Below are 144,179 nucleotides of genomic sequence, written 5' to 3' on the forward strand. Positions count from 1 at the left end.
TGATAGAAAGCAGAGGAGCATTGTAAAATGTACATACTCTGCCTGGAGGTCTGTAACCACGGATGTTCCTCAAAGATTTGATCTGGGACACCTGCTCATAAAAAAAAAGGGGTCAAACGGTTCAAAGGTTGATTTATTATGAAAATATACAACTTGAAATTGTTCTTTTCTAGCCAGCCATGAAACAAAGAAAGAAAAGAAAGGCAGTACAATCATTAACCCCACCTCAAATTGCTCCTCCCCACACAAAAAAGAACAAAAACAGAATAGGCAAATCACCACCCAAATCCCTCCTCCAGCACAAAAAAAACAAGCAAATCGAAATTGGCAAACAACACCCAAATCCCTTTCTCTTGCACAAAAAAGAATAAAACAGAACAGGCACATCAATCCCCAAATCCCACTCCCCACACACAAAAATGAACAAAAGTGGAACAGGCACATCGACCCCCCCCCCACAAATCTTTCCTCCCACAAAAAAAAAGAACAAAGCGATCTTTATAAATGACTTGTATGAGAAATTGGAAGGATGGGTTAGTAAGTTTGTAGATGTCACTTAGTTTGGTGGTGTTGTGATAGTGTGAAAGGTTGCCAAGGATTACAATGGGACATTGATAGGGTGCAGAGCTGGGCTTTGAAGAGCCAGAAGGTGTTCAAACTGAAAAAGTGTTAAGTGATACCATTTTGTAAGATTGAATTTGAAAGCAGAATCCAGGGATAATGGCAACATTCTAAGCAGTGTGGAGGAGTAGAGGGATCTTGCAGTCCACTTCCATAGATCCCTCAAAATTGCAGTGCGGGTTAGTAAGGTTGTTGCGGGGGTGTATTGTTGTGATGGTCTTCAGGAGCTGTGGGCATTGAGTTCAAGAGACACTAATTAATGTTGAAGCTCGATAAAACTCTGGGTGGACCACACTTGGAATATTGTATTCAGTTCTGGTCAGAACATTATAGGAAGGATATGGAAGCTGAAGAGAGAGTGCAGAACAGATTTACCAGGATGCTGCTAGATTGGATAGTATGTCTTATGAGGATAGGTTAAGCAAGCTAGGACTATTCTCTTTGGAATGAAGGTGGACGAGAGGTGACTTGATAATGGTGTAAAGGATGAGAGGCAGAGATAGAATGGACAGCCAGATACTTTTGCAGTACAGAAGAGAGCAATTTGAGAGAGCATAATTTTTTAGGTGATTGGAGGAAAGTATAAGAGGGATGTCAGAGGTAAATATTTTCACATAGAAAGTGATAGTAAAATGGAGGGTTATGTGAGAGGGAATGCTTAGATTGATCTAAGAGTAGATTAAAAGTTCAGCACAACATTGTAGCTGAAGGAACCTAACAATACCTAACATCGCACCCCTTCACCACTCCCCCACTCTCCTCTTTTGCCGGATGCCTAGACATACAGTATATCTGCCCCCGAGAGGTTAAGTAAAAGTAGGTTGTAATTAAATTGGTCAGAAAAAGACCCATTACTGAAGCTACACTCTCTAACATACTAGGATACGATGTCACTATGTGAAACTACACCTAGTGGCCACTTTATTAGGTACACCTGCTTCTTAACACAAATATCTAATCAGTCAATCATGTAGCAGCAAATGCAATGCATAAAAACATGCAGACGTGATCAAGAGGTTCAGTTGTTGTTCAGACCAACCATCACAATAGGGAAGAAATGTGGTCTAAGTGACTTTGATCGTGGAGTGATTGTTGGTTTGAGCATCTCAAAAACTGCTGATCTCCTGGGATTTTCACACATACCAGTCTCTAGAGTTTACAGAGAATGGCATGCAAAAAACAAACAAAAACATTCAGTGAGCAGCAGTTCTGTGGGTAAAAATGCCTAGTTAATGAGAGAGGTCAACAGAGAATAGCTAGACTGGTTCAAGCTGACAGGAAGGAGACAGTAACACAAATAAACACACATTTTAACAGCCGTACACAGTAAAGCATCTCTGGATATGTCAAATCTTGAAGCAGATGGGCTACAGCAACAGAAGACCATGAACATACACACAATGGCCACTTTATTAGGCTTTATTAGGTACAGGAGGTACTTAATAAAGTGGCCACTGAGTGTAGATCTATACCACCTGTTATTCCAAACTAGCTACTACAAGAAGTTAACAGTGATGGCAACAAAATGTTTCTCCAGATAGTTGACCATGTCTTCTTGGACACATTTTATCCTCTCAACGGTTTCTGCTTGTGCTTAAAGATGTGGCTTTATCGATCATTGCACATTGCTGCCCACCTCCATCTAGATCACTATGATATACACTGCATCCTTACCTTCACCCACTCAGTCTCGGTATAATTTTCAGACTATTAGATATATCAGTACCTTACAATCAAGGGGAAACAACGGAGTAACTTCATTTATCTCAGCTTGAGGACCATATGACAAAGCCTCATGTTCTCTGCAATGACAGGGGATTGTTTGGGCCAGAGTGATTATAAGTCTCTCAGTAGGTCCCTTTGATCCATTTATGGGTGGACTTGGGTTGGCCCCTAATTGAATGATTGTAAGGGTCTCATTCTGATGGTGCCCCATCCTGCTACATCCTCTTGCTAGATGATGCCCCCACAAGGGCTCAGTTCCTTTTTTATATATTTTAGAGCAAAGTTATGAAAACAAGCCCTTTTGGCGCAATGATCCAGTGCTACCAAAAGATATCCAGTGACCTATTAATCTACTAAGCTGTATGTCTTTGTTTCTTTCTTTCTTTTTCAATCTTTTTATTGAATTTCATATATAAAAGAAACATAGGGGGGGTGGAGTTTCAAGATGGCGACGTAAGCATCTGCCTTTTAGGCGCTCTTTATTTTTTTAACTATAATCACCCTTTAATTAGACCTTTTCGAACTTAATCATATGAGTTGCTACCTTTGATTGACCCTTTTTTCCTAAAATAATAGTTGATCTAATTTTGTCAAACCTAAAATGGCTACAAGTAAGAAATCGGCTAAGGATCCTTTATCCATCGACGCAATTGTTGGTCTTTTGGACACTAAACTGGATGTTAAATTTGCGGCTATGGAAAGTAAATTGGACAATAAACTGGATGCTAAATTTGCGGCTCTGGAAGGCAGACTAGAAGGTAAATTGGACAGTAAACTGTTAAGTTTGGAAAGGAGGATTACTTCGAGAATATCCGATCTTGAAGGAGTTGTTAAATCGCTTGAAACTAAGTTTCAGTCGCAGGCGTTAGAGGTTCAACAGCATGGAATTAAGATCACGACTCTTGAACAATCAATTTGTGAAAAAGCACGTACAATTGAAGTGTTAGAGAAGAAGATAGAGTCGACTGCTAAAACTTTAGATCAGTACAAGTTTAAAATTACTGATCTTGAAAATCGCTCTCGCAGACAGAATTTGCGCATCATCGGAATTCCCGAAAAAGTTGAGTCCGGTGATTTAACTGAATTTTTCTCTAAATTACTGTGGGAAATTTTCGGTGGTGAAGGTTTGAAAAATGAACCTGTTATTGACCGCGCTCATAGAGTTGCGAGGCTTTCGTCTGTGTCTGATAAACCACGAGCGGTGATTGTTCGCCTTCATTATCCTCGTGAGAAAGAGCTTCTAATTCGGTTAGCTCGTAAAAAAGGTATGATCTCCTACAGAAATTATTCATTTCGAATAGTTGAAGACTACTCGTATGAAGTAATGAAAGCCAGGATCGCTTTTAAACCAGTGATGGCAGAGATTCATTCGTTTGGTTTTAAACAAGCTTTAATGTATCCAGCGAAACTTAGAATGGTGCTGCCCGACAACAGTCTACACTTTTTTATCACTCCTGAAGAAGCGAAGAAATTTGTTGAAGAATATCGATCCTCTAGTGCAACTTGAACTATGAGTTACATTGAAGATTTTTTTTGGAGAGAGGATGTTATTTCATTTTAAGTTTTAACCCTGGAAGTTGGGTTATAACTTCTTATTTTGAACTATGGGTCTGGGTCTTTTTTTTTACCATTATTATTGCTTATAGATGCTGTTTTAATCTTTATAATATCCTTTTTTTATATACGTTTGTATTTTGTAATAATGAATTATTTTTTTTTCAAAATGTCGTTTCTTCTTCCCATAAGTCTTTACTTTTTATAAGCGTTTATTTGCTTGCCTGTATTTAGAAATGGAACAAAGGTTTTGAATTCTTTTTCTTTAGTTTTTTTTTAAATATGTTGTAGTGTCTATTAAATCTTTTTTTTTTATATAAAAATATTCTATTTTGATAACTTTTTTTACTATATTTTCTCATTAGATTGCTGAATTTATATTCATATTTTGTAATATGGCTTTCTCAAAATGTCGTTTCTTCTTCCCATAAGTCTTGGCTTGTGAAACGTCATCTTTGTATCTGAATATGGAAATTCTTTTTTAAAGGTGTATCACATTTTTAAACTTTAATGTGCATTTTTTTTTTATTAATGATCTTTCTGGTTTTACTATTTTAGTTTTTTTTTGATTTGTCTGATATGGGTGTGTATGTGTATGTGTATGTATATATATATATATATATATATGTAGGTATATATATATATATATATTTTTTTTGCAACTCTATATTTTAATTGGGGTGTTATATAGTTTTTTCTTAAAAAATTTTCTTATGGAGCTGCCATCTTGAAATGGGGGTAATATTAGTATTAGTTTATGCGCCTGCCGCTTGGCTTTCTTTCAAAGGGTGGGGGGAGGGGGGAGGGATCTTTTTTCATGCTTTTGCTTTTTATTTTTTTGCTTTTAGTTTATGGGCTGACTTTAAATTGTTAATATTGTTGAGGTGTCAGGATCTCCGGTTGCTCCTGAATCAATTTTCCTTCTTCCTAAATTGTGGGTTATGTGTTTTTTTAACCTTTTATGATACACACAATTAATATTGGTATGATGGATAAATCTATTAACTTTATCTCGTGGAATACTAATGGTTTAAATCATCCGATTAAACGTAAAAAAATATTTAAAGTATTCCATAGATTGAACGCTAATATTATTTTTGCACAGGAGACCCACATTAGGAGGGAGGATAATCAACGTTTTTTTAGGTTCTGGAAAGGTCAACAATTTCACTCAAATTGTACCGCTAAAATTAGGGGTGTGTCTATTTTTATAGACGCCTCAATTTCGTTTACACATTATGAAATTATTTCTGATCCACAGGGTAGATTTTTGTTGATAACTGGTTCACTTTTTAATCGGAAAGTTGTTTTAGTTAATATTTATGCTCCAAACTTTGATTGTCCTGAATTTTTTAAACGGTTATTTACTTCTCTTCCTAATTTGAATGAATATATGTTGATTATGGGTGGAGACTTTAATTGTTGTTTGAATCCTTCGATGGATAGATCTAAACCTATTCGAACTCTTCCGAATAGATCAGCTTTACTTATTAATTCTTTTATGGTTGATTCTGGAATTACTGAAATATGGCGGTTTTTGAACCCTAAAGGTAAAGAATTTTCATTTTTTTCACATGTATATCATAGTTATTCTAGAATTGATTACTTTCTTATTGATCATCGTTTATTAACAGATGTTATTGATTGTAAATACGATTCTATTGCTATTTCGGATCATGCGCCTCTGAAGTTATCTATCAAGATTTCGGATTCTTCTATCAATACTAGATCTTGGAGACTTAATGCTACTTTACTTCAAGATCCAGAATTTATTACCTTCATAAAACAACAAATTGACTTATTTTTTTCAACAAACTATAATGAAGAGATTGATAAAGGAATACTTTGGGACTCTTTCAAGGCTTTTATTCGTGGACAAATTATTTCATATTCCGCTGGTAAAAGAAAACAAAGATACTCAGATATAGCTTTATTGGTGGATAAAATTAAAGAAATTGATAAGATTTATTCCGTTACTCCTACCAAAGAACTTTATAAGAAGAGAGTTGAGCTTCAAATGGAACATAGTTTATTATTATCTTCTTCAATTGAGAATCAATTAATTAAGACTAGGGCTCAATTTTATATTCATAGTGATCGAACTGGTAAATTGTTAGCTAATCAATTAAAAGCTATTTCGACTAAGCGACAAATTATTAAAATTCGTAAACAAGACGGTAATTTAACTACTGATTATAAAGAAATCAATAACACTTTTCAAGATTTTTATAAATCTTTATATCAATCAGAATTTGACGGTGACCGGTTTATGATGGATAATTTTTTTAATAATTTGAATATTCCTAAACTGATAGATGAAGATTGTAGCTTGCTTGATGCTCCTATTTCTATGGATGAAATAAGAGAGGCTATCTCATCAATGAATTCAGGGAAAGCTCCTGGTCCTGATGGTTTTATTGTAGAATTTTTTAAAACTTTTTCTTTATTGCTTTCTCCTTGGCTATGTGAAATCTTTAATGATGCGTTTGTTAAGAAGAGATTACCTCAATCGTTTTATGAAGCTACTATCTCTCTAATTCTTAAAAAAGATAAAGATCCTACCTTATGTGCATCTTATCGCCCTATATCATTATTAAATGTAGACTCTAAGATTCTTACAAAAATTTTAGCCATTAGATTAGAAAAGGTATTACCACAGATTATTTCAGAAGATCAAACTGGTTTTATTAGGAATCGATATTCCTTTTTTAATATTAGAAAATTGATTAACATAATTTATACTTCATCACCTACAACCCCAGAATGTGTTATCTCATTAGATGCTGAAAAAGCCTTTGATAGAGTTGAATGGACATATTTATTTAATGCATTGAGAAACTTTAATTTTAGTCCTAATTTTATATCATGGATTAAATTAATATATTATAAACCTGTTGCTTCTGTTCTTACAAATAATTATAGATCCTCTTTTTTTCAATTATCTCGTGGTACGAGACAAGGTTGTCCTTTAAGTCCTTTACTATTTAATATTGCATTAGAACCTTTAGCTATTGCTATTCGTGAGTCTCCTAATATTTTTGGTATTACCCGTAATGAGAAGTTATACAAATTATCGCTTTATGCTGATGATTTGTTGTTATATATTTCTAATCCTAGTAGGTCTATTCCTGCTATTTTATCCTTGTTGGCTCAATTTGGTAGTTTTTCTGGTTATAAGTTAAACTTAGATAAGAGTGAGTTATTCCCTTTAAACGCGCAAACTTTATTGAGTGATAGGATGCCATTTAAAGTTGTTACTGATAACTTTATCTATTTAGGTATAAAAATTACCAAGAAATATAAAGATTTATTTGGACTGAATTTTTTACCTATGCTTCATCAAATTCAGCAACTTACTACTAGATGGTCTCCCTTATTTTTATCATTAGTTGGTCGGATTAATGCTATTAAAATGATGATTTTACCGAAATTTTTATATTTATTCCAAGCTTTACCAATTTTTATTCCTAAATCTTTTTTTGATAATATTGATTCAAAGATTTCCTCATTTGTTTGGCAAAATAAAAATCCTAGGTTAAGCAAAAGGCAATTACAAAAGTCTAAAAAAGATGGTGGTCTAGCTCTACCTAACTTTAGATTTTATTATTGGGCGAATAATATTCGTAACCTAATGTACTGGAAACTAGATTTGGATTCACCTGTGTGCCCACAGTGGGTAAATTTGGAATGTAGTGAGGTTAAGGGATATTCTATATTTTCCGTTCTTGGTTCTTTTCTTCCTATTGATTTAGCCAAATTCAATAAACAGATATCTAACCCTGTTGTTAAACATACACTACGAATTTGGTTTCAATTTCGCAAATTCTTTAATCTGAAAAACTTTGCTTTGGACAGCCCTATTTTATGTAATTTTTTTTTTAAACCTTCATTGACAGATCAAGCTTTTAGTATATGGAAAAGGAAAGGTATAAAATGTTTTCGTGATCTTTTTTTTGAAGGTACTTTGATGTCCTTTGATCAACTATCCAACAAATTTGAATTACCTAAATCTAATTTTTTTAGATACTTACAAATTAGAAATTTCTTACATAAAATTCTTCCATCTTTTCCTAATTCAACTCCATCGGATTTTTCAGATTTGATTTTTACTTTTAATCCTTGTCAGAAGGGATTAGTAGCTTTTATTTATAACATGATTATGAAGATACAGCCAGAAATATCGGATAGAATTAGACAAGAATGGGAAAAAGAACTTCGATGTAATATATCAACAGATAAATGGGAAAAAATTTTACAAATGGTTAATTCCTCCTCTATTTGTGCTAAACATGCTTTAATACAATTTAAAATTGTACATAGAGCTTATATGTCTAAAGATAAACTTGCCCGATTTTATTCGCATATCAATCCTCAATGTGACAGATGTCACTTAGAAGTGGCTTCATTGACTCACATGTTTTGGACATGTCCCACTTTACATAACTATTGGAAGGACATTTTTGATGTCATTTCCTCAGTATGGAATATCGATTTACAACCCCATTTTATTACTGCAATTTTCGGTATACCAAATGAAGATGGCAATCAACTTTCCCCTTCAATCAGACGAATGATTGCCTTTGTAACATTAATTGCCAGAAGGTCTATATTACAAAACTGGAAAGAAGTAAACCCTCCTACTACATTTCAGTGGTTCTCCCAAACTATTTCTTATTTGAGTTTGGAAAAAATCAGAAGCACTATCTTTGATTCTTCAATTAAATTTGAAGAAACCTGGGGACCATTTATTCGACACTTTCATATGAATTAATTTGGCTTATTTCAGATCCTTTTCTCTACTTATACTTGTTCAGGTATGGAGTTCTGGAGTTCTTTTCTTGACACCTTTATATATTTATAAAGTGTTATTATTGCCCATGTTAGTGTTAGTTTAGTATTTTTTTTCATTATATATTTTTTCTCATATATAATTTCAATTTTTTTTTTCTCTTTTTTCGACGATTATTTTTGTTTTTCATATATATTTACATAGACTTGATTGATTTATGCACCTTTTGTTGATGGATGTTTTAATAGGATATTATTATCCTATTACTAATGTAATCTCAAGTTTATTGAATCTGTAATCTATTCATTATTTTGTGTTGTTTTTTTTTATATATGAAATTTAATAAAAAGATTGAAAAAGAAAGAAGAAAAGAAACATAATATATTAATAAATAGGTTATAAATGCATAAGACTTGAAATTGAATTAGTAGTAGGATAACAATATCCTATTAAAATATCAACATAGAAACATAGTGCATTACCAATCAAGTCTATAATAATTATATGAAAAAAATAAAAATAATCATCAAAAGAAAAAGAAAAAATTATAAAAATACAGGCAAAAAATATGAAAAAATACTAAACTAAACTAACATGGGCAATAATAACAGTTTATTTGTATATGATAGTGCCAAAAACTCCGGAACTCCATACCTGAACAAGGATAAGTAAAGAGAAGGTCTGGAAGAGGCCAAATTAATTCATATGAAAATGTCGAATGAACGGTCCCCAAGTTTCTTTAAATTTAATTGATGAGTCAAAAATAGTGCTTCTAATTTTTTCCAAGCTCAGAAAAGAAATAGTTTGAGAGAACCACTGGAACGTGGTAGGAGGATTTACTTCTTTCCAATTTTGTAATATAGACCTTCTGGCCATTAATGTTACAAAAGCAATCATTCGTCTAATTGAAGGGGAAAACTGATTATCATCCTCATTTGGTATACCAAAAATTGCAGTAATAAAATGAGGTTGTAAATCGATATTCCAAACTGAGGAAATGGTAGCAAATATGTCCTTCCAATAGTTATGTAAAGCGGGACATGACCAAAACATGTGGGTCAATGAAGCCACATCTGAATGACATCTGTCACATTGAGGGTTAATATGAGAATAGAATCGAGCAAGCTTATCTTTAGACATATGAGCTCTATGTACAATTTTAAATTGTATTAAAGCATGTTTAGCACATATAGAAGAAGAATTAACCATTTATAAAATGTTTTCCCATTTTTCTATTGATATATTATATTGAAGTTCTTTTTCCCATTCTTGTTTATTTCTACCTGATATTTCTGGTTGTATCTTCATAATCATATTATAAATAAAAGCCACTAATCCCTTCTGATAGGGATTTAAGGTAAAAATCATACCTAAAAAGTCCATTGAAGTTGAATTGGGGAAGGATGGTAAAAGTTTATGTAAAAAATTTCTAATTTGTAAATATCTAAAAAAGTTAGATTTAGGTAACTCAAATTTGTTGGAAAGTTGGTCGAAAGACATCAAACTACCTTCAAAGAAAAGATCACGAAAACATTTTATACCTTTCCTTTTCCATATGCTAAAGGCTCGATCTGTCAAAGAAGGTTTGAAAAAAAAATTAAGTAAAATAGGGCTATCAAGAACAAAGTTTTTCAGAGTAAAAAATTTACGAAATTGAAACCAAATTCATAATGTATGTTTGACAACAGGGTTGGATATCTGTTTATTAAATTTAACTAAATCGGCAGAAAGAGAAGAACCCAGAACGGAGAATAGAGAATATCCCTGTGCCTCATTGCATTCTAAATTTACCCACTGTGGGCACAATGGTGAATCCAAATCTGATTTCCAATACATTAAGTTACGAATATTATTCGCCCAATAGTAAAATCTAAGGTTAGGTAGAGCTAAACCACCATCTTTTTTAGATTTTTGTAATTGCCTTTTACTTAACATAGGATTTTTATTTTGCCACACAAATGAAGAAATTTTTGAATCAATGTTATCAAAAAATGATTTAGGAATAAAAATTGGTAAAGCTTGAAATAAATATAAAAATTTCAGTAGAATCATCATTTTAATAGCATTAATCCGACCAACTAATGATAAGGATAAGGGAGACCATCTTGTAGTAAGTTGTTGAATTTGATAAAGCATAGGTAAAAAATTCAATGTAAATAAATCTTTATATTTCTTAGTAATTTTTATACCTAAATAGATGAAGTTATCATCAACAACTTTAAATGGTGTCCTTCCATTCAATAAAGTTTGCGCATTTAAAGGGAATAAATCACTCTTATCCAAGTTTAGTTTGTAACCAGAAAAACTACCAAATTGAGCCAACAAGGATAAAATAGCGGGAATAGACCTGTCAGGATCAGAAATACATAACAACAAGTCATCAGCATAGAGTGATAACTTGTATAATTTCTCCTTACGGGTGATACCAAAAATATTAGGAGATTCACGAATAGCAATGGCTAAAGGTTCTAATGCAATATTAAACAATAAAGGACTTAATGGACAACCTTGTCTCGTACCACGAGATAATTGAAAAAAGGAAGATCTGTAATTATTTGTAAGAACAGAAGCAACAAGTTTATAATATATTAGTTTAATCCATGATATAAAATTAGGACTAAAATTAAAATATCTCAAAGTGTTAAATAAGTATACCCATTCAACTCTATCAAAGGTTTTTTCAGCATCTAGTGAAATAACACATTCTGGAATTGTGGGTGATGAAGTATAAATTATATTAATCAATTTTCTAACATTAAAAAAGGAATACCAATTCCTAATAAAACCAGTTTGATCTTCTGAAATAATCTGTGATAATACCTTTTCTAACCTAATAGCTAAAATTTTTGTAAGAATCTTAGAATCTACATTTAATAGTGATATAGGGCGATATGATGCACATAGAGTGGGATCCTTATCTTTTTTAAGAATTAGCGAGATAGTAGCTTCATAAAAAGACTGAGGTAATCTCTTCTTAACAAATGCATCATTAAAAATTTCACATGGCCAAGGGGAAAGCAAAGAAGAAAAAGTTTTAAAAAATTCTATAATAAAACCATCAGGACCAGGAGCTTTCCCTGAGTTCATTGATGAGATGGCCTCTCCTATTTCGGCCAGAGAGATAGGAGCATCAAACAAGCTACGATCTTCATCTGTCAGTTTGGGAATATTCAAATTGTTAAAAAAGTTATCCATCATGGACAGATCGCCGTCAAATTCTGATTGATATAAAGATTTATAAAAATCTTGAAAAGTATTATTGATTTCTTTATGATCAGTAGTCAGATTTCCGTCTTGTTTACGAATTTTAATAATTTGTCGCTTAGTCGAAATAACTTTTAATTGGTTAGCTAATAATTTACCAGTTCGATCACTATGGATATAAAATTGGGCCCTGGTCCTAATTAATTGATTCTCAATTGAAGAAGATAATAATAAGCTATGCTCCATTTGAAGCTCAACTCTTTTCTTATAAAGTTCTTTGGTAGGAGTCACGGAATAAATCTTATCAATTTCTTTAATTTTATCCACTAATAAAGCAATATCTAAATATCTTTGTTTTCTTTTACCGACAGAATATGAGATAATTTGTCCACGAATAAAAGCCTTAAAAGAATCCCAAAGTATTCCTCTGTCAATCTCTTCTGTATAGTTTGTTGAGAAAAACAAGTCACTTTGCTGTTTTATATAGGTGATGAATTCTGGATCTTGAAGCAAAGTAGCGCTAAGTCTCCAAGATCTAGTATTATTCGAAAAGTCCGAAATCTTGATAGATAACTTCAAAGGTGCATGATCCGAAATAGCAATAGAATCATATTTACAATCAATAACATCTGTTAATAAACGATGATCAATAAGAAAATAATCAATTCTAGAATAACTGTGATATACATGTGAAAAAAATGAAAATTCTTTATCTTTAGGGTTCAAAAACCGCCATATTTCAGTGATTCCCGAATCAACCATAAAAGAATTAATAAGTGAGGCTGATCTATTCGGAAGAATTCAAATAGGTTTAGATCTATCCATAGAAGGATTCAAACAACAATTGAAATCTCCACCCATTATCAACATATATTCATTTAGATTAAGAAGGGAAGTAAATAAACGTTTAAAAAATTCAGGGCAGTCAAAGTTTGGAGCATAAATATTAACTAAAACCAGTTTTCTATTAAAAAGAGAACCAGTTATCAACAAAAATCTGCCCTGTGGATCAGAAATAATTTCACAATGTGTAAACGAAATTGAAGGGTTTATAAAAATAGACACACCCCTAATTTTGGTGGTAGAATTCGATTGGAATTGTTGACCTTTCCAGAACCCAAAAAAAGCGTTGATTATCCTCCCTCCTAATATGGGTCTCCTGTGCAAAAATAATATTAGCATTTAGTCTATGGAATACTTTAAATATTTTTTTACGTTTAATAGGATGATTTAAACCATTAGTATTCCAAGAGATAAAGTTAACAGACTTATCCATCATGTCAATACTAATTGTGTATATCATAAAAGGTTAAAAAGACACATAACCCATAAATCAGGAAGAAGGAAAAATGATTCAGGAGCAACCAGAGAACATGACACCTCAACAATATTAATAATTTAAAGTTGGCCCATAAACTAAAAGCAAAAAAATAAAAAGCAAAAGCATGAAAGAAGATCCCTACCCCCTCCCCCAACCCCACGGAAAAAAGCCAAGCGGCAGGCGCACAAACTAACACTAATATTACCCCCATTTTCAAGATGGTGACTTCATGAAAAGAAAGAAAAGAGAAACTATATAACACCCAGATATAAATACAGGGTTGTAAACAAAAAGAATATATATCAATCAAAATGAAAAAATAATATAAAAAAGCAAAAAATCATTAATAAAAAAAGGATAACCTTTGAAGTTTAAAATAGTGTAGTATGCCTTTAAGAAAAAAAATTCCTTATTCAAATATAAGGAAATGACGTTTCAAAAACAAAGACTTATGGGAAGAAGGAACGACATTTTGAAAAGACCATATTACGAGATATAGATGTAAATTCACCAATCTTATTTTTTTAAAAAAAAGGTTATCAAAATAGAATTTAAAAAGGGTTCAATAACCACTACAATATATATATATATATTAAAAAAGTTCAAAAATTCAAAACATTTGTCCCATTCTCAAATAGAGGCAAATAAACGCTTACGGAAAGCAAAGTCTTATGGGAAGAAGAAACGACATCTTAAAAAATAAATCATTATTAGAAAGTCTTAACATGTATATCTAATCCAGAGGGAAAAAAAAATAATTAAGAAAAAAGACCTTATAGTAAAGTTAAAAAAGCATCTGTAAATCATGATAATAAAAAAAACAGGTCTACAGACCAAAATAAAAAGCTATACCGCAGCTACATAAGTTAAAGCCTAAAACGGAATGGCGTCTTCTCTCCAAAAGTTCTTCCACATAACACATAGTTCAAGTTGTACAAGAAGAGCGATATTCTTCAACGAATTTCTTCGCTTCTTCCGGAGTATTAAAGAAATGTTGACTGTTGTCGCTCAACGTAATTCTGAGATTCGCTGGATATCTTAAAGCTTGTTTAAGTCCAATCGAATGAACCTCCGCCATCACCGGTTTAAAAGCAATTCTCGCCCTCATTACCTCGAATGAATAGTCCTCCACAATACGAAACTTGTTGTTTTTGTGAGAAATCATACCTTTCTGACAAGCTAATCGAATTAAAAGCTCTTTCTCCCAAGGATAATGGAGATGGACAATCACAGCTCGTGGCTTGTCTTTCGCAGCCGCAAATCTCATAACTCTGTGAGCACGATCAGTAGTAGGTTTAACCCGCAAAGCGTCCTTGCCAAAAATTTCCCACAATAAATTAGAGAAATATTCAGTTAAGTCACCAGACTCGAGATTTTGGGGAAATCCAATAATACGCAAATTCTGTCTGCAAGACCGGTTTTCAAGATCGGTGATTTTAAACTTATACTGCTCCACTATTTTAGCGGTCAATCATACCTTCTCCTCCAAAGTTTCAATTGTACGTATTTTTTCACAAATTATCTTGTCAAGAGCCGCAAACTTTTCTTCATGACGTTCAATAACTGCTGCCTGCGATTGAAGCTTGATATTAAATGATTTAACGACTTCTTCAAGCTCCGATATTTTCGCAGTAAGTTTGTTTTCCAGACTTGCAAGTTTAGTATCCAGTTTAGTATCCAGAAGATGGGAGATTGCATCGAGAGTTATAGGGTCTTTAGACAATTTCTTTGATACAGACATTTTAAGTTTGAAAAAATTAAATCCAGTGTTATTTTTAAAAAGAAAAATAAATCATAAATATCAACCCATATGATTAAATACAAAAAGATTTGATTATAGGGTGATTATAGCTTAAAAAATGAAGAGCGCCTAAAAGGCAGATGTCTACATCGCCATCTTGAAACACCACCCCCACTGTATGTCTTTGGAATGTGGAGGAAACTGGAGCACCAGGAGAAAACCCACGTGATCATGAGGAGAATATACAACTCCTTACAGACAACACAGAATCAAACCTATGTCACTGGTACTATATTAATACTATGCTAATTGCTACACTACCATGGCACCCTTATCCCCTCCGAGCAGGAGTGGCTGCCTTCTGTCATGCTGTGATGGGTCACAGCAGAGCCCAACTTGAGCTGGTTTCTCCTAAGTGAATATCCCTTAATTTGAATCCTTCCTGCATCTGTTTTCCTTATAAATATCTCTGCTGAATTATCCAACTAAACATCCAATACCCAGAAGACTTCTTTAATATTGCCAGTGCACATTTGCTTTTCCACCATAGTTTGTTGAACCAAACTATTTCTTTCTGTTGTGTTTCTGCTCCCATTCGCTTCCATTGGCACTATTAAAGTGAAAACACAAAATATTAGAAAAAGCCAAGAGCTAAGGCAGCATCCATAGAGAGAGAAAATGTTTCGGGCCAATGATCCTTTATTAGTCTGTTGGGTATTCTTTGACCTGCAGCGTTCACTCTGTTGTTAGTTAACACAGATACTGCATGACTTGATTGCTTCTTGTATTTCTTTCAGATTCCCAATTTGCAGTGATGGCAATAAAATGCTTCTCCTGCAATTTGTTCTTAGATTTTATTTACATATAGTATTGAAACAGGTTGTGGACTTCGGAAAGCGTAAGACAAGGGAACACACACCAGTCCTCATAGATGGATCAGAAGTGGAAAGGGTGAACAATTTCATGTTGCTGGATGTCAACATCTCTGAGGATCTATCCTGGCCCAACATATCGATGCCAAAAGCATGGCAGCAACTATTTTATATTATGAGTTTCAAGAGGTTTGATATGTCTCCAAAGACAGATGCAAATTTCTACAGATGTACGATGGAGAGCATTCTAACTGGTTGCATCACCATCTGGTAAGGGGGGGGGGGCAGTAGGCTATTTCATAGAACCAAAGGAGGCTGCAGAAAGTGTGAACTCAGTCAGCTCCATCATGGGCACTAGCCTTAGTGGTAGCATCCAGCATCCAGGACAGCTTCATAGAGCACTGCCTCAAAAAGGCAGCATCCATCATTAACCCAGGACTGCCTTCTTCTCATTGCTACCATTAGGGAGGAGGTACAGGAGCTTGAAGGCACACATGTAATGATTCAGAAATAGGTTCTTCCCCTCTGTGTTCAGATTTCTGAATGGACATTGAACCCATGAACAGTACACATCACTTTTTTGTACTACTAATTTGTTAACTATTCTCTCTCTCTCTCTCTCTCTCTCTCTCTCTTTATATACGTGTGTGTGTGTGTGTGTGTATCTTACTGTGTTTCACTAGTTTTATTATTATGTATTGCAATGTACTGCAGCTGTATAGCAACAAATTTTAAGACATATTCTGGTGACATTAAACCTGATTCTGATTCTGATTCTGAACTGATGTCTCTCATTCTGTGAGCTTTGCATTCAACTTCCTTACCTTTTGCTTAACATCATGTCAATACATACTGTATAGGACTCGAACTGTTATCCTTAGATTATGACCTTTATTATGCCAGTTACTCGTACAGTAGAATCTCCTTCTTAGTCTCACTGCCACTGGCTAGACAAAACAGCACTCAGAACTCACAGACTGCACCTCCTGTACCTAATGAAGTGTTCTGCTGCTGTAGCCCGTCTATTTCAAGGTTCGATGTGTTGTGTTGTGAGATGCTTTTCTGCACATCACTGTTGTAATGCATGGTTATTTGAGTTACTGTCATCGCCCTGTCAGCTTGAACCTGTCTCTCCTTTCTCCTCTAACCTATCTCATTAAAAAGGCATTTTGGCCCACCGAGCTATCACTTACTAGATTTTTTTTTTGGTTTTTCACACCATTTTCTATAAATTTTAGAGACTGTTATGCATTTAAATCTCAAGAGATCAGCAGTTTCTGAGATACTCAAACCACTCTGTCTGGCACTAACAATCATTCCATAGTCAAAGGTGTTTTGATCCCATTTCTTCCTTGATCAGGTGCTTGGACTGAATAATAACTGAACCTCTTGACCATCCCTGCATGCTTTAATGCATTAAGTTGTTGCATGATTAGATATTTGCATTAACGAGCAGGTGTGCATTATAAAAAGGCCACTGAGTGCACTTTTTACTACTATTTCTACATTTCCTTTCACTCTCCTAACTCAAATGATCTCCTCAGCCACAGGGCTGTGGTTAGTTTGCTCATCTTCCCTGGATCATTGTGATTTTCCTCAGGGACTTCAAGGCTGTTCTACTTGTTCATCGAATGCAAGGTCAGAGGTACTTCTGCACTAACTTACGGATTCCCATAACTGCCTCACTTGTGGTTTTGCCCCTCTTTCCTTGACCTCTGACCAAATGCACGGTATGGAAAAGAAATCTTGGGGTGAATAGAGTGACCAGATAATTCTCTAGCTCTTCAAACGTAACTGTGTTCAAAGGTGGAGTCCAGCTCATGGACACCGAGCTGAAGTTCCTCAAGTGCAAGTACTTATTACAGCTGTAAATCAGAGTGATCCACACCACGACCCTCATTTCTTGCCACAAGATATCACCCGGCCTGTCATAAGTTAATCTAATTAGTAATTGATATTTTCAATGGAGTATGTCTCATTTTTATTTATAATTTAGATTAGCAACCTGATTTTATGCTAACACGAGGAAACCTGCAGACGCTGGAAATTTAAGCAACACACATAAAATGCTGGAGGAACGCAGCAGGCCAGGCAGCATCTATAGGAAGAAGCACTGTCGATGTTTCAGACCGTGACTCTTCGTCAGGACTCATTTTATGCTTGTTTGCAACTTAGAGCTAATTCTTTTAGGGTAGAGACAGAAATAAACCATCATACTTACCAGCCTGCTCACGCTTCCTGGGAATTTATATTCTGATTCTTTTCAAGCTTTTGATGTGACTTATTATCTTTGCCGGTTCCTTTTAACTAATTAAATAATAATTTTTAAAAATATATTCCTGTATGCCAGCTATCTCCAAGGACTCGAATCTGCAGGCTGAAAGTTGGAATTCATTAACTATCCATGCTTGAGCGCCTCCAAATTTCATTCCATTGTTGATCACCACAACTCAAGGTTCAATAATGTTACCCAGAAGCACTGAACATGCATGTCCGCTCGTATCATCCTTTATTTTACTGTCTGACCTGCTTTTAATGTTATCTTTTAATTCATCTACACAAGTTGACTCTGGTTACCTCCTGGTGCAGTTCTTTGGTTCACTCACAGCTTCAAGATTTACATCTTCATTTATTTTTATTTTATTCATTTATTGAGATCCAGTGCAGAATAGGCCCTTCTGGCCTTTCAGGCTGTGCCGGCCAGCAATCCCCTGATTTAACCCTAGACTAATCATGGGATAATTTACAATGACTAATGACTGATACATCTTTGGAAGAAACCAGAGTATCTGGAGAAAACCCACGTGGTCACAGGGAGAACGTGCAAACTCCTTACAGGCAGCGGTGGGAATTGAACCTTGGTTGTTGGTATTGTAAAGCATTATGCTAATGATTATGCTACCATGCCGCCCCATCTTCAAAGCTACCTTCACTTCTTTAGATTTTAGTAGGGCCTTGTGAAGATAATTTAACCACTTGTACACTTAACATCTGTTAACCCAATTAGGCTTACTGCTCCGTGAGGTTTTCCCATCTCAGTATCGAACTGAGGTGGCGACCTGCAACTGAATCTGACTGTCTGTGGACTCTCATTTGTGAACTTCAGATCCATATGTTATTGGTTGCAAGATTAGTTTTTTTTCTCTCGGTACATTGGGGCTTTGGCAGTTGTCTTTTGTTTTAATGGGTTCTTTTGAGTTTCTTTGTTTTGTGGCCAGTCTCACGGTTGTATAGAATATACAGACCTTGATAATAAATGTATTTTGAACTTTGATTCAAAGTTTAATCCTCATGTGTTTTCATAATCCCGATTCTCTGTAGCTGCCTGTACCAGTTTGTACTCTGGACCCTTCTTCTAAGACCTTCGTCCTTTCTTCTTCACAACTTAGAGCGACAGACAGTCTTAGAGTTATACAACATGGAAATAAGTCTTTCAGCCTAAAAGGCCCGTTACAACCAAGATGGTACTCCAAGCTGGTACTGATTACTTACATTTGACCAATATCCCTCTAAACCTCCATTCCTATCCATGTAGTGTACCTACCCAAGTATATTTTAAATGTACCTAATATACCTGTCTAATCCACTTCCCCTGGCAATTCACTACATACTCTGACCACCCTTTAGAATAGCGGTTCCCAAACTTTTCCGTGCCATGGATCCCTACCATAAACCAAGAGGTCTGTGGACCCTAGGTTGGGAGCCCCTGCTCTAGAAGAAAAAGTAGCCAATCTAATTCTTCCCTCTCACCTTAACCTTATACTATGTCCTCTAGTTCAGGATTTCCCCAACCCTAGGGAAGTAAGAAAGATTGTATACATTTACGTGATCCATGCCCCTCATGAATTTATAAATCCCACATTCTCCTAGACTCCATGGAATGAAGTCTTAGCCTTTCCAGCTCCTTTCTATAACTCCATCCCCTCAAGTCCTGGCAATGTTCTCGTAAATCACTTCTCTACTCTTCCCAACTTCATGGCATATTTCTGAGAGTAGGGTGATTCCAAAAGTGGCCTCAGCAATGTCTGTTCAATGGTAACAGAACAGCCCAGTTTTTATATTCACTACTTTGCCTGATGAAAGCCATTGTGTCAAAAGACTTTTTCACCACCTTGTCTACCTGTGATGCCACATTCGGGGAATGATGTACGTGCCTTCTTAAGTTACTCTTTCAGGGAACCAAGCATGTGTACTCTAACGTCGTTCAAAGGTGCAGTATTTTATCTTCTTTTATCTTTCAGCACTCTCTCCATTCCTCTATCTCTCTCTCTCACACACACACACATTTTTATACTAGCCTTCACTTTTAATAATCCCTGTGATACATTTCATTCCTCTATTTGTAAAATACTTCCGAACATTTTGTGAATGTTCACAATAAACAGTGTCAGGTGTCAGAACTTAAGTGCAGGAGTCTCACAGATTTTGGCAATTCAAACAAAAGATTTATTGCATAAATTAACTTAAAAAAACTAACAAGAGCTTAGGCAAACTATTCAGAATCTTGAAGAACTGAAATTGCTCACATGACACAGAAAAACTCGGAGTTTCACTAGACAAGATCCACCAAGGCCAAGCAAAAAGGGATGACAAACAGCTTCCGTCCCCTATCCCACCTCCATGAAATGCACCCCGGAGAACGTAGGCATTCAAGACTAATCTGAGAGCCCTGGTATTTGATGCCACAATACTCCCAAAGACAACAACTACAATGCAAGACATTGAAAATCCTGTGCTAATGCAATTACTGCAAATTGAATAGAAGTGATAAATACATAGACGGTTTAACAATTCCCATGAAACCAAATGAGACCTGCAACACAAAGTGAAAACCCAGAGCTAGTCCAAAGACAAGCAATTAGACACAAAATGTAAACAATTCAAGGAACAATGCATACCCAAGAAAATAAAATCCACATTCTAACTGAAAAGAAATCTTTTCTTTTCTCTACCAATGACCTTTGCTTGTATCACATAAGTTATTTATGTGCCAGAATACATACAGGCCCCATAAACAAGTGTAAGGAAAGAAAAAGCACTGAAGGTCACTGGCAATAAAGAATAATGCCGTGAACAGAATTATCTTGAATGCAATGTACCTTTGTGAACATTAGCTTGTTGACTTTCATTACAAATCTCCAATATTTCTTACCATGCAAAATAAGACTGCTACTTATTTAAAATGAACAGAATATTGTTCTCTCCTTGTTGATGTGATCTATACGAAGAGTAATAGCTTCTACAACAGATGCACTTAAATTTGTATTGTGAACCTGTTGAGGTCTGAATGATTGATTCTCGCCAAAACTCTCACGCTTTTAATACTTTCAAGAGCAGACACAATGTCAGCTGATAACTACTCTGGAACTGACAATTCTCCCATGTACTGTCAGTCATTCATTAAAACTGCTATGCAATTCTGTGTTTAATTTCCTATTGGAATTAAAAAGAAATATAACATGTAAAGATTGATATTCACATCTATTTCATTGCAGTATGGACAACCATGTTTCATTCATCAGAGGATATTTACAAAATATTAGATGGGTTTTCTTTCAGTCTTCAAATGCACTAACACTGAACAATATTAATTTATTTATTGAGATACGGCGGCAGTAGACCCTTCTAGTGAAACACGATTTAAAAACTACCAGAGGTTTCACTAGTTGCAGGACTCGCAGTAATATTATGTTTGAAGGATTAGACAATAAAATGTCTAATTCCTTATATTCATCTGAAGGCTGTTGTAACAATATAATGATAAAGAAGTTTTTTTTATAATTCAAAGTAAAAATACTTGCTGAATCCCAGAAGCTATGCAGATCAAACATTGAAATAAGTGGGGAAATACTGTGTTCCAAATCAAATCACCTCTGCCAGGCAGTTTAAGAATGAACTGTATCTACTGTATGTTCTTTCCTCATTACTAAAACACCTGAGGGTAAAATGTTATCTCTACCAGCTGGAAGGGAATGAAAAGTTTGCTATGTAAAGCTATTGAAATGCTGCCCAACATTTTGGCTTTGGCTCATCGAGCCTTTGGCAAGGAGAGGCGTTGGCCTTAGGTAGATTTTTATTTTCATTATTTATTCTATTTCTTTCTTTCTTTCTTTCTTTCTTTCTTTCTTTCTTTCTTTCTTTCTTTCTTTCTTTCTTTCTTTCTTTCTTTCTTTCTTTCTTTCTTTCTTTCTTTCTTTCTTTCTTTCTTTCTTTCATGTACATTTGGAGTAGTGGATGGCAAGCAGGATAGTGGAGTGCTCTTCCTGTGGGATGTGGGAAGACAGGGAGACCTCCTGTGTCCCTGTTAACTGCACTTGCAAAAAGTGCATACAGCTGCAGTTTCAAACAGACTTTGTTAAGGAATTGGTGCTGGAACTGGATGAACTCTGGATCATTTGTGAGGCTGAAGGGTTGATAGACATGAAGTGCACAGAGGTAGTCACACCACAGGTACAGGACACAGGTAGTTGGGTGACTGTCAAGATGGGGGAAAGGGGATAGACAGCCAGTGCAGAGTAGCATTGTGGGAGTTCCGCTCAACAACAGGTATACTACTTTGGAAACTGTTTGTTGGGATAACCTAGAAGAGAAAAGTCACAGTGGTCCTGTCTCTGGCACTGTCGCTTTATGGCTCAGAAGGGACAGGGGAGAAGAGGCGATCTATAGTGATAGAGATTAGTTGGTTAGGGGACCAGAAAGGAGTTTCTATGAATCAGAATGATATTCCCAGGTAATATGTTTCTTCCTGCATGCCAGGGTCAAGGACATCTTGGATTGAGCCAACAGCAAGCAAGAGGGAGAGCTGCCAGAGGTTGTGATCTACATTGGTACTAATGATATGGGTCGGAGATCCTACAAAGTGAGCTAGGTATTAAGTTAAAACACGGGACCTCCAGGATTGTAACCTCAGGATTATTACTCATGCCATGTGCTAGTGAGGTCAAAAATAGGAAGGTTATATAATTTAACATATGGCTTAAGAGTTGGTGTAGGAGGGAGGACATCAGATTTTTGGATCATTGGGCTCTCTTCCAGGGAACGTGGAACCAGTACAGAAGGGGAAGTTTGCACCTCTGATGGAAGGGTCTAATACACTAGTGGGAACGTTTGCTATTGCTGAGAGAGAGCGGAAGAGCCTAAACTAGACTTTTGGGTGTGGTGGGGGGGGGGGTGGAAATAGCGATGTGTATGCCAGAACAGATAGTAGAACGGTTATGGAGTAAGATGTTGTTAAGCCTATAATGCATACAAGGTCAGAAATCAAAAGGTTCAACATCATGGGACTAATGTTCTGAGTTGTGCGTGTATCAATACGAAGAGTATTGTGGGAAAGGTGGATGAGCTTAGGGCATGGATCAGAATGTGGAGTTATGACATTGTAGCCATTGGTGGAACGTGGTTGCAGGGGCATAATTGGCAGCAGGAAGTTATAGGCTGGTGAGCTTGACATCAGTTTTGGGAAAGTTATTGGAAGATATTTTAAGGGACTGATTAGGGACAGTTAACAATGGTTTCATGCTTAGTAGATCATCTCTAACCAATTTTATAGAAATTTTCAAGTAAGTTACCAAGAAAGTTGATGAAGGCAAAGCAGTGGATGTTGTCTACATGAACTTTAGCGAGGTTCAGCCTCTTGGGATTCAAGATGAGGTAATAAATTCGATTAGACATTAGCTTTGTGGGGGAAGCCAGAGAGAGGTAATGGATGTTTGCCTCTATGACTGGAGGCTTGTGGCTAATAGTGTGCCACATGGCTAGGTGCTGGGTCCATTACTGTTTGTCATCTATATCATTGATCTGTATGATAAATGTGGTAAACTGGAGCAGCAAATTTGAGAATGTCACCGAGAATGTGGGTGTAGTGGACAGCAAGCAAGGCTGTCAAAGCTTGCAGAGGGACGTGCTCCAGCAACTGGGCTGAAAACGGTGGGTGGAATTTAATGCAGTCAAGTATGAATTGTTGCATGTTGGGAGGACCAGCCAGTGTAGGTCTTACATGGCGAGTTGGTAGGACACAGAGGAGTGCAGTAGAATAGAGGGATCTGGGAATACAGACTGTAATTCCCTAAAAGTAGTGCCACAAGTGGATAGATTTGTAAAGAAAACTTTTAACACATTGGCCTTCATAAATCAATGCATTGAGTACAGGAGTTGGAATTTAATATTGAAATTGTAAAAGTCATTGATGTTTTGGTGTACTTGGACTCCTAATTTGGAGTATTATCAGCAGTTTTGCTTACCTACGTACAGGAACAATGTAGTAAGTTTGAAAGAGTACAGAGAAATTTTACAAGTATGTTGCCAAGACTTTGGACCTGAGTAATAAAGAAAAAATGAATAAATTAGGACATTATTCTCTAGAACATACAAGATTGAGGAGAGATTTGATAGAGGCATTCAAAATTCCGAGTGGAATAGATAGGGTAAATGCAAGCAGATTTTTTTTGCCCAGAGGTTAGGTAAAACTGCCACTAGAGGTCATGGGTTAAGGGTGAAAGTTGAAATGTTTAAAGGGAACATATGGGGGAACTTCTTCAGTCAGAAGGTGCTGAGAGTGCAGAGCGAGCTGCCAGCACAAGTGGTGGATGTGGATTCAATTTCAAAATTTCAGAGAAATTTGGATAGGTAAATGAATGGGTGTAGTATGGAGTGCTGTGATCCGGATGCAGGTTGATGGGACCAGGCAGATTAATGGTTCAGCATAGAAAAGATGAGCTGAAGGGACTGCTTCTGTGCTGTAGTGTTCTATGACTCCATGACTCCAACATTTTTTTTCATATTGGGCACTAATGCAGAATAAACCATACATTATTTTTGAGGAATTATGCAAATTAATTCATTTATTGTAGCTGACTAATTGTAGACTAAGAAAAAGACATACCAATGTGCTTCAAGCATGGTTTCACAAATTTGACCATTAAATCACTGGAACTGCCAAATTTGACTGCACTATATGCATAAGAATTTCACAGGGGCAAAAGAGTGTTGATGTGCAATGATACATGATGAGTTCTTAGAATATTTGTGTTAAGTTAAAAATAATATGTCAAGGAAAATTAGAAATATATTTGCTCCGAGCCCAGGTAATGTATTCCCTGCCTAGAGATTCCAGTTACCAAAACCAAGCATTCAATGAAGGTTCAAAGAAATGAAGGAAGATTGGTGGGGGTGGAGGATCTGCAAATGTTTCAGCCCAAAGCTCTGCATCAGAACTGAGTGGGGAAGGAGAGATGCTATCTAAAGGAGAGAAGAACAGGCTCAAAGACAGCTTCTAACCCACCCATGTCAGACCTAATGTAGGATAAATGGGCTCTTGAACTCATAATCTACCTTGTTATGATCTTGAAGTTTATCATTTACCTGCACTGCACACTCTTGGTAGCTTTTGCACTTTATTCTGTGCTGTTCTTGTTTTAACCTATTTTAGCTCAATGCAATGTGTAATGATTTGATTTCTATGCGCCCAACGCAAGACCAGCTTTTCATTGTTCCAGGTGCTACTTAACCCACTGATTTCCCCCAACAGTCTAATCACAAATAAGAGAAAATCTGCAGACGCTGGAACTCCAAGCAACAGACATGTACACACACAATTCTGGAGGAACTCAGTAGGTCAGGCAGCATCTATGGAAAAGAGAGAACAGCCGATGTTTTGGCTATTCCATGGATATTGCCTGACCTACTGAGTTCCTCCAGCATTGTGTGGGTTTTCCCCCAGCAGTCTGTTTGTTGCATCTCACCAGGCTGCTCTAAGGTGAGCAATATTCCAATTTTTTCTGCATCTCGAGTTCAGTGCAAGTTAAACAAGGCAGGATATGATGTGAGTGACGAATTTTTCTCTGTCTCCTCTGCATCCCTCTTTTGGGAGAATTTTATTCCCTCTGTGTTCGTCAATAAATCAGAAAGATGGAAGTGCATAATACTAAAGCATTTATTGTACATTTTTGCAGCGTGCTCTAATTATTCAGCATAACCAGATGCTTTTTTTTTGTATCTAAGTGTTTTTGATGTGCGTTTATCAGCTACTGATTCTGTTGAACAATGTCTTAATTTTGCCAAATCAGCTTCCGGGTGTGCTGTTGTCTGTCAGCGCCTCAGCTTCTTCTATCAGCCAACTTAAAAAGTTTGGAACATATCCCAGACATCTGCTAGCAAACCAGCCTGGTGTTCATTGGGGTGCAAGGTCTGTCAGATCCACATCAGTGATTTCCTGGAGGACAAATACTCCAACCTGCATTTGAAGCAGATCCATGTCACCGATTGCTGGTTTTCACACACCATCAACTCTCATAGTAACAATGAGCCCTCCTACAGAATACATTTCTATGAAAGACGGTACAAAAAAGATTTGTAGGAAAACAATAGGTCTCAATTCAAACATGTTTATCATTTTGCCGAAAGCATGGGATAATTACATGCTTCCTTCCACTCCAATAATCAGTGTTGGCACAGTGATCACAATGCATCTGGCTTAGGATATTACTAGATCAAACAGATAAGGAAAATCATTGAGTTCAGTTTAATGCCTCCAGCCACATGTGGCCAGTGCTCTCTGATGGAAGTGAGTCACTTGTGTTTACCTCTGATTTACCTGATAAGTATGAACTTAATTTGTGTAGATTTCCCAGTGTGGTTTGTTGCTAAGTGGCAACATTATATTACCTGGCAAAGTTGCATGTCATTACAGTGTAATCACATGGGAAGCTGCAAGTCCCTGCATTTGTTTTCTTCATGGAAGGACAGAGACTTTACTAAATGCTGTAAGGAATAATATTGATAGAAGATACTAACCGAGCTAGGAAAGGGATAATAAACATGAGAAAGTCCACAGATGCTGGAAATCCAAATCAACACGCTGGAGGAACTCAGCAAGTCAGGCAGCATACTTGGAAATGAATAAACAGTCGACATTTCGGGCCAAGACCCATCTTCAGGATTAAAATAGAAAGGGGAAGATGCCAGAATAAAAAAGGTGGTGGTGGGGGGTGGGGGGGGGAAAGGAAGCCAGCTAGAAGGTGATAGGTGAAACATCACTTCTTGTGCCATGATGAAGCCACCCTCAGGGTGTAGGAACAACACCTTATATTCCATCTTGGTAGTCTCCAGCCTAATGGCATGAACATGGATTTCTCCTGCCAGTATTTTTTTACTTCCCTCAACTCTTCTTCTATTCCCCACTCTGGTCTTTTACCTCTTCTCACTGGCCTAACACTTCCACATGGGTCTCCTTGTCCTTTCCTTTCTCCTATGGTCCACTCTCTTCTCTGATCAGATTCTTTCATCTCCAGCGTTTACCTTTCCCACCCACTTGGCTTCACCTAACACCTTCCGCCCATCAATGGAACTAGGGACCAACAAAGATTTAAGACCCATGTAGAAGATACATACGGACATTATGTGAGCATTGACGTAACAGGGAACATTCTATCAATAGTTATTAACTTTCTGTAATCAGTGGCTGGATCTCTTGGCAGCTAAGTATGGCTGGTTGTGTCCACATGGAGATCAGGGATCCATGACATCATTACCAATTCCGTTCATGGTCTATATAATGGATGATACAATAATCAAGATTGGAGAAGAGATGGGGAAGCAAACAGTGGAGATCTCACAGTTTACTGACAGCTATTGATGATGTGATCAGAGGGAAAATAGTTGGCAAATGAAGAATAATGAAGGAAAGTTTGAAGTCAAAGATTCAAAGATTTGAAGTACATTTATTATCTAAGTCTGCATGCAGTAAACAACCCTGAGGTTTGGTTTCCCCCCAGACAGCCACAAAACAAAGAAAACCATAGAACCTGTTCAAAGGAAAACGACAAACACTTCCAATCCCATGTGCAAAAAGACAGCAAATTGTGCAAAGAGCAACAAAAACACCAGTGGAAAAACACAGAATAATAAACACAAAATCCAAAGAGTCGGGTCACAATTGATTTCAGCTCAGTGTTTGTTATCTGCAGGCCACCCTGATTCAAAATCACCCAAAATAGCAACAGAAAACAAGAGTAACCGGGAAACCAGAAACAGATCAAACCATAAACTACCGAGTCCAATCCACAGATTACATCACTTAAACTTTGCCCAACACCCAAAACTCTGACAGCATTGAGCGAGAGAGAGAGACCATTCAAATGCAGGGACTTTCCTTTGGGAAGTAAATCACTTTGAAGGAAATAACGATACAATATTATTTCTTTTAAATTGAGGATTCTAATCAAAATGGTTTAGCAACAGTCTTATTACTTTGATGACATTGCACTCAAATACACTTGCTTTGGCTCTGATTATTTTCTTGTAACTATATCTTTTCTAATAAAAATTATGTAGAATTAATGCTGACTTTATGTTTTGCTTGTGGTGTTGCTGTTATGATGTTATGTTCCTATGATGCTACTGCAAGTAAGTTTTCGTTGCTCCTGTGCGTACATGTAATTGTGCATATGATAATAAATTCAATGTTTAATTTGACTTTAACACTTGAAAGATGTTACAAATTTCAGACAAAAGAAAATACAGATTTGTGTACCTGAATTACAAAAAGGTAACATGTTGGTGCAACAAATAATAATGATGGTTCATGGAATACTGGCTTCTGTTTCAAGGAGGTTGGAGTATAAAACACAAGGAAATCTGCAGATGCTGGAAATCCAATGCAACACACACAAAATGCTGGAGGAAATCAGCTGCTGAGGCAGCATCTTTGGGAAAGAATACAGTCGATGTATCGAGCCGAGACCCTTCAGCAGGACTTTGTATGTTTATTATTTCTCTAAAACGAACTGAATCTTGGAAGTAAGACTGCTCATCATTTCTGACTCCAGGAACAATCAGAAAATAAACAGTGATCTGACAATTCATAGGGAGTTTGGTTGGGGTAGTGTGCAAGATTATTATCCCCCACATCAGAGTTTAGAACCTGTGAATATGCTATCAGAAAAGGAGGCAAATAACCTTCATGCACGACACCCAAATTTAAGACTGATGAGAAAGAGTTTCTTCCCTCCGAGGTTTATAAACCTTTGGAATTCCTTGCTCCAAATCTTGAGAAGTCCGTACTTTTGAACATACTCTGCTAAAAATTCAATTTTAATCAACATGGGAATCAAGGAGAATGGAGATCGAGTGGGAAAGTGATTGAGAAAAGTTAGATCATCCATAATCTTTCTGAATTGCAAAGCAAGGCCTGAACCACCTAACCCTGTTCTAATTATTCTGGGCTTCTGGTCTAATAGTGCATGAATACCCAGTTCTCTCTGGATTTCTTTCCCACTTTGGAATGCACAGTGAGGCTCAACTATTCGCACATAATTAGTGTACACTCATATGAAACATTGTATCCTGCCGTGTGTAGAGTTTAGTTTGGCAGTAGTCAGTGATTTTTTTTGGGAGTGTTTATTTCCCTTGAGCTACTACTTCATTTTTTTTTTCAAAAGAAGTATCAGCTCACAACCAGGGCAATTTGGCAGCATCTTAAATTGTATTTTGAAAGAAAATTTAACAAGCATTCCTTGAAGTATTTAATGATGGTGTTCATGCAGTTTTATTAATTCAACTGATCATGAATTTATTACCAAAGGGTGCATTTTTAATCTCATTATTAATGCATTCTACCTGTCCAGGATAGTTTTGAATAACTAAATATATATTTTAAACATATGGTAAACCCTTTATGAGATAACAGGATAAAACAGATGGTTTTAGAGTATGCTTAGTGAAAGAGTACATTCATGTCTTCAGGAACATGTTCATCATTATCCTTGCAGCCAAATGAAACAATTTATTTTTTTAATCTCCTGACGGGTTGCACATGGGATAAATGTCCCATGGTGATTATTTCTTGCTGTGGCCTAGACATTTTGTGAAAAACTTCATGTGCAATGCAACCGGTTAGTGTGACCTGATTTCTGTCAAACACAACCTGTGCTTAAAATTCCACTCCTAATTGTTCACATTAGACTTATTTTGGAGAAACTTCACCCCTAACATTTCAGCTCACCTAAATTCATCTAGCCTGCATAGTGCAATTACTAATGAGTTTTAAATCAAGATCAAACTGCTCAGCATATTTGGATAATCTTTGCTGATACATTAAGAAGTTTAATTGACCTGAAGTACTTGGAGTTTGGGTTTTTATTTGCAGTGGTTGATGACAGTAAAAGAATGAGGAGGCAATATTAAATCATATCTAAAATAATATTTTAAAATTTATATTTAAAATCTTTCAGATTTTGCCACTGATGGGTTAGCACAGACTAAACCACCTCCATGAATTTCATGGTGTGCAGCCGGGTAATAATCAATACCTCACATGGATTTCAAGCAGTAATCTTATCTCAGAGCTCAGATAAGGCAATCAGGCTCCAGGCAGCCAGTCTGTGAAGTACTGATATCACCTGTGTCCCTTACTGAGATTGAATGGTACATTATAGTTACTATAGCGATTCGATTAATCTCTGCATATTAGTTCAAAATCAATTATGTCTAATATTCCAAAGATCAAATGTGATATAAGTTATCACAGACAATTGAATTAGTTTAACAGCTAACATCTCCATAGTAAAATAGACCTTTTATAATTCATTTTTGTTGGGCTCAACAAGTCAATTTTAATTTGTCGATCTATAGAGTTAAATAATTTAACTCCCCCAGTTTAACCGTAGCCTAATCACAGGACCATTTACAAAGACCAATTAACCCACCAACTGATATACCTTTGTAATCTGGGAGGAAACCAGAGCATAGTCATGGGGAGGACATGCAAACCTCCCATTACTAGGCCCCAGATGTTCACCCATTCTCATCTCAGCAAGTAAAGTAGATTAAAAGATAACTTTAAGTATTCTAGCCTAAAAATTTGGAGGGCAGTAAACATTGGTTATGGAGTCATTACACCGTGTATCAACAAATATTCTATCTGAGGATTTTTTGTTAGGGAATCATGATCAGGGACAAAGCAGCAGTTGTTAGCTGAGTCTGTGGTTGATGGTGGATGGTCTGTCTGTGTATGTGAACAGGGGTATTTGTTAGGCTGAGCCAATAGATTGGTAGATGGGTGAGCATCAAGTAGATTGATTATCATAGCGGAGTGAGTATGGGGATAGACAGGGAAAACCACAGATACTTCCTGCAATTTGGTGGGCACTCATTTACAGTAGGTGGGGTAGCTGTGATGTTTCAGAAAGAGAACAAGATATATACAATATAAAAGGGACTTCTAAGATTTTCTATCAGAGTTCCCTTGGTCTAGGACCATCTATAATAGACCATTCCTAAACAAAACTGAAGAAGGTTTTAGGTGTGCTGTGAGTCTGCTTTCGCATTCTACCTAACTGATCAAGATTTGTGTTCCACATTACTGTCAGACCCTAAATATGTATGGATTCACCGCTCATCAGCATGTCAGATGCACAGCATTTATACAAAGAAAACTATGGAAGAAAACTTGTGTGTGTTTTGTTTTCAATTTAAATTATGTTTGTGATTTCATTGAAACAATTTGCATGCTACACATAAACAATGCAGCATTTTACAATTACTAAGAAAATATTAACAGCTCCTGAATAGCTTGTTCCATGCACTTTTCATTAAAAGACAATCTTAAATACTTATGTTTTTACTTAATTTAAAATGTTTAATGTTAAATTGTAAATTTATCTCACATTTTCAAATTCTACATAAAGTACTGGATGTGTATGTGTGGTCTTCTTGCAATATCTATGAAATTGCTGAAGCCTTCAATTTAAGAGTTTTGGTGGTGTTAGCTACCAAATGTCCAGAAATGTTGACAGGGTATCCAGAAACTGGTTGAACTAACACACTGCATTCTTCCTTTTTCTTACCTGAAACAGGAATATTTTACTGCCTTAATCATGAAACAGCTGTATTTATAAATCATCCTACTTTTAAGAGTGTCGATAGACAATAAAATGCCTTTAAATGATATGCAATATTGTAATGCTGGAAATCATGGGAGCAGATCTGCTCAGAGCAAGCTCCCTTAAACACAACAAAATAATGTCAAATTACCTTTTGAATCATAATATTTAAAGTGAGTTAAATATTAGTCAAGATACCTTGGAGATAAATAATGCCCTGTAAATAGAGAAGGCTGAATCTCAGTAAGTATTTCAGATTGCTAGGAAGTCTACTCAATTCGTGCAAGGAAGGAACAATTGTGGAAAGAATGTGAAACTGATATTTCTTTCCTTAAAGCAGAAATAAATTGATATAAAGATCATGAAGGGTCTTGACGGGGTATGCATTGAGACATTACTTCATGTGGCAGAAAAAAAATTGTTGGGCTTGGGGGAAACAGAGTTAACATATTTGGCCATAAATAAACCAGAAGCAGCAGCAAAAATAATACACACACACACGAAACATAATAAGCTGGTATAATCTGGAATCCTGATGGGTGACGGGAGGTTTTGAAAGAGATTTGTAAAACTATGTGAAATAGAAAAAAAAGTAGAATTCAGGGGAAATGATGAACCTAATGGGATAAGTTTCCAATGAACCGATGCATACTCACTCAGATGGTTGTGAGAGTGTGGAATGAGCTGCCAGCACAAGTGGTGCATGCAAGCTTAATTTCAACATTTAAGAGAAGTTTGGATAGGTGCATGAAGGGCTACGGTCCCAGTGCAGGTCGATAGGAATAGGCATTTTGAATGGTTTGGCATGGGCTGTTATATCTGTTTCTATGCTGTACTTGCCTATGCCTCAATGACTCTAAAAAAAATCCCTCCTCATTTCTGTTCTAACAGGATATCCTTCTATTCTGAGGTTGTGCCTTCTTACCTGAGCTTCTCCCACTACAGAAAACATTCTCTCCATGTTTACTCTGTATAGGCCTTTCAATATTTGATAGGTTTCAATGAGATCCTCCTTCATTCTTTCAAACTCCAGTGAGAGGGGAAAGGGTGTTGAGACTTCTTCTCAGGCTATGAAGGCAAATTATTTTCAAATATCCTGACAAAAATTAAAATTCCATTGTTGCTGCTTTCTTCTTGGGAAAAAATGCTGTTTATAGTGGTATTAGTGGTTTGACACTTGCACTGTTCCTAAACACTTGTTCTACTTTTCAATTTGACAGGTTACAGATTTCTGTTCCAGCACAAAACCACAGGCAGTTTGGTCTTTTGACGTATCCATCTTATATCAAAAACAGCTTCCATCACCTTTCTCTGTATCCAAAATTAAACATAGTATTGGGACCAGATCAAAATAGTACCAATGGTGAAACTGAAATGAACACAGGAAATACTGGAATTTCTCAGCAAGTTAAGCAGTATCAATGGGAGGAAAAATAGAGTCACTTTTTGAAATTGGTGAATCTTAATCAAATGTGAATATTTTGAGATGAACAGGACACAAAATGCACAGGAGGGTAACTCTGAAGGGCAAGGAAAGGCAAGATCTAAAACTGAGTGGAAGGCAAGAGTCATTGAATAGGTAAAGAGGTGATAGGGCAAGATAGCCAAGGACTAGAGGAGTTGAAGATGTTGAATAATTGTTTGATATTACTTTTAGGGTGATTTTTGGGCTTAGCATACTTACATTCAACAAATGACTTTGGCCACCTGCCTTTGAGTCTGATTATAAAATATGGCTATAATTTGGAGTGCAGCTCTGAACAATGGGTTTCTAAAAGCCATAAATCCCAGACCAAAGAAGACTGATTAAAAATCATTTTGATGTCTGTGATGTGGGTGAGAAGCTTGTGTGTAGTTCCAAATAAAGTATTTTTACTACTTGGTAAATATGGAATTGTTCTTTGATGTTTAGCACACAAAGTATTGACCGTCACATTGGGCCAGGCTACCTTTCCACTGAAAGTGTCTCCATATGATGCCTGGCGTACCTTGTTTCATTGAATAAGAAGCCGCTTTGTACCTACCAGTACTTTACTCCAGTGACTTCATTCAAGCAACAACTACCAAAGGACTTTTGAACAAATGCTGAAAAACATTGCATTAAATGTTGGCAGTTGGTGGGGGGGGGGGGGGGTTGGGTAAATCATAAACAAATTGTTTTGATTTTGCCCTATTTTTGGTTATTGCAATTCAGCAGAGCAAAAGGTAAGAGTTCAAATGTGAGATCTTCTTTCAACACTGCACAAGTTATCTATTGTCTCCAGTTTATTCCTTGAAATTTATAGATTTAGGGCATTTGCAGTAGGGTAATATAGGACCTACTGTATTAATCGCCCAGTTAACATTAAAGAGTTTATGTCAAAGGAAAAATCAATTGTAAGCTTCATTCTTGCTAGGTGAAATTTGATTCCATAAGCTTCAATGGACAATAGACAATAGGTGCAGGAGTAGGCCATTCGGCCCTTCTAGCCAGCACCGCCATTCATTGTGATCATGGCTGATCATACACAATCAGTACCCCGTTCCTGCCCTCTCCCCATATCCCTTGACCCCGCTATCTATAAGAGCTCTATCTAACTCTCTCTTGAATGCATCCAGAGACTTGGCCTCTACTGCCTTCTGGGGCAGAGCATTCCACATATCCACCACTCTCTGGGTGAAAAAGTTTTTCCGCATCTCAGTTCTAAATGGCCTACCCCTTATTCTTAAACTGTGGCCTTTAGTTCTGGACTCACCTATCAGCGGGAATATGTTTCCTGCCTCCAGCGGGTCCAATCCCTTACTAATCTTATATGTCTCAATCAGATCCCCTCTCATCCTTCTAAATTCCAGTGTATATAAGCCCAGTCGCTCCCTAGCAGGCGGAACCAAATTAACCTTAAACATTTGGCTTTTGTCACTAGATATTCTCATGGATCAACCTCTTCTGTAAGTAAAATAGGGATTGCTGCTGTTCTGATTTCAAATGAGAGTGTAGATTTTAAATGAGGTGTTCTGACAACACTATGTTTACTGAAAATATGTTATGGGTAAGGGCGCCTTTTAGGTCTGACCAATAAATAATGAAATCTAAAGTTTACAAGTATCTATGCCTTTTGGTGTTAAATGGAAGTGCAGTACTGAACATTAATCAGAAAAATCACTACAACAATTGGTGCACTACAGCACTCTGACAACACTTCAAATTTCTACTAAGAATTGATTGCAAAGTTTTAATGATGCTCTATTTTACTGTAAATTGAAATTCACGGCAGATTGCAATTGTCCCCTGAGACTTCACAAAACGAATTTCTTTTATCAGTGTAACTTTCATTTGCCTGTAACTTTAAGATAATTTTTTTACAGGCTGTGGCTATTTAGCAGGATCATTATATGATCTTTCTGCAATAAATCACCTTAGAAGCACAGTTGCAAAGATGTTAGGTGACTCGTTTTTGCTCAAGCAGCTTCTCAAAAATAAGTCAAAGATTGATAAATGTATTTCGATGACAGTTTTGATAAAGAGATGTTGACCAAGGAGAACGCATCTTTTAGTTGATTAATTTACATGGAAATTATCCTGACAGATTTAACATTAAGTCATAAACTTGAATGCAATAGCTCAGAAAGTGCAGGAGATGCATTGTGAAAGTTACTTGCCTAACATTGCAATTGGCTGATGCCTGCTTTTGAGTATGTTATAAAACTAAATAGAAATTTAGCTTCCTAGAGTGTAGAGTGAGAAGCAGAAATAAGTGCACATGAGGCATTTAGGCATACAGACCACTGAGCTATTTTGGTTATTATCACAGTTGTGATAATAGCTTGGACTCAACATGTTTGATACTGCCTTAAAAGCATTGGAAAGCAAATAGGTGCTAGACAAACAACCTGCACCTTGACCAGGAAAGCAACGTTTAATCGCAAAGCAACATTTTCCGGAGTGTTATTTTAAAAGATGGTTCTCTCTTAAGCTGTATTTGTAAAGTCCACTCTGATGAATAGAAGCCGGAAAACTGGAGGCTGCCAGCCTAACATGGAGTTGTAGGACTGTCCTTGTGTGTAGGAGGGAGGAAAGAGATCTGTTTTGCTTTTGTTTTGTTGGATGTTATGTTCTGTGTCGTTCTGCTGAGCATTGCCAGCATGCTATGTTGATGCTGCAATACTTGACAATATTTGTGGCTGCCCACAGCATATCTGCAGGTTATGTTGTTTGTTAACACAAAAAATGTATTTCATTGCATGTTTGATGAGCTTGTCATTCATTACAAGTAAGATTGATAACGGGGATGGCAGTAGACTTTTGGGTATTTGGACTTTCAGAAGGCCTTTGTCAAAGTGCCACACATGTAACTGCTTACCAATTTAAGAGCCCATGGTATTACAGGTAAGTTACTACATGATTACAGAATTGGCTGATTGGTAGGAAGCAAATGGGAATAAAATGATCCTTTCATGATTGGCTGCCAATGACAAGTGGTATTCTGCATGGTTTGGTGTTGGGACCACTTAATTTTATGCTGTATATCAATGAGTTAGATGATGGAATAAATGGCTTTGTTGCCAAGATTGCAGTTGATATGAAGATTGTTGGAGAGGTATGTAATGTTGAGGAAGCAGGGAGGCTGAAGAAGGACTTAGACAGGTTAGGAGAATGGGCAAGAAGGTGGCAAATGTTGGAAAATGCATGGTCATGCACTTGGTAGAAAAAATAAATGTGTAGACTATTTTCTAAATGGGGACAACATCCAAAAATCTGGGATGCAAAGTGTCTTGAGAGTCCTTGTGCAGAATACCCTAAAGATTAACTTGCAGGTAGAGTCGGTGGTAAGGAAGGCAAATGTAATGTTAGCATTCATTTCAAAAGGTCTAGAATACAAGAGCAGGGATGTGATGCTGAGGATTTATAAGCCACTGGTGAGGTCTCACCTTGATTCTTGTGAACAGTTCTGGGCCCTTCAGCTAGGAAAAGATGTGCTGGGATTAGAGAGAGTTCAGAGGAGATTTACAAGGCTGATTCCAGGAATTAAAAGGTTATCATGTGAGCAATGTTTAATAGCTCTGGTCTGTACTCACTGGAGTTTAGAATGATGACGGGGGACCTAATTGAAACTTTTTGAATGTTGAAAGGCCTAGACAGAGTAGATGTGGAAAGGATGTTTCCCAAAATGGGGATGTCTAGGACAAGAGTGCATAGCCTCAGGATAGAGAGACATTCATTTAAGAGGGAGATACAGAGGAATTTCTTTAGCCAGAGGGTGGTGAATTTGTGGAATTTATTACCACAGGCAGCCGTGGAGGCCAGGTCATTGGGTATGTTTAAGGCAGAACTTGACAGGATCTCGATTGGAGATGGCATCTAAGGTTGCAAGGAGAAGGCCAGGGAGCAGGGCTGAGGAGGGGAGAAAAAAGATCAGCCACGATTGAGTGGCAGAGCAGACTCAATTAGCCAAATGGCTTAATTCTACTCCTGTGTCTTATGGTCATATGACCTTAATTAAGATTAATTGGAATAAATCTGAATATTAATCTCATGTTAGATACTTCTCCCATAGACTTAATGGATCAGAGTGCAATACATTGAACTATGAGTCATTCTAATGTTTTTGTTGAGATCTAACTGGTACAAACCACATCCTGCAAGTCCACCATCAACAAAGTAACATTTAATTGTATATTAAAGAAGCAGGAAGTACGTTCCTGTGTCTGTCCTTCTGCTTTTAGCATAAGATGCATCCACAAGTTTCTTGGCATCAGCATCTCAGAAATTCCAGCCTAGGCCCAACACAATGACGAAGGCACACAGGCAGCTCCACTTCATGCAGAGTTGGCGTTGAATTGATATGTCATTAAAGTCTCTTGAAAATTTCTACAGATGTCCCATGGAGAGTGATGGTATGGAGCCTCCAATGTAAAGAATCAGAAAAGTCTGCAGAGGTTTGTAGGTTCGGCCAGTTCAATCTTGAACACAATCCTCCTGCCATTGAGGACATCGTCAAGATGACATGATCCAACATTAAAGACACTCACCTGCTGTGACATGGCTACTTCTTACTATTTCCATTGAGGAGCCTGAAAACACAGATTTTACATTTTAAGAGCAGCGTCTTCCACTCTGCCATCAGATTTCTGAATTGTCCATAAAGCCATGAACACTACCTTGTTATTTGTCTTTTGCACGATTTACTTATTTTGGAATGCAGCAATTCTTGTATTTTGCAATGTACTGTTACCACAAAACAACAAATTTCACGACATATGTCAGTGGTAATAAACCTTATTTTCATTCTGATTCAGTTCTTTTCTGGCATTTAAAAACCTCTTCACTCAATCTGTCCCTCACCATACGGACCTGGAAATAACGCTGCCAGGGTCCGATGAGAAACATCTTTCTGTGTGCAGTTGGGTTTCTAGTTCACTGATTTTGGAATTCTGATTCCATGTTATCTCTGATATATTCTGCTCTGCTTTAAAAGGGCACAGCTGGCTAACTGTAGGTGGCCTAACTGTCAAGGTCAGTGTTCATATTTGAACTGGATGACATATAGTTACTTCAGCAATTTACTTCCCTCAGAGGTGTTGATGAGAACATTTTACATTTGTTTTTACCAATACATTTATTTCACATACCCCGCACAGCTGATCTGCAGAACAGGAAACTGAACATTGAATACTAATAGAGAAATCAGAAGTCGAAAAAGTGAGTAAATTAAAGTCCCTGTGTGTCAAGATCTCTGAGGATCTAACCTGGTCCCAACATATTGATGCAGCCATAGAGAAGGCAAGACAGTGACCATATTTCCTTATGAATTTGAGGAGAATTGATTTGTCACCTAAAACACTCAAAAGCATCTCCAACACCATCACACTGAGCACGGGGACTCCCCAGGGTTGCGTGCTCAGTCCACTGCTGTTTCACTCTGCTGACCCACGACTGTGCTGCAACACACAGCTCGAAACACATCATCAAGTTCGCCGATGACACCACCGTGTTGAGCTTCATCAGCAAGAGCGATGAGTCAGCTTACAGAGGGGAGGTGCAGCAGCTAAAGGACTGGTGAAGAGCCAACAACCTGTCTCTGAATGTGAACGAAACAAAAGAGATGATTGTTGACTTCAAGAGGGCACAGAGCGACCACTCTCTACTGAACATCGACGGCTCCTCGGTAGAGACCATAAAGAGCACCAAATTTCTTGGTGTACACCTGACGGAGAATCTCACCTGGTCCCTCAACACCAGCTCCATAGCAAAGAAAGCCCAGCAGCATCTCTACTTTTTGCGAAGGCTGAGGAAAGTCCATCTCCCACCCCCCATCCTCATCACATTCTACAGGGGTGGTATTAAGAGCATCCTGAGCAGCTGCATCACTGCCTCTTTCGGAAATTGCACCATCTCGGTTCGCAAGACCCTGCAGCGGATAGTGAGGTCAGCTGAGAAGACCATCAGGGTCTCTCTTCCCGCCATCACGGACATTTACACTACACGCTGCATCCGCAAAGGAAACAGCATTATGAAGGACCCCATGCACCCCTCATACAAACTCTTCTCCCTCCTGCCATCTGGGAAAATGCTCCGAAGCATTTGGGCTCTCACGACCAGACTATGTAACAGTTTCTTCCCCCAAACTATCAGACTCCTCAATACCCGAAGCCTGGACTGACACCTTGCCCTACTGTCCTGTTTATTATTTATTGTAATGCCTGCACTGTTTTGTGCACTTTATGTAGTCCTGTGTAGGTCTGTAGTCTAGTGTAGCTTTCTCTGTGTTGTTTTTTTTATTACATAGTTTAGTCTAGTTTTATTTGTACTGTGTCATGTAAACCATGGTCCTGAAAAACATTGTCTCATTCTTACTATGCACTGTACCAGTAGTTACGGTTGAAATGACAACAAAAGTTGACTTGACTTGAAAAACTTATACAGATGTACTGTGGAGAACATTCTAACTGGCTGCATCACTGCTTGATAATGGAGTTTGGGAGGTGGTGGGTGGGGGGGGGGGAAACGACTGCACAAGATCGAAGTAAGTTGCAGAAAATGGTAAAATTAGTCAGCTCCATCACGAGTTCAAGCCTCCCTGGTATCCAAGATATCTTCAAGTAATACCTGAGGAAAGTGGCGTCCATCAATGAGGACCCCCCTCCATCACCCAGGACTTGTTCTCTTTTCTTTGCCACCATCAGGAATGCTGTACAAAGGCCCGAAGGCACACAGTCAATGATTCAGAAACAGCTTCTTCCCCTCTGCCATCCAATTTCTAAATCAACATTGAACACATGAACACGATCTCACTACATTTCTAAATGTATTTTGTTTTTGCAATACTTAACTATTTAATGTACAGATATATTTACTGTTATTCAGTTTATTCTTCTGTATTTTTCATGTATAGATTTGTACAGTTGTTACAAAGACAGCAAATTTCACAACATATGCCTGTGATCTTAAACCTGATTCTGATTCAGATTCCAAAATAAAAACAAGGTTAAGCGTCAAATCCAAGTCAGTGCTTAAAGTTGCAAATGCCTCCTCTGTATAAAAGGTGAGCTTGTACAAATGGAGTAACTACTCCTTCCAGAAAATGTTTAGTAGGAAAAGCTAAACTTGATACATTTTTTTAAAAGTATGGAGCCTATCCAAAACAATTCAAGATGAGAAGCAAGTTGGATCTGCTTAAAAGAACATAGGAAGAGTGAGGCTTTCACCACCTAGGTTGGAATTTAAAAAATCCATGCAAAGTATTTCCATGAGAGATGGAGACACAACTGAGGCTGTCACAGAGTGGAAGCATAGAGACTGGACATTCAATAAGGAGAAGAACTATGAGGAGAGTAATATTTTATGGTTTGTGGACAGCTGAGTGAAACATAAGGCAGAGTCCAAGTACAAATGTGGCAACTTGACACGTTAAGGAATCATCATTGTTAGATCTACAAAGCAAACATCAACATTTATTTATCAGAGGGGATTTTGTCCACAATAGCACATGGAGATTAAAACTACAAAAAAATTCTCATCCATGTCTGCTCTTCCTGTGTACTGGGTGAAATGTTGAAAATGACAGCAATGTGTGAGCTTGAGTGGGGTTTGAATTCTGGGTGTCCTGTCTTGCTTACACTGCCATTGTTCTGCTGCATATAGCTTGCTGGAGGCTTGCATGAACATCGATTTCTCGAACTTCTGGTACTGGCCCCGCACCCTTTTCTATTCCCTGTCCCCTCTTCCTTCTCTCACCTTATCTCCTTGTCTACCTCTGGTGCTCCTCCATTGCCTCATTGCCTTCTGTCCTTTCCTAAAAGATCCCCCCTTCTCCAGTCCTGTATCTCTTTCACCAATCAACTTCCCAACTCCTTATTTCATCTCTCTCCCTTCCCAGTTTCCCAGTGTTTCTTCCTCCCCTCCCCCACCTTCTAACTCTGACTCCTCATCATGTTTTCTCCCCAGTCCTGCTGAAGGTCTCGGCCAGAAACACTTTTCCATAGATGCTGCCTGGCCTGCTGAGTTCCTCCAACATTTTGTTTGTGTCATCTGGCCTCTTACCTCTTCTCAACTGGCTATCACGTTCCCCAGTACCCCTCCTCCTTCCCTTTCTCCCGAGGTCTGCTCTCCTCAATAATCAGATCCATTCTTCTCCTGCCCTTTGCCCATTCCACCTATCACCTCCCTCCTTCTCACTTCGCCTCCCTCACCTACCCATCTGGCTTCACCTATCACCATGTAGCTTGACCTCCTTCCCTTCTCACAACATTTCTATTCTGGCATCTTCCACTTCCTTTCCAGACCTGATGAAGGGTCTCGGCCGAAACATCAACTGTTCATTCATTTCCACAGGTGCTTCCTGTCCTGTTGAGTTCCCCCAGTATTTTGTGAATGTCAGTAGTGATTGGTTGTGTCCAGTTGTGAGGTGAATAGAAAGGCAAGTTGAATCAATTTTAAGATCCACAAACATGGAAAAGGCCAGTTGGAGACCACTTTCATTCTGCTCCTGCAGCCCTTGTGTGAAGGTCAAGTGTTACCAGGTTTGGACATGGCCCAAGTGCGGAGTGAGAGACACTGAAGCAGGTCGATAGTTCACAGAATTTAATACGAACAGCGTTAAAGGGAAAATAAAACAATAAATGCTAGGCCAAACAGAGCTGTAAACTAAAACCCTCAAAAGGAAAATGAAGCCTACATTGTGACTGAAAAGAACATTTAAACATAAAACGAATACCACTAGTCCTCAGAGTCAGTTGATTTGAAAGTCCAATATCTCAGGGAAGGCTGAATGCAAAACAGCAGCGAAGCATTGCTGTACTCTGCCCAAGTCTCGACAAGCACTATGACAACAAGAATGGAGTTAAATACTATCACCATTAAATAATAATTAGCTGATATGTGCAAATTCACAAGCGCCATTGCCGTATCTACTATGCTGCCGAATCCGTGGTTGTGACAGGGCCCTCCACTCTAGGTGCAGCCCCTGAGGCACCACAGACCTGTGTCCGCTGGAAGTTCCGGATCAGCAATTTGTCCAAGTTGTTCTTCGCCAGGATCCAAGTGTGTTCTTCTGAGCCATACCCTTCCCAGTCCACAAGGTACTGGACCTTACCACGTACTCAACGAGATGCCAAGAGAACAGTATTGACAAGGGAACCATCTGCCAGGCGTGGAGGAGGGGGAAGTGGGATGACTTGGGACGGGGGGAGGTAGTAACTGACTTGCGCGAGGAAACATGGAATATCGGGTGGTCTTCAGTGATGCAAACTTTACGACACCTTGTTGACAGCCTTTTCCGCTAGAAATGGTCCCACGTGGCTCAGTGCCAGTTCTCGACTTTCAAGGGAAGGTCCCCTTATGCCAACCAGACCACTTCTCCTGGTTTAAATGACCTTGCCTGTCGACGGAGCCGATCAGCCTGCCAGGAATGCAGTTTCTGGGCGCGCAGCAGAGAAGCCCTGGCCCGTGTCCGGGTGCGCTGGTAGCGCTGGATCATCTGTTCAGCAGCAGGAATTCTTACACCGATCTCCTGATCAGAGAAGAGAGGAGGCTGGAATCCTTTCTGGCGTTCAAAGGGAGACATACTGGTGGAGACGACTGGAGGCTACTGTGGGAGCCTGGGGAGGGCAATGAAGTGGGCAGCCTTGGAAAATCGATCCACAACCATCAAAATGGTAGTATTTCCTTTAAATGGGGAAGGCCAGTGATAAAATCTACTGAGAGGTGGGACCAGGGGCAGTGGGACACAGGCAACGGACATAACAGACCTGCAGGACACTGGCGTGATGTCTTGTTCTGAGTGCAGGTGGGACAGGCAGATACAAAGTTGTGGACATCCTTTGACATAGAGGGCTACCAAAAATGTCTCTTTGTAAACTCTTGAGTCTGCTGAATTCCCGGATGTCCAGCCAGACAGGAAGAGTGACACCCATTCCAACACTTTGGAATGCACACAGCAGGGACAAACAGCTGGTTAGGAGGTCCCCCATCCGGGCTTGGATCTGATTGTTGGCAGCCCTCACCTCTGCCTATTCTGCATATTCGGCCGGAATCCCAGACAGCCCCACAATCTTATCTGACACAGGAGGGGATTCATGGAATGAATGGAGCTTGAGCTGGACCCAGACAGGTAGACAGGCATGCCGGTTCCCACTCTTGAAGTACCTTCAGAGACCAATCCAGCTGTGGACTATGTCAGGATAACCAAGGCAGACTAAATACCAGTGGCAGTTCAGGTGAATTAACTAGATAGAAATATATTTCTTCATGAATATTGCCTTCGAGCACCAGTTGGAGGGGTTGGGTGGAAAGGTGGATCTGACCGGTTCCCAGAGGTTAACCATCCAGCACCTTGTCATTGATCTTTTCTCTTAATTCCCGAGTTGGAACTCCCCGTCTTTGAGCAAGAGAGATGTTGATAAGATTCACGGCTGCACCACAGTCAATAAATGCCTTGAGTTCATGGGTCTGAGACCTCCACGACGAGGAAGCTGCGAGCATTATAGAATTAGGGGAAGCTGACTGAAGAGAGAACCGACCCATCAGGATTCCCCTCCCTGCTGACGGGTATTCTCTTTTACTGGACACTTGGAACATGCCACCCGGAAGTGTCCTAGATCATCACGATAGAGGTAGGAACCTGTTCTCCGGCGCCGCTCTCGTTCCTCCTCCATGGGCTGGGCGCTGGGGGGTGAGGGAGAGGGAGAGGGTGAGGAAAGATGGTGATCTGGCGGCATGTAAGAAGTTTGAAATATTCTTTCGCTGTGCCATTCAGTTACACGGTCATCAACTCGAATGGCTGGATTAATCAGGTCATCCAGACTATCCTGCTCACCCCAGACAGCAATCTCATGTCGGACCCCTGCATTCAGTCCATGCTGGAACGCAGTGATGAGAGATCTCTTATTCCATCCTGTCTCTACTGCAAAGGTATGGAATTTGACTGCATAGGCTCTCACCTTCCCTCTGCCTTGGCACAGGTCAAAGAGTCGGTGGGCAGCCTGCTGATTCCGTACTGGAAGATCAAAAACCCTCCTTAACTCCGCCATGAAATGTCGGAACGATCGGGCTACGGGGTATCCTTGCTCCCGTAAAGCATCGAACAGGCTGAGTGGAGGTCCATCAAGAAGATTGACCATGTACGCCAATTTTCACGCATCATCACCAAAACAACCAGGCTGGGCTTGGAATGTCAGCTGGCATTGGGTAATAAAATTCCTGCAACCATCGGGATCGCCAGAATATCTGGCTGGTGGTGGAATACTCGGTTCCTAAACAGTCGTGGGAGTTGGCTGTGGTCCGGGCGCTGGAGTGGGAACATTAGTAGCAGAGATTGTTTGGGCAGCAGAAAAGGAGGATCTGCAAATGCTGGGAATGGGACTGAGGCGGACTGAAGCTGCTGAATTGAATGGCTTTCAGCTGATGCTGGCTGTTCACAGTATGTTCGTGGATGGTGGCCGTGAGTCCAGAAATCACAGACACCTGAGTCCGATTGTCTGTGGTGAGCTGTTGAACAATTTCAGCTGGGGACGATACCTGTTCTTCCTAGTTAGAGTGGGCTTGTCAGCATGAGGTTATCTGCCTCATTGCCTCCGTAACTTCACTGAGAACAGATTCCATTGTCTGTAGCTTGCCTCCTACCTGACCAATGAATCTCACAGCCAAGGTCAGCTGCTCTCTCTCTCTGCTGGGTCCATCTTTGTTGTTCGAGACTTGCTGTTACCAGGTTCGGATATGGCCCAAGTGGAGAGTGAGAGACACTGAAGCAGGTCGATAGTTCACAGAGTTTAATATGAACAGTCTTAAAGGGAAAATAAAACAATAAATGCTAGGCCAAACAGGGCCAGTAACTAAAACTCCCAAAGGGAAAATGAAGCCTACACTGCAGCTGAAAAGAACATCTAAATATTAAATAAATACTGCTAGTCTTCACAGTCAGTTGACTTGAAAATCCAATATCTCAGGGAAGGCCGAATGCAAAACAGCAGTGAAGTGTTGCTAAGCTCTGTCCACGCCTCGACAAGCACTACAACGACAAGTACAGAGTTAATTACTATCACAATTATATAGTAATTAGCTGACACGTGCAAATTCACAAGTGCAGTTGCCATATCTACTGTGGTGCCAAATCCGTGGTTGTGACATCAAGAAGGCAAGAAGGAAGATGCGTGTTGTGGCTGAGTCTCAGTCATCAGGCTCAGTCTACATGTGATGCAGTTATTGATCTAACAAAGTCAACATCACTGAGTCTGAGTGATTCGTGATTCTTTCACCAGCTGTTTGAGAGTTCATTACGAACAGTCTTGGCCTGAGACATTGTCTGTTTACTCTCTTTCTGCCTGGCCTGTTGAGCTCCTCCAACACCTTAAATGCTTTTAAAGTGAGTTCATAGTTTATGGGAGCAGATCAATGATGGGTGATGAAAGTTATCTCCTCTGGTTCAGGATCCTGATGGTTGAGGGGTAATAAATGTTCCTGAACCTGGTGGTGTGGGTCCTGAGGCTCCTGTACCTTCTCCCTGATGGCAGAATCATGGATGGTGGGGGGCTCCATGATGATTGATGCTGCTTTCCTGTGACAGCAGTCCACAGCAATGTTCAAGGAAACTAAAATTAACAGAAACATCATCTGCTGAAGGTGTCTTGATCATTACCAGCATTCTTCACGCCCTTTTGACAGTTGGTTTACTGTCGCTTACATAAAGTTCAAAGAATGCACAATTTTGTAATAAGAATGCTCTTTGGAAAACTTGCTTCCTTTCAGTGTGTGAATAGGCTGGCAAATTTGTGAATTGATAACGAATGCTGCAATTCATTTAATTCATTGGGTCTACAGAAGATTCATAATTGTGTGCTGCAGCAAAGAGTAGACCATAAGACATAGGGGCAGAATTAGGCTATTTGGCCCATTGAGTCTGTTCCACCAATGGCTGATAGGGTTCCTCTTGTCCTCGCCTACCATCCCTCTTCCAGTCATCCCCACTCCCCTGCTTGCACCCCATACCCTTTGAGCCTTGGCTAATCAAGAACCTATCTATCTCTGCGTTAAATACACCCAATGACTTGGCTTCCACAACCACTCATGGCAACAAATTCCATAGATTTAGCACCCTCTGACTAAAGTAATTTCTCCACATTTCAGTACTTAAAGGACGTCTTTCAATCCTGAAGTCGTCCCCTGTTGTCCTAGAATCCCCTACTGTGGGAAATAACTTTTTCATATCTAATCTGTTCAGGCCTTTTAACATTCTGAATGTTTCTATGAGATCCCCCTCATTCCCCTGAACTCCAGGGAATACAGCCCAAGAGCTGCCAGACATTCCTTCTACTGTAACCCTTTTAATCCTGGAATTATTCTCATGAACCTTCTCTGAACCCTCTCCAACGTTAGTATATCCTTTCTAAAATAAGGAGCCCAAAACAACACACAACACTCCAAGTGTGGCCTCATGAGTGCCTTATAGAGCCTCAACATCACATCCTTGTTCTTATATTCTATACCTCTAGAAATAAAAGCCAACATTGCATTCACCTTCTTCACAACTGACTCAACCTGGAGGTTAACCTTTAGGGTATCTTGCACAAGGACTCCCAAATCCCTTTGAATCTCTACATTTTGAATTCTCTCCCCATCTAAATAATAGTCTGACATTTATTTCTTTTGCCATATATTTCATTTGCCACTTCTTTGCCTATTCCCTAAACTATCTAAGAATCTCTACAGGCTCTCTGTTTCCTCAACACTACCCACTCCTCCACCTATCTTTGTATCATCGGCAAAGTTAGCCACAAATCCATTAATACCGTAATCCAAATCATTGACATACATTGTAAAAAGCAGCATTCCCAACACTGACCCCTGTAGAACTCCACTGGTAACCGGCAGCCAGCTAGAATAGGATCCCATTATTCCCACTCTTTGTTTTCTGCCGACCAGCCAATGCTGCACCCATGCTAATAACTTCTCTGTAATTCCATGAGCTCTTATCTTGCTAAGCAGCCTCATGCGCAACACTATGTCAAAGGCCTTCTGAAAATCCAAGTACATCACGTCTACTACATCTCCTTTGTCTACTCCGCTTGTAAGTTTCTCCATGAGTTGCAGTACATTTGTCAGGCAAGATTTTCCTTTCAGAAAACCATGCTGGCTTAGGCCTATCCTGTCATGTGCCTCCAGGTACTCCATAATATCATCCCTAACAATTGATTCCAACAACTTCCTAACCACTGATGTCAGGCTAGCAGTCCTATATTTCCTTTCTTCTGCCTCCCACCCTTCTTAAATTGTGGAGAAACATTTTAAATTTTCCATTCATCAGGTACAATGCCAGAATCCACTGATTCTTGAAAGATCATTGTTAATTCCTCCACAATCTCACCAGCTACATCCTTCAGAACCTGAGTGTGCATTCCATCAGGTCCAGGAGATATATTCACGCTCAGACAATTAGCTTCCTGAGCACTTCTCAGTTGTAATTTTCACTGCACAAACTTCACTTCCCTGACACTCTTGAATGTGCGGTATACTACAGACATCTTTCACTGTGAAGACTGATGCAAAATACTCATTCAGTTCCTCTGCCATCTTATTACAATATCTCCAGGACCATTTTGTATTGGTCCTATATCTACCCTCGATTCTGTTTTACCTTTTATTTACTTAAAAAAGCTTTTGTATCTTCTTTAACATTAGTCACCAGCTTCCTTTCATTATCCATCTTTACCTACCTAATGATCTTCTTAGTTTCCTTCTACGAGTTCTTCAGAGCTTTCCAATCCTTTATCTTGCCAAGAGCATTGGCTTCATTGTATGGCCTCTTTTCTAGTTTTACTTTGGCTCTGACTTCACTTGTTAGCCATGGCAGTGTCCTTCTTCCCTTTGAAAATTTCTTCTTATTTGGAATACATATACGTAGGCCAGCGGATACTGTATCTTTTACTGACTGCTCAATAATGCTCAATTGCACTTGGCTTACACTTGGGTATGCTTAAGTTTCAGCTCTTCAAGATTGTATGTTTGTTAATTTTTCATAAAGGATTGAGTAAAGGATTTGACTTTTGGAACTGGGGGCAATCATTGTTGGAGCTGGGGGCACTTCATGCAAGTAAAACAAATCCATAGGGTCTACTACAATGGCAATAGCTTCGGTTTTGCTCTTACATTGATTGGGCTGCTACACTATGAATTCAGAATCTCCAAACAGAAATCAGAAAGTGCTGAAATCCTTAGCAATTCAGAGAGCATTTGGAAAGCGAATAAAATGAAGTTCATGGGCTAAAACATAAATTACTATTGTTAACGACTCTGTTGAGGTCCCCTACATTGATCATCTCCTCTCTGACAGCCATAATTGCACATTGAAACATCTGACACATGATTTTTCAATAGACCCACCACTGAGTTCAATGTTGAAGACCAAGCAAACAAAGCTAAAGTAACTGATGGATTTTATACCTGGACTCCTAGCTTTATGTTAGGCAAAAATAACATAACCACAAACATGTGGAGTTGACTATCTTAAAGGCTTTTTACAGCAGTGAGATAGGGCTTCTAGATTCAGCATCAGAGGCTTATCACTACTTGTAGGCTACTCTGCATTTGGGACAACATTGGCCTTGATTTGGTTATTACACAGTTAAAACAGGTATGTGTGGTTACAGCACAACTGCTGAGGCTCGGGAATGGTGATGAGCTTTGCGCTATAGCTGGTCTTGCCCATTATTTTGTTCTGAAAATCTTTTATCAGAAGTCTTGATCAGAAGTCATTGTTGTACCCTGGTGGTTTTGTAATCCACAGGTTCTTCAAAACTCAAGAGTAAGGCATAAAACTTGCTGGCTACAACCATTTATTAGGTGTTACATGAAAGAAGAACAACTAGGAAAAGACTAAGAACAAAAAAGTTGTTGTCATCTTCAAGAAAAAAAACTAGCTCAAACTAGAAAGGCAACTTGACATTCCATGATAATCTATGAAATAGCTTGACTCAAGTGGTGTGATACCTGCTGCAGAGGAAAAAAATAAAGAAACTTCCAGGAATGTACAGTATCAGGTATACTAAATATGCTGGAAAATTCATAGAACAACTTACAGTCGATTATATAAAAATACAAGCAAGCATAGATCAAGTTAATCAATGAGAAAAGTATCAATTTTTACAATCTAATCCAACATTAAGAACTAGAAATCGTAAATATTAAAGTTCAAAGTTCAAAGTACTTTTATTATCAAATACACAGTCTTGAGATTCATCTTCTTATGAGCAGCCAGAAAACAAAGAAACATAATACAACCCACTAAGAGTAACACACAGCAAAAGCCAACAAACAGCCAATGTGCAAAAAAAAGAGATCAGGCAAAGAGTGAAAAAATATAAATGAATAACACACAGAACATGAACAATGGGGTCTCCAAAAGTAAGTCCACAGCCATGGAGCTAGTTCAGCACTGCAGCTGGCACAAGAGCCCAGTGGCTCCAGGCGATAATCATGAACGCAGATCAGCGCTGAGGCGAACAAAGCTTCTCAGAGCAGAGAGCTGAACACAGGTTCCTCCTTTGCCCTCGTCCTTGATGCCTTGATCCTCCTAATCAACTTAGCACTTAAATCAACCAGACATCGGTTTGCTTTCTGCTCTCGGGCCACAAGTCCACTCCAGCAACGGCCACCATGGCCGTACCTCATGAGTCCATTTTGCTGAATCCTTCAGATCACTGCAAAAATGCCAGTTATCCAGACAGTACAAAAGCACAAATCCCAAAGGTGAATTACAGGCTGCAGATTGCAATGATTGTATTCCAGAAAAAAGTATGATTAATACAATAGTGAGTAGCTTTGTTTGCTGCCTGCAGAATGTAACTGTGTCCCACCAGCATCATCCTTCTGTGTGGAGCAATTATATCTGTTCACAGTTGTGTGATGATATTCACTACCCAGATCCAAGGGGACCTTTTTGCCAAGCTGAGCTTTCTACACAGCAACTGACACTTCGAGAGATCTAAGAGCAGTTTTTTGAGTAAGTTAAACTTCAAACAAATATTTTCTTTGCTTAGCTTCTTGCTATAAGCAGGAGCCTGACTTCAGTTCTTAACACAGTGACAAGCAATAATCAGTCTGAAGTTAAAAGAACAGCTTTGAAAGCAATCAGCACTGTCTATATAACACAGACGGCTGGCCCACAGCACTGGGCTGGCTACTCATAACAGCACTGGCTGAGCTATTTAATTCAAGTAAGCTTGCAGATAGATTAATACTACCAGTTAACATATAAAATTTCAGATCTATCTATAGTTGGCAGGTTTGTGTGCTCAAAGAATAAGCTTCATAGCACTAATTGTGGGTATCTGGGAATATCTGCCCCCAGAAGCTTTTCGACCACTTGTGTGAAAATGCATCTGAAAAGATTCACATGTGTGAAGTCACAGAAGTGGCAGAAACAAACTGTATAAAGGTAAAGGAGCAGTCAGGCATCTTGGGGAATGATCACAGAACATCAAGTACAATGACAGAAACATGGGGTGAACTGGAATCCATTCCTCTGCCTTCGATTTTTATGACAGAGGATTTGTTCAGCTGCATCTTGTCTATATGTCTTTTTAGCTTATAGGAATTGTACCTGCGTTTTGAAAATCATCTGTGTTTTAGAAGTTGGGAATTTTTCACAAGACACATTAAGACGGAAACCATCTGGAGTTTTGAATGTATTTTAAGAATTTTATTTCAATTTAAATGTGTATCACTAAAAATAAGTGAACTGTGTTTAAACTGAAAGTATCTCTTCTTCTGTTGGAAGGTGGGACCCACCCCTCAAATGGTGGTTTCTGGCAGCTAAATTCACCATTGAGGATAAACATAGAAATTATCTACTTTTTGAAGAGTTATTAGCTACAGTATAACCTATAGTTATCTATATCTGATAAGGCTTAAGATCTTAAATTTAGAACTTTGTGGTTAGCAAACCTAAAACCACTACAGTTGCAGTCCTACTGGTTAGTAATAAATAACTTAGAAAATTGGACCCTTTTGGACATTTGAAATGGTTGGTTTCTCATTGTTTCAGACAGATGCATAAATAATGGAGAAAGGATGATATCAAGAAGTATTCAAAGCCTGTGTCACAACCACTGTCTTGTGAAATCACTAACGACACTGAGATAAGATGGCGCTGGTGTGCTGAGGAGAGGCAGAGTCAAGGCGATGGCCTCAGGCCTGAGAGTGAGGAACAAGCCGATGTTTGACCAATTTAAGAGCCAGGACATATTGGGAAGGTTGTGTATGGGCAGAATCTAGGCAGCTCCCACTCCCGAGAGCATATTGAAGCAGCAGGGTCTGACCCTGAGAGAGAGGAATGAGCTAATATCTGGCTGATTTAAGTGCCAGGCTAGCTTGAAAGGTTGAGGGTGTCGGGTATGGAGGCAAGGGATGGGTCAGTGTTTAGCTTGCTGCTCATCTCTGCGCTGAAATAAGGCTGTGACCTGCAACTAAAAGGGTCCAGGAAGGGCTGCAGTCATGACTGGCTTTGTGGCTGTGAACTCATTTTCATGAACTTTCATTCTGAATGTCAATTGCTTACATTTCATTGCACAATTTAATCCTTTCTTTTGCACAATGGGTGTTTGACAGTCCTTGTTTTTAATGGGTTCCTTTGGGTTTCTTTGTGGCTGCCTGTAAGGAGACAAATCTCAAAGTTGTATATAGTATACATACTTTCTGATAAGGACAGTGCAGTTTTAAACAGAATATACTGTTGCTCTCCAAGCAGGGATCAATGGTTAAGCATTGGTATTGGTTTATTATAGTCACATGTACCATGGTACAATGAAAAGCTTGTCTTGTCTTACACGTATCATTACAGAATGCATTGAGCTAGATTAAGAAAAAGTAACAATAGAATGTAAAAGCTATTGAAAGAATGGTGTGCAGTGCAGGTAAATGATAAAGTGCAAGATCATAGCGAAGTAGACTGTAAGGGCACAAGAGGTCTGTTCAAGAGTCTGATAACAACAGGACAGACACTGTCCTTGAGCATGGTGAACTGTGCTTTCAGGATTTTGTACCTTCTGCCTGGTGGGAGAAAGGAGAAGAAAGAATGTCCATCCTGGTTGCTTTACTGAGGTGGAAGAGGTTATAGGCAGAATCTATGGAAAGAAGGCAGGTCCCTCTGCTCTGCTGAGCTATGAGTTGCCCAGAAGAGAAATGAGATCACTTAAAGTGTAAATCACATTGTGCAATGAGTATAGACTGATCGTGAAAGGATTTCAGTAAAAAAATGATTAGCAAAGTACTTCACCGGATGTAAAATAGAAGGTAAAAGAAAGCAGTTGGATAAATGTGCGCATCCTTTTACATGAGATTTGCAGTTGAAGCATGTCACTCCGATAGTGTCCTATCTATCACCTTTTCAATTCATTATTTGTGGGTCAGGAGTGATTGCTTGCCTGGAAATTCAATTTCGCAATGCCGTTCTTTAAGGCTTATGTGGGTGAAAATCTATATTGTCCTGAGTAAATGTTTTCACTGAGTAAAAACCTGAGTAAAACAATTTCAAATGTTATTCATCATCATCAAAATTTTACTGGCCATTTTTGAAGTTGAGGCACCATTCCCCTTTCTATGCAAAGGGAGAACAAGATGGCATTACTCCTTTTGGACGATTGCAGGGAAATTCCAAATGCAATCAGATAAATTCTAAATTCAACTTTGATCCTTTCTATATCTCCAGAATCACACCTTTCTCCTTTTCCTCAAATACTTTCTGTCTCCATCCTAAACATACACAAGCACACTATTTCCTCAGATCCTGGGCATCTTGGTACAAAACTCATTGAATATTCACACATAGATACAACATGTAATTAGGAAGAAAAATAGAATGTTGTACTTTCTTGTAAAAGTCAGTGAGTAGAAGCTTAGAGATGCTTAATTCCAATTACACAGGACATTTTTTTTCCAGAAGTATTGCTTCCTCAGAATTTTTTTTTTTTGGTTGATGATACACCACTTGAAGCTGAACACAAAGAAAATTTCAGACTACTTGTATCACGTAGGAATATGGAGAAACAAAAATATTAACTTTTATTCAATATAATGCATTTAATGGCATAATGGTGCTGATGCACTTTGGTAGTTCAACTAAGTTAAAAATGTTTTGTTGATGATTTTTGTTTGTACTCACTGTCTGAAGTTTCTTGCTTAAGTGTCCAACAATAATCAGGCAGCATTGATGGATTCCATTTGCCCTGATACCCTTTCTTCAATGTCGTAGTGAAACATTTCACCATGCTTGTCATTGACAGTGCGAAGACTTGCAAGGAAGAAGTCTAAAGGGGAATGCCAAATTTTTTGTGACATGTTGCAATTCATGATTTTGTATGCTTGGAGCACATTGTCAACCAGCTGCATGTAGTTTGGTACTTTGTAGTTGCCAAGAACTTTTTCAACAAAATTTTGAATGCCGTCCATTCAATTTTCTCCAGTCCCACTAGAAGTTCTTTGAATTGCCTGTCATTGATGACCTGTTTGATTTGTGGACCAACAAAAATGCCTTCCCTAATCTTGGCATCAGTTATTATGACTTGAGTTAGGAATTGAAATAACAAATATAGGTGTTTTCAAAACAAATGTTTTTGAATGAGGAAATAAGGAAATTACATGATGAATTTCATGATCAGCATCCCAAAATCCATAAGATAAACCGAAAAGTATTCAGGAAGCAAAACTGCTTATTTGAGACAATTCTTAAAGGACAAAAACAAATCAAGAAAATAGTCTAGATTCGCTTTGTTAATTTGGGAGTCTATGCTGCTTAATTGAAGTAGCAGATGCTGAGTCACATGCGCTGTGTGGCTGCTTGATACTACACTGTGCCTAGAGCAAACAGTTGTGTTAGAGGCATATGCTGGTGTTATGTTATCCATTTGGCTGATGGACACCGACTCAAAAAGAAGTGATTTTTGATAATGTTTTTAAAATTTTGACTTTAACATTTTTTAAGACTGCTGCCATGAAAATATTTGACACTAGCTGAAAAAAAGAAGTAGATTTTGCCATTGATAAAGTAATTCCTTGAACTAGAGTTTGAAGAAAAGGACATCCTGGCAATTGTAAGTATTTCAAAAACTCTTGGAACCATTTAGCCACAAGCTTAGTTTGAAACATGGTCTGCTCAATCAAATCCATGAAATGAGCAATTCTGGAGAGAAATCTATACAATGCTTTTGCACCTTTCTGCTTATCCAAAGTGCTTGCAACAACAAATATGATATAATTTCCTTTTCTTCAAACTCTAGTTCAAGGAATTACTTTATCAATGGCAAAATCTACTTCTTTTATACACATGATTCATCACATTCTTGTTACATGACATGTCTTTCCTGTCACATGACGAATTACTATTGCAAACAAACTCCATTTAACAGATCACATTAACCAATCACATTCAACAGTTCCTGGCAGCTGTGAACATACAGGTTTTCAACTGTGAAGATATATCTACTTGGTGTTCCCAAGCCTTAGAAACAGCAGAAAGGGTGGAAGAGCACTTTGTTTTCTTTACTAAGAAGTGCTATTTTGAGCAGAATGTGTCTTGAACTGCCCTTTGGCCAAGTGGTGTCAAGGACAATTTTTTGAAGCAAGTCAGGGAGTTTTGTTGATTTCCATGTATCTGCACTTATAGCATTAGCACTACCTTTTTTGCCATGTGCTTTCTTGAAATTAATGTGGTGCCTGCAATTCCATCAAGACAACCTACCATGTGTTGCTTTAAAATCTTTGTGACCCAGCTTCTTAGCTGTCTCCTCTAATTTGATTTTTTATTTTAACATTAGTCCACTGCCACACATTCCTCACCTATCTACAATGAGAAACCATCGATTGAGGGTTTATTCTACATCTGAATGCTTACCTTCGCGCTTTTGTTTTTGGGATGTTCCTTATGGTTCCTTGCGTAATGCCCATTCTTCTCACAGTTTATCTTACTGATGTACAGTTGTAGATTCTGACACTCCAGTTACCTCTATCGGATGATGATGGTTAGGCCGATGGTTTTTACTTTGGTTCAGTAGGGCAGTTCAAGACACATTCTGCTCAAAATAGCACTTCTTAGTAAAGAAAACAAAGTGCTCTTCCACCCTTTCTGCTGTTTCTAAGGCTTGGGAACACCAAGTAGATATATCTTCACAGTTTTGAATGTTGACACTACTTCCAACTCCAGCCCAAGAAATTTCTCTTATGACCAAGCAGTTTCCTGTTGAGAAATGAATCCTTCCTGGCACTGTAGTAAGTATTTAATTAATTAAAGCAAAAAACAAAATGCTTGAGGAATTCAGCATGTCAGGCAAACTCTATGGAATAAGCAGTCCAGATTTCATGTCAAGATTCTTCTTCATTACTGAGAAGGTAGGGGGAAGATGGCAGAAGCTGCCCCTCCCTCACTTTTTTACTCTGGAAGCCTCCCTCTTCCTTCTCAGTCCTGAAGGAGGGTCTTGGCCCGAATGTTTATTCATTTCCATAGATGCCAACTGGCCCGCTGAGTTCCTCCAGCATTTTGTGTGTGTTGCTTTGGATTTCCAGGATCTGCAGACGTTCCCATGTTTAGCTTTAACTAAAGCTGTTTGACACCTTAACCAATACTTCACTAGTGCTTTTTTAATTATTTTAATGGACACATTACAACGTGTTGATAAACCAAGTAGAATGTAAAATATCACTACCCTGAACCAATTACAAAGCTTTTGCTAAGTTCCGTGTCCTCCAAGAATCTTTCAACTCCTATATCAGCAGTGTATGTTTCCAAAACAGCTTTCACAGATCTATGGTGGAGCACGTATCATTCTGTTCTAATTAAGAGAGTCCAATATATCACTAAAATATAATCAGTCAGATCATTTTCACAAAATGTTGTCACTTTCCACATCCTCTAAACAATTCTACAGCTGGTTAATCTGAGTTGGTGCTGAAATTGGTTCCTTTACACTAAACGTCAGAAACCTGGCTAATTTCAATTTATTCTAGATTCCACTGTTTTAAGGTGGCTCAACAGCCCATTAATTCATGTATGTAAATCTCACCTAAGTTTAGCTAACTTCAGGGAGTGAAATTGGTGGTTTTTAATCTTATTTGTTGAAGCCTTTTGCTAAAATTATAGATGTTTTAAATGTTGCCATGAAAATATGCTGCCTGTGAGTATTCTGCAAATATAATTTTATGCAAGTATGTGATGATAGTAACCTTTTGCCGGGCAAAGCTAGAACAATTGGGTTTAAATCAATGGAACAGATATTGTTACAGCCAACAAAGGAGAAGATGGAGTGCCCTGCTTAATATTGATTGATGCAAAGAGAATAATGCTGATTGATTGATGCCTTTAGTGTATGAAGCAATGATTGGAAGTTATTTCTTGGCTTAAAGATGGTTGGTTAGGTAGTCAAAAGTTCTTCGTCCTTGATTATTTCTGTCTCTTCCTGTAATGTAGGAACTTACAGAGTTCATAAACAGCAGCGATTCTGCAGCTACTGAAAATCTAAAGCAAAACACATAAAATGTTCAATGAAATCAGCAAGTCAGGCAACATCTATGGAGTCAACATTTCATCAGGAGTCCTGATGAAGCATCTTGGCCCAAAACACTAACTGTTCTTTACACTCCATAGATGCTGCCTAACTTGCAGAGTTCCTCTAGCATTTTGTATGTGTTGCTCAGAGCATTCAATTCAGATTGAGAATAAATAACACCAGTGGCTAACTTATCCAGCAAATGGAATATAAGCTCCATGGCACTGAAAAGTCATTAACAATTCCTTAATTAGCATTATTGAGCAATTGACATTAAAATAATGATACCAGATTAGTGGTAATGCAATCATTTCTCATAAGGCAGGAGAGCAAAATGGTATTAAATTGACACTTGATGTTGCTGGTGCTCCATTGTTGGTAGTAACTTCCAATGGTGCCAGCAGTAGAAAGCATGTTTGATTAATTTTGCAGAGTTTTGTTAGAAAAAAACGACTTGGCATAGCTTGACACTTGCTATAGGCAGGGATATGACAGGCTGTCATTATGATTGGAAATTCAGAACACTCATCTTTCCATTTAGTTCCTGCATTAGCATTCATGACAAGCGAGGATCACTACTGTGAGTATTGCCCGGTAAATCAAGAATTCCAGTTATAAGAAGTCCTGGGTCTTGGGCAAGGTTGAAGTGACGTGGTTTGTGGATTGGGTTCTGACGTCGCTTTATGATATGCTTCTGGCTTCTAATCACCTTTTTTGGTATTTTGTGCAACTTTTGATTGGAGCATAGTAGCTCCGACTGAATATGTCTAAATTACTGCAAAGCTGCATGCTTTTTCCTCATTTTCCAAGTTTTCCCAGCATGGATTTATGAAAGGAGGTGGATGATCAAACACACTATGATACATTATGATTACAAACTCCAAACTTAAGCAGCGTCTAAGTAATAGCTCATTCCAGGAAAATCTAGCTCAAGTGGGTATGTCATGATACTTGGATATGTAATGTACTACAAAGAAGTGTTCGTTTGATATTCAGATTGTGGAAAAGCAATACTGATAGAATTAGGGAGCTTGTTCTTGTGTTCTGTTCACAGTAATTTTAATTGTATTTATCCAGTTCAATTTTGTTTCCAATAAGAGCTGTCAGCTGAGAGGCTGGGCACTATATTTTTGCAGGAGTAGCACTCATACCATTGGAACAACACAGAATATGCTGGAGAAACTCAGCAGATTAAACAATTGTGCAGGGGAAGAAATGGCAAAGTTTGAGGTCAAAATCCTGTATCAGGATGGAGAGGGAGATGGCCAGTAAAAAGAGGAGCACTAAATCTTGAGCATGAGCCTCTGTAGTATTCAAGACATTTTCCTTCAGCAACATTAAGAATGACAAGCGTGATAAATGTAAAAATGCACAGAAATTATACATAGCACCATTGAGACATACAGCATGAAAACAAGTCTTTGGCTTACCACTTCCTTGCCAAAGTCCACAATGTCCATCAACACAGGTCCATTACAAGCCTGTGAGCATAGCCCCTCACTTTATACTTATGACTGTGAGGCTAAGCACAATGTTATATTTAAATTTGTTCATGACACCGAAGTTGTTGGCCAGATGAAAGGTGGTGATGAATCACCTTGCAAGAAGGAAATTGAAAATCTGGCTGAGTGGTGCAACAACAACAACCTCTCACTCAAGGTCAGCAACATCAAGGAGCTGATTATTGTCTCCAGGAGGAGGAAACTCGAGGTCCTTGAGCCAGTTGTCATCGGGGGATCAGAGTTGGAAAGGGTTGGCAGCTTTAAATTCCTTGCTGATATCATGTTAGTGGATCTGTCCTGGACCGGTATGTAAGTGCAATTATGAAGAAAATCTGTGCCTCTACTTCCTTACAAATTTGTGAAGATTCAGCATGACATCTAAAACTTTGAAAAACTTCAAAGTTGTGTGGTGGAGAGTATATTGATTGGTTGCATCACAGCCTGTTATGGAAACATCAATGTCTTTGAAAGAAAAATCCTGCAAAGAGCAATGGATATGGTCCAGTTTGTCTCAAGTGAAACCCTCCCCACCATGGGGCATACTTATGCAGAGTGTTTAAAAGCTGCATCCATCATCAAGGACCCCTGCCATTCAGGCCATATTCTCTTCTCGCTGCTGTCATCACGAAGAAGGTACAGTAGCCTCAAGAACCACACCACCAAGTTCAGGAACAGTTATTAGCCCTGAACCATCAGACTCTTGAACCAGAGGGAAGAACTTCATTCAATTTCACTACCCTCCATCACTGAACTCTTCCTATAACCTTTGTGTCATGTTCTTGATGTACTGCATATCAGAATCAGACTTTAATCGCCAAGTACCTGTGCACATACAAGGAATTTACTTCCAGCAGATGTTGTCTCTCTGCTCATAACAATAAAATGATAAATATAAATGAAAATATAGATTATACATACAGGTAGTGCAATCCAAGTAATAGTTAGCCGACAGTTAACCGGCAGTTAACTGTTCAGCAAAGTGACCGCAGTAGGGAAAAAACTTCTCCAGTGCCTATTAGTCTTAGTCTTGAGGGATCTGAAGCGCCTACCAGACGGAAGCAGTTCAAACAGTCCATGCGCAGGATGGAAGGAGTCCTTTCTTATTAATAATATTGTTTGTTATTATTATCTTCTCACTTCTGTATTTGCAGTTTGTTCTCCCTTGTACATTGATTATTTGTCCGCCCTACAGGGTACGGTATATCACTGATTCTATTGTGTTTCTTGGATTTACTGTTTACTTGGATTTACAAGAAAACAAGTCTTAGGGTTGTGTATGGTGGCATATATAGTACATAACTTAATTTTTAAAATTGACATTGAACTTCAAACCAGTAGATACCCATCCATATTAATCCCATGTTTTAGATCCCAGCCTGCAGCCTTTCATGCCTATGTGATTTAGATACACTGTAGAAACTTCTCAAGTGTTATCAGTGACTCAGCTTTCATCACGCTCTCAGGCATTGTATTCCAGGTACTCTCCACTCACTGGGTGCAAAAGTTCAACTTCACGTCCTTTCTTACCCTAAATTATGTCCTCTAGTTTCATTCATGGAGCAAAGCTTGCTACAGTATTCACCCACACTTCAGTGAGTTCTGCACCCTTGATGATGCCAAGCTCTTCTGTCACGACCATTTCCAAGTCCTCTTTTTTGGCAAACGTTCTACACTCTATACCAATAACCCTCTTCTTCCATCACTAACCCTCCTCCTCTTCTTGGACACCCCTCTGGTTCTCTCCCTGCTCTGGATCATTTCATTTGAATTGCTGATGAGACATCAAATGGCTCAACTTTAGCACTCCTCTCCCCTCGTCGATCCTTACCGTCTCTGAATGCATTTCCCTCCACCCTGTCTGTACCAAACCCAACCATACCATCAAGCCCTCAGACAAAAAGGATGCTATTGTAGTATGGCAGACTGAACTCTACCTTCCTGAGGCCATGTGGCAACTCTCAGACACATCCTGATCCCTACCCCTTGAAGAGGAACCAACTCTGTGCCTTCAAAAAACTGTCTTTGACACCATCACCAACCTCATCAACTCTGGGAAACTTCCATCCAGTGCCACCAAACTCATATTTCACTTACCCCTCTCTGCTCACTTCTACCTCCTACCAAGATCCATAAGCTTGACTGTCTGGGTAGGCCTATTGTCTCTGCTTGCTCTTGCCCCATTAAACTCATTTTATCCCTCTTGGTTCAACAACATCCACTACACTTATCATGCTCTTGATTTCCTCACTAACTTCCAACTCCCTGTCTCTGACAGCCTTATTTTCACTGTATACACTTCCATGTCCCATCAAGAATACCTTAAAACTCTCCGCTTCTTTCCCAACAGAACAGCCAACCAGTTCCTCTTTACTAACACCCTCCTTCATCTGGCAGAACTTGTCCTTGACCTCCATACTTTTTCCTTTGGCTCCTTTCACTTTCTCCAGACTCAAGAGATAGCCATGGGCTCCAGCTATGTCTGCCTTTTCATTGTCTCTGTCAAACAGTCCATATTCCAAGCCTTCCCCGGTAATGCTTCCCAACTCTTCCTCCACTATAGTAACAACTGCATTGCTGCTGCTTCATGCTCAACAATTTCATCAACTTTGCCTCCAGCTTCCACCCTGCCATTACACTCCATTGATCCCTTCCCCTCCTCTTTCTCTTTCTCCTATCATCCACTCTCCTCTCCTATCAGATTCCTTCCTCACCGGCCCTCTACGTCTCAGCTTCACCTATCATCTTCTGGCTAACCTCCTTCCCTTCCCCCCACCTTTTTATTCTGGTGTCTTCAAACTTCCTCTCCAGTCCTGAAGAAGGATCTTGGTCCAAAACATCAACATTTTATTCCTGCCTGATCTTGTATTCATTGCCCCACCTATGTTGCCTCTCTAACCACATTGTCTAGCTGCCCTGCCACCTTCAAAGTTGTTAGGACTTGTAGACCAAAGTTCTCTATTCCTCTATATTCCACAAAACTTGCGAGTCATGGTCTATGCTCTGTCTCAATAGTACTCCAAAAATTCACCATTTCACATTTTTCTAGACTAAACTCCATCTGCCTTTATTCAGAATAATAAATAGCCAAAGGAATTATCAACAGCTGCACCATTTTTCTGTCATTGGAAAACATTTTTTGCACCCAGATCCAAATCATTCATATGTTTTTCCCAGCACTGATCTCAGGGGAACATCACAAGACACTAGTATACAATCATAACAGCCTTCTACCATCACCCTCCACAATACAGTGCAAAAGTCTTAGGCACATAAGCTAGGGTGCCCAAGACTTTTGCACAGTACTATATTTGTCAACGTGGAGTGGAGACCGAGTTAGTAAATCTGTTGAAAGCATAGGATGTAGAGAAAGGTGAGGGTGGAGTGCAGTGGGAGGGTTGTGGGGCATATAGCAGAGAAGGAGTGCCAGGGACAGAATGTGTCATGGGTGCACACACACTTAGCCCTTAGACACCAGGCAAGGTCATTTGATTCCAAACAATTGGTTTATTGATCATTATAAATGTTTTTCCCACACCTTCCCCTCTCCCTTCCTTTTTTCTCAACCATGATTTTCTGCTCCCTTCCACCTTCCCATTGTCTACAATACAGATCCATATCAGCGGCATCATTACTCAAATATCTCATGAAATTTGTTCTTTTTTTTTTGCGGCAGCAGTACAGTGCAATAGATATAATTACTACAGCTATATACATGTGCCTAAGACTTTTGCTCAGTCCTAGTGCAAAGCCAACTTTGGATTCAATTTAACAATTCATCCAGGATCTCATGGGCCCTAAGTTTTTGGACCTCAATTCCATGTGTGAAACCTTGTCAGAGGTCTTGCTGAAGTCTAAATAAACCACATCTACTGCACCATCCTCAATACTCTTTCTTACGTTTACAATAAATTCTGTCAGATTGGTCAGACGGAATCAGGCCTTGACAAACAAAGCTGGATGTTATTGATTAGTCCTTTCTTCTCCAATTGATCAATTATCCTCTCTCTTGGAATTTTTTTTTCCCTCAATGATTTTCCTTACTACTTATGTCAAGCTTAGAGGTCTACACTTCTTGTAATGGGGAACCACAATGACATCCTCCAGTTGCCCAATACTTCACTAGTGGTCAATAAATATTTAAAAGTATCATCCAGAGTTCCAGCAATCTCCTCCCTTGTCTCCCATAGCAGCCCGGGGGAAATATCATCTGACCCTGGGAATTTTTCATTTTTCTCTCCTCTAAGGTATCAAGAATCTCTTCTTTCTTCATGAAGATTTTCATGAGGATTTAATTTCCAACCCCCCCCCGCTCCACATGCCACCCCCACCTGCCACTGAGTTGTCTGATGACAATGTCCATTTCTTTTGTGGATTCTAATAAAAAGTATTGCAAAATAGAACAGGAACAGACAGCTTCACCCAACCTTATCTGCACCAACCATGATACCAATGTAAGCTAATCCCCTCGGCCTACATATCATCTATCTCCCTCTATTTCCTGTATGCCTGTTTAAAAGCCTCTTGAATGATGCTTTCATATCTGTTTCTACCACCTCCTCTTGTATTATATTCCAGGCGCCAGTACTCTTTCTAAAAAAAAATCATTTTCCAAATCTACTTACCTGCTTTTACCTTAAATATTTAGTCTCTTTTTGTTGAGATTTCCATTCTGGGCAGAACATTATTCCGACTATCTATCTAATCTATGACTTTCAAAATTTAAAATACTACTGTCTGGTTGCTCCTAAGCCTCTGATAATCCAGCAAAACCAATGGAAATTTGTCTAATTTCTTTTTGTAGCTAATACTCTCCAAACCAGGCAACATCTTGGTGGACTTCTTCTGCACTATCTCTAAAGCCTCCTCAATAAAAACTACAGCAATCTTCCAAATGTGGTGGAATCAAAGTTTCATACTGCCACAACTTTCTGACTTCTGTACTCAGAACCTTACCATTGAAGGCAGTATGTCTCTTTATCACCAAAGGCTTTTTGTTACATTTTCAGGGAGATATGAATTTGCACCCCAACATCCTTCTGTATAAAAATGTTCTGCCATTAAAAGTTAGACTCTCATGTACGCTCCATGCACAATTACACATAATCTCCCAAATGGACCCTCTCCTTTACTTGGTTAGTGCTTTCCCCGTAATGTACATCAAATACCTTCTAACTTTCCTTAATCTTGCCACCTGCTGATAGTTTGTTTTAATGCTCCTGGCAGATTTCCCCTTCCAACCCCCCCAAGCAGTTCATCTCTCCCACCTTATGTTTAGTTCTCCGTACCTGCCATATGTTTCTATATTTCTCTTTATCCAAATAACCCTCAACATCTGGGATTCCCTGTACTTGTTATTCTTGATTTTCTTCCTTTCAGGACTCTTGAACACTTCTTACTTTTCTTCTGAATGCTTCCCACAGTGCCGGTATAGGCTTAGCTGCAAGCAGATGCTCTAAGAGCTCTGAGTCCACCTGTGTCAAGATTTTATTGAAATTTATTTCTGATTGATTCCTACCTTTTATTGAAATTTATTTCTGATTGATTCCTACCTTTTTCTATCAGCACTTTGAAATACATGAAGTTATAATCATTATCTCCAAAATGCTCCCCAATGGCACTTTAGTATTTAGTACAGACACTGGCCCTTTGGTCCACAATGTTGTGCCAAACTCATTATTTAAATCAGTAATCAAAGGCAAAGCTAAAGTAATTCCTTCTGCCTGCACATTGTCCATGCCCTTCCACCTCTGCACATTCCTGTACCTGTCTAAAAAATACTTAGGTGCCTGTATTGTATTTGCCTCCATTACCTTTCCAGACAGTGCATTCCAGGCATCTGCCATTCTCTGTGTAAAAACAACCACTTCTCCTTTGATCTTAACCCCTTGCACCTTAAATACATGCCCTCTGATATTAGACATTTCAATCCTGGGGAAAAGATACTGACTGCCTACTCTGTCTATGCCTCTCACAATCTTATAAACCTCTGACAGTCCTTCCCTCAGCCTCCTCTGCTCTAGATAAAACAACCCAAGTTGTCCAAACTCTCCTTTTAACACATGCCCTCTAATCCAGGCAGCATCCTGGTTAACTTCTGCGCCCTCTTCAAAACCTTAACATCCTTTCTATAATGAAGTCACCCAATCTGAATACGATATTCCAAATATGGCCTAAGTAGATTTTTACAAAGCTACAACATAACTTCCTGACCTTTTCACTCAGTTCTTTTGCTCAAGAAAAGCATGCCATATGCGCCATCAACCCATTTTCAGGGAGCTATGGATTCGACCCCAGAATTGCTCTGATCATCAACACTGTTACGGGTCTTGCTATTAACAGTGTACAGCCTCCTTACATATGACTTCCCAAGATGCAACATCAACTCTATCTGCTATTTCTTTGTCCATATCTGCAGTTGTTCTATATTCTGATGCATCCTTCGCAAGTGTTCTATGCTATCCACAACACCATCAAACTTCATATCATCTGCAAACTTATTAACTCACTTATCTATGCTTTCATCCATGTCACTTATACATCTCAAAATCAACAGAGGTCACAGAATGGTAACTCCGGAACAGCACTAATACCAGCTGTTCATCTGACTGTGTGCACCCTGCTCCCATGGCTTCATGTGATACTGACTGGGGGGATAAGCAGGAATTACACCTTGCCTAAGGGTGACCTGCAGGGTAGTGGAGAGAAGGAGGGCCTACACCTTCGGTAGAAACAGATCTCCACCCCCACCACACTACCAGTTTACCTTCATTTCTTCCTTTTCTACAACATCAAAACTCTGGAATATTAAGCATTCTTTCCTATCTCACTCTCAACTAGGTCTCTGTTATGGCCATAGTATTATTATCCATGTACTGATCCATGCTTCTTTACTCAGAATAATGTCTTGCATTAAAATAAACACACTTCAACCTGTTCATCCTATTGCATCTATTAAGTTGCTCCTGCCTGTTCTTGCTAGTCATGACAACTATCTTCCTTTAAATCCTTCCATTTTCTGACCTGGTGACCTGATTCCCATTCCCCTTCCAAAATAGTTTAAACCCTTCTGAGTAGCATTAGTGAACCTTCCAGCTGGAATATTCTACTACTTTTCTGTATGTCCAGCATCATTCTCCAAAGATAAGACAAATGATGCCCCTTCTCTCATTGGTCTGTTTACATATTGTGTCAAACGAATCTGTCAGACATATCTTAAAAATTCCCTCCCATCTGCACCTTTTATGCTAAGTAAACCTCAGATTCTGCTCAGGAATCAAAAATATTTAACACTATAAACTTATTTTTGTTAAATTTTGGGACAGCACAATAGCATAATGGTTAGCACAATGGTTTGCAACCTGGGTTCAATTCTTGCAGTTACCTGCAAGAATTTTGTTCTTTCTCCTTCTGACCACATGGGCTCTTCCAAGTGCTCTGGTTTCCTCACACAGTCCAAAGACGTACAGTTGGTAGGTTAATTGTTCACTGTAAATTGTCCTGTGATTAGGCAAGGATTAAATTGGGAGAATACTGGACAGCATCGCTCGAAGTGTCGGAGAGGCCTATTCCTCACTATAGGTCAATAAATAAAACTTAAAAAGAAAATCCTTGCTTTTACTGATATACGTTTGTTCATGTATCTCTTGTTGACTACTGAGAGGTCTGTAATACACCTCTGACAAAGCAACAACACATTTTTTGTTCCTAATCTCTACCCATACAACTTTGAATCAGGTGCCCACCAGGATAATGTCAGACAAATAAGTGAACAGAAATTGGACTATTTCTCATCCTTTAAAACTCTTATTAGTGGGATGAATAGGATTTTTCAGAATAAAGTAAGATTGCTTTTATACTGAAAGTATTACTAAAAGGGATGAAATTCATATTGGTTGCAAAATTTGTTATTGGACATTATAAATATATGCGGTCCTCCAAAAAGGAATGCAGAGTATGTTTATACACCCATTCAGTGAATCACACCAAATATTACAGCGGGGAACCAAGGAGTGCAAGCAAGGAAGCCTTTTGGAAACACCGAGAATTGATGAATCCTGATAATAATCAACATGCAACCCTGATTTGTTGCCCGTTGATTTGTAATTTGGTGTACTAACGGACACCCTCCATTAACCATGCAATCTGCAAAATATAAAGCAGCAGGAATGACCACTGATAGAACTGCTTAACTGGATCATTAACTGCATGCACTCAGTGCTTTCCATAATTACTTAAAAAGCAAAACTCTGAAGACTAGGCTGTACAGAGTGTGGCACATGCTGTATAAAGCATTGAAAAATACATCACAGTATAGGTCCTTTCAGCCCATAATGTTGTGACAGTCTTTTAACCTACTCTAAGTTCAAACTCACCCTTCCCTCCCACAAAGCCCTCTATTTTGCCTACCTAAGATTCTGTTAAATGTCCCCAATGTATCTGCCTCCTCTATGTTTCCTGGCAGTGTGTTCCATGCCCCCAAAATTCTGTGTAAAAAAATTACTTCTAACGTCCCCCACAAATCCCTCTGATACTTCCTTTCTCTTTCCAATATTTATTATAATTTATATATATTAATACAGAATTCATAAGGATACTTATTATAAATCAAAATAAGATAGCACTAAATGTACTAAATATAAGTCACACTGATACAATCATGGTGTCCCATATTCATGATCAATCAAATACAATACATTGTGTTACGTGACAGTGGTGGTCCTTGTCATGTGACAGGTGTTGAAGCTTGAGGTAATGGTCTTGTGATGGTGGAGTGATGTCATTTTCCCGCCAGTAGAGGTCATGTGACAAGTTTTTTTTCACAGGGGATAAAAGGAGGACCCCTTCCTGTGAGGAGGGGCAGTTTGTGGCAGGATTTGCTATGTTGACTTCATGCCACTGCATGATTTAATGTTATGATGCAGTTTGGTTGAAAGATGGAGTTTTATTTAATGCCTAAAGTTTAAAAGGTCATTGGAGCAGTTTCTTTATAAGACTGCTAGTTGAGAATCAGTGGAGAATGAAGATCGGAGTTCGAGAGTTAAAAGATCGAGGAAAGTCTATTTTGATGTTGAAACGGGTTTGACCTTGTTTGATCCTCATTCGTAAGGAATTCATTGATTATACTCATGTTAATCCCTGTGAATAGCAGAAAGGATTGAGTACAGTGTTGTAAAGGAAAGGTCAGTGCCTTTAAGCCATTTCATTTCATCTCCGTAAAATTCTTTGTGGAAAAAGTAGTTCGACTGGGAACTGCAACCACATAACATGAAAGAGAATTTAAATTGTTTAAAACGTCTCTCCCTTAAAAGAACTGTAAGCATTTTGAACTTTCGCAATATTACTTTGAAGAACTGTTTTTGCAACATCGTTTTAAGAACTGTTTAAGCTGCCGCACAGCAGCTGATTTTTGGTTATGTGAATGATTTGTTTACTTTTGGGGGGTTTGTTTAATAAATGTTTTGTTTGTTATCAAAACCCTGCCTCACTCATATATTTATTGTTGCTTGAATCCGTAACTTAACTATGGGGGCTCGTCCGGGATGGATCTTTGGAGTTTAAATGCTTGTTAAATTTTGAATCGGTGTTTTGGAAAAGGGGAATACTCGATTCTTTTGTTTGATTGGCTTCTGAGTGGTATTCGGCAACAATGAATATTGATGAGTTTCTGGCTTCCCCAGGTGCAGAGTTGTTAGCGAAGGCGAAAAAAACTGAGGAGTCTGAGATAGCTAGTAGATTGCAACTTAAAGTTATTTTGAAGACTACATCAAAGGCTCTAATACAGAGAAAAATCGCATCACACTATGTGGATTCGGGTGATTTTGATGAATCGATTTTAGAGTCGTTTCCAATAAGTAATATAGAGATGCAGTTGCAAATCAAACAAATGAAGTTGGAACAAAGTAAAGCAGAATTGGAGCATTGTAGGTTAGAAGCTGATCAGGAAAAAAGGGAATTTGAATATGCAATGACGGAATTAGGGTCTGGGAATCAGTCTTCTGGTTCTAGAAAATCATTTGTTGCTAGTCAATAAATTAAATTGGTCCTTCTATTTAGTGAAACAGAAGTGGAAAAATATTTCCTACATTTTGAAACGATTGCTCAGATTTCAGAGGGGCCAAAAGATAAATGGTCAGTGTTGTTACGAAGTGTAATTAAAGGCAAAGCACAACAGGTTTATACAGATTTAACTGCTGCACAATCACTTGATTATGATATTGTGAAAAAGCATATGAATTGGTCCCAGAAGCGTATAGAGAAAGATTCAGAAGTTTGAAGAAGTCTGTGGAAAAAACTTATGTGGAATTTGCCTATGATAAAGCTATGTGTTTTGAGAGATGGGTTTCTTCTAAAAATGTAAATGGGGACTATGATACATTGAAAGAGCTGATTTTAATGGAGGAACTTAAAAGAAGCATCCCTGTTGAAGTAAGGACTTACTTAAATGAGAGGGATACATATATATGCAGGACTCTGCTAGGTTAGCTGATGAGTATGTTTTAATCCATAAGAATAAATTTCCACAGAGCAGAATTTTTAAGAGGAAAAATAACACAGAGTCTCAAGGTAAATCAGAAATTAAATCAGAAGTTAATGAGAAAGGTAAGGAGGAAGGAAAATCTGTGAAGGAAAGACAGTTTGGTCTTATTTGTAACTATTGTAAGAAACCTGGCCATGTAATAGCTAACTGTTTCAGATTGAAAAAGAAAGAGAAGGAAGCAGTTCCAGATGCTTGTGTGCAACATACTGAAGCACCTGGAAAATTACAGGGTTTGATAAACACAAATGAGGTTTTGTTAGAGTCTGACCAAGTTAGAAAGGGATATGATCATTTTATAACTGAAGGGTTTGTATCTTTGAAAGAAGGATCTACTCTGGTGCCAATAAAAATCCTTAGGGGTACTGGAGCTTCTCAATCACTGATGTTAGACAGTGTATTGAAGTTTAATGAAGAGTCTGATTCTGGTGAGGTAAATTATATAAGAGGTGTTGGGAGTGATTTTATGCTTGTACTTTTGCATAAAGTAAATTTAAAGTCAGGGTTAGTTACAGGATTTGTTAAAGTAGGATTACAGCTTAGCTTACCTGTGAAGGATATTTCTTTATTGTTAGGTAATGACTTGGCAGGTGGACAAGTTTTTCCTGAAGTGCATTTGACAATGGAGTCAGAGGGACCAGAGATGATTCCTGTGTTGTGACTAGAGCTATGGCTAACAAGACTGATGCGCAGAATGAGGTTGTTACTCATGACTGTTCAACTCAGGATTCGAGTTTTGAGGATGTGTCAGAGACTTTCTTACATTCGTTGTGTGAACAAGATTCTTGGAGTAAGTCTGACTGTGAAGATTTATCTCTGTCTCGGAAGGAGATGATAGCAGAGCAGAGTAGAGACCCTGAGATTATAAAATTAAGAGAACAAGCTCTACTCGAAAGTGAAATTGAGAAGGTGCCAGTAGGATATTACTTGGAAAAGGAGTATTGATGAGGCAGTGGATTAGTAAGGAAATACACACTAATTTTTTGGACTATTCTGGAAAATATTGAGGAGAAATTAGCACATTTACAGCTAGAGCAGAAACAGCAGATTTTTAAATATAAGGATTTGTTTACAGATGTTCCGAGAAGGACTACTATAGCTTCACTTGATGTAGATGTTGGAGATGCCAAACCTATTAAACAACACCCATATAGGATGAACATAGAAAAATGTGAACTTGCTGAGAAAGAAATTAAATATATGTTAGAGAATAATATTATTAAACCTTCTAACTCGAATTGGAGTTCACCCTGTGTTATGGTGCCAAAACCAGATGGTAGTATTAGGTTTTATACACACTATAGGAAGGTGAATGCTGTAACGAAATCAGATGCATACCCAATTCCTAGAGTAGATGATTGTATAGATAAATTTGGAAAAACAAAGTTCCTTACAAAAATTGATTTATTGAAAGGGTAATGGTGTGTTCCACGGACAGAGGTAGAGAGATTTCTGCATTTGTAACTCCATCTGGGCTATATGAATGTAATGTTCTTCCATTTGGGATGAAGAATGCCCCAGGTACTTTCCAGTGGATGATTATCTCTGTGATTCATGGATTGAAAGATACTGATGCTTATATTGATGATTTAGTGACAGGAAATGATACTTGGGAAGCACACATTATTGCGGTGGAGAAATTGTTTGAAAGGCTTTCAAAAGCTAACTTAACTATTAATTTAGCTAAGAGTGAATTTGGACATGCCACTGTGACTTACCTTGGTTATGTTGTGGGTCAAGGTAAGGTAGCTCCTGTTCAGGCAAAAGTTCGGGCAATTTTAGAGATTCCCACTCCAATGGGGAAAAAAAAACTCTCAGAAGATTCTTGGGAATGGTAGGATATTATCGAAAATTTTGTAAGATTTTTGCTAATGTTGCCCTTCCATTAACTAACCTTTTGCAGAAGAAAATGAAGTTTGTGTGGTCAGTGCCTTGTCAAGAAGCATTTAAGAAATTGAAAACAATGATATGTCAACAACCTGTGCTCAAGGCACCTGATTATGAAAAACTTTTTTCATTAGCTATAGATGCTAGTGATGAGGCTGCAGGAGCAGTATTATTGCAAAGGAATGAGGGTGATGAGGTTGATCATCCAGTAGCTTACTTTTCTAAGAAATGTAATAAGCATCAAAGAAAATATTCGACAATGGAGAAGGGATGGTTATCTCTTGTTTTAGCTTTAGAATATTTTGAGGTATACATTGGTACAACTCAAAAACCACTTATTGTTTACACTGATCATAATCCGTTAGTTTTTCTGAGTAAGATGAAAAACAAAAACAGAAGGTTATTAAATTGGAGTTTGATGTTACAAGAGTACAATATTGTGATAACTCATATTAAAGGTAAAGATAATGTGGTTGCTGATTGTCTATCTTGATGTTGAATGTACAATGTAATTTTTTTATGGAGTGTTTTTTTACAATTGTAACGCTCCTACTGTATTGTGAGTTGTAAGATGTTATATGCTGATACTGTATGATATATTGTGTATGTTATAAAATTTATACATTTGTTTTTCTTGTAAATAATTGTTAAAATTTTTGTCCTTGACAGACAAAAATGTTTTTTTTTGGAGGGAGATGTTACGTACCCGTGGTACATGACAGTGGTGTCCTTGTCACGTGACAGGTGTTGAAGCTATACTGGACTTGAGGTCATGGTCTTGTGATGGTGGAGTGACGTTATTTTCCCGCCAGTAGAGGTCATGTGACAGGTTTTTTTTTACAGGGTATAAAAGGAGGACCCCTCCCTGTGAGGAGGGGCAGTTCGTGGCAGGATTTGCTATGTTGACTTCATGCCACTGCGTGATTTACTGTTATGATGCAGTCTGGTTGAAAGATGGAATTTTATTTAATGTTTAAAGTTTAAGAGGTCATTGCCAGCAGTTTCTTTATAAGACTGCTAGTTGAGAATCAATGGAGAATGAAGATCGGAGTTCGGGAGTTAAAAGATTGAGGAAAGTCTATTTTGACAGTGAAACGGGTTCAACCTTATTTGATCTTCATTCAGAAGGAATTCATTGACTGTACTCGTGTTAATCCCTGTGAATAGCAGAAAGGATTGAGTACAGTGTTGTAAAGGAAAGGTCAGTGCCTTTAAGACATTTCATTTTCCATCTTCGTAAATTCTCCATGGGAAAAGTAGTTTGACTGGGAACTGCAACAACACAATGTGAAAGAGAATTTAAATCATTTAAAAAGTCTCTCCCTTAAATGGTCTGTAAGCATTTTGAACTTTCATAATATTTCTTTGAAGAACTGTTTTTGCAATATTGCTTTAAGAACTGTTTAAGCTTCATGGCTTTAAGAACTGTTTAAGCTGCCGCACAGCAGCTGATTTTCAGTTACGTGAGTGATTTGTTTACTTTTGGGGGGTTTGTTTTTCAGTGTTTAATAAACGTTTTGTTTGTTATCAAAACCCTGCCTCACTCATATACTTATTGTTGCTTGAATCCTTAACAATTGAAATAAATTGAATTATGAAATACAATAATATGGTTAATTATATTATAAAAATATCTACACTCATCTGGGCAATTATTATAAAACACTATATGTTAAAGTACTCTTTCTTTCCCCTCTTGTTTTTTTTTAAACCAACCAGCTTTGTCTTGGTAGTAGGTGTAGATTTTTTTTACACTTCCTTCTATACACTTTACAGATATACCCCTTTGTCTTAGCCATTATTGCCCTGGGTGAAAATGTCTCTGCTGTCCACTCTATCTATGTCTCTTATCATCTTATACACCGCTATCAAGTCACCTCTCATCCTCCTTTAGAAAGAGAAAAACCCAAGCTTACTCAACATCTCCTGTTTTCTTCTAGACTTATGGACAAGCCAGTTGTTCAAGGATATAAAACAAAAGAACAAATGAAAAAATTCTAGATAATCTCTGAGATTTGACCAAAAATGTTAGTTGGTTTATCTTTCAAAAGATGATGGTTGACTGGCTTTGCGAGCATTTCTGGAAGGACTCTTGAGGGAACCATGCCCTTGCAGCCAGATTTGGGGAGAGTTTAAATGTGATTGGCAGGGGAATGGGAACTAGAGTGATAGGTCTTATACTGGGGCAATTGATGTAAAGACACTGCAGATGGAATGCATAGAGAGGCTTTCAGGAAGATTAGTCATTTGCATGGGTTCGAATCAGTTTGCTTTAATGGAAGAAGTATCGGGTAGAAAGGCAATGAACTTAGAGAGTATAGATCAGTATTTGGAACTGCAACATTATGGCTATTACAGAGACTTGGCTGTTACAAGGGCTGGAATGGATGCAAAACATTCTGGGAATGGCATTGATAATCAAGGATAACAAAATAAAAAGAAATTTTCAAATGGAAGAACTACACTACCATGGCTAACAAGTGAAGTCAGAGACAAAGTAAAAACAGAAGAGACGGCATACAATGAGGCCAAAACTAGTGGCAAGATAAAGGATTGAGAAGCTTTTATAAACTTGCAGAAGGAAACTAAGAAGGTCATTAAGAAGGAAAAGATGGATTATGAAAGGAAGCTGGCGACTAATATCATAGAAGCTTTTTTAAGTATGTAAAGGGTAAAAGAGTTGAGGGTAGATATAGGAAATGACACTGGAGATATTCTAATGAGAGACACAAAGATGGCAGAAGAACTGAATAGGTATTTTGCATCAGTCTCAGTGGAAGACATATGCAGTATACCAGATATTCAAGAGTGTTGGGGATGTGAAGTATGTGTAGTGAAAATTAAGACTGAGAAGGTGCTCAGAAAGCTTAATGTTCTGAGGGTGGATGAATCTCCTGGACCTGATGGAATGCACCCTTGGGTTCTGAAGAGATTGTGGAGGCACTAACAATGATCTTCAAGAATTGATAAATTCTGGCATTGTACTGGAGGATTGCAAAATTACAAATGTTACTCCGCTATTTAAGAAGTGTGGGAGGCAGCAGAAAGGAAACTATAGACCTGTTAGCCTGACATGAGTGGTTGGGAAGTTGTTTTAATCGATAGTTAGGGATGAGATTACAGTGTACCTGGAGGCACATGACAGGATAGGCCTAAGCCAGCATGGTTTCCTGAAAGGAAAATCTTGCCTGACAAATGTACTGCAACTCTGAGGAAAATACAAGCAGGGTAGACAAAGAAGATGTGGTAGACGTGATGTACTTGGATTATCAGAAGGCCTTTGACATAGTGCTGCACATGAGGCTGCTTAGCAAGATAAGAGCCCATGGAATTACAGAGAAGTTACTAGCATGGGTGGAGCATTGGCTGTTCGACAGAAAACAGAGAGTGGGAATAATGGGATCCTATTCTGGCTGGCTGCCAGTTACCAGTGGAGTTCTACAGGGGTCAGTGCTGAGACTGCTGCTTTTTACGACGTATGTCAATGATTTGGATTATGGTATTAACGGATTTGTGGCTAACTTTGCCGATGATACAAAAGTAGGTGGAGGAGGGGGTAGTGTTGAGAAAACAGAGAGCCCATAGAGAGACTTATAAGTGTAGGAAGAAGTGTTAAAGGGGAACGGCCAAATAGAACCATGACAATACCCTCCCCCCACCTCAATGGGAGCCTCCCATCATTCCTCCAGGCCTGTCTGCATGGTCCCGATGGAAGTCCTGGATGAGGGAAGGGTCTAGGATAAAGGAGCGGGGGACCCAGGAACATTCTTCAGGACCGTACCCCCCCCCCCCCCAGTCTACCAGGTACTGGAGGCCCTTGCCCCGACGGTGCACATGTAGCAGTCGTCGGACAGTGTATGCTGGATGGTTGTCAATGAGCCAGACAGGGGGAGGAGTCACAGCTATGGGACATGAAGGGCTGATAGAGACAGGTTTTATCTGGGACACATGAAAGGTTGGGTTAATACACATGGACATAGGCAGCGTGAGGCAGACTGCTGTGGGGTTGATATTCCTTTGGACCTTGAATGGGTCCAGGAAGCGGGGGGCGAGTTTCCTAGGTTTGCATTTGAGCAGGATCTCCTTGGCGGAAAGCCACACCGTCTGCCCCGGTTGATACTCTGGTGCTGGAGTCCGGTGTCGGTCGGCCGTTTTCTTATTTTGGTTTGTTGATTTGAGTAGGACCATGCGAGTCTCCTCCTAAACCTTCCGGCACCAATCAACATGGTCCCGAACCGACAGTACCACGATCTCTTCTTCCTGAGCGTGGAACAGCGGGGGTTGGTACCCAAGTGAGCATCTGAACGGGGACCTCCCAATGGCAGAGCTCACCAGGGACTTGAGGGTGTGCTCAACCCACAGGAGATGGTCGCTCCAGGTTGATGGGTGGTTTGTCATTACACAATGTAGCATTGCCTCCAAGTCATGGTTGACCCATTTCGTTTGGGGGTGACAGGCTAGCCGTTGCCCTTAGGGCTCGACAGAAGGCTCTCCATACCTGCGAGACAAACTGGGGACCTCTATCGGAGAGGATGTCCGCGAGGATTCCGTGGAGACGGAAGACATGGCAGACTAGAAGATCTGTGGTTTCTTGCAAGGATGGGAGTTTAGGGAGGGCCACAAAATGCACCACCTTGGAGAATCGGTCTACCATGGTGAGGACAGTTGTGCTTCCATAAGAAGGGGGTAGACCGGTGATGAAGTCTAAAGCGACGTGGGACCAGGGATGCCCAGGTACAGGTAGGGGATGGCGTAATCCCGCAGGTGGCCGATGGGAGGCTTTTCCACGGTCACAGATGGAACATGTGGAAACATAGGAACGGTGCCAGTGCCCATGGAGGGCCACCAGAAATGCCTCTTCAGGAGGGTCAGGGTCCAATCAGCTCCAGGATGACAGGCGAAGTGAGAAATTTGCTCCCACTATAGGACCTGTGATCGAACAGCATCGGGTACAAAGAGGCGATTGGGAGGTCCGGTGCCTGGGTCGGGTTACATCCTTTGGGACTCTTTGAATTTGGACTCGATCTCCCAGGTGAGAGCAGCTACTACACAGGATGGTGGAAGAATGGTCTCGGGGCTGGGAGGATCCTTCATGGAAATGTAGTGACGGGAGAGGGCATCGGGCTTCCCGCTCTTGAACCCCGGATGATAGGTGAGGGAGAACCTGAACTGGCCAAAAAATAATGCCCAATGGGCCTGGTAGGAATTCAGGCTTTTGTCAGTCTGAACATATTCCAGGTTCTTGTGGTCTGTCCAGATGATAAATGGGTGTTCCACCCCACCCCCAACCAACGCCTCCACTCTTCCAAAGCCAGTTTAACCACTAGTAGTTCCCGGTTCCCCACGTCATAGTTTTGTTCAACGGGAGACAGTTAGAAAGAGAAGAAGGCACAGGGATGTAGTTTCTGATCCGGGCCCGAACGTTGGGATAGTACCGCTCCCACCCTGGAGTCAGAGGCGTCAACCTCCACAATGAACTGACAGGAGGGGTCTGGTTGAATCAGAATGGGGGCAGACGTGAAACGCCTCTTCAGTTTGGCGAATGCTCAGTCCGCCTCGGAGTTCCAAAGGAAAGGTATGGCAGGCGAGGTAAGTCGGGTAAGGGGAGCCGCCACCTGACTGTAGTTTCTGATGAACCAGCGATAGAAGTTCATAAACCTCAGGAACCATTGGAGTTGCTTGCGGTCTGTGGGTTTGGGCCACTTCGCCACAGCCCAGATCTTCTCAGTATCTGCTCTCACCTGTCCCCTCTCAATGATATAACCTAGGAAGCTGACCGAGGGGACGTGGAATTCACATTTCTCCGCCTTTACAAATAATTTATTCTCCCCCAGCCTCTGCAGGACTTGACGGAGCACGTGGAGACATGGAGACATGGAGCACGTGTTGCTGGGGACTGCTGGGAAAAAAAAAATCAGGATTTCATCCAGGTAGACAAACAAAGCGGTTAATGAAGTCTCTTAGTACATCGTTAATCAAGGCTTGAAAAACTGCAGGGGCATCGGTGAGGCCGAAAGGCATGACTAGGTACTCGAAGTGGCCTAATGGGGTATTGAAAGCGGTCTTCCACTCGTCCCCCTCCCTTATCCAGACCAAGTGGTAGGTGTTTCGGAGGTCCAACTTTGAGAAGATGGTGGCTCCACGAAGTGGCTCGAACACAGAACTTATAAGAAGTAGTGGGTACTTAATGGTGATACGATTTAGGCCTCGGTAATCGATGCAGGGACAGAGAGAGCCATCCTTCTTCCCCACAAAGAAGAATCCAGTGCCCACCGGGGAGGATGAGGGTTGAATAATGCCCGTTTGAGAGACTCACTAATATATCTCTCCTTGGCTTCTCTCTCAGGCCGGGACGAGTTATACAGGCGACTGGTAGGTAACGAGGCCCCGGGGAGAAGGTTGATAGGGCAGTCACACAGGCGGTGTGGAGGCAGGGAAAGAACAAGTTGCTTGCTGAATACCTGTCCCAGGTCGTGGTATTCTGTGGGAACTCTGGACAATTCGAGGGTTTCAAAGACAGGTGAGGTCGCTGTATCCTCCCTAGGGGATAGGGCCGACTGCAGACAGGTCGCGTGGCAAAAGGGCTCCAGCTGGTTATCCTCCCGGTAGAGCAATCAATGCAAGGATTATGGTGGCGTAACCAGGGGTATCCACGTACTATCGGGGCTTGAAGAGAGGAGATTAGGTTAAATTGTATCTGCTCCTGATTCCCAGAAAGGATCAAAGACAGTGGTGGAGTACAGTGAGTGACTCGAGCCAGAAGTCTTCTGTCCAGTGCTCAGGCTTCCAGAGGGGTAGACAATGGCTCCCAAGGAATTCCGGCCTGGGCAGCTATGTCTTCATCCAACAGATTCCCCTCAGCACTGGAGTCTATCAAGGTAGACAAGGATAGGGACTGTTGGTTGTAGGTTACAGTAGCTTGGATCTGCATCCGGGCTTTGGGAACTGAAGGGAGTGGCGTCTGATTCACCAGAACAGACGGAGTGGGAGCAACACTAGGAACGGACGGGGAAGAGCGGCTGGCCGAAGATGGTAAGGTGGGCTGTAGGATGACCCGAGGAGCGGGGTGGCCGGTCTTTTCCCTCAGACATTCTCGAAGTCGATTATCTACCCTGGTGGCTAGAGAGACCAAAGAGTCCAGGCTGTTCGCATCATCCCTGGCCGCTAATTCATCTTCTATCTTGTCAGAGAGACCCCATCGAAACACTTCCTGTAGTGCTTCATCATTCCACCCAGAGTTGGCCGCTAATGTTCGGAACTCTACGGAGTATTTCGCTACGCTTCGCGAGCCCTGACAGAGAGTCAGAAGGCCACTAGCGGCATCCTTCCTGCGAATGGGCTGTTCAAAAACCTTCCTCATTTCGGAGACGAAGGTGGAGAAGGAGAACAGACCTCTGGCCAGTTGTCCCAGATCGTGGTGGCCCATGATAAGGCATCCCCTCGTAACAGCTCCAGGATGTATGCAATTTTTATTCTGTCAGAGCTGTGCATACGTGGATGTTGCTCGAAAACTAGAGAGCACTGCAGTAAGAAAGCTCGGCACTTCCCTCGGTCCCCAGCACAGGGTTCTGGTTTGGGTACGCAAGGCTCTCGAGGTGATTGTGTTGTCGAGCAAAGGGGCGTAGCCATCCCAGGCTGTGCGGTTTTGTCAGACTGGGTTCTTGGAAGGGACGGAGTGAGGGGAGCGGATACCCGGTCAACCTGCTCACTGACCTTCTTTACATCCTCGGATAGGGCACAAAGATCTTTCATGACTTCTCTGATTAGTTGATCATGTATGCCCAGTAGGGAGCCCTGGCTAACGAGGGCCTGTCGCACCGGGTCCGTGTCCGCTGGGTTCATTCTGGCCAGTTCATTCTGTTACACAGGGGTGACAGAGGAGAACCCAAGTGCAGGACACTGGCATGTTGACTCAGTTGGGGAGGCTGGTGTAGACCTGAACGTACAGCAGGAAACCAGAGGGATCTTGACAAGGAGATGGGATTCATAGGGACTCTCCAGAAACTAGAGCAGAACTTAGAACTAACTGTTCTCATCAGAACAGGGAGCAAAGTATCACACAAGAATTGACCAATGAACTGGCAACCTGTAATAGAGTCGTCCTCGTATTTATTTTGCAGTCTCTGATGAAAGCCACGTGTACGATTATTGGGTAACTAGAAGCAATTGACTGAAATTGGGGCATGATCAGGGAGAAAGAAGTGTTAAAGTGGAACGGCCAACCAGAACCATGACAATTACTTTAGTCAGAGGGTGGTAAATCTGTGGAATTTGTTGCCGCAAGTGGCTGTGGAGGTGGGTGCATTTAAGGTAGAGATAGATAGGTTCTTGATTAGCCAGGACATCAAAGGGTATGGGGAGAAAGTAGGGGATTGGGATGACTGGAAAAATTGGATCAGCCATGATTGAATGGCGCAGCAGACAGAGTGGGCTGAATGGCTTACTTCTGCTCCTATATCTTATGATAGTGTCACAAATGCAGAAATGGAGGATGTCGTGTAGGGACATGCTGCTGAGTCAGAGAGGGTGGAAGCAAGAAGCAGGTAGGGAGCAATCACTACATTATATATACCCTGAGGAGCAGATCCATAGACAGACTTTGATAAGGTTCAAGATTGTCAGGCTTGTTGTCATGGATAAATTCAAATTCCCTAATTTTTATTGACATCTCCTCAGTGCAGGAGATTTAGATGAGGCAGAATTTAATTTGATGCGTCCAGGAAGAATTCCTGACACAACATGTGGACAAACCAAATAGAGGACAGGCCATTCAAGATCTAGATCTAGGCAATGAAACTGGTCAGGTGACATACCAATTCTGTCAGTGGGAGAGCATTTCGGGGACAGTGACCAAGTCTCCCTGATATTGGTTACAAAAGGACATTGATAGAATGCAGAGCTAGACCGAGAATTGCCAGATGGATTTTAATCCAGAGAAGGGTTAAATGACACACTTCAGAAGGTTGAGATTGAAAGCAGGATGCAGGGTTAATGGCAGGAATCTTAGTCAATGATCAGTCAATTGCACAAAAGGACTATTGGATGTAATACTTCCAGTAAATTAATGTGAAGCTCTTTAGATCAATGTCAAGAATTGTTTAATTTAATTTATTATGAATTTGCTGTTACCATCAGTCTTTCAGTGATGTTCAGCCATCTGTACTTCGAACTTTTAAAGTTTGTTGGAAGAATTGTTTTTGTATATCACTAATTTTTATTGCAACACCAATAAATTACATTCAATACAACCAGTTGCCAATTACATTTTGACCGTTTAACCCAGCCACACCCCAACCCTTATCCCCATCCCCACCCCACCTCCCTCTCTCCCCCCCCACCCCTCTCCCCTCCACCAACCAACTGAATAGTAGAGCATACACAGACAGAGCATTCCTATTTCAACAGAAGATCTTTTAAGTTAGATATCAAATTTGTCCACATTAAGGTAGTGTTTAGTCATGCATCATTTACTCTTGCTGATGATAACTCCAGGAAAGAAATGTCCAAAAATTTCCAAAGCCAGTGAGTACTTGAAATACCATGAGGAGATTTCCAACACTGGATTACAATCTTCTTAGTTGCAGTCAAGCCTGCCAGCCAGATTTTGCATGCTATTTCAGTAAGGGAAAGGTGGAAGTCATCATTTGGAAGATGTAGAGTGGGGTCCAATAGTAATTGTACCCCCGTTAGTTATGTAAGACTACTGATAACCTTCCCCCACAAACCAAAAACCCCTGGACATTCCCATACAAAATGTATAAAAGAGTTAATAGTTCCATGGGGGCAAAATGAGCAATATAGGTCAGGAACAGGTCCCATTTGATGTCTAATTCTCAAAGTTAGGTATGCTGTATGACAAAATTTCAAGTGTCTATACCGATTATTTGCATTTTTCGAAGCACCGGCAGCATTATCCCAAATCACATTCCAGTCTAAGTCTTATCCCATTTCAGATATATCCCTATCCCAGGCTTTCATTCCTGATGTGGGCATATATTTCTGGGAGTTTAATTTATCAAAGATATATCAGTGTCTTGGAACACTCTGTATCCAACTTAAAATGGGATGGTCCTTTAAATCTGAACCCCAAGGAACCCCATAGGCTTTACAGCTGATCTTACTCTAAAATAGAAGAAAAAGAATGTTTATCAATATTATATTGAGATACCAGTTCTTCAAAGCTAAGGATAGTACTTGTCCCATTAATATTTTGAAAAGTATTAAAACCTTTATCCTCCCAAGTTCTGTTAGTGAATGGTTTTCCCCCAGATAGAAAATGATTATTGTTCCATAATGGAGATGATTTGCACCATACGCTTTTAAATTTTAGGAATTTTTCTGCTGCTCTAAACACTTGTAGCATATAGGTTAAAATTGGGCCATAATACAAATCACATTTTTTGGTAGACATACCTATAAGGAGAAAGTCCTTCAACCTTATTGGTGCTATTAGCTCTTTTTTCTATATTTTTCCATGACAAAACTTTATCCTCCTCCATCCAGTAGCTAAGACTTTTTAATATAAACACCCTGTGATACAGTTTAAAATTTGGACATGCCAATCTCCCTCCCGACTTTTTGAAATGTAGACACTTTTTAAATAGCATCACAGTAAGGAGTCCAGTTTTTGCCAACATCCTGCTGGAGGCACAAGTGGGATCATTGAGCAGATAAAATTAATGCAGGGTAAGATGTTCATTTTATTGACCAATATACGGGCTGGGGCTGATGCGGGCAGGTGTCTCCATCTATTAACAACTTCTTCTATTTTTTTCAAAATTAAAGTGTAATTTGTTTTAGCCACAGATGACAGGGAAGTATTAACTTTAATACCCAAGTAGAGGACCTCTTTTGTAACCTCAATCTGGGGAGGGAGAGACACCTTACTTTTATCTACATTAATTAGCATCAGTGCTGATTTTGACAAATAAACTTTGTATTCTGAAAGAAATCCAAATTGCTCCAGTGTTTTTAAAATATAGGGGAGAGCTTGTTGAATATTTGCCATATAAACTAATGTGTCGTTCATGTAAAGAGATACCAAGTGTGACATTGTACCTATAGTAATAGGGGAGATCTGAGGGGAGTTTCTAATTAAATGTGCAAGCAGTTCAATAGATAAAGTAAAAATTAAAGGAGACAGAGGGTCCCCTTGTCATGTGCCCCATCCTATGTCAGAGATAACTCCGAGAAACCTCCACCCACACATAACCGGGCTGAAGGATTAGTACACAGTGTTTGAATCATACTGATAAATATATCGCCAAACTTAAATTCTTTTAGAACTATCCAAAGCTATGGCCATTCAGGGCAATCGAATAAAGCCCGTTTGATCTGGGCTAGTTATTTTCCCAACTACTGTCTCAAATCTACTGGCTAATACTGAAAAATACCTTGAGGTCGGCATTTATCAAGGAGATTGGATGGTAATTGGCACACTCCAAGGGGTCCTTACTGGACTTAGGTATAACTGTGATCAGGGCTATGTTTAGATCTCTATGGAAAGCGCCATTTCCAATAGCATAACTTAAAGTTTCTAAACATACTGGTTCAAGTGCTAGGTAAAGTTCCACACGTATGCCATCTATACCTGGCGTGCGGCCCTTATTTGTAGCTTAGACAGGTTTAAGTAGCTCATCCAGTGTAATAGGAGAGTCTGGAGTTTTGGTGTCCTCTAATGACAATGTAGGGAGGTCTAATCCACTAAAAAAATCTGTGAAGTCATTCTCAGAAGGAATTGAGCCATTTGTATAGAGTTCTTTAAAGTAATTCTTGAATGTCTTGCTTATTTCCTCTGTTAAAGATACTACTCCACGTTTAACACATCTAATCACTGGTATAGACCTTTTAGCTTCCTGTTGCTTGAGCATTAGTGCCAAAAGATGGCTCGGACTGCTGCCTCTGCATAATACTTACATTTGGTTATATGGATCAGATATTCTGCCCTGCTTCTTAATCATTTAATTCTGCTTGTTTTGTTTTGAGCTCATTTAGAAGTTTGTTTTGCAATGTTTCTTTATACTTTGTCAATATTAGCACCATCAATGCTTATTAAAAGTATTATAGTTAAGAACACATTAAAAGCTTGTAAATGTATATACATCTAGGCATAATCATGTACGCTTTTGATTATTCTGAATATACACTTTACCTTCCAAACCTAGAAACTCATATGTACTTTCATTAACTTTGAAAATTTGCTGTTCCAGTCCAATAAAACTTAAATCAAAAGAAATGTAATAAATCTCTGATGTTTGAAAATGGATTTCTCATATTACTCGATGTGTGTTATTAAATATTCTCAAAACTTTTATCATCTCATTTACCACAGATCCATTTGCAGGAGAAATAATTATAAGAGACATATGCAAGCTCTGAAAATTTAACTAATTTGTTCTTAGTAGAAAATATATTTAGGATATTTTCCACTCCACTTCTCTTTTGTCTTCTGTTGAAGTCGTAGACTGACTCAAGGATATATTTCCAACCAAAATGTTCTGCAATGAAAGAATCTTGCCTGTTGCCTGCTCAAGTGGAAATTAATTCAGTCAATTCCCTAGCGGAGGAACGTTTTGTGTCTTTTGTTCCAATATGGCTTGTCAAAGATTTAGCACATCTTGTTCTCTAAGTAATGTCATCCATATTCTTTAACTGGAAGGGCCATCGGCAGATCAGCTTTCACACGCCTCTCACACAAGCCACCCAGCATGAATAGTGATGTACAAATTATGTTCCTTTGTCCAGGATCTCTGAGCGCAATTGACCATTAACACTCAGCTAAAGTAGACAATTCAAGTTCAAATCGTAAAATCAACTGGAATCATACATTTCTCTTAATCTATGTGTTTTTTTAGGCTTGCTGGGCTATGGGTGAAGATTTCTAATGTGAAGACAACTAGTCTAGTTACAATAGGTATTGCTATAAACGGAAAGCATTAGATGTAATTGACTTTCACACATGATTGTCACTCCTTGCAATTCATTGGTTGAATAATATAAATAATTTGATCAGATCCCCACTGTAAAATCAAAGTTTGGACTGATTTCTAAATGCAGTGTTTCTCTTGAAACAAAATAAAGGGTCCAATTGAAAGTCATTGAATTCTATATCATGCAGTAATTTTGTTATCAATGATGGAAGAGGACAGTTAATTTTCAGTTGTTGAAGTTTAACTGTACTTCACTTGAGAATGGACTGTGATAAATGGAAATTATTGCTCATAACTACTAAACATTTAGCTTCACTACCTCTCTGCATTGGTATGCTGCCAATACAAATACATGCAGTGGATTTATTGAGTACATTTCTGCTCAATGGAAATGCAATCTGCTAAAAGGTAAGGCTTCCTGGAAAACTAAGTCCACCAATGAAGCACGCAGCACATTTCAAGGATGGATGTTCATTCCACCTTTCTCTGATTAATAGCTGTACAATATGAGTTGTTGTCACTAGCACAGATTATTTTCCAGACAAAAATCAAAGTGAAGCATTTTTAAATCATCTTGTATTTTTCAAATCAAGTCAGAAAATTGCTGTATGGCCAGAGTAGAAGGCTCTAAAAACCTGCGCCATCCAACTGATGGGGGTGTTCAAAGACATTTTCAGTCTCTCATTGTTATAGTTGGAGGTTCCCACCTGCTTCAAAAGGGCAACAATTATACCAGGAAGAGCAAAGTAAGCTGTCTGAGAGACCATCATCCAGTAGTACTCACATCTATGGTGATGAAATGCTTTGAAAGGCTAGAATCAACTCCTGTCTCAGGAAGGATCAGGATCCACTGCAATTTGCCTATCGCCACAATAGTTCTATGGAAGAGATGATCTCATTGGCTGTCCATGTGACCTTGGATCACCTGGACCACGCAAGTACCTATGTCAGGATGATGTACATTGACTACAGTTCAGTGTTTAACATCAACATCCCTACAGTTCTGAATGAAAAGCTCAAGAACCTGGACCTCTGTACTTCCTTCTGCAACTGGATCCTCGAGTGCTAACTGAAAGATAACAATCTGCATGGATTGGAAATAACATCTCCACCTTGCTGACAATCAACACTTGCACACCTCAGGGATGTATGCTTAGCCCACTGCTCTACTCTCTCTACACCTGTGACTGTGTGGCTAGGCACAGCTCAAATAGCATCTGTAAATTTGTTGATGATGCAACCATTGTTGGCAGAATTTCAGATGGTTATGAATGGGCGTACAGGAGTGAGATATACCATTTCATTGAGTGATGTTGCAGCAACAACCTTGCACAATGTCAGCAAGACTAAAGTACTGATGGTGACTTCAGGAATGGTAAAATGAGGGAACATGAACCAATCCTCATAGAAGGATCAGAAGTGGAAAGAATGAGCAATTTCAAATTCTTGTGTGTCATTACATTTTGAAGAACTAACCTAGACCTAACATATTGATGCAGCTATAAAGAAGGCAAGACAGAGGCCATATTTCATTAGGAGTTTGAGAAGATTTGGTATGCCACTTGAAACTCTCGCAAATTTCTATAGATGTACCATGGAAAGCATTCTAACCAGCTGCATCACCGTCTGGTATGGGGAAGGTGGTGACTGCACAGAATCGAAGTAAGCTGCAGAGAGTTGTAATATTAGTCAGCTCTATCATGGGCATGTAAGCCTCCAAAGTATCCAGGACATCTTCAAGGAGCAATGCCTCAAGAAAGCAGTCTATCATTAAGGACCCACCACCCAGGACATGTTCTCTTCTCATTGTTACTATCAGGGAGGAGGTACAGAAGCCTGAAGGCACACACTCAATGATTCTGGAACGGCTTCTTCCCCTCTGCCATTTAATTTCTAAATGGAGATTGAATCCATGAACACAGCCTCACTACTTTTTTTTTGCACTATTTATTTAATTTATATCAATACTTACTGAAATTCAGTTTTTTTCCCCTATAGTATCATGTATTGCATTGTACTACTAAACAAAGTTAACAAATTTCATGACATGTGTTAGTGATACTAAACCTAAATCTGATTCTGATTATATAAAGAACAAGGTGTGATAGCATATTTTCTGACTCTTTGGTTAAAGAGAATTGCAAACTATAACAACACTGGATTGATTTAACAAACTACTGTTCTGAATTGCATGGTTAGCATATTGAATACAAAGGCTGAATTTCCTAAAGTGAAAATAGTAGAGAAAAAGAGGTAAGCAGAAGCCAGGGAGATCAAACAAGTCCATGGGCACTCAGTGTTCAAGAATTCACTAGTAACCATCCACTGTAAATTGCCATTATGTTGAATTTCATATTCATAAAACTTTAGAACTTGTTGTTTTCTACTCATTTCTCCAATCCTTTTAAAAGTTTTGTGTTATGTTTTGTTCATTGGCAGGTTTCCAGACTTTTACAGTATGCATTCACTTCTCTATTCGGTAAAATTAAAAAAAATCTAATAAATATCCCAATATTTAGCACACTTTAAGCATATGCAAAACATTTTGATTAATCAACTAAATAATTTGACCCAATTCCAAGTGAAATAATATATTTAAGTGTACGGTATTGACTTCAAGAATCATGGTGTACATTTACTGTATAGTGGTAATTGATAGAAAAAAATGCACAGAAAGAGTGAGTTGGAGTTTGGTCAGAGTGTCCGATTCAAATAATCTGAAACAGAAGATCCTTGAGCCTATTCAGTTGTAGTTTATGTGCATCAGAAAAAGTGCATTTATGAAATCAAGGAATCAGAACATTTACAACTCTGATGGAAGGCATTTCACTCAGACAATGGAACAAAGCAGAGCGAGGTTAATCCATCTTTCCAGTTCAAAGTCAAAGTTGTTTATTATCATATGTTTCTTATCAGATACATGATTGCACATGTGCAATGAAAAATATATTTGCTACAACATCATAGGCACATAATATCAGAGAAGCAACATTCATAAGAATAAACTAAACACAATTTTTGCATGAGAAAACACAAGTGGAGCTAAAATAAAAGCATGTTCCTTGTAGTGCAAATTGATCAAAGTGGTCACAATATTACTGAACTATAGTGATTAGAGTTTAAACGATTAGTTCGAGAGCCCACTGGTTAAAGGGAATTAAGTGTTCTTCAACCTGATGTAATGGGACTTCAGGCTTCTATATCTCATACCAAATGATAGCTGTGACAAAATTTCATGGTTCAGATTTGGGGTGGGGGGGTGGGTAGGGATCTTTGATGATGAATGTTGCAAGCTTCAGACAGTATCTCCTACAGATACTACTGATGGTGTGAAAAGATATGCACTTTATGTATTGGACAGAATCCATTGCACTCTGCAGCTTCTTACGTTCTGCACATTTAAATTGCTGTACCAGGCAGTGATGCAACTAGTAAGGATACTTTCACATCTGTTGAAGTGTTCAGTGACAAGACAACCCTCCTTAATCCACTATGAAAGTGTTAAGGTGTATTCTAGAGTTATGGAATATAACAAGTAATAAGCTCATCAGCAACCAATCTTCAGGTCTGAATATGGATTGCAAACTGAGTTTAAAGTGCAGCTCTGAACAATGGTGTTCTTGGAGCTGCAGACTGTGGTATATTGCAAATCAGGAAACATCCCATTGATCTGAGATATCTACATATGCATGAATGCAGTTCAGACACAGACATGATAAACATTCTATTTAGGGTGTTTTGAGTGTTGGTGTGAAGACCTCGGTGTTTAAATCAAAGGAAGAATCACAAATGCATTGTAACTGTAGAATTGTCCTGTCGTTACTTTTGATATTTAGCATATATAAACGTGATGTAATTTTGTGTCAGAGATCCTTTACTGAGAGCGTCTCCAATAATACCTGCTTGTTGTGCTGAATAAAGGCTTCTGTATCACCAGCTTGAATGTCTGTCCAGTGACTTCAATCACAGTCACAACAAAAGTAGAGACTCTAGCTTGTTTTCATTTTGATTGCATCTATGTGCTGGCCTGGGCCCAGCAAATCCAATATGTAAATGCCCAGAAATTTAGAGCTGCTGACTCGTTCCATTGTCAATTCATCAGCGGTAGTATTATCAGCAAATTTGAATATGGGTTGCAGTTGTCCTTCGACAAACAATTACGTAACCACATAGGGAGTGGAGCAGGGAGCAAAGCATACAGAAGTAGACCTGTGTAGATGATTATTCAGGAGATGTCGTTGCCAATTCTCAGCGACTGAGATCTGCCAGTGAGGAAGTTGAGTATTAAGTTGCAAAGGAAAGTACAGAGCCGAAGATCTTGCAGCTTAATGATGAGTTAGAATGGGATGAATGCTGAGTTGTAGTTAATGAACTGATGTATAAGCTTATGTTGTCCAGTTGGTCTAGAGCAGAATGAAGAGCCCAAGACATTTGATCTGCTCTTGGACTGCTGTTATGGTGGACAAATTGAAGCTGGCCTGCTCTGAGGCAGAAGTTGTTTTGCACCATTACCAACCTCTCGAGACACTTTGTTACCATTGACTTCAGAGCTTCTAAGAAGTCTTCATTCATGAAGATCACCACATTCTTCTTGAGCAGCAGTACAATAGATGACTTTTTGGGGAAGGCTGGAAGCTCAGACCACAGAAACAATAGATTGAAAATGTCTGTAAATGCTGCAGCCAGTTGGTCCATGCAGGCCTTTAGTACTTGGCCAGATGCACTGTCTGGAGCAGCTGCCTTTCGTAGATTCACCAATTGAAGGATATCCAGATGTCGGCCTCAGAGCATAAATTTACAGGGTTGTCTGGTGATGTGGGGGCTTGTGTGGGTGTGTCATAGTTCTTCCTATCAAGGTACACATTAAAATAGATTGAGCTCATCTGGGAATGATGGATCTTTGCCATTTTTACAGCCCAATCTGTCTTTCTAGGAAGTTATACTGAGCAAGTTCAGTTCCAGCTTTCGACCACCCATCTGCAATTCCAGTTTAGTTGCAATTATCACTTTGTGCTCACTATGGCCTTCTAGAGATATACCTGGACTCTAGCTAACCATCCCTAAATATCACAGAAGTAGTCCTCAGTAAATTATGAATATTATGTTTTAGCTATGCTTCAAGTTAGAGAAGCCTTCGTAAACATTCATCCAAGCACGTACTTAGGCAATCGGTGAAACTTGAACATGGTCCAGTCCATTAAACTGAAACAATCTCAAACTTGCTCCTTATCTCTGTTGTTCTGCTCTTTGTCATCTTCTTCACCAATATTCGCTCTTCAGCTCTACACAGGAAGAAGAAGCAGAGTAAAGTACTCAGATTTACCAATGCGTGGGTGAGGGATGGAGTGTTATAACAGTGATCAAATGGGTTTGAGTCCTCTAGTGAGGCAGATGACGTGTTGATATAGTTTTACAGAGAATCTTTCAGACAAGCCTAATTGAAGATGGCATTCATGGCATTCCTCTTGATTACTGTTTTGATTCCTTGTCAGTAGTTTCATAACTTACAGTTCTGCAAGACTGAATCAAGGTAGATTTTAAATACTGTATAAGTTATGTGTCTACCACTTCCACCCCTTTTGAAAATTAATTCCAGAGCTGTTGGTGTAAAATTCCTCCTTTGCATCCACCTATACTCCTTCCACCAGTAACTTTAAATTTATGGGTCTACATCATTGGTGCATTGCTAAGGAACACAGGTGACATAAATCTCAAATAAATTTATATAAAAATGAAATTTATCCTTAGATATGTCTGATCCAAACATAACAACTCCAGCCCAGTTTAAAACTTAAATTTGTTAGTCCTGTCACTATATTTACAAACAATCTCTGTACTTGTTCAAGTCCTTCTGGCCCCTTCATGTGACAATGCAGTGACAGAACTGTACAGTTGTGTTTTCTGCTGCTGGTGTATTATCGCCCTGGCATTATTTTCTATGTTTTGACTAATAAAAAAAAACCTCACAAAACACAAAAAAAAACAACTAAAAAAAACTCAGATATGCACTATCTTTACACTTCTCTTCAGTGTGACTTAGCCAAATACCAGGAGCTGGTGAAGCAGTGCAAAGACAGGGGTGGAGGACAAGATGTGAATCTATAGAGGTGGGATTATGGACATGTTGCTGACTGTTTGCTATGCAGAACCTACTCACTCCTTGGCATTATGTTGGTTGCAAAGAAAAGAGCCATCAAGAGCATCTAGATGGCTATGGGTCAAGAGGAGTGACCTGTAGACCAAAGCTGCTCTAACACAAGCCAATGTCTGAGCACCAAGCCTGGCTGGATTGCTTGGGATTGAGTGTCTGATGTTGTAGGACCTGAAACCCCTGATGACTGCTGGTTGCATCTCCTACGATGCATCATAGCGCATCTTAGAATATAGCTCAGCATCAGTGAGGTGTTGTTAAACCTTGTGCTAATGGCCATGCCAGTCATCAAATTTGCAATTCTTAATTCACTTACTCTGTTATCTCCATTCACTGTTCACTCAAGTTTAGTCACTGAGATATTTTAAGAAGACTATAGAATTTATCTTAATAATATTTATAATGATTATATCTTTAACTAAGTGCCTTAGATTACCAGAAATTTAATTAATAAAGAAGAGTTGAATTCATTTTCAATTTGTCTTCACACTGTCTCTGTGAGTTAGGAGAAATGGAATACCTTCTCCTGGCCAAAGGGAATGGCAGTAAATTTTCTATCCCTTCAACACACCAGCACCAATAGATTCCACTTCATTTTCAAATTACTCCACCACTTACAGATTTTTTTTTACCACTGATGCTCATCCTCTTGGGGCCAAATCCATGGTAACCACTTCCTTTTCATAATCTCATCCAAACTCCTTATTTATTAAAAATCATCTCAGTCCACTACATCTCTGTAACCTCAAGCTCCAGGGGTTGCTGTCTGATTGATTTCCAGTGATTCAATCAGGCTAAATTTAGGCAGGATATCCATCTACCTCAAAATCAAAATACTGCTGCCCCTGGAAATCTGGAATAAAATAGAGAATGTTGGAAATACCCAGCAGGTCAGGCAAAAACTACAGAGAGAGAAATAATTTTTCAAAATAATTAATCATTGTAACACAAATATATTCTATTATTTTCAGATTGCATGACCAAGAACATTTGTATTAATTTTGTTTAATTTCAGTTGTATCATTTCAGAATCACAATTAGAATCAGGTTTAATATCACCAGCATGTGTCATGAAATTTGTTAACTTGGTGGCAGAAGTACAATGCAATACATAATAATGTAGAAAAATAACAATGTAAATCAATTACTGTAGGCATATGTATGTATATTAAATAATTATATTAAAAATAGTGCAAAAGTAGAAATAATGAAGAAGTGAGGTGGTGTTCATGGGTTCAATGTCCATTTAGAAATCGGATGTTTGCAGGGAAATATCTGTTCATGAATCAGTGCGTGTGTGCCTTTAGGCTTCTGTACCTCCTTCATGATGGTAACAATGAGAAGAGAGTACGGCATGCTGAGGGGATTCCTTAATAATGGACGCCACCTTTCTGAGGCATTGCTTCTTGAAGGTGTCTTGAAAACTACAGAAACTAGTATCCATGATGGAGCTGACTAATTTCACAACTTTTGTAGCTTCTGCCAGTTCTAGGCAGTATTTCCCCCATACCAAACAGTGATGTAGCCTGTCGGAATGCACTTGTCTCAGTTTTCGAGTGTTTTAGGTGACAAACTAAACCTCCTCAAACTCCTAATGAAATATAGCCGCTGCCTTGCCTTCTTTATAGCTGCATCGATAAGTTCGGACCTGGTTAGATTCTCAGAGATGTTGATGCCCAGGAACTTGACACTGCCCACTCTCTCCACTTCTGGTCCCTCTGTGATTATTAGTTCATGTTCTCTTGTCTTACCCTTCCTGAAGTTCATAATCAGAACTTTATCTTACTGATGTTGAGTGCGAGGTTGTTGCTGTGACACCACTCAACTAGCTGGTACATCATGCTCCTGTATGCCCTCTTGTCTCCATCAGAGATTCTGCCAACAATGGGTGTATCATCAGAAAATTTGTAAATGGCATTTGATCTATGCCTAGCCACAGAGTAATGGATGTAGAGAGAGTAGAGCAGTGGGCTAAACACACATGCTTAAGGTGTGCGAGCGTCGATCATCAATGTGCAGAAGGTATTACTAATTTGCACAGATTGTGTTCTTCTGGTTAGGAAGTCAAGGATCGAATTACAGAGGGAGGTACAGAGGCCCAGGTTCTGTAACTTTTTGATCAGTATTGCTGGAATGATGGTGTTAAACGCTGAGCTTTAGTCAATGAATAGCATCCTGACATAAGTGTATGTATTGCCCACATGAAACTCTCGGTTCAGCTAGCAACTTAATCTAAGGGAAGACAGCCCTCGGCCCAGCCAAACTTAAGAAATCTTGTTTAGGTGGATGCTGCATGATGCATCCCCTTTTACAACAAAATAACAAACAGTATACAATATATGATTACATGATTAAGCTTTATAATTCTTAATTTGACTACATGATTAGTAAAGAAACAAAAAAAAGTAAAGGGCTCATTCTTGTGAAACAGTCTACTGTGTAATGTTGGAGCTCATGGTTCAGAACACTGGTTCCCCTCGACCTACTCCAAGCGTAGCCGACCCTCAGACCCTCAATCCGAGTCCACTTTGTCCGGCGGTCTACCAACTCTCTCCATTCGTGTCTTCTCTCCTCATCTTTCCCTGGCAAAAGACAGCAAAATCCTGCTCCCAGACCCTCAAGAAAGAACAACATCCCTCTCATTGGATAGCCCACATTCCAAAGCCCCATTATCTCTAGTCATAACCCAAATATTGCTGCTACAGAGAATGAAACCTTACAATATGTTACACTCTCCCCCCATCAAATTTAGTCATGTCCTCATGGCGTTGAGATAATTCGCCAACCCTTCCTGCAAAACACAAAGTGTAAAGGGCAGTGATATAGCTTCCTAACACAGTAAAGGTTACACTCTGTTCCCCCGGTGCTACCTAGGCCAGCCTATCCTGTGGTCTCCTAATTCTCTAAGACCTCCGTATGCCCTCATCTAATGCATCAGGTTCAGACACTACTGGGGATTCTTCTGGTCTGCCTGGCGAGGCCTCACCCGACCTATCACTCATGCCCATCTGTAACTCTGACCCCTCTGTCCGTTGGCTGAGCCCTGCTTCATCCCTTGCAGGGTCCTGCTGTAACCCGGGCTGTCCACAGATAGCCCCCTCCCCCCACTTCACCTGACTCAGTGGGAGAAGGGCTGAGAGTCTCTTCCTCAATCAATGGAGAGTTCGCAAAAGGCAGCAAACACCACACATCCAGGTCCTCATCCTCCGAATCAGTATCCCTCTCAGGGGTGGGGTCTGGCCTAACCTCTCCTGCTGTGGGCCCTGCAGTTGCCCTGTGTTTTTACAGAGTCCTCTTACTAGGTGTAGGGTCCAAGTTGGGCTCTGGGTCTATGTGCAGCTCTTATCTCAGGGCAGCCTCCACGACCGCTCTCTAAGCAGGATGTCCTCAGTCACTCAAATAGTGTGATGAGTGCTCTTGGAACAACCCACATCAAACTCGTCAGTGGAAAAGACACCTTCCAGCTTCAACACCTTCTCTACCAACCTCCTCTTCCAACACACAGGAGCTGGGGAGTCCCCGAAGTTGAATGATTCAATGGTCAACTTTCCCCCTTTTTCCAATAGTTTCTCCCCAGCGTGCCTCACAGAGACACTAGACATTACCGTCTCCGGGATGCGTCGCGGTACCTCCTGCTTGAAGGTAACCTCCCTCTTCGTGATGTTCCTGACAATCACTGCCATCCTGCTCGGCTGTATAACTGAGGGTTTCTGCAATTTGGGCCTCACCAGCAGGAAATTCCAACTCCCCCTTGTGGTCTTCTGGAGTGTCCACTAAGAGGACCTCGCCCTCAGGCACTCTGGGAAATTTGGGGTCCCTATCACTCTCGCTACTTCCTCGGGCTGTACCACCATTGGTTTCGACTGGGTAAACCACACAGTCCCTCGTCTAAATTCGGTTTCTGGCCCATTGCTACCATGCACTTCCTCAAAAGCAGCTCGAAACACCAGCTAAACAGACAATGTTCCCAGAAGCTCTCGCCAGCCTTCTTCTTGCAGGCCCCCATGAGCCCCCTCACCAGAGGGGTGTTGGTCCCCGCCAGGATTGAAACACCACCCTTCTCAGTGGGGTCTGGACAAACCAGCAGTAATGTATCAAGGGCCTCAGACACTCCCACATTGGCCTCCGAGAACTCCGGTTTCAGTGATAAATAACCGCCATATGAATAATCACTAGCACCAAGCCCCCAGATCTCCACTGCACTGAATGGGGTCAATGGTAAACGCTTCATATACCAGTTGTAAAATAAACGGTACAACAACATGACCTGTGACCCAGTGTTGAGTATTGCTTTAGCATCAATACCCTCGAACCATTGCAAAACACACTGAATCATTGTCCCACTAAGCCATCAGGAATAGGGCCTTTCACTTTCAGGGGTTCCTTGGTATATTGCTGGGAACATGTACCCCCAGGGTCAGCAGGCCATTCCCTCACTGAGTTTCCTCTAAGTTTCCCAACAACGCGCTCTGCTGAGGTACCCAGGGGCTCACTCCACTTCTGGCGTGACACCTGCTGCCAGCAGCCCTCCACATTGTTCGTCCCCTTCGGGAACCCGCCCACCCCCATCAGCTCCATCATTTGGGCGGGGGGGGGGGGGGGGGGTGGGTCACTCCCATTGATAACAGCCGACATATCTCTGTTCTCAACTCTGCCACAACCTCCTCTACCGCACCCCGGGGTAGGCTATCTGTGGTCACTTCACCGCAGGGGACTACTACCGAGGACTGTACCCTGCTGACGATGGCCTCCCGCAGCTCCAATGTGTTATCCTCTTCCTGCACCTCTCTGATCAGCTCAACAAAAGATGGAGGGGGATATGTCTTACGAGTCTGTCAGAGACCCCACCCAATCAGGTCCTGGGACTAGGCGCCCCTGGCTATCTAGTCGACTGTTAACTGACCCACCTCAGCCACCTGAATGACCCCTCTGCGCTGCAAACTCTAGCCGAAAAATATAAGCAGAAAGCTTCTCCCCCTCCTCCTGACGCATGTTCTGAAACCCCACCATGAGCTCCATTGGGCTTCCAGTTGGGCCAACTGCATTATCCAGTGCTTGCATGTAATTGACAGCTGTTGCTAAGGGATACTGCAACCTTGTGGCTCTCACAACGTCAGCAAACCACCCATTCAAATTCTCAACCAATTTCTGTCACTTTACATCATCAAAACACTGCCACTCATCTAACAACTGAGAGGTCTGCTCCGCCCAAGTCTCATATTCCTTTTCCCCTTTAGGGGTGGGCGTTATTCCAGAGAACAGGTGAAGCTGGGACTTTGAGCCTGGGCATTTTTCCATTTATTCGCCAGAGAGGTAAGAGCGGATACTAACTCCAAATATTCACTCTTCACTGGGGGACGTGGACTAATTAGATATTCAAAATCTGACCACTCCTTCCCCCCCACTCCTCAGAAATGACAGAACCCTGTCTTTGAACTATCTGCCCCCAGTTACCGCTAAATCAGCGCTGGACTGCACTAAAACAAGAACTGCGCCCACCACTTTATCAAACCTTCACCTCGCAAGTGCAACTTTAACAGTACTGAACAGGTGAATTAACAATTCATCCGGAGTATTAGTATCTACCCCACTGGTTCAATGCTCAGGATAACCACACAGCATCCAACAAAGTCAATCCCGAACGATATCCCCACAATTATAACTCTCAGTTCTCCTAGCAGCTTAATCTCTGGGAAGACAGCCTCCGGCTGGGCCAAGCTTAAGAAATCTTGTTTGGGTGGATGTTGCGTGATGTGTCCCGTTATAAATCAGTACCACAAAATAACAAACAGTACACAATATATCTTTAAACAATTGAGCTTTATAATTCTTAATTTGACTATATGTTTAGTAAAGAACCAAAAGAAGGGCACATTTTCATGAAACAGTCTATGTTGGAGCTCACGCTTCAGTCCACTGGTTCCCCTTGACCTCCTCCAAGCGTACCCAATCCTCAGACCCTCTCTCCAAGTTTACTCCGTCCAGCAGTCTACCAATTCTCTCCATTTGTGTCTTCGCTCCTCATCTCTCCCTGGTAAAAGACCACAAAATCCCTGCTCCCAGACCCAGAAGAAAGAACAACATCTCTCTCATTGGATAGCCAACATTCCAAAGCCCTATTATCTCTAGTCATAACCCAAAGATTGCTGCTAAAGAGAAACCATTACATTAGCAGTGAAACCTTACAGCGTGTTACACAGGTGATCTGAGGCCAAGTGAAGAGCCATTGAGATTGCATCTGCTGTAGACCTATTGTGGCAATAAACAAATTGCAGTGGGTCCAGGTCCTTGCTGACACAAGAGTTGAACTTAGCCATGATCAACCTCTCAAAGGATTTCATCACCACAGATGTGAGTGCTACTGAACAATAATCACTGGGCAGCTCACACTACTCTTCTTGGACACTGGTATAATTGTTGCCCTTTTGAAGCAGGTGGGAACTTTTGACCATAGCGGTGAGAGGTTGAAAATGTCCTGAAATACACACGCCAATTGGTTGTCATAAGTTTTCAGAGCTTTACCAATTAATCCATTGGGGCCTGCCACCTTGCAAGGGTTAACTCTCCCAAAAGATAGACTGATATCAGCCTTCAAAACAGAGATCACAGGGTCACTGGCTGTAGCAGGGGGCATAAAGCAGGTAAAAAAGGCATTGAGCTTGTCTGGTAGTGAGGCATCATTCCCATTCATGATTTGGGTTTTGCTTTGTTGGTAGTAATGTCTGGTAAACTTTGCCAGAGTTGTCGTGCACCTGACATCACCTCTAACCTCACTCAGAGTTGTCTCTTTGCCCTTGAAATAATCCTCCACAACTCATACACACAAAATGCTGGTGAAACACAGCAGGCCAGGCAGCATCTATAAGGAGAAGCACTGTCGACGTTTCGGGCCAAGACCCTTCGTCAGGACTATCTGAAAGAAATGATAGTAAGAGATTTGAAAGTAGGAGGGGGAGGAGAAAATACAAAATGATAGGAGAAGACGGGAGGGGGTGGGGTGAAGCTAAGAGCTGGAAAGGTGATTGGCAAAAGGGATACAGATCTAGAGAAGGGAAAGGATCATGGGACAGGAGGCCTAGGGAGAAAGAAAGCAGGAGGGGAGCACCAGAGGGAGATGGTGAACAGGCAGAGTGATGGACAGAAAGAGAGAAAAAAAAGAAGGGGAAAAAAACTAAATATATCAGGGATGGGGTAAGAAAGGGAGTAGGGGTATTAACGGAAGTTAGAGAAGTCAATGTTCATGCCATCAGTTTGGAGGCTACCCAACAGGTATATAAGGTGTTGTTCCTCCAACCTGAGTGTAGCTTCATCTTGACAGTAGAGGAGGCCATGGATAGACATATCAGAATGGGAATGGGATGTGGAATTAAAATGTGTGGCCACTTTCTGACACCTCCCTCCCCTTTCTTGATCTTTCTGTCTCCATCTCTGGAGACGGCTCATCTACTGATACCTACTATAAGCCTACTGGCTCTCACAGCTACCAGGACTATTCCTCCTCCCACCTTTTCTCTTGCAAAAATGCTATCCCTTTCTCACAATTCCTCTGCCACCACTGCATCTGCTCTCAGGATGAGGCTTTTCATTCCAGGATGAAGGAGATGTCTTCCTTTTTTAAACAAAGAGGCTTCCCTTCTTCCACCATCAACTTTGAGTTTATCACGTCCTGCAAGGATCACAAGATCTTCCATCTGCAGACTCCAGAGTCTGCTGGCTCCACCACTAGCAGGCACAGACTTTGTATCGCGGCCCCAGGCCCGGCCATCGATCTTGGCTGCCCCAGCAACCCAGGGCATATTCACAACCCGGACTCCAGCACCATCACCGCGTGTTCCAATGGCCATGGATGGCCCCCGCCGTCGATCTTGGCTGCCCCAGCAACCCAGGGCATATTCACAACCCGGACTCCAGCACCATCACCACGTGTTCCAATGGCCATGGATGGCCCCCGCCGTCGATCTTGGCTGCCCCAGCAACCCAGGGCATATTCAAAACCCGGACTCCAGCACCATCACCGCGTGTTCCAATGGCCATGGATGGCCCCCGCCGTCAATCTTGGCTGCCCCAGCAACCCAGGGCATATTCAAAACCTGGACTCCAGCACCATCACCGCGTATTCCAACAACCATGGACAGCTTCAAAGTGGTTGTGCAACCACCGACTGCAACTCTAGCCTTGAACTCCAGGCCGGGTCTTCACATGCTGCGATTGTGACTCCCATCTCCCCTTCCCCCACCACCACTCTGCAAACCTCTCTCCCTCAGATCCCATCATCAGCTCCTGGGCCCTCAGAGGCTCCATCTTCCTCTCACCCCAATCCTCCCCTCTCCACCAACACCACCAGCCACCCTCCCCCCTCTGATCCCATCTCTCATTCATGTTGGGTCTTTACCATTCCCTCCGACCTCCAACTCTCTGAGGCAGAGCACTCTGTCCTCAGTAAGGGCCTCACCTTTGTTCCCCTTCGCCCACACCTCAGCAAGTTCCGCGTACGCCATGATGCCAAACTCTTCTTCCACCGAATTTGTCTCCAAGCTTACTTCTTTGACAAGGACTCTCCTACCCTCACCAATGACCCCTTCTCACGTCTTCAACCCTCATCCTCTTCATGGACACCCTGCTCTGGTCTTCTGCCCGCTCCAGATCTCTTTATTGCTAATTGCCGATGGGATATCAACCGTCTCGACTTCACCACACCGTGTTCCAATTCCAAGCTCTCTCCTTCTGAATGCTCTACTCTCCGCTCCCTCCGCACCAATCCCAACCTCATTATAAAACCTGCTGATAAGGGGGGAGCTGTTGTAGTCTGGCGTACTGACCTCTACCTGGCTGAGGCACAGCGACAACCCTCTGATACCTCCTCTTATTTACCCCTTGATCATGATCCCACTAAGAAGCACAGGGCCACTGTCTCCTATATCATCACCAACCTTATCAACTCCGGGGATCTCTCATCTACGGCCACCAAACTCCACACCCCACACTTCCCATTTCTACCTCTTACCCAAGATCCACAAACCTGCCTGTCCAGGTAGACCTATTGTCTCAGCTTGCTCCTGCCCCACTGAACTCATTTCTGCATACCTTGACACTGTTTTATCCCCCCTTGTTCAATCCCTTCCCACCTATGTTCGTTACACTTCTCACGCTTTGAATTTTTTCAATGATTTTAAGTTCCCTGGCCCCCACCGCCTTATTTTCACCATGGACGTCCAGACCCTATATACCTCCATCCCCCACCAGGAAGGTCTCAAAGCTCCCCACTTTTTTTTGGATTCCAGACCTAACCAATTCCCCTCTACCACCACTCTCCTCTGTCTAGCAGAATTAGTCCTTATTCTCAATATTTTCTCCTTTGGCTCCTCCCACTTCCTCCAAACCAAAGGTGTAGCCATGGGCACCCACATGGGTCCCAGCTATGCCTGTCTTTTTGTTGGCTTTGTGGAACAGTCCATGTTCCAAGCCTATACGGGTATCCGTCCCCCTCTTGACCTTCGCTACATCGACGACTGCATTGGCGCTGCCTCCTGCGCGCATGCTGAGCTCGTTGACTTCATTAACTTTGCCTCCAACTTTCACTCTGCCCTCAAATTTACCTGGTCCATTTCTGACACCTCTCTCCCCTTTCTTGATCTTTCTGTCTCCATCTCTGGAGACGGCTTATCTACTGATATCTACTAAAAGCCTATAGACTCTCACAGCTACCTGGACTATTCCTCTTCCCACCCTGTCTCTTGCAAAAATGCTATCTCCTTCTCACAATTCCTCCAACTCCGATGCATCTGTTCTCAGGATGAGGCTTTTCATTCCAGGATGAAGGAGATGTCTTCCTTTTTTTAACAAAGGGGGTTCCCTTCTTCCACCATCAACTCTGCTCTCAAATGCATCTCTCCTATTTCCCACACATCTGCCTTCACCCCATCCGCCCGCCACCCCACTCGGGATAGGGTACCCTTTGTCCTCACCTACCACCCCACCAGCCTCCAGGTCCAACGTATAATTCTCCGTAACTTCCACCACCTCCAATGGGATCCCACTACCAAGCACATCTTTCCCTCCCTCCTTTCTGCTTTCCGCAGGGATCAATCACTCCCTACGCGACTCCCTTGTCCACTTGTCCCCCCCCCCCCATCCCTTCCCACCGACCTCCCGGCACTTATCCTTGTAAGTAGGACAATTGCTACACCTGCTCTTACACTTCCTCCCTCACCACCATTCAGGGCCCCAGACAGTCCTTCCAGGTGAGTCGGCTGGTGTGGTATACTGCGTCCGGTGCTCCTGGTGTGGCCTTTTATATATTGGTGAGACCTGATGCAGACTGAGAGACCGTTTCACTGAATACATACGCTCTGTCCGCCAGAGAAAGCAGGATCTCCCAGTGGCCACACATTTTAATTCCACATCCCATTCCCATTCTGATATGTCTATCCATGGCCTCCTCTACTGTCAAGATGAAGCCTCACTCACGTTGGAGGAGGAACACCTTATATACTGTCTGGGTAACCTCCAACCCGATGGCATGAACATTGACTTCTCTAACTTCCGTTAATGCCCCTCCTCCCCTTCTTACCCCATCCCTGATATAGTTTGTTTTTTTCCCCCTCTTTTTTCTCTCTCTTTCTGCCCATCACTCTTCCTATTCGCCATCTCCCTCTGGTGCTCCCCTTCCCCTTTCTTTCTTGCTAGGTCTCCTGTCCCATGATCCTTTCTCTTCTCCAGCTCTGTATCCCTTTTGCCAATCACCTTTCTGGCTCTCAGCTTCACCGCACCCCCTCCGGTCTTCTCCTATCATTTTGTATTTTCTCCTCCCCCTCCTACTTTCAAATCTCTTACTATCTTTCCTTTCATTTAGTTCTGACGAAGGGTCTTGGCCCGAAACGTCGACAGTGCTTCTCCTTATAGATGCTGCCTGGCCTGCTGTGTTCCACCACCATTTTGTGTTTGTTGCTTGAATTTCCAGCATCTGCAGATTTCCTTGTGTTTGCTCCACCACTCATACCTGTTTTTTTTTTCTTTCAGATGTGGGTAACCCCTCAGCTAACAACAATCCTCCTGGTTCATCCGTGGCTTTGGGTTTGGGAATTTACAGCAAGTTTTCATAGGCACACTCTCATCCATGCAGATTTTAAAGAAATCAGTATCAACTGTGGCATACTCATCTAGATTCAAAGATGAGTCCCTGAGAACAATCCAGTCCATTGACTAAAAGCAGTTCTGTCAGCTTTCCTGTGCTTCCCATGTCTACACCTTCTTTGTCCTCCTTACTAGTGCTGCAGTTTTCGGTCTCTGCCTATATTCAGGGAGTAGAAGTCCAGCCAGGTGATCAGACTTCCAGAAGTGTCTGCGAACTAATGTCAACCACAGTAAGTAAGCAGTCCCTCTAAAGACATAGATATTGTTTCATGAAAGAAACAATGTCATTGTTACCATCAATGTGATGCTAAGCAGAAAAAGCTGAAGTAGAACAAGTTGTCACATATACTCTCACAGCCATCCTAGCAGTCCCAGTGAGGCATGAACTGTAGTGATGGTCGAGTTTTAATGATGGATGAGATTTACCTGCTTGACTGCAGTGTCCTCATGGCTGAGAAATCTTAATTTAAGATAAAACATTGCTGGCATTAACAGCTGACATTACCATTTGGTATACACAATCATTGCAACATAGATATGTAAAATTTTACACTAAACATGAGAAAATCTGCAGATGCTGGAAATCCAAAGTAACACACACAAAATGCTGAAGAAATGTAGCAGGTCAGGCAGCATCTAAAGAAAAGAGTAAACAGTCAATATTTCGAGCCAAGACTCTTCTTCAGGACTGAAATTTAAGAGACTACTAGACAGGTATATGGAGGAATTTAAGGTGGGGAGTTAAATAGGAGGCAGGGTTTGAGGGTCGGCAGAACATTGTGGGCTGAAGGGCCTGTAATGTACTGTACTATTCTATGTTCTATGTTCTAAAGGAAGGGGATGGGAATCTGACTTTCCCTTCCTTTCCAGTCCTGATAAAGAGTCTCAGCCCAAAACGTCAACTATTTTCCATATTACACTAAGCACAATATAAATCAAGAAAGCTTCACTTAAATTCTACATCACTCTGGTTAGACTAAACTTGAATACTGGAATAAAAATTTTAAAGGCCCTTTCCTCAGAATCTACTGTCACTTGAGCAGAAGATTAGCACGAATTGTAGAAAGAAGATGTTCAATTCTTTTAGAGGTTCAGCTGAGATTGTTGGAAGCATTCCTGAGAAAGTTCCATTTAATTGTTTTCATGCAAAATACACAAATAGGAACCATGACACTGATTCAAAGTAGCAAATGTATTATTTCATGGCCAGCCAATGTTACTTAATTGGTATTGACTGCATAGAGCCAAATACATGTGCGAAACAATATTTATTATACAATCTGAAATATTTTCTCCAAATCAGAGTTTGAGATTTATGCAAGTTGAATTCAAAAATAATTTTAGCAAACTTTGCTTTATTTGAAAGCTCTTTATTTTGTGCAACATTGCTAAATAATTAAAAATAAATCAGCTCTCTGAATTACATCTTTCTGATTTATATTTCCATTGAAGTCATGGGATGTATGTCACAAAGTGGTCCCACAGAAGCTGTCAGAACCGCTGGTGTATCCACTGATTCGATTCATCCTAACCCTTTAAAGTTTGCCGGTCCTAAGAGATGGTAAAATCGATGGATAGTGCCGGCAGCAAGTTAGATGGTTGCTATGGTATCTCTATGAAGGAGATAAGAAAAATTCCTATCATATTTTTCATACATAACTCTTGAACCTCTTCTGACTCACGATTCGCCTCCAGGCAACGTTAGCTTTGTGGGCAACTGAGTTCCTGTTCCCCAGACTCAGGTTGCTGACTTAAATTACAGATTAGCACACAAAGGCATCAACAGAACCCTTTGTTTATTCTGCAATTGCCTTGCTTTCTTGTACAGAAATGGTAAGTGACTTGCTTCATTTTACCCTCCATCCACTTCTTTTAGTTGGGGTAATTAAAATCCAATTCACCCATACTATTCATTCAAGTAACAAGGCAAATTAGTAAAGTGAGTACCTGTATTAGAACCACTGGATTAGGAGAAGTCCACACAAAGGATTTTTTCTAAATAGCAACATACCTTCATTTGAATTTGGGAAATGATATTGATCTTAATAGCATGCCTGATGTCTTTCTCTTCACCTTTATGTTACAAGCTAAGTCCCACATAATCTCACAAACATCCTTGTATTCAATCCTCTTGTGATGCAGTGAGGTACGTGTTCGAGTGATGGACTAGATTTACCTTCCTGACTGCTTTATGCTCATGGCTGAGGATCATAATTTAAGGTAAAACTCTAATGGTAGTAAGCAGCTGATATTGACAGCTCCTCTTTGATCTCACATTCCCCTTCTCTCCTGGTTTCTTTTCTATCTTCCTCTCCTCTTTAGTTGGATATAATTTTAAAATGTTTTTAAGCCACACTTTTGAATTGCATACCAAATAATTAATAATTTCAAAACATAGTTGTAATAGGGATTCATTTCAACAGCGGTTTATTGGGAAGATGGTTTCCACTTGTAGCTTCTATCCAGTTAATTAGATAAAATACTCGTTCACATTGTTTTAACAGAACAGCTGATTTCTTTTTTGCAGAATTGTGGATATTATCACCCTGTGGATATTCAAACACCACAAGTGTTCACAAAGAAAAGCTACAATTAGACCAGCTTGTCTTTAACAATCCTCATCAATCCTGCATACAAATTCAGTCTGTTCTCATAGCTGATAGTCTTTGTTCTCTCATACCACACTGCACATTATAGTTTAGTCAGTTTCAGGATTCATAATTCCATGAGCCTCCGAAAGATCCTCCATTTTTTTTTTGGGATATGAAAGATCTCTAACCACCTCCTATTCCTTCAGTGTCATCATGAAGGCATGACCACAATCATCATGAGGAAATAGATTTGGCACATGATGAGAAGTGAGGACAATTCCATCAACAAGACAGCACTTTATTAGAGTAAATGCAGGAGACCAAAGAAAACTTGGCACTATCAAGACAGAAATGAGGTCTCTGAACCTCATCTGGGGAACAATAGAGAAGACAGCTAAGGTCAGACAGAGATGGAGGAACTTCATTGCTACCCTAAACACCAACAGCGTAACAGGCATCAAGTGAAGATTTGTCACATGAAACTAGTTTGGTGTCATGGTTTGCTTGCTGCCATTAATATAGGTATAATAGGATACTTTTCTTGGGATATGATTATATTTTCTTCCAATAAGAATCAGCCCCTCACCAAAGGATAAGCCTGGACCAGCACTGTGAAATAATGAATGTTTCATTATAAGCCTCAGTTGAGCAGCAAGTGGGAATGCATCTGCCATAGATGATTGGTGAGGATTGGTGAGGTGCGGCATTGAAAGGCAAGGCAAAGAAAACATAATGTTGGAGAGATATTAAAGAGAGATTAATACTAAAAATATTAATCATTGAAAAAGTAGAAGGAGGGTTTGTCATCATGGCAGGAGTTACTAAATGTTGTGGTCAGTTAGAAAAGCAATAGATTTACTTGGGGGTGTGTCATAAGTGATAATTAGGAAGTCATGTTACAAGCAATGGAGAAAAAGGAATAATTTCTACACATAATTTACAGATCCACATAATCAATTTGTAATCCAGGAGTCAATTCTCCTGCCCTGTTTCAATTTAATGAAAGCAAGTTTCAAATCTAGTTCAGACTGGGTTTGGTGATAGGAATCACCAAACCCATCCATGCCATGGAGAAAAATGTCCACTTTGGGATTAGATAGTGGGCCAAGGAGGTAGCAGCAAAAGGCTCATACAGTCATAGAGCACTGTAGCACAGAAACAGTCCCCTACAGCACGTTTGGCCCATGCCCAATCCCATCGACCTGCAAACAGACTATAAACCACCAAACAGTCTGCTGAAGGATTTGATGAACTTGACTCTTGAGAATCAACATGTACAACACGCTGGAGGAACTCAGCAGGTCGGGCAGCATCTGTGGAAACAAACAGTCAAAGTTTTGGGGTGAGACCCTTCGTCAGGACTGAAGAAAGAAGGGGCAGGGCCCTATAAAGATGGTGGGGGGGGGAGAGTGGGAAGGAGAAGGCTGGTAGGTGCCAGGTGAAAAACCAATCAGAGGAAAGATCAAGGGGCGGGGGAGGGGAAGCAGGGAGGGGATAGGCAGGAGAGGTGAAGAAGGAATGAAAGCAGAAAGCACTATGGGTAATAGAAGAAGGCAGAGTCATGAGAGAGGTGATAGGCAGCTAGAAGAGGAGACAGAGTGAAGGTGGGATGGGGGAAGGGAGAGGGAGGGAATTACCAGAAGTTGGAGAATTCGATGTTCAGCCAAGGGGCTGAAACTACCCAGACAGTATATGAGGTGTTGCTCCTCCAACCTGAGTTTGACCTAATCATGGCAGTAGAGGAGGCCATGTGAGAACATATCTGAATGGGAATGACTCTTGAGAATGCAGATGAAACACTCTGGCTTCCTTGGCTTTGTAAGACTATGCCAGACAATCTCCAGCCCCACCAGACATGTGAGATTGAGGAACGAGTGACCCCCCCCCCACCCCACCCACAAATCCCCTGTTTGTGTGAATGCTGTGTAATTCGCTTTCTTGCTACCATTAAAGCCACGAAATATCAGACAGTACACGGCATACAATTAAAGGAATTATATTTATCAATTGTAATTAAGGAGTTAATAAAGAACAGCAAAAAGAAAAAGGTCCATTCTAATTAAACTGTCAAATGTGCATAAGTTGGAGCTCATCCCTACCTTCTCTGCCACCCATGTGCCGGGCCCTTGGTCATCGTGAAAGCACACACCACCTTCTGAACGTTGCTTGCAATCCATCTTGATCAAACAGGTCTTCCACCAGATTGTATGCTATGACCGGTTCTCCCCAGCATCTTCTCTCTTCATTTCTTCTCAAACAAAAGCCCAAGACCAACCTTGTTGTCGCTCACCAAGACAATCCCCCCGCTAAATGGATGGCACACATTCCATATAATCCCTTATCTTCAACAATAACCCTAACAGGTTGAAAGCAGAACAAGCAGTTGTTAGAGTGTTGCTAAATGAAATACCTACAGCACAACAGTAAAGTTATGAACCAGGGCACTACACAGGTAAGGCTATTCTTGGGGGTGGATGCTGCATTGAAACCAGAGAGAGCTAAGTGAACCCATTGTTAGCTCCATTTCTCCATGTTGGTTAAAGTGATGAGCCAGATTAAAGCAGAGGCCTGAGAACCCAAAAGAAACCGTCGTTCAGCGATACCTACCTGCATTTGAGCGTCTCGCTCACCTCTCGCTACTACCATCAGGCGGGAGGTGCAGGAATCTTGGGTCCCACGCACCAGGTTTGTGAGCAATTGTTGCCCTGCAGCTAGTGGGCTTCTAGACTGGCTTCTCTCTATTCAATGATGAATTGATTGCTCAGCGGGGGATTCAATTTCAGAGACTCTGCAGCTCATGTTCTGTGTATTATTTGTTTATTTTTTAACTGTTTGTACAATTTTTCCTCTTTTGCACATTGGATATTTGTTGGTCTTTGTTGTGTGTGGTATATCATATATTCTGTTTTATTTTGCTTTGTGGGTACCTGCAAAAAGATGCATATAGTGTACAGTTTTATAATAAATTTGATCTTTGAACTGCTCTCATCCACCTTCTTATCATAACTACTCTTAAATATTACAATTGAACCCACATCTATCATTTCTACTGAGAGATTGTTCCACACCTCATCACCTTCTGAGTGAAGAAGTTTCCCCTCAGATTCCCTTTGAATATTTCACCTTTCACCCAATATCTATGATCACTGGTTCTGGTCTCACTCAAACTAAGGAGAAGACCCTGCGTGCATTCACCCAATTTATATCCCGATTAATTTTGTAAGCTTCTGTAAGGTCTTCCCTCATTCCCTTGAGAACCAGGGAATGAGGTCCTAACCTTTTCATAATTCCCTTATAACACGGGTTCTCAGGTTTCAACAACATCCTTGTTGACAAAGTTGTCAAAATCCGCTGTTGACAATATTATTTCCAAGTGAAAGCAGGAAACAGCACAGTTTTGTCTAAAGGGGTATCCACTACTTAGTCCACTTTACAGCCCATTGAATGATATGAATAATTTCTCTACAATAATTCGTGATTGTCAGGAGGAGGCATTAATTTATACCCCAAGCATACAACTAAATGAATCAAAAGGAACTGTAAAATATTCACTTACATCACTTGTAAGATATTTTACTGATGCCATTGGTGCCTAGCCTTCGACTGAGGTACAGTGGATGGAGTATTCAAAAGCACAAACAGGCAACAGTAACATTGACTATGCAATGGACCATAAGAAACTGCTGAAAGTTGTAAGTTCAGTCAGCTTCATCATGGGCACTAGCCTCCCCAACAACCAGCACATCTTCAAGGCACATTTACCTCAAATAGGTGGCATCCATCAGCGTTGAAACCCCATCACTTGGTTCATGTCCTATTCTCATTATTACCATCAGGAAGAAGGTCTAGGAACCTGAACCTACTCAATACCCAATAAATCAGAAGCAGCTTCTTTCCCTCTGCCATCCAATTTCTAAGTGGGCATTGAACCCATGAACACGACCTCACTAATTTTTTGCATGACTTTTTTAACTTAACTTTATAAATAAATAAATGCTTATTTTTATATATATATATATATACAGAGAGAGAGAGAGAGAGAGAGAGAGAGAGAGAGAGCGCTCATCAACCTGGGAAGGCAGTTCATCTAAGAGAGGGAAAAACTGATTTCAAATCTCTGCTGCCTTGTGGCCATACCCACTCCTGGGAAAGGCTTCAGAAGTAAACCCTGAGGACAAATCCGGAGCTGGAGTCCCTAAGGCAGTCCGACGTTGTCTTCAACCTCACTCTGGAAGACTTTCCAGGTGCAAATCCATGGTCACACACACACATCATAAACTTCTTGCTGTAATTTAGTTTTTATTATTATGTATTGCATTGTACTGTTGCTGTAAATTTCACCACATATGCCAGTGATATTAAACCTGATACTGATTCTGAAACAAATCATTAAGCAAACATCAACAATCAGTATAAGCCATGAGATAGTATCAAGAAAAGCTAAAACAAATGGACAAAGACAAGATGATTTGGCAATCAAGATATTCTCTGATCAATGGATACAATCTAAAAAATTAATGTATTTCATGTCACACAATTAAATTAGTAACATATTTGTTCATGTAATACAATTGAAGTCTAAAATATTTCAACTGCTGGGTAGTAGCAGTCTCTATGTAGTTATATCAGAATTGTACCTCTGTTTTATATTAGTTGGCTCTAACACTGGTCCAAATAAATTTGACCTCCCTGAACTATCAGAAATTAAATTAAACCTGACAAGTAAGTACTGTATACAACTAGAATTATTTATTCATCTAACCATGCTTAGTTTGGTTTGCTGCCTGGAACCTCCACAGTAGTACTAACCATCCTTATATGAATACATGGATCAGTCAATCTTGGCCACTTGCTCTTAGTGGAGAGAGGCAAGGTCTCAGAAGCAACTCTACTCAGGTTGCTTCCTGGTGATGGTCCATAACTCTGTGGCTTATAAAAGGGGAGCAATTCTATAAAGGGTGTTTATTACTGTACAGAAAGAAATGTTTTCACAAATCTTCTCCTGGCACTAACTTTCTAGAAATAGTTTGACACATATGGAAATGTAACACAGGAAAAACTTGAGTTTCCTGGACAAGCATGGCTTCTGTGAACAGTTACCTGGAAAAATCTAAAACTAATTGTAATGTTTTGCTCACTATTCAGAACCTTTTTATATTGCAATTTGTTCCTTTCTCCAGCATATACTTTTACAAAAACATTATCCAGATAAGTGAATATTTCCTCAATCATGTCTTTACAAAGTGATAATTGTAAACTGAGTATCTCATTGGTGACTTTCTAAGAGAAAGCTTAACCTTTTCCTGTCCAATACGACAATGCTAACCTTCATTTAAATTTTGCATAACTGTTTTTATTTGTCAACTTGAAAGCAATCATTGGGCTGTTGCTATTGCTCAGAAATACTGTGGAGCATTAAAAGAGATCCAAAAGCTATGGTATGCAGAAAAACAATTTCTTTTTGTCTCTTTATAGACCTTCTGCAGTAAGTTCCAAACCAGCATGCTTAATAGAATAGGCTTTAAATGAACCAAAACACACAAGGACATCCTCAGGGTAGTTTAATGAGCTGTCGATTGTTCAGGGATGCAGTGAGTGGTGGGGCAGAGTGATTAGGGAGGATTGAGCTTTGATGTATCAAAGGAAGAAGCATCTGCTGCAGCAAAGGGAATGGAAGGGGTTTTGACCTTTCATCAAATGGTGATGGGGGCTGCAGATTATCACAGATGTAATTATGTGGCAGAGAATGATGTCTGAAGATGCCAGCACTGCGGATAGTATTGAGCTGGGTTCCAGGAGAAGTGAATGTCATACGTGTGAGTAGCTCACTGGTTGGTAGTAGCTGGTGGTTGTTGAAAGCTGCAAGCCAAATAAACGGAATCCACCTGTAAGAAGACTGTTGCCATGGAACAGTCTGTTGCCATGGATGTCATGGATGCCTCAGTAGTAGTCCAGATAAAAACGGTTAACGTTATTTTCTGCTTCATTATTAGTGGTACGTACTGTTCCATTGATCCGTGTCATTGCCTGTATCTAGTGTCCTTTGTGTATCTGATTATAGCATTAAAGGATGACCCAGACCAATTATCTCTTATGTCACATTCCATAAATATGAGATTCCACAGTTGCTGAAAATCTAGAGTAACACATACAACATGCTGGAGGAACTCACGAAGTGATAAGTTGGGTGGTGATAGGTGGAAAAGGTAAAGAACTGAAGAAGATAGAACCAGATAGGAGAGGAAAGTGGAGAAAGGGAAAAGAAGGGGCACCATGGGGAGGTGATAGGCAGGTGAGGAGAAGAGGCAATAGGGGAACCAGAGTGGAGAGTGGAAGAAGGGGATGGGGAAAGGGAACATTTACTGGAAGTTAGAGAAACTGATGTTCATGCCATCAGATTGGAGGCTATCCAGAAGGAATATGAGGTGTTGCTCACCAAACAGAATGTGGCGTCATCTTGGAACTAGGGGACACTATGTTGGAATGGGGATGGGGATTGGAATTAAAGTGGTTGGCCACTGGGAAATCCTGCTCATTGTAGATGGAGCAAAGATGTTTGAGAAAGTGGTCCCCCAGTCTATGCTGAATCTAAATAATGTAAAGGAGGCTGCATTTGATGCCCCAGATACATTAGACAACCCCAACAGATTTGCACTGAAGTGCTGCCTCACCTGGAAGGACTATTTGAGGCCCCGTGTGGAGGTGTGGGAGAAGGTAAATGAACAGGTGTAGAACTTCTTCAGCTTTCAGGGATAAATGCCAGTAAGGGAACTTGTGGGGAGGGAGAATGGATAAGGAAATTGCTCAGAGGGTGAACCTGTGGAAAGTGGAGAGTGAGGGGGAGAGAGGAGGCAAAGATGTGTTTGATGGTAAAATCCCGTTGAAACTGATGGATGTTGTGGAGAATGATGTACTGGATATGAGGCCCATATGTTTGTAGATATCAGGACATAGTATGTTTCCAGGGGTGGAGACAGAGATCAAGAAAGGAGAGAGAAATGTCAGAAATGGACCACGTGAAGTTTAGGGCAGTGTTGAAGATGCAGCTGAAGTGGATGAAATGGACAGTTTCAGCATGGGTTCATGAAGCAGCACCAATGCATCATCAATGGAGTGCAGAAAGAATTGTGGAACATTACCAGTGAAGGCTTAGAACATAGATTGTTCCATGTAGCCTACAACCTAGAGAGAGCAACTGGGACCCACGCAGGTGCCCATGGCTACACCTTGGTTTTGGAGAAAGTGGGAGGAGCTGAAAGAGAACTTGTTAAGTGTGGGGACTATTTCAGCCAGATGGAGGATGGTGGTGGTGGACAAACAATGGTCAGGTCTATTGTTGAGAAGGAAGCAGAGAGATTTAAGGCCTTATTGATGGGGAATAGAAGTCTGACATCCATGGAGAAGCTGAGGCAGTCAGGCCTGGGAATTGAAAGCTAACAAGGAGATCGAGTGTGTGTGAACTGTTGCAGATGTAAGTGGGAAGAGACTGAACCAAGGGGGAAGAATGGTGTCAAGGCATGCAAACACAAGTTCAGTGGAGCAAGAGCAGGCAGAAATAATGGGCCTACATGGACAGTCAGGTTTGTGGACCTTGGGCAGAACATAATTGCAGGGTAATAAAATTATGAGTTTGGTAGTAATAGATGGGAGATTTCTAGAAATGATGAAGTTAGGGATGATGAGAAATGGCCTTTAGGTCCTCAGTGGGGCCCTTTTCAAGAGGTAAATAAGAGGAGGCATCTGAAAGTCGCTGCCTGGCCTCAGCAAGGTAGGGGTCAGTCAGCTAGACTGCAAAAGCAGCCCCTTTGTCTGCTTATTTGATGGCAATGTTGGGATTGGTCTGGAGAGTATTGAGGACAGTGCATTCAGGGATAATAGGGTGGGAGGAAGATAGAGGCTGTGAGGAATGAAGTAGTGATGGGAGAACTTAAGAGACCCAGGGCTGGGTGGGAGTAGGGGAATCCAGGGGCCCAGCGACAGTGAGAAAGGTATTGGCCTGGAGATGGAAATGGCCAAGGCTGGGTCTAGAGATGGAACTGGAGGTGTCTGGGGTTGTTGGCACTGGATTTGGCAACAAAGAGATCCATGGTCTTGAGGTTTCTGGGACCATCAGTGCCCCTCTCCTTCTACTTTTCCCGACGTCCATTCTCCTCTCTCCCTACAATTCATCTACCAATGCAATCAATTGACAGATGGCACAATAGTCACTGCTCTACATACCGTCCTTACATCTGGAGAAGAAGGACGCTTATGTGTGAATGCTGTATTTGGACTACAGTTCAGCATTCAACACCATAATTCCATCCAGGCTCGACAAAAAGCTCAGATTCCATGGCCTCAACTCTGCCCTGTGCAGCTGGATCCTGGTTTTCCTGTCAGATCGCCAGCAGGTGGTAAAAGTGGGCTCCCTCACCTCCACCCCTCTAACTCTCAATACAGGAGCCTCTCATGGCTGCGTACTGAGCCCCCTCCTTTACTCCCTGTATACCCATGACTGTATCGCCACCCACAGTTCCAATCTGCAAATTTACTGACGACACTACATTGATTGACCTTATCTCAAACAATACAAGGTGACCTACAGGGAAGAAGTTGCCTTTCTGACACAGTGCTGCCAAGCAAACAACCTCTGCCTCAATCTCACAAAAACAAAGGAGCTGGTTGTGAATTACAGGGGGAATGGAGACGAGCTAACCCCTAGTGACATCAATGGATCAGGCATTGAGAGGGTAAATAGCTTCAAGTTCCTCAGTATCCACATCTCCGAGGATCTCATGTGGTTTGTACACACCAGCTATGTGGTGAAAAAAGCACAACAGCACCTCTTCCACCTCAGATGTTTGAGGAAGTTTGGTATGGGCTCCTAAATCCTAAGAACTTTCTACAGGGGCACAATTGAGAGTATCCTGACTGGCTGCATCACTGCCTGGTATGGAAATTGTATCTCCCTTAATCACAGGACTCTACAGAGAGTGGCATGGACAGCCCAGCACCTCTGTAGTTATGAATTTCACATGATTTATGACAGGTGTGTAAAAAGGACCGTTAGTATTTTTGGGGACCCAAGCCATCCCAGCCACAATTTATTCCAGCTGCTACCATCCACGAAGTGGTACCGCAGCATAAAAGCCAGGTCCAAAATCCTCTGGAACAGTTTCTTCCACCAGGTCATCAGACTGATGAACTCACGCTGATTTGAGTGTACTCTATATTACATTGACTGTTCTATTTATTATAAATTATTATAAATTACTATGATTGCACATTTAGATGAAGAGTAACATAAAGATTTTTACTCCTCATGTATGTGAAGGATGTCAGAGACAAAGTCAATTCAATTCAATTCTTCAGCTCTTTACCTTTTCCATCTACCATCATCCAGTATCTCACTTCATCAAACCCCACCCACCTCCTCCGCCCCAACCATCTACCTGGCTTCACCTATTAACTTCTAGTTTGTACTTGTTTCCCTCCCCCACCCTTTTATTCTGGTTTCTTCCTCCTTCCTTTCCAGTCCTGATGAACTAACTTGGCCCAAAATATCGACTATTTGTTCGTTTCCATAGATGCTGCTTGACCTGCTGAGCTCCTGCAGCATTTTGAGTATATCACATTCCATACACAAAATAAACAGCTGACTTTTATAGTAATTTATATTCATCTGAGCAGTGTACAGCAATGTCATGTCACACAAAACATTTCAAAGCTTTTTTTATTCTTGAAATTATCTACCTGAGCATTCTATTCCTCCACACCTTACACTAAAACTGTAAAACGCCGTCTTAAAATATATTCCTTTCAAACTTTCTGTATTAAATTGCATTAGCTGACATCTTGACTAGCTATATTCTGTTTTTACAGTTCTAAAGTTTTTATAGTCCTAAACTTAAATCAATTATATGTTTCAAGATTAAAATGAGATTTAGTATATTGGTGGAATATACAGATACCAATCTTACTTTCTTTTTGTCATTGGAGAAGTTATATTGACAATGTTCCATACTCAGATGCAATTTGTACATCTAAAAAGGTCTGGAAATTCGTTGTCCGACCCTTATGATTATTTTTTTCTATCAGACAATCTATCCATATCAAATTCAGCTGCATTTTCAGTGTATATTTTTAAGCTATATTGAATAAGCCTTCTTCAAATACTGTTACGTACCCCGTAACTGGGTTTACAGACCTGCAGAAATAGAAGAATCCATGTTTATTAGTAAACTACACAATACAATATCAAAAATGCAAATATACATATAAAACAGGTTATCAATAATAAACATAGAAGTGTAGGAATAATAATCAACAACAATAAACAAGCTCTATCAATGTCTAGGGGCAAATGAATTGTCATAAGAGAATTCAGTTCAGTTCATGTGTGCTGAGGTAGTTGCAGTTATGGTATTGTAATTGTTGGAGAGAGAGAGAGAGAGAGAGAGAGAGAGAGAGAGAGAGAGAGAGAGAGAGAGAGCGAGATGTAACAGCTGCAGCCAGCAAACCTTCTGTTGTATTCTTATTCCGTCGTATTGTTGTGGTCATTTGGTTATGACCCCTTCGTTTCTCAGCTAGACCGTTCTTCCATGGTGGACTCATTGCTCTGGCATGAGTGGACACACACACAAGTCCCCACCGGCCCTGCTGTCACACTGTGAGCTTTATTGACTGATCTCCTGATTCGGTCCACGAAAGCCCCCACCCTCCTGTGGGTGCACAACACTCGGTCAGTGTCCACTGGTTTGTCTGAGGGTGTCTCCCCACACCTGTCTTTTATCCCCTTTGACGGGGTATCAGCCATCCATCAACTCAAAATGACCATGTCCATCAAATCAGGCCACTCCTGCTGTCTCCTTAGGAATGTTAATGAGCAAAGTAATGTCCTTGTAGCGAAAGGTAAACAATCCAGGAAGAAGCCATAATACATGAATCAACTGTGTGTGTGTGTCTCTCTCTCTCTTATCTGGAGCAGATGTCCCTGTCTCTGTGCTTCATCTCTCTCTCTCATTAGCAGCATAGCAATAGCAATAGTTCATAGTTCTGAAAATGGGGGGAAATGGTTAACTCTGCACCCCATTTCCATCAGGTCTGTTCAGCACTCATAAAAATACCTATAAATCACTCCTTCCCTTCAACTGGCCAGGCAGCATCTATACAGAGAAGCACTGTTGACATTTTGGCTGGAAACATTGACAATGCTTCTCCCTATAGATGCTGCCGGGCCTGCTGCGTTCCACCAGCATTTTGTGTGTGTTGCTTGAATTTCCAGCATCTGCAAATTTTGTGTTTGCATCCCCTTCGATTGTAATGATTGAAGTGAAATATTTATTCTACACACACAAAATACTGGAGGAACGCAGCAGGCCAGGCAGCATCTATGGAAAAGAGTAAACAGTCAACATTTTGGGCTTGACCCCTTTGAATGGTCAGATTTTGCGGGAACCAAGACCCTGGTGAAGGGAATGGAGTTCAGCAGCTGGGGTTCTGTGGGTCGAAGGGAGCAAGGGAGCTCGGGTTCCAACATTTGGAAGTGCAAATATTACCTGATGAACCAGGTGTTGAACCATCGGCAGCTCTGATAGATGAATATCTGAATTTTAAGCATTGACATTCCTATCAGGCCCTCAGTTATGTTGAAGGTTTTACTCCAGTACAACTTACTCATGCATTTTTGACTTTTTTCATCCCTTTCATGGAGAATCAGTTTAATATTGACGAGGACTGGTAGTTTTAATCTTTCTGTAAAGGAAAATCTAAAATCTGCAGAAGCTGGAAATCTGGTTAAGGAACCAGAATCTGAAACATTAGCCGAATCCTTTACCACAGGTGCTGGCTGGTCAGTTGAATGCTTCCAATTATTATTTTAGATTTTGAGAGTTTTCAGTTTTAACCTTTTTTTTCATATTATTCCATTCATTTCCTTTCAAACTTATCTTCAAGGCCAACTTTTAATGAAACATTGACTCTATTCTCTCTCAATGGATACTGCCTATCTGCTGGGTATTTCCATTATGTATTGAACTGGCTTGACCAAGTGTAAGAAAATGACTCTTCCATTTTACAGTCCTTTCATTCAGTCATTTCTACATTTGCATTCTGAAAGTTTCTACACTGCAGCTCACCGATGGTTGAATGCCTTTGTCCCCTCTGAACTTCATTAATCAACATTCTCCTGACTGACAGTCTGCCATCCCACTTCCATCCCAGCATTAATCTATGTGCAGACCAAATCCTGAGGTCCGTGTTCGAAATGATGTATGTTGACTTTTGACCTAACAACATAACAGTTTTAAAATTCTCTGTAAAATTTCAAAGAGCATATAAGCACAAATTGGGTAGCAGAGTTGTCCTGTGGGGGCATGTCTTATTCTGATTGTCAAAAGTCACTTCTGTTGTGATTAGTTACTTTAGAAGCTGCAGCTGTTTTCCCATTGGATAGATGCCTGGTGTCCAGTTTCAAGCACGTGGAAGGAGCTTGCTTTCTTCCTTTGTTTGAGGCAAGACGATTGATGAGGTATACTCAGCACATACTTTTAACAGTGAGTGTTTTTTGAATGTGCATATCAGCTTTGTAGTGTCTGTAACTTGGGAAACATGAATTTTTGGTCGAATTTTTACTGTTTGTAGACAAATGATTAATATACCTATTCAGTGTCAGTGCATTTCCTGTCTTTCTTTGACCATGAAACATAGGAGCAGAATTAGGCCATTCAGCTCAACGAGCCTGCTCCACCATTCCATCATGATTGATCCTGAATCCTGCTCAGTCCCAGATACCTGCCTTCTCTCCAGAACCTTTGATGCCTTGACCAATAAGAAAACTTACCTATTTTTACTTTAAATATACGCACGGTCCTGGCCCCCTCAACTGTCTGTGGCAGAACATTCCACAGGTTTATTACTCTCTGGCTAAAAAAATTCCTCCTTACCTCTATTCTAAATGGTCACACCTCAAATTTGAGGCTGTGTCCTCTAGTTCTGGATACCCCACCAGAGGAAACATGCTCTCAAAATCAACCTTATCCTTTCATCATGCGCTAGGTTTCAATGATATCCCCCCCCCCCCTCCATTCTTCTACATTCCAGTGAGTACAGGCCTAAGGCTGCCAAATGCTCCTCATATATTAAGCGCTTTCTTCCTGGAACCATCCTTGTTAACTTCCACTGGACTGTCTCCAATAACAACACTTCCTTTCTAAGGTATAGGGCTCAAAACTGTTGACAATACTCCAAGCATGGCCTGACCAGTGTTTTATTAAGTCTTAGCATTATCTCCTTGTTTTTGCATTCTATTCCCCTTCAAATAAATGCCAACATGACATTTGCCTTCTTTACTACAGAATAAACTTTCTAGGAGTATTGCACAAGGATTCCTAGGTCCTTTGCATCCCTGATGTTTGAATTTTCTCCCCATTTAAATAATAGTCTGCACTTTTGTTCCATTTACCAAACGGATTATCATAGATTTCCCAACATTGTATTCCATCTGCCACTTTTTGGCCATTCTTCCAATTTGTCTGAGTCCTTCTGTACTTGCACTGCTTTCTCAGCACTACCTACCCTTCACTTATCTTCGTATCATCTGCAAACTTTGCATCAAAACCATCAATTCCTTTATCTAAATCATTGATAAACACTGGGAAAAGTTGTGGTCCCAATACTGACCCCTAAGGGACACTATGAGTCACTGGCATCCAACTAGAAAAGGCCCCTTTATTCCCACTCACTTCTTCCTGCCAGTCAGCCATTCCTCTATCTATGCCAGTATTTTTCCCGCAATGCCATGGGATTTTATCTTGTTAAGCAGCCTCATGTGTGGCATCATATCATATGCCTTCTGAAAATCCAAGTGAATGACAGCCTCTGTCCCTCCTTTGTCCATCCTACTTGTTACTTCCTCAAGGAACTCTAACAGGCAAGATTTCCCTTGATAGAAATAGAAACCATGCAGGATTTGACTTAATTTATTTTATCATTATTCTCTAAGTGCCCTGAAACCTCATCCTTAATAATGGACTTTAACACTTTCCCAACCACTGAGGTTAGGCTAACTAGCCTATAAATTCATTTCTTTTGCTTTCCTCGCTTCTTGAAGAGTGGAGTGAAATTTGCAATTTTCCAGTCTTCTGGAACCATGCCAGAATCAAGTGACTCTTGAAAGATCATGACCAGTGAATCTTCTTTCTCTGCAGAAACCTCTTTCAGAACTCTGGGATATAGTCCATCTGATCCAGGTGACTTATCCCCCTTAAGACCTTTCAGTTTCCCTAGCATTTTTTCCTTTGTAATAGCAATGGCACTCACACCTGCTCGCTGCCACTCACAAACCTCTGGCATGCTGCTAGTGTCTTCCACAATGAGGACTGGTGCAAAGTACCCATTAACATCATCCGCCATTTCTTTGCCCCCATTACAACCTCACCAGTATCAATTTCCAATAGTCCAATATCAACTCTCACCTCCCTTTTATTCCTTATATAAACTGAAAAAATTTAACATTCTGCTTTATATTATTGAATAGTTTGTCCTCATATTTTTCCCTTCTTGTGGTTTTTAGTTGCCTTTTGTTGGATTTTTAAAAATTCTTTATCATCCAACTTCCCACTCACTTTTGCTACTTTATATGCCCTTTCCTTGACTTTTGTGTAGCTGTTAACTTCCCTTACTAGCCACTGTTGCCTAACCCTGCCATTTGAGAACTTCTTTTGTGGGACATAACTATCCTGTGCCTTGAGAACTATTCCCAGAGACTTTAAACACTTCTGCTGTCATCCCCACCAGTATTCCCCTTCAATCTCCCTGGACAAGCTCCTATCTCATGCTCTGTAATTAATTCCTTTTATTGCACTGTGATACTGATACATGTGCCTTATGCTTCCCTTCTCAAATTGAAGTAAATTCAATCATATTATGATCAGTGCCTCCTAAGGGTTCCTTTATATTAAGCCCCCTAATAAAATCTGGATTACTACAAAACACCCAACCTAATATAACCTTTCCCCACGTAGACTCTAGCACAAGCTGCTCTGAAAAGCCATCTTATAGGAGTACAACAAATTCCCTTTCTTGTGATCTAACATCAACCTCATCCATCTTTACCTTCCTAATGCCTTCTTTTAGTTGCCTTCTGTTAGTATTTAAAAGCTTCCCAATCCTCTAACTTTCCACTATTTTTTGCTCTATTATATGCCCTCTTTTTGGCTTTTATGTTGGCTTTGACTTCTCTTGTTAGCTGCCATTGTGTCATCCTCCCTTTAGAATACTTCTTCCTCTTTGGGATGTAAGTTTCCTGTGCCTTTCAAATTGCTTCCAGAAATTCCAGTTATTGCTACTCTTCCAACATCCCTGCCATTGTTCCTTTCCAGTCAATTCTTGGCCAACTCCCCTCTCATGTTTCTGTAATTCCCTTTACTCCACTGTAATACTGAGACATCTATCTTCAGCCTCTCCTTCTCAAATTTCAGGGTGAATTCTAAGTGTTCTTTCCCGTTAGCTCTCTAATCATTTCACTGAGCAATACCCAATCGATAACAGCTGATTCCCCCAGTGGGCTCAACCACCAGCTGCTCTAAAAATCCATCTTGTGTGCATTCTAGAATCCAGCACTAGCCTGATAGTCCAAAATTACCAACAAATTGAAATCCCCCATGACATTCAAATAATACACCTTCAATCCTGTATTCACCCTTTTCAATTTTGTCCACCTTTTACATTATAACTTACCCTGTTGACTGCAGTTTTGCCCTAACATCAGCCTCCCCTTGTTAGGAGTCTCACTGCACAATGGCTCTGTTTGTTAACAAGCTAGCTCATCGATAGCTTACTGAACTATCACTCTGGTTCCCATCCCCCTGCCAACTTAATTTAAGCCACCTGAACAACTTTAGCCAACAGGTTCACATGGATTATGGACCCCCTCAGGTTCCGGTGTAACTCTTCCCTTTTGTACAGGTCATACACTCCCTGGAACAGATCCCAGTGATCCATAAATCTGAACCCCTGCCCCCTCCACCCATTCCTCAGCCACGCATTCACCTGCCATACCAACCTGCTCTTACTCTCACAGGCAGTGACATGGGCAGTGATCTAGAGATTACTACCCTGGAGATGCTGTTTCTCAGCTTTCTACCTAGCTCCCTAAAATTTCCCTTCACAACCTCCTCACCTTGTCGACCTATGTTTTTGGTACCAATATATACCAAAACCCTTGCCCTTGAAAATGCCATGGACCCGATCTGAGACATCCCTGATCCTGGCATAAGGGATGCAACATATCTTCTGGGGTGTCTCTATCGTGCCCACAGAATTGTGTCTCTGTTCCTCCAATGAAGGAATCTCCTATCAACACCGCCATCTTTTTCACCTCCGACCTTCTTCACCTTCTTCAACATTACATGAATTGTTGATATTTATGAATTATACTTCAAAATTGAAAGTCCTAAAGATATTGAAGCCTTAAGATCCCTGGCTGCCTTCCATTCTGTTTATTCCTGCTGATCCTAATTCCGATGCTATGATCTTTTACTGGGAATCTGGCTTCCAGCGCATCAGTGTGACGCTGTAGCAGAGCACTTCTCTTAGCATAAAGTAATTGGCTGTACTGACAGAATTACTCTGACAGCAGCTGATTTCCTGCCCCCAGCTGCTATCAAAGCTTTGTGCTTGTCACCGTTATTGAAAGCTTGTGAATATTGTTGATGCATTAGTAAAAAGAGCTGCTTACGCACAGTTTAGCTAGAGTGTTCAGACATTGTTTCCTTCTACCTTTTCCTTGCCTTCCGCTCCATAAATTCTTGCAGTAAAACACTGAAATCTTCTATCCAACTAGTTTGAAACCCCCATGGTTTGGTATCTGGCTGCTCTGGTAACATTTGTTCTTATCCTTTTTGCTCTTCAGGTCTCCCTATCCAATACCTTTTTGAACATACATGATTCAGTGGACAATATACATGTATTATCTACTCTAGAATATCTAACAAAAGTGAATTGAAAGAGCTCTGAAGTATTGATTGAAATAGCATCAGAATATCTGCCATGCTGGCACCACCAAAGCATGCTGGAATATTAGAATTGTCTTGCAGCTGCTGGTGAAGATGGTGCCCAAAGGGATGTAATTTTGGGTTGCATACAGCTGATCACTTTAAATATTGATATTCTCTTTTACAATTTCTGCAGCATGAGCAGCAGAGGCATCATTCACACACTCTCATGTGCATGTGGGCCATGCATTTATGTAATAAATGAACCAACCATTATCCACTGTGGCCTACTGGAGACCTTGTGGCCTGCAGGGACACTACTGGATGATGATTGCAATGGAATAACAGCCAGGCACTGATGAAAAAAGGTGCCTATGGTCACACACTGGCTAAATGCTGAATCACTCTGATGGTAAAGCATCATAAAGTTGACAGGGTTTAAAAAAATGACATGGCTGCATTAGAATCATGGAGCATTCCAGCAAAAAGTAGACCTTTTGGAATATTTAGTCTGTGCTGTCCTGTTTCTCTGCCCTGGTCTATAGATCTCCATATCTATCTCACCCATGTACCTATCCAAATGTTGGAAGTGAAATTGCACCAATTATATCCGCTGCCAGCTCCTTCCACATCACATCGCCTTCTGAGTGAAGATAAATCCCCCTCAGAGAGTGACAAAAATTGAAAGAAAATAATACTTTCAGACAAGCAAAATCAGAAATAATGATGTCTTCTTGAACAAATGTCAGATTTTGCAGATACTATCTATCTTCAGGATGGAAGGCCACTGCGAAATAAAAAAATCCTGTTTACAGTCATCTTGACAACCATAGGCTCATCCTATTTTGAGGCTTCAGAAGCGCTTGGATCAGATGAAAGATTTCAGTGAAAAAATTCTTAATGGAGTATAGCTATCTCAAACATTGTTAATTTATTGAAAGTCAGATAAAGGATTTGCTCCCTGAATATCCTGAGTCACTTAAGGCACCTTGACTACCATTGACAATGTAATCTCCCTCTTCATTGAAGATGGAGTTGTGCCTAGAGCATATTCAGTTTGTGCATGGACACAGTTGGTCTTTGAAAAATTGGTCTTTGATATTGATACGGCAACACATCCTCCAGCTGAGAGCCCTTCTCCCTCTGCTTGCTATTCCTCTTCCTTTTGTCTTGGATTGAGCTTGTTCTCACTCGTCAGGTGATCCTAACATATTACTGTTTATGCATCCCAGAGAAGGTAATATATGTACTGTAAAAACCCGTGATCCAGGATGAAATCTTTCAACGTCTTTCATGTGGACTTTAGCCTTTTTAGTAGACCCAGAAGACTTGTCGAATTAGAACAAATGCTGTGAGATGTCATTCAGCAACTTATCCGAACATTGTTGATATTCCCATTACAAAGCTGCTGCGAGTATATCCTACTGTAACTTAATGTTTGTGCTCCAGGATGGTACTGCTGGTGTTAAATCAGCCTCGCACTCTGGTTGATGTCACAATCTGCCTACTCTGGCAGACATGCGCTGCACGTGTCCAGAAATTCCTGCCAATTTGCCATCTGCTGTTATTCACACCTAAAATCTGTAAGAATCAGTTGGGCACCATTTAAGAATCAAAGAACATGCACATAACCCAAAAAAGAAATATTTTGTGTTGTCTTTTATTACTCCTTAGGCATTTTTGAATTCCTGAGCTTGTTTAAGACTTCAACGTCTCCCAGAATGGCCCTGCATACTGGCTGTTTAAATGCCTGTCACAATTTGTCATTCTATTCACACTAAAGAAATCAAAGAACTTTCCAACGCAATTGTTGTGTGGTATTCTTTGATCACCTGGACAAGCTAATGCTACCTCTGAGACAAGCTGTCACTTGAGGGCCCATTTAACATGTTAAAAATCCCATCCAACTGTGCATCTCAGCATTACTTTCATCAGAATATGTCTGACAGATAACTGCTGAATTTCCTATCTGTGTGGCCTTGGGAAATGGAACTGGAGAAATTAAATTTTGATGCATGTTCTTCAAGCCATGAGTAGACGGTTAGTCTGCAAATTTCAGGCTGTAAATTCCCCAATCCAATCGATCTGATGGTAATATGGTTTATATCCAGGTAATCCAATCCAATATTATATGGTTGTACTTTTTTAACCATTTGCCTTCCATCCAATAACTTAATCCAATCCAATCCTTTCCCAGTCAATCTAGTTGAGTCTCGGTCGATCCATTGTGCCGCAATCCAGTAAAACCATTTTGTTTCATTCCACTTTAGCCAACTTAACCTGATCCAGTTCAGTCCCATCCCATCCAAACTATTTGCAAGTCTATCCAAACCCAAGTGAAGCCAACAAACTCCATTCAAAGCAACACAGACAAAAAGCTGGAGGAACTCAGCAGGTCAGGCAGCACCTATGGAAATGAATTAAGGCCATTACGTTGACATTACGGCCAGAATTAAAAGGTGAGGGGAAGGGAAAGGAGGCTAGCTGGAAGGTGATAGATGAAGCTAAGTGGGTGGGAAAGGTCAAGGGCTGATGAATAAGGAATCTGCTGAGAAGAGAGTATACCGAAGGAGAAAGAGAAGGAGGAGGGGACCCGGGGTAAGTGATAGGCAGGTGAGAAGTGTTAAAAAGTCAAACTGGGGAACAGATGAGTGGGTTGGAATTCAGCTTGTATTGTTTTGTAAATTTACTACCAGGGTTTGGCTTTATTTAATGAAAATACTAACATATCAAGGTATTAATGTCTGATGAAAGTCAGCAAAGTACAGTTGGCCCTCCTTATCTGCAAAATTCCGCATCCGCAAATTCAACCAACCGCAAATCAAGAAAACCCAGAAGTGCTCTTCCAGCACTTGTTGTTCAAGCATGTACAGACATTTTTTCTTGTCATTATTCCCTAAACAATGCAGTATAACAACTATTTTACATAGCATTTACATTGTATAAGGTATTATAAGTGTTACGTACCCCGTAACTGGGTTAACAGACCAGCAGAAATGGAAGGATACGTTGGAGTCTGGTGGGACTGTAGCTAAAGGTGTTTATTAATAAGCTAAGCAATACAGTATCAATAATGCAAATATACATATAAGACAGGTTATCAATAATAAACATAGAAGTGTAGGAATAATAATCAATAATAAGAAACTAGCTATATCAATGTCTAGGGGTAAATGAATTGTCATACATAGAAGAATATAAAGTTCAGTTCAGTTCGTGCTGAGGTAGTTGTAGTTGTGATGCAATTGTTGGAGAGAGAGAGAGAGAGAAAGAGCGAGAGAGAGGGGGGGGGGAGAAGTGAGCAGTTGCAGCAGGCAAACCTCCGTTGTCTTCTTATTCCGTTGTACCATTGTGGTCATTCAGTTATGACCCCTCCATTCTTGGCTAGACCATTCTTCTGTGGTGGACTCGTCACTCTGGCACGAGTGGACACACACACACAAGCCCCCTCCGGCCCTGCCGTCACATTGTGAGCTTTGTGACAGATCTTCTTGTTCGGTCCGCTAAGCCCCCACCTTCCTGTGGGTGCACAACACTCTTTCAGTGTCCACTGGTGTGTCTGAAGGTGTCTCCCTAGATCTGTCTTTTATCCCCACTGACGGGGTATCAGCCATCCATCAACTCAATATGTCCATGTCCATCAAACTAGTCCCCCCCCCCACTGTCTCAGCAAGAATGTTAATGAGCAAAGAAGTGTCCTTGCTGCAAAAGATTGTTTACCTTTCCATCAGTGGAGAAGCCATAATACATAAATCAGTCCTCTCTCTCTCTCTCTCTCTCTCTCTCTCTCTCTCTCTCTCATCTGTAGCAGATGCCTTTTCCTCTGTTCTGCATCTCTGTCTCTCATTATCATTAGCAGCATAGTTCCTGGGGGGAGGGGGGAGGGTAGCTCTGGACCCCATTTCCATCTGGTTTGTTCAGCACACATAACACACCCGTCCTTCAAAGAATTTTCATCAGGGTGAAAATTTACTAGTAAGGCACATTACAGAGTCTAATATAATACAGAACACAAATATGATTTCAAATTAACATCTGGATAAGCAATCAGCAATTACATTGTCAGTCCCCTTTACATGGTGTATTTTAGTATCAAATTCTTGTGACATCAGACTCCAACTTAATAACCACCTATTTTTATTCTTCATGCTAGTCAAAAATACCAAGGGGTTATGATCAGTGTAAACTATCAATGGTCTCTGTGCTGAACAAACATAGACCTCAAAATGCTGTAATGCCAGGATAAGTGCCAGTTATTCTTTTTCTACAGCGGAGTAATTTTTCTGGTGCACGTTGAACTTCCTAGAAAAATGTGCCACTGGGTGTTCAAATTCATCCCCAGCTTTCTGTAATAGGACTGCCCCTGCAGCCTCGTCACTTGCATCAGTTGCCAGGGAGAAGGGTTTCGAAAAGTCAGGTGCTTTTAACACAGGGTGGTAACACAGTATGGTTTTCAAGCTCTCAAAGGCTTCTTGGCAAGAATTGCTCCACACAAACTTTTCATCCTTCTACAGGAGCTTTGTAAGCGGGAGGGCAATATCCGCAAAGTTCTTACAAAACTTCTGGTAGTACCCCACCATTCCCAAAAACCTTCTCAGTGCTCTCTTATTTGTTGTGCCAGGAACCTCAGAAATAGCCTGTGCTTTGGCCTGCACAGCAGCCAGCTGCCCCTGTCCTACTGCATACCCCAGGTACATGATCGTGGCATGGCCGAACTCACTCTTAGCGAAGTTCACTGTAACATTGGCTGCAGATATTCGTTTAAACAGTTCCTCCACAGCCGCAATGTGCTCGTCGCACATATCACTCCAAACCACTAAATCATCAATATAAGCCCCTGTGTTTGTTAACCCTTTAATCACTGAGTCAATCATTCTCTGAAATGTCCCTGGAGCATTTTTCATTCCAAAAGGCAAAACATTGTATTCATAAAGCCCTGTTGGTGTGACAAATGCTGAAATTTCTCGAGCCCTCTCAGTCGAAGGAACAGACAAGTATCCCTTTAGCAAGTCAATCTTAGTGATGTATCTAGCCTTACCCACTTTATCAATGCAATCATCCACCCTGGGGATAGGGTAAGCATCTGTTTGTGTGATGGCATTTATCTTTCTGTAATCTGTACAGAATCTTATACTACCATCAGGCTTCAGGACAACCACGCATAGAGATGCCCATGCAGAGGAAGATTCTCAGATAATACCAGCAGCTAGCATGTGCTCAGTTTCTTTTTCCACTAGCTTGCTCTTTTCCAAATTCATCCGATAAGGGGGCTGCTTAATAGTCTGGGCTGAGGTAACAATAACATCATGCACTGTTTCTTTGCATCTCCTTGGAACATCTGGACATAAATCTGCATGCCGGTTAATTAGCTTTGTCAGCTGCTCTCTTTGTCCAGGCTCCAAATGACTAACTTTATCAGCAAAGTTGGCCAAAATAACAGAATTCTCTAGACTGGTGGGCACTATGTTTATCTTTTCAAAACGTTTGGGCCCCTCCTTATCAATCCTTACAGCTTCATTTATTTTCGTGACAGCAACAACTGGCGCAGGTTCAGTATCATGATAACCCTTCAGCATGTTAACGTGAACCAACTGGCTCGGCTTTCGTCTATCAGGAGTTTTGATCACATAATTCAGAGAGTCTATTTTCTTGATCACTTTGTATGGCCCTTTGAATCTCGCCTGTAGGGGGTTGGTAACTACTGGGAACAGAACCAAAACCTTGTTGCCCACCTGAAATTCTTGTTCTCAGGCTCATTTATCATACCATTGTTTCATTTTAGTTTGGGAGTCTTTGAGGTTTTTCTTTGCAAGGTCACAAACATTGTGGAGCCTTTCATGGAGCTTCAAAACATAGTCAATCACATTGACTTGCACGGTCGGGCTAGACCATTTCTCTTTGAGTAAGGTTAAGGGTCTTCTGGGCCTATGACCAAAAACAAGCTCAAATGGACTGAACCCCAGAGATTCCTGAACCATATCCCTCACTGCAAATAACAGAAGTGGTAATGCATCATCCCGGTCTCGAGTATTTTCCTGACAATATGTTTTAATCATGGTCTTTAAGTCCTGTGGAATCTTTCCAATGCTCCTTGAGATTCCAGGTGGTATGCAGAGACCAAAATTTGTTTAACTCCCATCTGAGTCAACATTTGCTGAAATGTATGGGACGTGAAGGTACTCCCCTGATCTGACTGTATCTCTCAAGGTAACCATACCGTGGTGAAGAATTTAATGAGTGCCTTTACCACCACGGGAGTCTTAATGTTCCCCAGGGCACAGCCTCTGGGAATCTAGTGGCAGCACACATCATGGTCATCACGTACTGTCGCCCACTCGCAGTTATAGGCAGGAGACCCACAAAATCCACGAGGATTTGGGAAAAAGGTTCCTCAAGGGTGGGTATCGGTCTGAGAAGTGCCTTAGGGATAACCTGATTTGGCTTTCATACCTCCTGACAGGAGTGGCACCTTTTACAATAGTCGATAATATCCTTCCTCATATTTGGCCAGTAAAAATCTTTCATAACTCTATCTACTGTCTTCCTCACTCCCAAGTGTCCACCTAAGGGTATTTTATGGGCCAGGTTCAAAATTTCGTCCTGATAAACCTTCGGAACCACCACCTGGTGTACCACCGTCCAGTCCTCATCTACTGGCGCCGTGGTCAGCCTCCACTTCCTCATTAACACTTCCTCCTTCAGGTAGTAGCCCACTGGTTCCTTATCAATTTCTGCTTCAGAGAGATCTGTCTCTTTCAATGCCACAAGCCCCTCGTCACGTCTCTGCTCCTTTATAAATTCCCTTCTCGCTAATGGTAAATCCACCTCCTCTCCTTTATTCTCCTTAACACCACTATCCTTTTTCTCCTCATCTGGTAACCCCTTCTGAAACAAGGTTGGTAAAAACATCTTCGCTAAATCACACTGGACTCATTTAAACTGTTTCCTGTCTCAGCCACCTTTCTAGACATGCTGCAAGTTATTACGCAGGTGGGTTAAATCTTGGAATCTATGGGCAGGTCCTCAGCACTTACAGGCTTGTTTGTCAGCTTCACTGCTGAATACACATCCCCACCTGCAAGATCATTACCGAGTAGGACGTCCACACAGTCCATCAGTAGTTCCGACCGCACCCCTATTTTGACTGGTCCAGATAGCAGGTCACATTTCAGAAAGATCTTGTGCAATGGTATGGCACCAGTCCCTTTTCTGATATCTTTGAACACATTTACCTCCCCAGTCTCAGTCTCAGCACTGAAGTCTAACACCTTCCTTAGAATCAATGACTGACCAGCCCCAGTATCTGTCCAGATACGCACGGGAACTGGGGTTTCCCCCTCCTTCACAGACACCATCCCCTCCAAAATAAACCTCTCACACCCCTCTTTGGCTCTATCTAAACTCGCCTTCCTCATCGGTCTGCTGACCAGCTCAATGCAACCAGTCGAAGTCGTCGTCTTTCCTTTTCCTGTCTTGTTCTTCGGAACAAAGCACTTAGATGCTATGTGGCCAGCTTTCCCGCAATTATAACACATAAAGCTGGGAACCTTCTTGCCAGCCTGCTTTTCCTCCTCCTTGCCTTTTCTGGTAGTCACCGGCTTATTCACTGCCTTAGCTGGTTGGCTTTCTCTACTGTCCCTATTGCCTCTCTGGTAGCTCTTATTTGGGGGAAACTTTGTCTTGTGGGTTAAGGCATACTTGTCCGCTAACTTAGCAGTCGCGGACAGAGTTTCTGCCTCCTTCTCATCCAAGTACTTCCTCATACTTTCAGGGACACAACCTTTGAATTGCTCAATCAGCATTAGCTGTAGCAGTTTATCATAATCCCCAACGACCCCTTTTGAGGTGCACCAACGCTCACAATACATTTGGAACTCACGGGCAAACTCTAAATACGTGTGGTCCCACGGCTTTCTCAAGTTCCGGAACTTCTGCCGGTATGCCTCTGGAACCAACTCGTAACTCCTCAGTATAGTCCTTTTAACTGCATCATAATCTTTAGCCTCCTCCATAGATAATGTCGAATAAGCTTGCTGAGCCTTCTCCTTAAGTATGCTCTGTAACAGAACACCTCTCTTCCTATTAGGCCAGTCCTGATTCATAGCAACTTTTTCAAAATGGAGGAAGTACCTATCGACATCCAACTCCTCGAATGGGGGTACCAACTTAATCTCCTGACCAATCTTGAACCCCTTGTTTGGGTCCGCTTCCTGGTCCTCTCCCCTCGATGCCTTTAACCTTTCTTTTTCCAGCTCAAACTGGCTCTCTCTCTCTCTCTCTCTTTCCTCCCTCTGCTTTCCAGCCTGTTCTCTTTGCCTTTCAGCTTCTTCCCTCTGCCTTTCAGCCTCTTCCCACTCCAACTTCCTTATCCTGAGCTCATGCTCCCTTTTCTTATCCTCCTCAGCCAACCTTAATTTTTCCAACTGTAGCTGAAGCTCACTCTTGGTTGGTTTACTCTCAGGGAACAGCTCCAATACCTCCGACGGGAACACCTCCCAGGATACATAATACACAGCTATTGCTCTCTGTATCTCCAACTTTCTCATCACTGGTTTCACCGCCGAGAGATTCAACTGTCTCGCAATACTCAACAATTCCACCTTTCTGGCATCTTCTAATGCCCCTGAAGTTGGGTCCTTTAAAAATTTGTCAATCTCCATCTCTGCTGGTTTCCCTTCTGATTATCCACACAACCAGATTAGATGAGTGACTTCTATCCCAATTCACCGGTCCCCCAATTTGGTAATCAAATCCCGGACAAGCCCCCAATTTGTGATGTATCCGTAACTGGGTTAACAGACCAGCAGAAATAGAAGGATACGTTGGAGTCTGGTGGTACTGTAACTAAAGGTGTTTATTAGTTAGCCAAGCAGGACAATATCAATAATGCAAATATACATATAAGACAGGTTATCAAGAATAAACATAGAAGTGTAGGAATAATAATCAATAATAAGAAACATGTTCTGTCAATGTCTAGGGGTAAATGAATTGTCATAGAAGAATATAAATTTCAGTAGTGTTCGTGCTGAGGTAGTTGTTGTTGTGTTGCAATTGTTGGAGAGAGAGAGAGAGAGAGAGAGAGAGAGAGAGAGAGAGAGAGAGAAAGAGCGAGCAAGATGTAACAGCTGCAGCAGGCAAACCTCCCATCGTCTTCTTATTCCGTTGTACCATTGTGGTAATTCAGTTATGACCCCTCCATTCTCAGCTAGACCGTTCTTCCATGGTGGACTCTGGCACGAGTGGACACACACACAAGTCCCCACCGGCCCTGCCGTCACACTGTGAGCTTTGTGACCGATCTCCTGATTCGGTCCTTGAAGCCCCCACCTTCCTGTGGGTGCACATCACTTTTTCAGTGTCCACTGGTGTGTCTGAGGGTGTCTCCCCAGATCTGTCTTTTATCCCCACTGACAGGGTATCAGCCATCCATCAACTCAATATGTCCATGTCCATCAAATGAGGCCACTCCCTGCTGAATGAGAAAGAATGTTAACAAGCAAAGATTGTTTACCTTTCCATCAGTGGAGAAGCCATAATACATAAATCAGTCCTCTCTCTCTCTCTCTCTCTCTCTCTCTCTCTCTCTCTCTCTCTCTCTCTCTCTCTCTCTCTCTCTCTCTCTCTCTCTCTCTCTCTCTCTCTCATCTGTAGCGGATGCCTTTACCTCTGTTCTGCATCTCTCTCTCTTATTAGCGGCATAGTTCCCGGAGATGGGGGGGGGGGGCTGTGGGTAAGGGTAGCTCTGGACCCTATTTCCATCTAGTTTGTTCAGCACACATAACATAAGTAATCTAGAGATGATTTAAAGTATACGGGAGGCTATCGTGGATTGGGATCGAAAAAAATCATAAGTTCTCTTACTAAGTAAGTCAGAATAGATACATCCGGTATTATTTAGCATCAGCATTCGTACATAGTATACATTTTACCCTTCTGTACAAATAAAACACTTAAGAACGTATGTTTCAGCGCCGGGCTCGGGAAGCTCCCAAGTTCAATCTAGTGACAGATCGCTATCGAGTGCGCTCTCAATCATGCCAGTTTGATGTGGACAAACAAAAACCCAAAACCCAATAATTAAACCACTGTGTTGCTTAGTAATAATTGTAGCTTTCATCAGGGCACAGTCTTTCTCGCTTTATCCTTTAAAATTGTTCCGATCGTTGACCGAATTCGCCTAACACTTTTCCAGTGACCAGCAGCGTTTCACCTCTTTCAGATTGCTCTATTATTTCCACTTTATTTTCAATCGTTATCGTGATTATTTTCATGAACAGAAACACTGCAGATTCAGATCTCTTCCACTGGGTCCTAAAGTCCACTGCACTGAGACAGATTAAATAAGGTCTGGGGTTCCGCTGGGTTCTAAGGTCCAACGCATTGAGACAGGTTGAATAAGGGACTTGAGCATCCGTGAACTTTGGTATTCGCAGGGGGTCCTGGAACCAATCCCTCGCGGATAAGGAGGGCCGACTGTAATATTTGTAAATGATTTGGGAACCCGCACATATTGGCCACTTCATTACCTATCTCATTTGATCTCCTTTTCACTCCAGGAAAACACAGCCCCATTTTACAATCTTAATTGAACATTATGTGCTATGTAATCAGCCATTCAAGAGGTTTGTTCTTATTTTTTGTTTTGTAGTCCTCCTCCATCTTAACTATATTACTCAATTTGGAGTCTTATCTGAATTTTGTTATTGTACATCTGGTGCCAATATCCAACCCATGAATTTTTTCAATCCCATGAGATTCTAAAACTAGGAAAAATACAAATGTGCACAAGATTACCATATGCCTGGTAACCATCTGTATGGATTTTAAGCAATTTACTTAAAAAACATGATGTGTAAACCATTTAATATCCATTGCCGGAGACAGCAGATGAAACAAGCAATCTGTCTCTTCAATATAGCATTATTGAAGGTAAAGGAATGTTGCTTTGTCCTTTATAATGGAGAGAGAGTGATCTCAAACTGCTTAAGACATTCAACTGTGCCTCGTATTTGTCACAATCATGGACTCTGCTGCAGGATCTATGTGCTTCCACAGATGGGTGGAGCAGTAGGTTCAGCAATTGCACTCCTAAGTATGAATGTTCTAGCTAATTACTGTTTCAATCTGGTGGTATTTAACTTTCTTCTTTTCATTGTAATCTTGTCAACACTTGAGCAAAGCATAGCAATGTTCCACTTCCTGCTTACTTTTGTCCCTGACAGGGGAAGAGGACTACCCATTTCGACTGATCCTCTAAAGGAATGGTATTCATTTAGTATTTAGATATCGCTTTCAGCTGTGGCGTTGGCATTTTTGTTTCATTTTCAGAGTTTTAGTTACTGGCCCTGTTGGCCTGGTGTTTATTGTTTTGCTTTCCCTTAAAATTCTGCAAAGTTTGTATTGAAGTCAGTGAACAGTAAACCCACTTTGGTATTCAGTCTCTCTCTCTCTCTCTCTCCCTCCCTCCCCCCCCCCCCCCCATGGGATAGGGGATCACTGTCCCCTATTCCAGCAGACAGAATAAAACTCCAGAACTTTACAGGAGATAAGTTTCCAAAAGCCGACTGCACAGTTTTTCAGGAGTTTTCTATTTTGTTTGTGCTTGCGAGCCAAGTATTACAAAGGTAAACAAGTTCCCAACATCAGAGAAGAAGAAATAAATAGAACTGTCATTGCATTGAAAAATGCTGTTCATTTTCTACATTTATCTTAGTAAGGTTATGAAGAACAATTTATATTGAGATGTTCTAATTAAATGTAATTGGCAAAGTTCACATACATTAGGAATTCACAAATGATATTTTAGGAAATATGGAATGAAATATGGAATATTCTCAAATAGATTGCCTTTGGAATCAAAGGTGACAATTTTGGAAAATTTGTTTCTTCATTGAAATCTTGTCACTGAGGGAAAAGAACTAAATTCAATTGAACTCAATATAAAACCTAAGAACCAATGATTAATGAGAGATTACAAATTCTAATGTTCTACCTCACATTAGACAATCTGTAATACATGATTAATCTGGCTGGACACACACAAAAAAATTTGGTGCTCTTATCTCATTACCAGATTTCTGAGCGCAGTCAGCACTAACCACGTTGCTGCTGTCTTCTGTGCATATCTCTAGGGTCCTCTTTGTGAGCATCTAACCTCAATTAGAGCTGGCAGGTGCTGATTAAAGCTCTACTTGTAGCGCATGTAGGGAGGAGTTCATTTCCACTGGTGGCTGAAGTCATTCCATACATTTTACAAGGATGGTGATACACAATTGACCTCTATTTAGTCTGGTCTTGGAAGCATCACTAATTATGCTGCTTGCCTATTGTAATAATTTCAAACATGGGCAATGAAAGCCATGCTGTTTATTAACTTGTAGACTCAGCAAGGGTCCAATTGCTAGCACTGATTATTAAACTACAAATCTCAAAGCTACCCCAGCCCAATGAATCTGGTCACATCTTGTCCAAGCTCTAACAACGGGTGCTCTGGAACAGACGCTGAAATGGGGAATCCCTTCTGTTTTATAATATGTACAGCAGGTAACTTAAGCCTACGATTCAACAGACAATGGAGACACAAAGTACTGCATCTTGATGCAGGGCTTTGATTCATAACGTCAACTATTCCTTTCCTCCCACAGATGCTCCTTGACCTGCTGAGTTCCTCCAGCAGATTGTTGCTTCAGCAGACATGTGCATTTTATTTTCCTGTTTGGCTGCCATATAACTCCTGACTGGAAGCCATTGAATAACGAGGTGTTCCGTTTTTGTATCTGACACTCCTCAGATGCTGCATTAAAAGTGATGAATAGTTTCAGGAGAAAAGAGCACATGTGATTTGCCAGCTTAACATGATCTGAGGGAAAATTAGCCGATGTGCCGGATACCCGAGGACAAAGGTTCATTAAGTGTTGTCCTCCAGAGAACAGATGAGGACTCAATAGAGCAGCCTACAGAAAAAGAGTGATGGGAATGCCCATCAAAATGCTTTTCCCATTGTCAAGGCTACTTGAAATCCTATGTAAAGTGTTAAGAAGGTTGTGAGAATTTACCTCACACGCTGCTTTGTGAGGAGCTCAGAGTATTTTTTTTGCCAGCATGGAAGACGGCACCAGCCATATAGCAACATTTCTACAGCCAAACTTTGATCGCTAGAGTCACTATTTCTAAAGCAATACCAACTAAAATCAACCCATGCAAGGGTAGTCAGTAGACACTCTGACTTCCTACTGCTGCCATGAATCTGGATTCCAATGTTTAATCAATTTCGATTAAATTTTCAGAATGCTGTGCAATCCCCAATTGCAATATAAATCAGCTATCAATCCATCTATCATAACAATGATTGAAGTCTCATGCTGACCCACTGTTGCTCATAAACCTGCAACTGCAACCTGTCATGACACAAGAGGGCATTCTCAGTATGAGCCATTGAAGCCCAGACCTACTTGCTGTCATCCACATTCAGCATCTTTCACTGAAAGGCAACAGTCTACAATTAACTTGGCTACAGCTCCTGACATACTACAACGTAACTGTAACAGGACAAGTGTATATTATCCTGCTCTTCATTTTGGATGTCGTACATCCATTTTTCTGTTTATGTTCTCACTCTAAAAGCTCCATTGCTCACTGACCAGAAAACCTTGTTTTTTACTTTACCCCATGAGCAGTCAAGTTTTATCCTAACAGAGACATTTACCATTCTGATGGTTTCCGACCTGAATCATTGATTCTGTTTCTCTTCCCACTAATACAGCCTGATCTGCTGGGCATTTCCAGCAAGTTTTGCTTTTGTTGTAAATTTCCGGCATCTGCAGTTTTTTTTTTAAATTTCTGTGTGTTGCTTTCATGGCTTGTGCTTTGAAATGATTAGTCAAATGAGCAGAGTCACACAAGATATTTGTTGCTAATGAATTCTCATTGTCTTTGTTTTCAATTAGTCATGTGACATGGCATCATTGCCAGATCAGCATGTAATGATCATTAAGAAAGTAGCACAACCAACCTATTTACAACCTACATGCTAGTACTGGAGAATTCCACACAGGGCGATGACCAGAGCTTCCAGAAATAACCCCTCTGAGTTCTGAGATAAGATATTGCAGAGGGCAGAGTACTTAGGTTTGGGTTTTTTAATATGCTTAGAGAAAAACTTGCAATACAGCAGCTATCTGAGCTGGAAACTGCACAGAACAGATTCCAATCAGAATCAGCTTTCTTTAACTCAGCAATATTTTTATTGTTTTTTTTAAATCAAGAAAGCTTAGTACAAAATAAAAACACAAAATGCTGGCAGAACTCAGCAGGCCAGACAGCATCTATGGGAGGAGGTAGTGACGACGTTTTGGGCCGAAACCCTTCATCGAGTGTGAAGTAACATGGGATGGTCGGGGGGGGGATAAGAAGTGGGGGGAGGGATGATGTAGAGAGCTGGGAAGTGATAGGCTGAAGGGAAGTGGGCTGGGGGAAGGTGGAGAATTATGGAAAATAAAAGAGAAAGAAAGGTAGGGCTGGGGGGAGATTATAGTGAGGGGGGAAAAGAGAGAGAAAGAGAACCAGACTAAAATTATAGATAGGGTTGGGGTAAGGTGGGGGCAGGGGTACCAATAGAGGTCTGTGAGCAGTACTGTGGCGACCCACTTCCTGCGCAGGCAAACCGGCTCACAAATAGCCAGCGCGCGGGGAGAGACTTTGGTAATGCACCTCTGACATCATTTCGCCCGGAGAGGGCGGGCGCTAGGGATTTAAATACCAGCACCAGAAAGTTTGAATAAACTAGTCTCGAAACAACTTACCAACTGCGTGTAGTTATTTCAGCGCTGTGTGTAGCACATCACTACATTGGTGACCCCAACAGTCCAAACGGGATTTGGACCAAAGATGACTGACTCTTCATCTGCTCACGCAGTTTCGCAACAACTGCTGACTTTCTGGACTCTGCGACCATGCGTGTGGTTTAGCCAAGCAGAAGCCCAGTTCCAGATTTGGCAGATATCCTCTGATTCCATACGTTACTATTACGTGGTGAGCGCCCTTGACCAGGAGACGGCCACCCAGGTTGCAGATTTCATACAGTCGCCCCCGGAAGATGGCAAATATGAAGCATTCGAGGCATTGCTCATTGGGACCTTTGGCCTCTCATGACGTGAGTGGGGTGCCCGCCTGCTTCACCTGGACGGTTTGGGAGACAGAATGCCATCAGCATTGATGAACGAGATTCTGTCCCTGGCTGATGGACGCAAGCCCTGCCTCATTTTCGAGCAAGCGTTCCTAGAACAACTGCCCGAGGACATACATCTGCTGCTGGCCGACATAGATTTCAGCGACCCCCGGAAGGTGGTGACCCTGGCAGACGTGCTGTGGAAACCAAGAGGGAGAGTGTGGCGTCCTTTGGTCAGATTACCAGGCCACGCGCCCAACAGCGGACCAGACCAGGCCCGGCAGGGGGGCGCACACAACACAGAGACAGGAGTGAGGAGGCCAGTGAACAGTGGTGTTTCTACCACTAGTGGTGGGGCACAAAAGCCCATCGTTGTCGCCCGCCCTGCCAGGGCCAGGGCTAGCTGCTGCTAATGACTAAGGCCACCAGGACAGCCTCTTGTATGTCTGGGACAAACAGTTGGGACGCCATTTCTTGGTCGACACCGGAGCGAAGATCAGCATCTTGCCCCCAAGACCACTACCCTATGCTGCACATTCAGGACTTTGCAGCAAACCTGTACGGTGCACGGATCTTCTCCAAGGTAGACCTCGTCCGGGGATACCATCAAATCCCAATGCATCCGGATGACGTCCCCAAAATGGCACTCATAACCCCTTTCGGCCTTTTTAAGTTCCTCTGTATGTCGTTCGGCCTAAAGAATGCCGCACAGACATTTCAGCGGTTAATGGACGCGGTGGGATGCAACCTGGACTTGGCTTTCATCCATTTGGACGACATCAGCAGCAGCAGCAGCAGTCAGCAGCAGTCGTCAGGAGCATCTGTCCCACCTCCGTCAACCCTATGCCCGACTGAGTGAATACAGCCTGACAATCAACTCGGCCAAATGCCAGTTCAGGCTCGACACCATCGACTTCCTGGGCCACAGAATTACTAAAGACGGGGCAACCCCTCTGCCCGCTAAGGTAGACGCAGTCCGCCACTTCCCCCGACCCAACACAATCAAAGGCCTTCAGGAATTCGTGGGTATGGTAAATTTCTACCACCATTTCCTCCCTTCAGCTGCCCGAATCATGTGTCCCCTGTTCGCGCTCATGTAGGGTAAGGGCAAGGACATCACCCGGGATGGGGAGTCCGCCGCCACTTTCATTAAAATGAAAGAAGCCTTGGCAAACGCCGCGATGCTAGTGCACCCCAGAATGGACGTCCCTACCGCCCTCACAGTGGACGCCTCTAACACGGCAGTCGGTGGGGTGCTGGAACAACTCATCGAAGGTCACTGGCAACCCCTGGCGTTTTTCAGCAAACACCTGCGACCACCCGAGCTCAAATACAGTGCTTTCGACCGGGATCTGTTGGCACTATACCTGACAATCTGGTATTTCAGGTACATCTTAGAAGGCAGGCCGTTCGCTGCGTTCACGGACCACAATCCATTGACCTTCACCTTCACGAAGGTGTCCGATCACTGGTCAGCTCGCCAGCAGCGACATCTGTCCTACATCTCTGAGTACACGACGGACACCCAGTATGTCTCGGGAAAGGACGACATTGTGGCGGATGCACCCTCCAGACCAGCTGTCCAGGCCCTGTCCCTGAGAGTGGACTATGCAGCACTGGCGGAGCTGCAGCGGGCAGACGATGAGATGCCCAGCTACAGGACTGCGGTCTCGTGTTTGCAGCTGCAGGACTTTCTCATAGGCCCATGTAATAGGACCCTCCTGTGTGATGTGGCTACCGGCCAACCTTGCACCATCGTCCCGGCAGCCTGGAGGCGGCGGGTTTTTGACACCATAAACGGTTTGGCGCACCCATCTATCAGGACAACCGTCCAGCTGGTCTCCAGCAAGTTCGCGTGGCACGGACTTCGCAAGCAGGTCAGTGAATGGGCCAGAACGTGTGCGCAATGCCAAACAGCCAAGGTGCAGCGGCACACTAAAGCCCCGCCGCAGCAGTTCGAACCCACCCACCGGAGGTTCGACCACATTCATGTAGATATCATAGGCCCCCTACCAGTGTCCCAAGGAGCGCGGTACCTCCTAACTATGGTAGACCGGTTCACAAGGTGGCCAGAGGCGGTCCCGCTCACTGACACATCTGTCGATTCCTGCGCCCGAGCACCGATTGCAACCTGGGTAGCACGCTTCAGGGTACCGGCCCACATTACCTCCGACAGAGGCACCCAGTTCACCTCCAGCCTGTGGTCAGCTGTGGCCAGCCTGTTGGGAACCAGCTGCACCACACAACTGCCTACCACCCGCAGTCAAACGGGCTGGAGGAACATTTCCACCGTCACTTGAAGTCGGCTCTCATGGCCCGCCTGAGAGGACCTAACTGGGTGGACGAGCTTCCCTGGGTCCTGCTTGGAATTCGTACAGCGCCCAAAGAGGATCTGCACACCTCGTCGGCCGAGTTGGTGTACGGCACATCCCTGGCCGTCCCGGGAGAGTCCATACCAGCCCCAAGGGGGCAAGAGGAAGAACCCGCAGCAGTCCTGGACAGACTACGCGAAAGGCTCGGCAACCTGGCCCCCGTACCGACTTCACAGCACGGACTGACCCCGACCCATGTACACAAAGAACTGCAAAACTGTAAGTTTGTGTTTGTACGAAGGGGCAGACACTGGGCGCCGCTACAGCGGCCGTATCAGGGGCCATTCAGGGTGATCAACAACAATGGGTCCACGTATGTTCTGGTCATTGGGGGGAGAGAGGAGGTTTTCACGGTGGACCAACTCAAACCAGCCCATGTGGACTTGGCACAGCCAGTCGCGGTTCAGGCACCGCGGCGCAGAGGCAGACCTCCCAAACAGAGTCCGACCCAGACTGAGAACATTGGGGGGTATATCGCCGGTTCTGGCGGGTGGGGGTTATGTGGCAACCCACTTTCTGCGCAGGCAAACCGGCTCACAAATAGCCAGCGCATGGGGAGATACTTTGGTAATGCACCTCTGACGTCATTTCCGCCCAGAGAAGGCGGGCGCTAGGGATTAAAATACCAGCTCCGCGAAGTTCGAATAAACTAGTCTCGAAACGACTTAGTGACTGCATGTAGTTATTTCAGCGCTGTGTGTAGCACATTGCTACAGTACAAAAGAGGTTTGTGCAGTACATAACAAATGTAGTATTCACATCTATGAAAGAGATGCATCCATAGTACAATCATGCGTTGGTTGCCTCCCTGCCCTGACCTACCCCTCCCAATTCCCATCTCCAAGCCATCATTGCATTAGCAAAAAGGGTTAAACAGAACCTTTATCCCCACAGAGCTGCATTGGTATAGAGAAGGTGTATTTTGCTAACACAAACTGTTGTATCTTTACACGTCTGAGTTTGTAGAATTTTACCAGAGAATACTGAAAGTCGGGGAGTTATGTGCAGAGGAGAGGAAGAAGGGATGAACATTCAATATGGCTGGGAATTCTGAAAATATTCAAGGAAGGGTCCCTATACGTTTTGGAACTTTTTATCTGAATTGAGAGTTGAATAATGGATCTTCTCAAGGTTTAGACTGGACATGATATCCCTAAGCCACTGAGCATGGGTGGGCGGGGCAGCATCCCTCCACCTGAGCAAGACTGCGCGCCTGGCCAAAAAAGAGGTGTGTGACGTTTGGTCAGACTTAGGTGCGTGTCCCCCTCTCCGGAGGTGCCAAAAAAAAGCAATCAAAGAGTTATGCTCCAGATTGTAATTAAGTATTTGGGATAGAATTTGGAAAACATCTTTCCAGAACTTTTCCAAGCTAGGACATGTCCAGTACACATGAATAAGGGAAGCCTTGCCCCTTTTGCATTTGTCGCAGCAGAGATTAACATCCGGGTAAATGTGAGATAATTTAGTTTTAGACATATGGGCCCTGTGTACGACCCTGTGTAACAGGCAGTGGCGGGCACATAAGGAGGTTGAGTTAACTAACTTGAGAACTGAATCCCATACATCGTCTGACAGTGAAAAATTTAAATCTTGCTTCCAGGCAGTTTTAATTTTGTCAAGGGGGGCTTGCCTCAGAACTGCTAGCTTGTCACAAATAGTAGATATTTTGCGCAACGGATTCATGCAGAGAAACATTTATCAACAACATTTATGTCACGTGCCTCAGGGAAGTTTGATAACAACGGGCTGATAAAATGTCTAATTTACAAATATCTGAAGAAATGAGTGCTAGGTAAGTTAAACTTTGCAGACAGTTGTTCAAATGATGCAAAGCAGTTGTCTATAAAAAGATCCTTAAAGTGCCTGATGCCGTTTCTATACCATTCTTGAAATGTTGGATCATGTATAGAAGGCTGGAAGAGGTGATTATCTAGAATAGGACTTGAAAGAGAGAAGCCATAGAAACCACTATACTTTCTGAACTGAACCCATACTCTTAGGGTGTGTGTGCCTGAATACAGGAGTAGCAATTCGTTTAGGCGTAAGAAAAGCGAGTGTGGATCCAAGAAGTGCGGAAATAGAAAAATTCTTAATAGAGTTCAGCTCCATTGCCACACGTATTGGGCAGTCAGATTGGTTGTGGAAATGAGACCAAAAGATTAGATAGCGTATGTTAGCTGCCTAGTAATGCAAGTGGAAATTGGGCAGATCCATGACCCCAACACTTTTAGATTTATTCAGTTGGAGACGCTTGCCCTTCAGGATGATATGACTGAGTCTAACAAGTCAAAGAAGGATTTAAGGATGAAAATTGCTATGGATTGAAAAAGGTATAAGAATTTAGGAAGGATGCTCATTTTGACAACATTAATTTGGCCCATCAGGGATATGGACAGGGGTGACCACTGTGCTAGGCTCTGTTTTGTATGATTTAACAAATTAGTGAAATTTTCTCCAAAAAAGACGCTTATAATTCCTTGTTACTGTAATGCCAAGGTAAGTAAATTGGTTATTCACTACCTTAAAAGGAAGGTTATGGAACTCTGATGCTTATGCTTCTCCATTTATTAGAAAAAAATTTGCTCTTGTGTAAGTTAAGTTTATATCCTGAAAACAGGCTAAATTTGTTAAGGAGGGAGAACATGGGGGGGGGTGGGGTAAAGAGGTGATCGGGTTTGATACAAAAAGTAAAAGATTGTCAGCATAAAAGGAGTCTTTGTGCTCAACTCCCTCCCTCCAAATCCCCATCAGATCCGCGCAACTGTGGAACACCATCATCAGTAGCTCAATGGCCAGATTGAAAAGTAATGGGCTAAAGGGGCACCCTTGGCGGGTTCCGTATTTGGGATTGAATGGTTGTGATTGCTGAGAGTTGGTCAAAACAGAGGCAGTGGGACAGGAATATAACAGTTTAATCCACGTAATGAAACTTGGTCCAAAATCAAATTTTTCAACCACAGCAAAGAGGTAATTCCATTCCAGACAGTCGAACACTTTCCCTGTGTCTAAGGAGATAACACATTCAAGAATCCCAACTGAAGGTGAGTATAAGATATTTAAAAGAAGGTGTATGTTAAAAGAGGGGAGGTGAGTTTCGACAAAACCAGTTTGGTCTTCAGAAATAATAGAGGGTAAGATGTTCTCCAATCTACGGGCCAGAACTATAGCTAAGATTTTGATATCAATACTTAACAGAGAGATTGGCCTGGTTGATCAGCACTCTGTTGGATCTTTGCCTCTCTTTGCTAGAAGAATGATGCCGGCAGTTTACCCTGTTCAAACAAATCAGATAAAACCAAGGTTAGTTGAGGTGAGAGCAGTGACCCAAAAATGATTTAAAGATTTCTACAGGGCACTCATCGGGTCCTGGAGGTTTACCAGTCTGCAGTGACAAGATGGCTGAGGATATTGCCTCTAATGATATTGACTCATTCAGTTTCATTTTGAGATCAGGAGAGAGCGCAGGGATATTTAAGATATTTTAAAAATTCTCGACCAAAATGTTATCATTTGGGAATTCAGAGGTGTAAAGTCGGGAGTAAAAGTTCCTGAATGTGTCATTGATTTCAGAGTGATTCAAAGTGATGCTTCTGTTTTCCATTCAAATTGTTGTGATATGTTGTTTGGCTTTGAAGCACCTTAATTGGTTAGCTAAAAGTTTACCAGATTTGTCACTATGAATATTGAACTGGCTCTTGCTCTTCAAGATTTGATGTTCAATTGGGTGAGTGGAAATAAGGTCAAATTTATTTTGGAGTTCCACACATTTTTTGTACAGCTCCAGACTTTTAATTTGAGCATATTGTTGGTCTATTTCTTAAATTTGACTGGCCAGGTCAAGTCACTCTTTATGGTTCTTTATTTTCATATTTGCAGTGTAGGAAATTATTTGACCCCTGAGGTATGCTTTCATAGCATCCCAAATAACCAGGCGTGAGGTTTCAAGTGATGTATTGGTATTAAGGAAAAAGATTATCTGGTCCTCCATAAATTTTACAAAGTCATTATCTGACAGTAAGATCAAATTAAAATGCCAAAGCTTATTTTTTTTTTGAGGAAGGCCAGGAAGAATTATAGACTGGATAACTGGAGCAGGGTCTGATATCACTATGCTCTGATAAACACAGGAACAGACCGATGGAATCAGCTGATTATCAATTAGAAAGTAGTCAATTCTAGAAAAGGTGTGATAGACGTATGAGAAGAAAGACTATTCTCTCTTATTTGGGTGGAGAAAGTGCCATACATCAGAGATATCATAGCTGGGGAGGAAAGACTGAATTGATGAGGCAGATTTGCTTAGTACTCCGGAATAGGAGATGATCGATCCAGCCCTGGATCTAGCTAACAGTTGAAGTCTCCACCTAGTATGAGAGAGTATGAACTCAAATCAGGCAGTGCTGAAAAAAAATGTTCAAAGAAGTCCACATCACACGAGTTAGGAGCTCATATATGTTAGCAAACATGACCATTGTGCTATATAATTTCCCAGAGACAATGACAGAATGGCCATTTGTATCTGATATTTTGTTGTGGACCTCAAAGGGAACATTTTGATTTATGAGAATTGAGAACCCCCCCACCCCCCCCCCCCAGTTTTAACCTGAAAAGTGGTGTGAAAGTGCTGCCCCGCCCATCATGACATGACGGGAATTATCAGAACTGCAAATGTGTGTTTCTTGGAGAAATGCAATTGCTGTATTAAACTGTTTGAGATGTGAGAACACCTTCCTTCTTTTAACAGGATGATTCAGCCCCTTAACGTTCCAACTCACAAAACTTAATGGACTAACCGTTCTCCTTTAAAAAGAATATAGGTTGATAGGCATAAGTGGTGTCACATTTTCGGGTATCAGCTCTAAAGCAAAAGTGTAATACAAAGAGAAACAAGGCAGAAGTAAATGCTGTATAACAAGGACTTCTGATGGTTCTTAAAACAAAACTGGCATTGGAGTACTCTTCCCCACCCTCCTCAACCCACAAGACAGCTGCCAGAGAACCAGCAAGCTCTTAAGAACAATAATCCAACAGTACAACTTCCTGTCACGTGTAGCATCTTCAACACCATTATTGTTATTTAAAGGATACAGTAGGCATTCAACACTCCTAAACTGACAATGTGCTTCATGAGAGATAAAATGATTCCTCCAAGGTTTATTAGACATGGCTCTAAAAATTGAACCATAAAACTGAGACATAAACTGATATTAGAAAAAAATAAGCGGACTTTACCCAGTGCTCTTCCTGCGAAAGGTTGTAGAGTTCACTGAATTGGAGGTAAAAGGAAATACTCTCTCTCGACAGAGAGCAGACTGTCATGGTCCGGTCTGTGAAATCCGCCTTCTAGTACACAGTCCGATCCATGATCCCTAGATTCCGGGTCTTCGGGCTGTTAGCTGTTTCAGTTGGGCTTAATCACAGGCACCTGATTCTCATATTGATGCTGTAATATAAGTGGCCCTGGGTTCAAGTGTGGTTGCTAGTTTGTCTTGTTGGTATCCTGTCCTTACCTCTGTTGGGTAAGTCAGGCTGTCCTTGCTGTTACCCTGAGGCTGGGCAGTTCCCTACCTTCCCTCTGAAGCCTGGCCTGAAGCCCCGCTGGCTACCCATGCCTGTGTCCTTGGCTGTATCACTGTCAAGTTCAGCCGCTGGGATGAGACCGGCACCTTGCCATGCCAACAGAAGGATCTATCTATTGTTGAACTTGGAACTGTCTCTTTGTGTCCCTGTGTTAGTGTCTGTGTATGAGTCCCATCCTTATATACTGTTCTCAAGGAGGGGTCCTGGCTCTGTGTTCCTGTACTCATGTCCAAGGCTCTGCGGAGGTTTCTGTCCACGTCCAAGGCTGCGCGGAGGTTTCCAGTCCGCGTCCAAGTCCAAGTTGTAGCCTAGGCCCTGAGTCCTGGTCTCATCCAGAACTAATGTTTGTGTCCAGCTACGCCTCTCCCCACTTCTGCTTTGTTCTCCCTTGATCAAGACCAAGTCTGAGCTTCATGTCCTTGTCCAGACCTGGAGACCCACATTCTGCCCCCCACCTCCAGTCCTGTTGCCTTGCCATGTCCGGTCCTCGCCTGAATCCGGAGTTCAAGCCTGAGTCAAGACCCAGGTTCTGGGGCCCTGTCCAGTCTCTGGCTCAGAGTTCTTGTCTAGGTTCCTAGTTCTTAGTTCCCAGTTCCTAGTCCTCATCCAGATCACACTTTCCTACTCTCGTCCTAGCCCGTGCCCTGT

The sequence above is a fragment of the Hypanus sabinus genome, chromosome 5, assembly GCF_030144855.1.
Source record: "Hypanus sabinus isolate sHypSab1 chromosome 5, sHypSab1.hap1, whole genome shotgun sequence".
Lineage (NCBI taxonomy): Eukaryota > Metazoa > Chordata > Chondrichthyes > Myliobatiformes > Dasyatidae > Hypanus > Hypanus sabinus.